Source organism: Amblyomma americanum, chromosome 1 (genome assembly GCF_052857255.1).
Source record: "Amblyomma americanum isolate KBUSLIRL-KWMA chromosome 1, ASM5285725v1, whole genome shotgun sequence".
NCBI lineage: Eukaryota > Metazoa > Arthropoda > Arachnida > Ixodida > Ixodidae > Amblyomma > Amblyomma americanum.
This window is the reverse complement of record NC_135497.1, coordinates 486,564,045-486,708,223: the sequence shown is the minus strand read 5'-3', so window position 1 is coordinate 486,708,223 and position 144,179 is coordinate 486,564,045. Positions and strand designations below refer to the sequence as shown.

Sequence of the window (144,179 nt, the reverse complement as noted above, 5' to 3'; positions counted from 1 at the left end):
CAATCCACACGCCTTCAAAACGTTGGCCCGTGCGATGCTACCATCATTAAATGAAAGAACAGCATCCAGTGTTGCCATCCGTAGGGTCCGAAGCCTAACAAACACATTCTTTGGCGCGCGTTCCCAAACAACATGGTTGAACGACTCATTTGCATTTTGAGTTCGCCCATGCAGGCACTTCTCTAGGAGCTCAGCCTTCGATAGCTCCCTATAAATGGGTTTGATATCCTCCAAGACAGATGCAGGCAAACTCTCCTTGTGGAAAAATGGCTTGCCCTCTGACTGACTTCTGTTGAAGGCACACCACGTATCAGGTCCCTTTGGGCAAAGTCCATGGCATGGGTCATCGTCTGTGGCCGATAAGTGGAAGAAGGTTGCCCAAACGGCCTTTCGCATTTCATCCAGGTTTCCTACATTTCTTCTGATGGCCAAACCATAGTACGTCTGGAGCTTGTCTATTACTGCATCTGTCAGTCGGCCTCGGCCTGAGAGGCTCTTTCCATCAGAGAGTTTTCCTGCTTTGTTTACTTTTTTTAGCCTTCGTAACCTTGTGCTCATCCTTTTTTGCACGTGCCCTATGCACTCAACCTTGGATATTTCAGCGGAATCACCATATGGCATTTGTGCCTTCACAGCCATAAAAGCCTTGCTGTCACCATCCCCAAGGTATTTGACGTATCGAACGCCGTGAAGCACCTCACTCCTGCCGAAAATTTTCAGTGCTCCTGCGACTTCCACTCCACCGCTGGTGCCTTGGTAGTTGCTTTGGCACACCTCTCTATGAAGGGGGTCACTGTTTGTACCCTTGATGCTGCACTTTGGACAACGTTTAGACAAAACCTCCACATCCAGCACTTTCCCAGAGTCTACACTGGTCGCAGAGACTATGCCGTTATTGGAAGTATGGCCTCGCTTCTGCCAGCTTCCATCAAGAGCAACTGCGATGTCTTTATCCCCCTCATTCAGCTGCACAGCTTCGTCAGCTGCCCTTTTCATCGACTCCTGAGCAGCAGCTTCGATGTGACCTAGAAGCTCTTGATTGTATTTCGCAAACTTTTTCGGCGGCTTAGGAAGGTTTAGCATAGCACAGAGTATATTTCCTACAGCCATTCCCTTACCAATTGACCTCAAGGCATACACTAACCTGAGGTTGGCTTCATAGCGGCCAGAAGTAGTTTTCTTCGACGTCTCAAATCGTTGTGCGGCACTACACCCTTCACAGTTCAAACTGTAAACGCTTGCAACACCTACCCGTTTTGTCACAATTTCGATGAGCTCAACACTTCCACCGACCTCGCTGCACACACAAATCTGTGTAATTGCGGCAAAAATGCCGTCCATGTCCATTAAGGCATATTGGCTGCTGCTCTGTAGCACATCCTCTTCCTGGAAGCACAGAGAAAATCTTGAAAGCTTCGATGTCGAGGAGCTGGCGCGTTCGGCGTTCGGGATCTCATTCGGTCGTGGACATCCTTTTGCTTTTTCACGATGAGCGTAGCGGTTGCCGTGAAATTCACGCCTGACGAAGGCCTTCTTTGCCCTGGGCATCTCAACTTATCAGCAGCAACCAACACCGGCACAATTTACAATACTGATCGAAAGGGATAGCACACGGGCGCAGCACGGTCAGGTGACATAACTCGCCAAAACTTTTTTGGATTCGAATTTAAGAGAGAAGGTAAATCTGTGGAGAAATATTTAATTTTAGCTGCAGCAAAAGCAGAGCAGTACGTTTTTAAGCAAATGCTGTACCTTTCCCACGAAGGAGCATTATTGACGCGTTTAGCGGTATTGTACCGACGTTTCTTTTTATTCCTGAGCTTACGTAGGGCATTAGTAAACCAAGGATTTGTTTTGTCATTTGTTATCGAGATCAACGGGATATATTTGTTAATTAGAGTAGACATTTTATTCTTGAAACATACCCAGTTATCTTCCACCGAGTGATTATAAAAAGAAGGAAGTAGCGTGCGGTTGAAAAATACTTCAAGTTCATCGTTTAATTTAGAGTATTTTGCTTTAATATAATCACGTAATATTTTCTTTGTGATCCCTGAAAAGGGTAGTGGAACACTCATTGTTACCTGAAGAAGGTCGTGATCGCTAAAGCCGTTTAGATGAACTACAGATTCAATTTTTTCGGGGGTGTTGGTGAGTATAAGGTCTGGAATGTTAGTACCGCGGGTTGGTTTGTTAACGACCTGGAACAGGTTAACATCTAAAGTTAAGTTAAGAAAATCCACAGATGTTCGACAAGATGATGATAGATTACGCCAATTTATGAGCGGAGAGTTAAAATCACCGAATAAGTAAACAGAATGCGCAGGACAGAGCTGGAGGGCCGTGGTTATGCTATTGCGTAGTTCTGTAACGAAAGAAGTGCTGAAGTCAGGTGGACGGTAGCAAGCACCTACCGGTAGTTTGGTCGTATTTATTTTTACTTCAACCCACACAATCTCAAGAGATGAGCTCGAGTCGATAATAAGGGAAGATAATGACTTTTTAACTCCAAGATGAACACCCGCGCCTCTCTTGCTAGTTCGATCTTTGCGGTAAATATTATAAGAATGGTTATCAGGAAGAATTTCGTCGTCAGTATTGTCAGGATTTAGCCATCTTTCGGTAAGAACAAGAATATGATTAGAAAAAATTTTATTTACATATGTACACATGCCAAGGCTACCGGATACATTTGACATTCACAAGTTGACATGACGCTCAGCATGTAAGGCGAGCCAATTAGAGTGCCAAAACATCTTTGAATAACTAACAGGAATTTCTTGTGTGCGATTTAAAGCGGCGTGGCATGATTATTAACAGTGAGTGATACCGGAAAAATCTGACACGGAAAAAAAAAGGGGGGGAATAAAGAAGAAGACCCTAGCGCCAGTTTGGTCTAAAGACCAGAACAAGACGTTCATTGTTAACAGAAATGAATGGGCATGACCACTGCCGGAGAAACTCTTCCTCCCCCAAGAAAAAGAGTTCCTCTGACAAGAAACTGTTCAGCTCCCTTCTAAGACGGCCAAGTATTGGCCACACAGCTCGGCGTCGAAAGCCACCAGCGACCGCGGTGCATCGATTGCGCCATAAACTAAAAAGACCTGCAACAATTAACAGGCGAGCAAAACGGCCGCTGGGGAAGCGGCCGCGGGAGACAAAGCTCGAAATGCCCTGCCCACGGTATCCCGCATGAACGGCGCGCCAAAAGACACGTGCTACCATGCAGGTGACTGTAGCATGGCGATTAGATTCCGGAAGCGGGCAATTCGGACAGGTACTGGAGCGTAAAACGCCCCACCGCTCCAGCCGATCACAAGTAGGCAGCACTGCCCAACCAAGTTTCCACACAAAGTCACGTAGATGGTCTGGGAGAGGCGTCGATGTTATGCGCGCCCATTGAACGCGGCGCATCGGTGAGCGGCGAGCCGCCGGCACAACAGGCAACAACAGCGAGCCCATAATATTCACGACACGGTCTGTAAGGATGTTGACGTCAGGTGCTACTGCGCTTGCATGTCTGAAAAAGGCCACTGCCGTAGTATATATAGCGGTAGGCTTCTCTGATTGAGGACCATGATTAACTGGGGCCGAGGGATCCAAAAAGCGCAAGGAAGGGCCCAAAAAGTACCGCGCCAGGGTTCGCGCCGGAGACGCGTCCCCCAGCAGGATGCGCAACATGCACTTCAATGCTAACAGTGAGGACGTGATGGTCAACGTTGGGAAGGCAAAACCACCTCTCTCACGTGGTTGTCCAAGAACAGCACGAGCCACAAGCTCGGTTCCGCCTCACCAAAAAAAAGAAAAAACTGTAGTCTGCACCCGCCTTATGACGCGCAGGGGTGGTTTAACAATGTGGCAAAGGTACCAAAAGGCACCCAGCACGACCGACTGAACCAGGTAGCGCCTCTCAAGCAGAGGAAGGTCAAAGGTCTGTGCCCTCTGCACACGAGCTGTAATACCCTCTACGACCGAAGACCACATACCATCCCATACTCCAGCACAGTCGTAGGTCACTCCTAAAATGCGCATCTGCTCACACCACTGCAAAGGTATTGTACTCGTTATACGTCTCTGAGGTGACCCTACAAAAAAGTAATGACTCTTGGAATAATTAAGAGCAGCCCCCGACAAGGAGGCGTACTCACGAAAAACTTTTAAAACTTCGAGCAGGCTGCGTTCATCAGCTAAGTATAGCGTGATGTCATCTGCATAAGCAGTGACGCGTACACTCTCACTGCCTGGCAATGCCAGACCGCTAATGAGAGAATGGTGATTGACTGCCAAAAGGAAAGGCTCTAATGCTAAGACAAACAAAAGAGGGGAGAGGGGACAACCTTGACGGACGCCGCGGCCAACATCAAATGCGGTACTTTCCCAGCCATCGAGGAACAGAGTGCTTGAAATATCTCTGTACATCTCTTTAATAAGTAGCACTAAAGAAGGTGGGAAACCGAAAGCATCCAGTGTACCGTAAATATACTCATGCTCTAGAAAGTCGAATGCCTTCTCTTGATCTAGAGAAACAAGAAGACCCTGTGCGCGCCGCCGTATAGTATACTCTAGGATATCTCTCGTTACAGAAGATAAACTATGTATTTCACGGCCCGGAATGGAGCAAACCTGGTGGCAGGAAATGAGGGACGGGAGAAGAGCCCGTAAACGGCGGACGAGTAATTTTGCTAATACTTTATAATCTGTATTTAGTAAGGTGATAGGGCGCCAATCTGCCGGACATGTCGAGAAAGAAGACTTTTTAGGGATCAGAACGATGCGGCCTCTTTTAAATGAATTAGGAAGGACATTCCGAGTGAAACAGATTTTTAACACTTCCGTGAAAATGGGGCCTACTATATGCCAGAAATGTAAATAGAACTCCACAGGAAGACCATCTGGCCCAGGCGTTGAGCCTCGTTTCATGGAATCTAACGCCTCCTTGATTTCATCTGTTGTTTACGGAGCCATAAGGCCATCATGAAGTTCATCCGCAACCTGCGGCAAGCCTGCAAAAAAAGGGTGTGCGGAAACGTCATCGCGATGAACCAAAAAGTGCGACTGAGCAATATCCCTGAAATGGACGAAAAACGCACTGAAATTCCTGCCAACTGGCTGGGCCACAGCACCGACGGAAGAGGTAAAAGCAGGGGCACCTTGAGCGCACAACAGCTCCTGGCGTGCAAACCGAAGCACCTCTGGATGAGAAGTTGGATTGCGCCGACAACGCCATGCGGCCGCTGTCAGAGAGGATGATCGTAAAAGACGCTGGAGACGCTCTGAAAGCTCCTCTTTCCATGCACACATAAGCGCCGATGGCGACGGGGTGCGCTGAGCTATACGGAGCTTCGCCGTCATAACACGAACCTCAGCTGAGACGCGAGCTCTAGGGGCTCGACCAGAAGCGGCGCAATGGTGACGCCACTGCTCCTTCAGACGATCCCAGTCACCAGGCACGGCCCCAACAACCGAAAACCGCAAGGCCCGCGTTAGTCCTTCTCTCGTGCTGGCATCGTGAAGGATGCGTACATCCAAACGCCATGGTCTGAAAGGAGACACTGCAGCCGCCGGAACCCTGAGCGACAGAAGAAAGGGGCGATGATCTGATATGTGTACTGGTGAGGATGGCAGCGTAATTACATTAGCAGCACCCACTGTCCTCGAAAGGCCTGTCGGTACGTACGCCCTGTCTAGCCTGCTTGACGAAAATCCGCGACGCCAAGTCCACACAAAGACGCCGCCATGCAGGAGCTCATAAGCATCTGTTAACAGAAACTGGTTGACTAGGCGGCGCAACTCGCGCGCATTCCAGCTTGGTCTGCCTCTGCCAGGGCCCTGCACATCAGCGACCGTATCGAGCACGCAGTTGAAATCGCCCAACACCACAACGTTTCGTCCTCCAAGAAAATACACATCAAGATTTTTATAAAATGAGTTTACCAAATTAGAATGCGCAGGTGCGTAGATGCAAAGAAGTCTCAGACGAAGTGAGTTAAACGTGCAGTCGAACGCCAGCACGCGTCCAAGCGCATCGTAGGTAACATGATGGTCTCGCAGAAGGATTCGGTTGAGAACAAGAACGCCAACTCCGCTAGAACGCGTGCTAGCGTACGAAAAGAAAGCATCGATACCAAACCAACGCTTAAATTCCAACACGTCACTGAGGCGAAAAAAATTAGTTTCTTGCAGGCAGAGGATATCGCAGCCCGATGAACGAGCGAAAGCGACCACCTCGGTCTGCTTCATAACATTGCGAAACCCTTGCACGTTAAGCGTGATGATGTTAAGTGTAGCCATTTTGGTAATGAAAAAAAAAACAACGAGTTGTGATGTCTAAGCAATACAATGCGCGCTACAAACGGCGCCAAACCATCTCACTTTTTTCGTAGAGTCGGACCAGAGGAGGCACGAGGCCTCCTTGCCCGACCAGAAGAGTTGTCCGAGTCCGTAGTCGACGTATGTGGACGCTTTAAGCTGGAGCTCAAAGCGACCATCTCAACATCCGAAGAGAGAGTACTAGAAGTGCTGGCGCTAATCCTCGATGCAGAAGAGGACGGCGACTGCACAGATTCCACGTCAGGAGATGGCCTTGGCTCCTGCCCAGGCGAAATATTTGTGCCGACACTAAACTGCGATGACGAAGGAGATGACGACGGCGGCCTCGGCTCCTGCCCAGGCAAATATTATAAGAATGGTTATCAGGAAGAATTTCGTCGTCAGTATTGTCAGGATTTAGCCATCTTTCGGTAAGAACAAGAATATTAGATTCGTTATCGTCAAGCAGAGAGCAAACTAATTTGCGCTTGGGCATGATGCTCCGTATGTTTGCGTAAGATAGTATCAACAAAGACCCATTGATAGGTAGCTTTGACTGTGGAAGAGCCCGTGAGCAAGTGCTTATGTCTAGCTATCTTTGCGACATGACAACGGTATCAGTGTTTTTGTCGTATGCGTAAGTCTGATTCCTTATAAACAGCCGATCTGCTGACAGTTTAAAAGGAACTTTTTGAGGTTTGGAGAAGTCAAGCAGCTTCTTTCTAGCGTGTCGCGTAGCTGGGGAGAAATCTTCCCCGATTGAATATTTTAAGCCTTTTAATTTGTGTGCAGATGACAAGATGCGTTGCTTCTCTTTAAAAAAGTTAGTTTAGCTATTATAGGTCTGTTCATTCCTTCTTGGTATTTCCCAAGCCTAAGTACGCGTTCGAATTGCGAACTGATTGTTTCAGTTTGCTGTTTTTCAGAGCAGAATTTTATGACTTCCTTTTCAGTGGTAGCCCAGTCCTCATCAGGGTCATCTTCTATCCCGAAAATCAGCAAATTACTTCGTCTGAGCCTGTTTTCTGCGTCCTCACATCTTGAAGTTATTGTTTGCAGCTGATCTGAGACATCACTTAAAGTTTTGATTCCTTTTTCCTTCATGCTCGAATCTACAGCGTTTTCTGAGGATGTGGCCAACTCAAGCGCCGCAACCTTGGCTGTTCGAATGATGAGTTCATTATTAGTGGCACCTTGTTTGTCTTTTGCGCTTTTTAATTCTGTCAAGAGCGCCTCTTGTGCGGCCTCTAGTTTCTGTATCGACTCAAGAGCCGAGGCAAACGCATCTGCCTCAGCTTTTGACATTGGACCTGGGTTCGTCTCAACGTCGCCAGAAAGCAAGAGGAGCAAATCAAACATTGCAGAGTAGAGCGAACACAGAAGTAAATTAGAATTAGAACTCTTTAAGACATCAATCCACTCAAGTGGACACGACACCGCGATCAAACAGCAGTTTTTACTCCTAAAGCATGCAGCACACCGAACGTAACTAACCTGCAATAACAGTAGCTGAGTACGCTGCATACTCGATGAGGTGTCGTGCCCGAAGTGGACGCTTGCTGGCTGGCTTTTAAGTCCTCCTTCTGTGCTGTCCATTGTAGTCCCCAATCGCCGTTGCCAGATGTGCGCTAAATTCTGGTCTGGATTCGGCGCCGTGATTACCAAGGCAAGCAGAGATGGTGTCGCATCATCGGTGCGCAGTCTGCACGTGCCGGGAAGTGCTGAGCAAACGGCCCAAGTGACGGTCACCTGCAATAGCAGTAGCTGAGTACGCTGCATACTCGATGCGGTGTCGTGCCCCATGTTGTATTTAACGAAAAGAGGCCCTGTCCGTAAGTTGCGTCTATTGCCTCGCTAGTTCTCACACAAGCGTAGCACCTTTCTTGTGGGATAGTTAATTTATTATAATTATAAGCTGTCGTCGTTCCGTCGACCATTGATCCATAACATTGTATAGAAATAAAGAGAAAAATAGAATACCTGTTTTAAGGAGGTGGGTATCAGATTCCTGATTGTGTAGATTCTCCCAAATATTAGCGCCAAATCACCCTTTAATATATTAACATGCATATTCCATGAAACCTGTTAACTGAACCATAGGCACAAAAATTTTTGTTTTTTTACCTTTTCTATCACAGTTTCGTCATAGGTCGCATTTATGGTTGAATAGTGTCTTCAATTTATGGCCTTAAATGTTATGTACTTTGTATTACTTGCATTTGTAATCAATTTGTTATTTAAAAGCCATCGTGATAATTTAGGCAAGTATTCATTAGCAGCCTTTTTCAAGCTTGCGTTCTTTTCTCCACTGAAGAAGACATTGGTGTCATCCGCATGTAAAATTATGATGGTAAAGCCCGGGACTGAGGTAATATCATTGATGTATACCAGGGATAAAAACAGCCCTCAAATGGATTCTTGAACCACACCATAGAGAATTTGCAATTTACTCTATGATATACTCATATTGTTAACATGCTAGTAGCGATCACATAGATAAATTTTGATTAAACTGAGTGCTTTTCGACGTACGCTATGGATATAAAGCTTTTTATCAAAATGTGCTGTACAGTGTCGAATGCATTCTTGAGGTCCAAAAATAGCCCCTGGGTGCATATTGTCACATGCTTTGTGTCCACGGGGAAGCGGAGAATATCAGATCCGTAGAGGAACAGGAAGCTGCTCGGCCTGACCTGGTTGAGATCTCCGCCCCCGTCACTCAACCTCTTAAAAGGACGCTCCTGACTTACTCAGTGAATGCTGAATACGTAACAGTTGTGGTGGATGTGCTTGGTATCGGTCCTATTACCTAGTACCTGAAGAAGTTAAAAGTTGGATTTTTGCTTAAAGGAATTGCTGAAGATAAATACAACTTCCTTTTTAGCAAAACCAGTTTGAAGTCTACGGCCGATGTCATCAAGCACTGCAGAACGTTCGATGCCTTGAAGCTTCTTCGCACTGCTACCAAAGTTGGGCGCCTGGCCAATGCAGTTCCGTCGCAAGCGTTGATGTCGCTGCTCCAGTGTCGATGGCTGATTAGACCCCCTGAACAATGTGCGTTTTCTTTCTTCTTTAGACTGTTTCAAGTTTTCATATTTTCCCATGTTGATTAAAATCTGGAACAACCGTGATTGTTCCTTGCGTAGTTTGCCTCCTGAAGAGTTTGCCAGTACAGAGCCTTTTCATATTAAGACATAATACCTTGTTCTTTTTATTTGTAACCACTCCTGCAATGCCGGTCACCATAGAGAGCAGTATGTGCAATAAAAAAATTGACGAAATCCAAGCAGTGGTGTCACCCAGGGCCACCAGTCGAAAAGAAGTTCAAACAACCTCGTTCTGCTGGTAAAGTCATGGGCAGTGTTTTTTGATATTGTAAGGGGATACTGCTGTGCGATTTCATTAATCCTGGGACAACAGTCCACTCAGACAGCTATTGTGCAAAAATTTGGAAACTCAGGCGAGCTATCCATATCCTCCGGGCAAGGACGACTGGCATCCCGTGTACCGCTTCATGACACAAAAGCCCGACCTCACGTCTCGCGCAATTCTGGAACTTTTGAGAAACATTGTGTGGACTGTCATGCCCCACCCCCCGTAGAGTCCAGACCTGGTGCCACCCAGGGCCAGCAGTCGAAAAGAAGTTCAAACAACCTCGTTCTGCTGGCAAAGTCATGGGCAGTGTTTTTTGATATTGTAAGGGTATACTGCTGTGCGATTTCATTAATCCTGGGACAACAGTCCACTCAGACAGCTATTGTGCAAAGATTTGGAAACTCAGGCGAGCTATTCATATCCTCCGGGCAAGGACGACTGGCATCCCGTGTACCGCTTCATGACACAAAAGCCCGACCTCACGTCTCGCGCAATTCTGGAACTTTTGAGAAACATTGGGTGGACTGTCATGCCCCACCCCCGGAGAGTCCAGACCTGGTGCCTAGTGATAATCACTTGTTCCTCAAGTCAAAAGAAATATTTGGTGGGCAACGCTTCCGGAGCGACAATGATGTCAAGGAAGAGGTGAAACGCTTCCTCAGCTGGTTGGCGGCGGAGTTCTACGATATTGGCATACCGAAATTGAAGCAACGTCCATTAAAATGCGTAGAAAAAAATGGTGATAATGTATGCACCTAGAGCAAAGCATCATCTTTCCGATCTTGTAAATTTCTTTGCGTATAAACAATGCTGTGTGTTTCTAAAATTGATGGTAACCTTATTTCTCGATCAACCCTCGTGTGTGTGTCTGTGTGCTTGCGTGCGTGCCTGTGTGCGTGCATGCGTAGGTGTGTGTGTGTGGGGGGGGGGGTTGTGGGTGTGTTTCGAATGTATGAAAACATGTGCTGCATAATGGCCTTTGTCTTTCACAAAATAGGTGATAAACTACTGATCAGAAAGTGAATAATGCAGGGAGACAGGATATCTCTATACTATTCACTGCGTCTTTACAGGTACCATACAGAGAATTGGATTGGTAAGAGGCGGGAATAAAAGCTAATAGAGAATACCATAGCGATCTCCAGCTTGCTGATGACATCGCCTTCCTCAGCAACTCAAAGGCCGCGCTTTAATGCATGATCCAGGACCTAGATATGCAAAGCCAAACCGTGGCTGTAAAAATCAATAACAATAAATTTAAAGGGATGATGAGCAGCCTCGGAAGAGAGCAACAGATTATGATAAGCACTGGAGGATTGGAAGAGGTAAGCAAATACATCTACTTAAAGAAAGTAGTCCCTGTACATCATGAAAACTACAGTGAAATAACTAGGACAACAAAAATGAATTTGAGCGCATTTGGGAGGCGCTGTTATGGGGTGAACGCCAGATTTAAAATATACCTCAGGCGGACACTATATAACATCGCTATCTAAGCAAGACAAACCTACGGGGCAGAATCGTCAAGGCTATTGAGAGTGGTTACAAATAAGATGGAAAAGCACACCGAGCGATTTAAAGAAAAATTGCAGGCTTAACGTTGTGGTACCAGAAGTCAAATATCTAGGTGTGCTTTTTCAGCAGATCTTTCGTTTAAGCACCACATTAACAACACGCATAAAAAGGGCCCGGGTATCCTTAACCTCGTGATACAAAGTCTTCGTGGCGCTCCTCAAATACTGAAAAACGCGGCACACTAGTTATAGTATAACCGCCCTTGGAATACCGTTCCACCTATGTGACCCCCGTCAAAGGTGCCTGGTCGATAGAACTGCAGGTATACATAGCCGCTCGGCGAGGTTTATATTAAACAATTTTGCCAGAGAGCTAGTGTCGCAAAAATAAAGCCAAACAAAGGACTCAAACCTTTCGGCAGAAGGCGGAAGGTAAACCGGCTGAATCAAATGCATGTCATTCATGTAACTCAAGTCGTAAAGAGAAATCTCAATACATGAAATCTCCCCACTACATCTCAAGTATGTGGGATTACAGCAGTAAAAATACAGGAATTAAATGTCGGACAAATTACATAAAATTCTTTTCTTCAGAGAAACAATTTCGAAATGCAATGCTTTAAAGCGGATGTAGTCGCAGTTGACGGTGTCCGCTTCGCTCAACTGATGAATAGTTTGTAATTAATAGAGTTACTGTTGTACTGTGCGGTTGTTTTGGCTTGTATTACGTGTGTTGAACGTGAGAACGCTTTGTTTTGTAGTCACCATGCCATTGATTTTTTGTCTGTTCACATGTTTGTTTTTGTCATTATTTTATGCCGCAAGCATGCTGGAATGCTACGGAACTGCCGGATATGCTGTAAATAAATAGTTAAGGTCTGTAATGTGGGAGTTCAAACCCAAAAGAGGCAGTAAGAGCGCTGAAGAGGACAGAGAACCAAGGAGGATTGATCTGCTAGTCGAAATGAAGGTGATCTATGACTTTGTAGGGTTTAAGGTCCCAAAGAGACCCGGGCTATGAGGGACGCCGCAGTAGAGAGCTCCAGATCATTTAAACCACATGGGGTTCTGAACCATGAACTGGCATCGCACAGCAAAAGGGGATCTAGTATTACCTCTCTATTGAAATGCGACGGTGGCGGCCGGGATCTAACCGACTCCGAGGCGGATCAGGAGAGCTTTTATATATTTAATCCCAAATCTGTGGCTAAAATTATATTTCCGCAGGGATAGCACGAATAGCGTTAGATGTGCTTGCGCCTGGAAAATATTTAAACACCTAAGCCGATCCTTTCTCTATCGAAGTAAATTGTGCAATGCAGTCCTTTTTTTTAATAATGTCAATATTCACAAATACGCCAGTTCTAAATACTACGATACAGATATCCTGGCTGTGACGCCTTTCACAGCATCAATTCATATAGTTTTCTTCTTCTTCCTAAAAAGGCGCAGCGCGCGTGCTCTTCACGCACGTGGGGCAATCGTCAGCCCGAAGCAACTGCATCTCGAGAGTGCATGCGCTGCGCCATCAAAGCCGTCCTGCTAAGAGCGATTTGCAATGAAAAAAATCAGTGCATTAATCAGCCACATTTCCTATTTCGACCTATGATTTTCAGATCTGAAACGCCTAAAATTAGATCCTACATACGTCCTATTTTATCAATACCACGTGGGATCTTCTGAAGATACTTTTCACCAAGCATCTGTTCTCACAGGGGAAGTGATGGTGGACGCTTTAGACCGGCCACCAAGCAATCAGCGATCCCGGGCATCTTAACTTTACCGGGTGCTGGGACTTCGGTGATCAACGAGGCCGAGTCCACGGGTGGAGGCCGGTGCATTGCATTACGGCCGGCTGAAGCCCGTCTCTTTTCCTAGATGGGGAAGCTGTGGCACATAATTTTTGGTAGTGGGGTTTCGGCGTGCGCGCCAGCCCCTGCCGTAATCGAATAAAAAGAGAGATCACATGACACTTTCAGTTTTCGCGGAAGGACGATGCATGCAAATCACAGATACGCTTAATTTAGGTGACATAAAGCGCGAAGCGTAAGCAGTGAACTCCTACCCATCGCTAGGCATCCTCTGAGCGCCAGTGCGTCCTTAGCTTTATAGGTCCCCCTGCACCTGCGACGGTTAGGGAGCCATGTACTGGCATTTATGTTTATCTTACGAACTGGCATGTATGTTTCTTTTACGGTCTGTTTCCGCTGGCGTTTAGAGATTTTGATGCGAATTTGTTGTGAACACGGTGTCTCCGTGGTAGTGCTGTTATGAAACTGAAACCATATTTATGACAATATTTGGGTGAACTTCCAATCTTACTGCATTTTTGACTTTGCTGCTGTTTATTCCATAATCCATCCGTAAGAAACGAATAGCATTTATTCAAGGTGAGGTTGTGCTCTTGTACTAAGAGGTACTGCAGCCACAAGTAACGAAAAGTGGTATGGGGTAAACTTAACGAAATGAACTGCGGTGATGATAAATCAACACCGAAGTGTCGTTGAATTTGGAATCACACTGGTGGAATCGGTTTGCCATTTTTTTTCTCGCCTAAATAAAGGCACAACTTGAGGCCTTTTTGCAAGACAACATACATAGTTCTCCGTGGTTGGTATGTGCGAGGAGTCCCACGGCAGTCTGTTTTTTGTTATTTTGTTCCTTTATTCCTTCCTCAGACAATGTCTAAGAAGAGGCCAGGGCTAAATGCTCTGAGCCTGAAGAGGCCTTGGACTCTTCTAATAATTTTTTGCAGCAACGAACAGAACTCAGGCGTAATACTTCGGCCAGTAGTAAGGATACAATGTAAACAACTCTTTCAAAGGAAAAATTGTACCGCCCTGAACATCAGTCTCAAAAGATCGAACGTTGTAAGAATACGCGGCTTCTGCTGACACATCCAGGATTGCATGCAAAGGGCACAAGCAATAAAAAACATGAAGTGCGAAACTTGCAATACAAAAATCTAAACCAGTATACAAGAAAAGCGAAGCCGAAAGTTCGGTGAGTTGGATAACGTTCATGACGAAAAGATAACGCACATGTAACACGCGTCATTCGCTTTCCGACATCGTGTTCTTCCTGTGCCATCTCTCCATCATGAACAACAAAAGCAAAACTAGGACACCAGAATAATTTTTGTATCCAATGGCAAGCATTTCTTACCTTAATCCATGTGTAAACCGCGGAACACGTATTGGCGATTCAACCGATTTGGTCACGGCCTAGTAATAACAGGTATCAATGAGTTTTGTATAAACTTAATGAATTAACCAAGAAGTTTGGTTTGGTTTATAGGGCTCTAACGTCCCAATGTGACTAAGGCTATGAGAGACACTGTAGTGAAGAGCTCCGGGAATTAAGACCACCTGGGGTTCTTTAACGTGCACTGACATCGCACAGCACACGGGCCTCTAGAATTTCGCCTTCATCGAAATTCGACTGCTGCGGCCTGGATCAAACCCGCGTCTTTCGGTCCAGCAGCTGAGCGCCATAACACTCAGCCACCACACCGGCTAATTAACCAAGAAGTGTCTGCATTTCCATTCCTAAACAGTAAAGGATTTGTAGAAAACCATGTGCATTCCAGAGGTATTCAACACCTTAGCAGACAGAAAATTTAGCTTTTGGCGACCATAATTAGTTTGCACCACAGGCGTTCTCCGTTTATGATCACGGATCGGGTATGCACAGCTGTGTTCTCCTGCAGTGATAAGTGGTTTGGTTCGATTAACCCACTGCAGCAGTTTAAAGTAGTAGACCTGGTTTGCATTTATTTATTTATTTATTTATTTATTTATTTAAAATACCTTACAGACCCTATGGGGGCATTGTGTAAGGGTGGTTACAGAGTAAGCAGCCTTCTAAAGTGGTATACAAAAAATACACCTCAATTCAGGGCTCACCAACATTATTACCAAGATAAAACCATAAAACACGAGCAACTGTAGTAATGAAAGGCCACAAAGGTACACTTAAGAAAAAAACATGAGTAAAACTTAACGTAAGGCATTAATACTAGAAAGTAAAATACACAAAGAATGAACATATCAGGGAGTATAATTCTTGAAGTGATATTCAGGAAAAAAGACGCAAAAAAGCAATAATATATACAGGTCATACAAGTGAACACACGACGCAGCATAAAATAGCAATTCACAGGAGCGAGATAGCAATACATCACAAATATCACAAGAAGTTCGAAGCCGATTGCAAAGTGTAAGAGACAAGATAAAGTTATTTGTAAGTGCTATTATGAACAATGCTCCTGTAGGAGATGACGAAATTTTTCTTGATCTGACTCGGAAGCAATGTGATCAGGCAGATTATTCCAAAAGCAAATGGCGGTAGGGAGTGCGGAAAAGTTAAAAGCATGTTTCGTACCGTACATGCGCGCAAAGCTTAAGTGGTTATTTAAACGACGAGACGTGTTCGAGGCGGTCTGGATAGGTAGTGTGGATTGTGTGGCATTATAAACATATTTGTGAAACAAGGATAACAGAGCGATATTACGGCGAAGAACTAAAGGCTGTAAGGAATCATCGACTTTCATTTGCGTTACGCTGGAGTGATGGCTATAATTACGTGAAATGAAACGGGCAGCTCGGTTCTGGACTGATTCAATCATGTCGATTAAGTATGTAGGATATGGGGACCGAATGGAAGATGCATGCTCGAGCTGAGGACGAACAAATGTCAGATAGGCCAATTTGCGGATGTGGGAAGGTGAATTACTCAGATTACCACGTAGGTAACCTAATGTCCTTGAAGCTTTTGCGCAAACGGCTGTAATATGGTCTGTCCAAGAGAGGTTCTCGGTTAGGTGAACACCCAAATATTTATACGATACTGTATGTAACAATTCATTATTACTGACGTTGTATAAAAAATGTGAGTTGTCACGCTTACGACTAAAAGAAATTACCTGACATTTTGACACATTTAAAGCCATTAACCAGGTGTTACACCAACTATGAATTAGGCTAAGGTCATTTTGAAGGGCCAGGTGGTCGTCAGTACTGTTAATTGATCTGTAAATAATGCAGTCGTCAGCGAAAATACGTAAACGAGAAGAAACATTAAGCGGCAAATCATTTATGTAAATTAGGAAGAGTAAAGGGCCCAAAACACTGCCCTGAGGCACACCAGAAGTAACGTAAGTAGGACACGAAGCAATATTATTAACTACTGTGAACTGTTGACGATTCGAAAGAAAATTACGAAGCCATGTTAGAGTGAAGGAGTCAATTCGAAGTGCAGTTAATTTAGCAATAAGGCGACAATGAGCTACACGATCAAATGCTTTGGAAAAGTCAAGGAAAATGCAATCGGTCTGCTGGTTATTGTTCATGTTAAGGTGCAGATCAGTCGTGAATTCGAGTAACTGTGTCTCACATGATAATCCTTTCCTGAAACCATGTTGATGGCGAAAAAAGAAATTATTGGACTGTAGGTGATTATAAATATGAGTAGCCATTATATGTTCGAGCATCTTGCAGCAAATGCAGGTCAATGAAATTGGACGGTAGTTTTCCGGGGATTGTTTATCCCCAGTTTTAAATAAGGGTATGATTTTGGGCATTTTCCAGTCATTGGGCAGCTGTCCCGATGACAAAGACTGCTTGAGTATATGGTACAGATTGTTACTGGATATAGAAATGGTATTTTTTTAATACCTTGGAACTAATATTGTCAATACCAGATGAAGTAGAAAACTTCAAATTAAAAATAAGACATGCAATTCCCTCCACCGAGCTTTCAATACATTTCATGAATTGCCAGTCAAAATCAGCAACATCAGGTACATTGGTATGATCCTCGCGGCTGAAAAAATCGATGAAAAAAAACGTATTAAGGGCACAGGGTAAGCCCTATACTTCCCATGCATTTTAGGCCATGTTGAGGTACATGTTTCTCACTAACTAATAACAGTAGCCTAATAATACATATATCATTGTTTGCCAAATTGTGTGTTCTTTTTACTGAACTAGAATATTTGAATTGTGTTGAAAATTCGATTTTTAATAAAATTTTTTCCGGTAGTACACAAATCTGGCCTTTTCGCATTTCAAAATTCATAACAGAATAACTGCTCAGTGAAATTGCTGAATTCTAGTTCAGTAGTTGGCAACACCTATGTATATGATTGCAAAAAAAAATCAGCCGTCTGTCTTGAAAGGCATTGGAAATAATGGTACCTTTGTAAGAAAAAAACACTGTTTTGAGATAATAGAGCGTAAAGAGAAAAAAGATGTGAAAAACCATTTTTTATTCGCAGAAACGCCTCCATAGTAATTAGTTTAATACCCCCTGCTTCGTAGTCACTTTCGCCGTCTTTTTTTCGCTTTTCGGCTTGTCGTTTTGACTGTCGGGCCTCTTTTGTAAGCTGTCGTGTTGCTCGGTCCGCAAAGTACATGCGCTTATGGTCAGCTTCCCTCAGCCACTTGATGGTGTTGCTCCCTGGGTTCAATCCACACGCCTTCAAAACGTTGGCCCGTGCTATGCTACCATCATTAAATGAAAGAACAGCATCCAGTGTTGCCATCCGTAGGGTCCGAAGCCTAACAAACACATTCTTTGGCGCGCGTTCCCAAACAACATGGTTGAACGACTCATTTGCATTTTGAGTTCGCCCATGCAGGCACTTCTCTAGGAGCTCAGCCTTCGATAGCTCCCTATAAATGGGTTTGATAGCCTCCAAGACAGATGCAGGCAAACTCTCCTTGTGGAAAAATGGCTTGCCCTCTGACTGACTTCTGTTGAAGGCACACCACGTATCAGGTCCCTTTGGGCAAAGTCCATGGCATGGGTCATCGTCTGTGGCCGATAAGTGGAAGAAGGTTGCCCAAACGGCCTTTCGCATTTCATCCAGGTTTCCTACATTTCTTCTGATGGCCAAACCATAGTACGTCTGGAGCTTGTCTATTACTACATCAGTCAGTCGGCCTCGGCCTGAGAGGCTCTTTCCATCAGAGAGTTTTCCTGCTTTGTTTACTTTTTTTAGCCTTCGTAACCTTGTGCTCATCCTTTTTTGCACGTGCCCTATGCACTCAACCTTGGATATTTCAGCGGAATCACCATATGGCATTTGTGCCTTCACAGCCATAAAAGCCTTGCTGTCACCATCCCCAAGGTATTTGACGTATCGAACGCCGTGAAGCTCCTCACTCCTGCCGAAAATTTTCAGTGCTCCTGCGACTTCCATTCCACCGCTGGTGCCTTGGTAGTTGCTTTGGCACACCTCTCTATGAAGGGGGTCACTGTTTGTACCCTTGATGCTGCACTTTGGACAACGTTTAGACAAAACCTCCACATCCAGCACTTTCCCAGAGTCTACACTGGTCGCAGAGACTATGCCGTTATTGGAAGTATGGCCTCGCTTCTGCCAGCTTCCATCAAGAGCAACTGCGATGTCTTTATCCCCCTCATTCAGCTGACACAGCTTCGTCAGCTGCCCTTTTCATCGACTCCTGAGCAGCAGCTTCGATGTGACCTAGAAGCTCTTGATTGTATTTCGCAAACTTTGTCGGCGGCTTAGGAAGGTTTAGCATAGCACAGAGTATATTTTCTGCAGCCATTCCCTTACCAATGGACCTCAAGGCATACACTAACCTGAGGTTGGCTTCATAGCGGCCAGAAGTAGTTTTCTTCGACGTCTCAAATCGTTGTGCGGCACTACACCCTTCACAATTCAAACTGTAAACGCTTGCAACACCTACCCGTTTTGTCACAATTTCGATGAGCTCAACACTTCCACCGACCTCTCTGCACACACAAATCTGTGTAATTGCGGCAAAAATGCCGTCCATGTCCATTAAGGCATATTGGCTGCTGCTCTGTAGCACATCCTCTTCCTGGAAGCACAGAGAAAATCTTGAAAGCTTCGATGTCGAGGAGCTGGCGCGTTCGGCGTTCGGGATCTCATTCGGTCGTGGACATCCTTTTGCTTTTTCACGATGAGCGTAGCGGTTGCCGTGAAATTCACGCTTGACGAAGGCCTTCTTTGCCCTGGGCATCTCAACTTATCAGCAGCAACCAACACCGGCACAATTTACAATACTGATCGAAAGGGATAGCACTCGGACGCAGCACGGTCAGGTGATATAACTCGCCAAAACTTTTTTGGATTCGAATTTGAGAGAGAAGGTAAATCTGTGGAGAAATATTTAATTTTAGCTGCAGCAAAAGCAGAGCAGTACGTTTTTAGGCAAATGCTGTACCTTTCCCACGAAGGAGCATTATTGACGCGTTTAGCGGTATTGTACCGACGTTTCTTTTTATTCCTGAGCTTACGTAGGGCATTAGTAAACCAAGGATTTGTTTTGTCATTTGTTATCGAGATCAACGGGATATATTTGTTAATTAGAGTAGACATTTTATTCTTGAAACATACCCAGTTATCTTCCACCGAGTGATTATAAAAAGAAGGAAGTAGCGTGCGGTTGAAAAATACTTCAAGTTCATCGTTTAATTTAGAGTATTTTGCTTTAATATAATCACGTAATATTTTCTTTGTGATCCCTGAAAAGGGTAGTGGAACACTCATTGTTACCTGAAGAAGGTCGTGATCGCTAAAGCCGTTTAGATGAACAACAGATTCAATTTTTTCGGGGGTGTTGGTGAGTATAAGGTCTGGAATGTTAGTACCGCGGGTTGGTTTGTTAACGACCTGGAACAGGTTAACATCTAAAGTTAAGTTAAGAAAATCCACAGATGTTCGACAAGATGATGATAGATTACGCCAATTTATGAGCGGAGAGTTAAAATCACCGAATAAGTAAACAGAATGCGCAGGACAGAGCTGGAGGGCCGTGGTTATGCTATTGCGTAGTTCTGTAACGAAAGAAGTGCTGAAGTCAGGTGGACGGTAGCAAGCACCTACCGGTAGTTTGGTCGTATTTATTTTTACTTCAACCCACACAATCTCAAGAGATGAGCTCGAGTCGATAATAAGGGAAGATAATGACTTTTTAACTCCAAGATGAGCACCCGCGCCTCTCTTGCTAGTTCGATCTTTGCGGTAAATATTATAAGAATGGTTATCAGGAAGAATTTCGTCGTCAGTATTGTCAGGATTTAGCCATCTTTCGGTAAGAACAAGAATATTAGATTCGTTATCGTCAAGCAGAGAGCAAACTAATTTGCGCTTGGGCATGATGCTCCGTATGTTTGCGTAAGATAGTGTCAACAAAGACCCATTGATAGTTAGCTTTGACTGTGGAAGAGCCCGTGAGCAAGTGCTTATGTCTAGCTATCTTTGCGACATGACAACGGTATCAGTGTTTTTGTCGTATGCGTAAGTCTGATTCCTTATAAACAGCCGATCTGCTGACAGTTTAAAAGGAACTTTTTGAGGTTTGGAGAAGTCAAGCAGCTTCTTTCTAGCGTGTCGCGTAGCTGGGGAGAAATCTTCCCCGATTGAATATTTTAAGCCTTTTTAATTTGTGTGCAGATGACAAGATGCGTTGCTTCTCTTTAAAAAAGTTAGTTTAGCTATTATAGGTCTGTTCATTCCTTCTTGGTATTTCCCAAGCCTAAGTACGTGTTCGAATTGCGAACTGATTGTTTCAGTTTGCTGTTTTTCAGAGCAGAATTTTATGACTTCCTTTTCAGTGGTAGCCCAGTCCTCATCAGGGTCATCTTCTATCCCGAAAATCAGCAAATTACTTCGTCTGAGCCTGTTTTCTGCGTCCTCACATCTTGAAGTTATTGTTTGCAGCTGATCTGAGACATCACTTAAAGTTTTGATTCCTTTTTCCTTCATGCTCGAATCTACAGCGTTTTCTGAGGATGTGGCCAACTCAAGCGCCGCAACCTTGGCTGTTCGAATGATGAGTTCATTATTAGTGGCACCTTGTTTGTCCTTTGCGCTTTTTAATTCTGTCAAGAGCGCCTCTTGTGCGGCCTCTAGTTTCTGTATCGACTCAAGAGCCGAGGCAAACGCATCTGCCTCAGCTTTTGACATTGGACCTGGGTTCGTCTCAACGTCGCCAGAAAGCAAGAGGAGCAAATCAAACATTGCAGAGTAGAGCGAACACAGAAGTAAATTAGAATTACAACTCTTTAAGACATCAATCCACTCAAGTGGACACGACACCGCGATCAAACAGCAGTTTTTACTCCTAAAGCATGCAGCACACCGAACGTAACTAACCTGCAATAACAGTAGCTGAGTACGCTGCATACTCGATGAGGTGTCGTGCCCGAAGTGGACGCTTGCTGGATGGCTTTTAAGTCCTCCTTCTGTGCTGTCCATTGTAGTCCCCAATCGCCGTTGCCAGATGTGCGCTAAATTATGGTCTGGATTCGGCGCCGTGATTACCAAGGCAAGCAGAGGTGGTTTCGCATCATCGGTGCGCAGTCTGCACGTGCCGGGAAGTGCTGAGCAAACGGCCCAAGTGACGGTCACCTGCAATAGCAGTAGCTGAGTACGCTGCATACTCGATGCGGTGTCGTGCCCCATGTTGTATTTAACGAAAAGAGGCCCTGTCCGTAAGTTGCGTCTATTGCCTCGCTAGTTCTCACACAAGCGTAGCACCTTTCTTGTGGGATAGTTAATTTATTATAATTATAAGCTGTCGTCGTTCCGTCGACCATTGATCCATAACATTGTATAGAAATGAAGAGAAAAATAGAATACCTGTTTTAAGGAGGTGGGTATCAGATTCCTGATTGTGTAGATTCTCCCAAATATTAGCGCCAAATCACCCTTTAATATATTAACATGCATATTCAATGAAACCTGTTAACTGAACCATAGGCACAAAAATTTTTGTTTTTTTACCTTTTCTATCACAGTTTCGTCATAGGTCGCATTTATGGTTGAATAGTGTCTTCAATTTATGGCCTTAAATGTTATGTACTTTGTATTACTTGCATTTGTAATCAATTTGTTATTTAAAAGCCATCGTGATAATTTAGGCAAGTATTCATTAGCAGCCTTTTTCAAGCTTGCGTTCTTTTCTCCACTGAAGAAGACATTGGTGTCATCCGCATGTAAAATTGTGATGGTAAAGCCCGGGACTGAGGTAATATTGATGTATACCAGGGATAAAAACAGACCTAAAATGGATTCTTGAACCACTCCATAGAGAATTTGCAATTTACTCTATGATATACTGATATTGTTAACATGCTAGTAGCGATCACATAGATAAATTTTGATTAAACTGAGTGCTTTTCGACGTACGCTATGGATATAAAGCTTTTTCTCAAAATGTGCTGTACAGTGTCGAATGCATTCTTGAGGTCCAAAAATAGCCCCTGGGTGCATATTGTCACATGCTTTGTGTCCACGGGGAAGCGGAGAATATCAGATCCGTAGAGGAACAGGAAGCTGCTCGGCCTGACCTGGTTGAGATCTCCGCCCCGTCACTCAACCTCTTAAAAGGACGCTCCTGACTTACTCAGTGAATGCTGACTACGTAACAGTTGTGGTGGATGTGCTTGGTATCGATCCTATTACCTAGTACCTGAAGAAGTTAAAAGTTGGATTTTTGCTTAAAGGAATTGCTGAAGATAAATACAACTTCCTTTTTAGCAAAACCAGTTTGAAGTCTACGGCCGATGTCATCAAGCACTGCAGAACGTTCGATGCCTTGAAGCTTCTTCGCACTGCTACCAAAGTTGGGCGCCTGGCCAATGCAGTTCCGTCGCAAGCGTTGATGTCGCTGCTCCAGTGTCGATGGCTGATTAGACCCCCTGAACAATGTGCCTTTTCTTTCTTTTTTAGACTGTTTCAAGTTTTCATATTTTCCCATGTTGATTAAAATCTGGAACAACAGTGATTGTTCCTTGCGTAGTTTGCCTCCTGAAGAGTTTGCAAGTACAGAGCCTTTTCATATTAAGACATAATACCTTGTTCTTTTTATTTGTAACCACTCCTGCAATGCCGGTCACCATAGAGAGCAGTATGTGCAATAAAAAAAATGACGAAATCCAAGCAGTGGTGTCACCCAGGGCCACCAGTCGAAAAGAAGTTCAAACAACCTCGTTCTGCTGGCAAAGTCATGGGCAGTGTTTTTTGATATTGTAAGGGGATACTGCTGTGCGATTTCATTAATCCTGGGACAACAGTCCACTCAGACAGCTATTGTGCAAAAATTTGGAAACTCAGGCGAGCTATCCATATCCTCCGGGCAAGGACGACTGGCATCCCGTGTACCGCTTCATGACACAAAAGCCCGACCTCACGTCTCGCGCAATTCTGGAACTTTTGAGAAACATTGGGTGGACTGTCATGCCCCACCCCCCGTAGAGTCCAGACCTGGCGCCTAGTGATAATCACTTGTTCCTCAAGTCAAAAGAAATATTTGGTGGGCAACGCTTCCGGAGCGACAATGATGTCAAGGAAGAGGTGAAACGCTTCCTCAGCTGGTTGGCGGCGGAGTTCTACGATATTGGCATACCGAAATTGAAGCAACGTCCATTAAAATGCGTAGAAAAAAATGGTGATAATGTATACATCTAGAGAAAAGCATCATCTTTCCGATCTTGTAAATTTCTTTGCCTATAAACAATGCTGTGTGTTTCTAAAATTGATGGTAACCTTATTTCTCGATCAACCCTCGTGTGTGTGTCTGTGTGCTTGCGTGCGTGCCTGTGTGCGTGCATGCGTAGGTGTGTGTGTGTGGGGGGGGGGGGTTGTGGGTGTGTTTCGAATGTATGAAAACATGTGCTGCATAATGGCCTTTGTCTTTCACAAAATAGGTGATACACTACTGATCAGAAAGTGAATAATGCAGGGAGACCGGATATCTCTATACTATTCACTGCGTCTTTACAGGTACCATACAGAGAATTGGATTGGTAAGAGGCGGGCATAAAAGCTAATAGAGAATACCATAGCGATCTCCAGCTTGCTGATGACATCGTCTTCCTCAGCAACTCAAAGGCCGCGCTTTAATGCATGATCCAGGACCTAGATATGCAAAGCCAAACCGTGGCTGTAAAAATCAATAACAATAAATTTAAAGGGATGATGAGCAGCCTCGGAAGAGAGCAACAGATTATGATAAGCACTGGAGGATTGGAAGAGGTAAGCAAATACATCTACTTAAAGAAAGTAGTCCCTGTACATCATGAAAACTACAGTGAAATAACTAGGACAACAAAAATGAATTTGAGCGCATTTGGGAGGCGCTGTTATGGGGTGAACGCCAGATTTAAAATATACCTCAGGCGGACACTATATAACAGCGCTATCTAAGCAAGACAAACCTACGGGGCAGAATCGTCAAGGCTATTGAGAGTGGTTACAAATAAGATGGAAAAGCACACCGAGCGATTTAAAGAAAAATTGCAGGCTTAACGTTGTGGTACCAGAAGTCAAATATCTAGGTGTGCTTTTTCAGCAGATCTTTCGTTTAAGCACCACATTAACAACACGCTTAAAAAGGGCCCGGGTATCCTTAACCTCGTGATACAAAGTCTTCGTGGCGCTCCTCAAATACTGAAAAACGCGGCACACTAGTTATAGTATAACCGCCCTTGGAATACCGTTCCACCTATGTGACCCCCGTCAAAGGTGCCTGGTCGATAGAACTGCAGGTATACATAGCCGCTCGGCGAGGTTTATATTAAACAATTTTGCCAGAGAGCTAGTGTCGCAAAAATAAAGCCAAACAAAGGACTAAAACCTTTCGGCAGAAGGCGGAAGGTAAACCGGCTGAATCAAATGCATGTCATTCATGTAACTCAAGTCGTAAAGAGAAATCTCAATACATGAAATCTCCCCACTACATCTCAAGTATGTGGGATTACAGCAGTAAAAATACAGGAATTAAATGTCGGACAAATTACATAAAATTCTTTTCTTCAGAGAAACAATTTCGAAATGCAATGCTTTAAAGCGGATGTAGTCGCAGTTGACGGTGTCCGCTTCGCTCAACTGATGAATAATTTGTAATTAATAGAGTTACTGTTGTACTGTGCGGTTGTTTTGGCTTGTATTACGTGTGTTGAACGTGAGAACGCTTTGTTTTGTAGTCACCATGCCATTGATTTTTTGTCTGTTCACATGTTTGTTTTTGTCATTATTTTATGCCACAAGCATGCTGGAATGCTACGGAACTGCCGGATATGCCGTAAATAAATAGTTAAGGTCTGTAATGTGGGAGTTCAAACCCAAAAGAGGCAGTAAGAGCGCTGAAGAGGACAGAGAACCAAGGAGGATTGATCTGCTAGTCGAAATGAAGGTGATCTATGACTTTGTAGGGTTTAAGGTCCCAAAGCGACCCGGGCTATGAGGGACGCCGCAGTAGAGAGCTCCAGATCATTTAAACCACATGGGGTTCTGAACCATGAACTGGCATCGCACAGCAAAAGGGGATCTAGTATTACCTCTCTATTGAAATGCGACGGTGGCGGCCGGGATCTAACCGACTCCGAGGCGGATCAGGAGAGCTTTTATATATTTAATCCCAAATCTGTGGCTAAAATTATATTTCCGCAGGGATAGCACGAATAGCGTTAGATGTGCTTGCGCCTGGAAAATATTTAAACACCTAAGCCGATCCTTTCTCTATCGAAGTAAATTGTGCAATGCAGTCCTTTTTTTTAATAATGTCAATATTCACAAATACGCCAGTTCTAAATACTACGATACAGATATCCTGGCTGTGACGCCTTTCACAGCATCAATTCATATAGTTTTCTTCTTCTTCCTAAAAAGGCGCAGCGCGCGTGCTCTTCACGCACGTGGGGCAATCGTCAGCCCGAAGCAACTGCATCTCGAGAGTGCATGCGCTGCGCCATCAAAGCCGTCCTGCTAAGAGCGATTTGCAATGAAAAAAATCAGTGCATTAATCAGCCACATTTCCTATTTCGACCTATGATTTTCAGATCTGAAACGCCTAAAATTAGATCCTACATACGTCCTATTTTATCAATACCACGTGGGATCTTCTGAAGATACTTTTCACCAAGCATCTGTACTCACAGGGGAAGTGATGGTGGACGCTTTAGACCGGCCACCAAGCAATCAGCGATCCCGGGCATCTTAACTTTACCGGGTGCTGGGATTTCGGTGATCAACGAGGCCGAGTCCACGGGTGGAGGCCGGTGCATTGCATTACGGCCGGCTGAAGCCCGTCTCTTTTCCTAGATGGGGAAGCTGTGGCACATAATTTTTGGTAGTGGGGTTTCGGCGTGCGCGCCAGCCCCTGCCGTAATCGAATAAAAAGAGAGATCACATGACACTTTCAGTTTTCGCGGAAGGACGATGCATGCAAATCACAGATACGCTTAATTTAGGTGACATTAAAGCGCGAAGCGTAAGCAGTGAACTCCTACCCATCGCTAGGCATCCTCTGAGCGCCAGTGCGTCCTTAGCTTTATAGGTCCCCCTGCACCTGCGACGGTTAGGGAGCCATGTACTGGCATTTATGTTTATCTTACGAACTGGCATGTATGTTTCTTTTACGGTCTGTTTCCGCTGGCGTTTAGAGATTTTGATGCGAATTTGTTGTGAACACGGTGTCTCCGTGGTAGTGCTGTTATGAAACTGAAACCATATTTATGACAATATTTGGGTGAACTTCCAATCTTACTGCATTTTTGACTTTGCTGCTGTTTATTCCATAATCCATCCGTAAGAAACGAATAGCATTTATTCAAGGTGAGGTTGTGCTCTTGTACTAAGAGGTACTGCAGCCACAAGTAACGAAAAGTGGTATGGGGTAAACTTAACGAAATGAACTGCGGTGATGATAAATCAACACCGAAGTGTCGTTGAATTTGGAATCACACTGGTGGAATCGGTTTGCCATTTTTTTTCTCGCCTAAATAAAGGCACAACTTGAGGCCTTTTTGCAAGACAGCATACATAGTTCTCCGTGGTTGGTATGTGCGAGGAGTCCCACGGCAGTCTGTTTTTTGTTATTTTGTTCCTTTATTCCTTCCTCAGACAATGTCTAAGAAGAGGCCAGGGCTAAATGCTCTGAGCCTGAAGAGGCCTTGGACTCTTCTAATAATTTTTTGCAGCAACGAACAGAACTCAGGCGTAATACTTCGGCCAGTAGTAAGGATACAATGTAAACAACTCTTTCAAAGGAAAAATTGTACCGCCCTGAACATCAGTCTCAAAAGATCGAACGTTGTAAGAATACGCGGCTTCTGCTGACACATCCAGGATTGCATGCAAAGGGCACAAGCAATAAAAAACATGAAGTGCGAAACTTGCAATACAAAAATCTAAACCAGTATACAAGAAAAGCGAAGCCGAAAGTTCGGTGAGTTGGATAACGTTCATGACGAAAAGATAACGCACATGTAACACGCGTCATTCGCTTTCCGACATCGTGTTCTTCCTGTGCCATCTCTCCATCATGAACAACAAAAGCAAAACTAGGACACCAGAATAATTTTTGTATCCAATGGCAAGCATTTCTTACCTTAATCCATGTGTAAACCGCGGAACACGTATTGGCGATTCAACCGATTTGGTCACGGCCTAGTAATAACAGGTATCAATGAGTTTTGTATAAACTTAATGAATTAACCAAGAAGTTTGGTTTGGTTTATAGGGCTCTAACGTCCCAATGTGACTAAGGCTATGAGAGACACTGTAGTGAAGAGCTCCGGGAATTAAGACCACCTGGGGTTCTTTAACGTGCACTGACATCGCACAGCACACGGGCCTCTAGAATTTCGCCTTCATCGAAATTCGACTGCTGCGGCCTGGATCAAACCCGCGTCTTTCGGTCCAGCAGCTGAGCGCCATAACACTCAGCCACCACACCGGCTAATTAACCAAGAAGTGTCTGCATTTCCATTCCTAAACAGTAAAGGATTTGTAGAAAACCATGTGCATTCCAGAGGTATTCAACACCTTAGCAGACAGAAAATTTAGCTTTTGGCGACCATAATTAGTTTGCACCACAGGCGTTCTCCGTTTATGATCACGGATCGGGTATGCACAGCTGTGTTCTCCTGCAGTGATAAGTGGTTTGGTTCGATTAACCCACTGCAGCAGTTTAAAGTAGTAGACCTGGTTTGCATTTATTTATTTATTTATTTAAAATACCTTACAGACCCTATGGGGGCATTGTGTAAGGGTGGTTACAGAGTAAGCAGCCTTCTAAAGTGGTATACAAAAAATACACCTCAATTCAGGGCTCACCAACATTATTACCAAGATAAAACCATAAAACACGAGCAACTGTAGTAATGAAAGGCCACAAAGGTACACTTAAGAAAAAAACATGAGTAAAACTTAACGTAAGGCATTAATACTAGAAAGTAAAATACACAAAGAATGAACATATCAGGGAGTATAATTCTTGAAGTGATATTCAGGAAAAAAGACGCAAAAAAGCAATAATATATACAGGTCATACAAGTGAACACACGACGCAGCATAAAATAGCAATTCACAGGAGCGAGATAGCAATACATCACAAATATCACAAGAAGTTCGAAGCCGATTGCAAAGTGTAAGAAACAAGATAAAGTTATTTGTAAGTGCTATTATGAACAATGCTCCTGTAGGAGATGACGAAATTTTTCTTGATCTGACTCGGAAGCAATGTGATCAGGCAGATTATTCCAAAAGCAAATGGCGGTAGGGAGTGCGGAAAAGTTAAAAGCATGTTTCGTACCGTACATGCGCGCAAAGCTTAAGTGGCTATTTAAACGACGAGACGTGTTCGAGGCGGTCTGGATAGGTAGTGTGGATTGTGTGGCATTATAAACATATTTGTGAAACAAGGATAACAGAGCGATATTACGGCGAAGAACTAAAGGCTGTATGGAATCATCGACTTTCATTTGCGTTACGCTGGAGTGATGGCTATAATTACGTGAAATGAAACGGGCAGCTCGGTTCTGGACTGATTCAATCATGTCGATTAAGTATGTAGGATATGGGGACCGAATGGAAGATGCATGCTCGAGCTGAGGACGAACAAATGTCAGATAGGCCAATTTGCGGATGTGGGAAGGTGAATTACTCAGATTACCACGTAGGTAACCTAATGTCCTTGAAGCTTTTGCGCAAACGGCTGTAATATGGTCTGTCCAAGAGAGGTTCTCGGTTAGGTGAACACCCAAATATTTATACGATACTGTATGTAACAATTCATTATTACTGACGTTGTATAAAAAATGTGAGTTGTCACGCTTACGACTAATAGAAATTACCTGACATTTTGACACATTTAAAGCCATTAACCAGGTGTTACACCAACTATGAATTAGGCTAAGGTCATTTTGAAGGGCCAGGTGGTCGTCAGTACTGTTAATTGATCTGTAAATAATGCAGTCGTCAGCGAAAATACGTAAACGAGAAGAAACATTAAGTGGCAAATCATTTATGTAAATTAGGAAGAGTAAAGGGCCCAAAACACTGCCCTGAGGCACACCAGAAGTAACGTAAGTAGGACACGAAGCAATATTATTAACTACTGTGAACTGTTGACGATTCGAAAGAAAATTACGAAGCCATGTTAGAGTGAAGGAGTCAATTCGAAGTGCAATTCGAAGCGTGTCGCGTAGCTGGGGAGAAATCTTCCCCGATTGAATATTTTAAGCCTTTTAATTTGTGTGCAGATGACAAGATGCGTTGCTTCTCTTTAAAAAAGTTAGTTTAGCTATTATAGGTCTGTTCATTCCTTCTTGGTATTTCCCAAGCCTAAGTACGCGTTCGAATTGCGAACTGATTGTTTCAGTTTGCTGTTTTTCACAGCAGAATTTTATGACTTCCTTTTCAGTGGTAGCCCAGTCCTCATCAGGGTCATCTTCTATCCCGAAAATCAGCAAATTACTTCGTCTGAGCCTGTTTTCTGCGTCCTCACATCTTGAAGTTATTGTTTGCAGCTGATCTGAGACATCACTGAAAGTTTTGATTCCTTTTTCCTTCATGCTCGAATCTACAGCGTTTTCTGAGGATGTGGCCAACTCAAGCGCCGCAACCTTGGCTGTTCGAATGATGAGTTCATTATTAGTGGCACCTTGTTTGTCCTTTGCGCTTTTTAATTCTGTCAAGAGCGCCTCTTGTGCGGCCTCTAGTTTCTGTATCGACTCAAGAGCCGAGGCAAACGCATCTGCCTCAGCTTTTGACATTGGACCTGGGTTCGTCTCAACGTCGCCAGAAAGCAAGAGGAGCAAATCAAACATTGCAGAGTAGAGCGAACACAGAAGTAAATTAGAATTAGAACTCTTTAAGACATCAATCCACTCAAGTGGACACGACACCGCGATCAAACAGCAGTTTTTACTCCTAAAGCATGCAGCACACCGAACGTAACTAACCTGCAATAACAGTAGCTGAGTACGCTGCATACTCGATGAGGTGTCGTGCCCGAAGTGGACGCTTGCTGGCTGGCTTTTAAGTCCTCCTTCTGTGCTGTCCATTGTAGTCCCCAATCGCCGTTGCCAGATGTGCGCTAAATTCTGGTCTGGATTCGGCGCCGTGATTACCAAGGCAAGCAGAGGTGGTGTCGCATCATCGGTGCGCAGTCTGCACGTGCCGGGAAGTGCTGAGCAAACGGCCCAAGTGACGGTCACCTGCAATAGCAGTAGCTGAGTACGCTGCATACTCGATGCGGTGTCGTGCCCCATGTTGTATTTAACGAAAAGAGGCCCTGTCCGTAAGTTGCGTCTATTGCCTCGCTAGTTCTCACACAAGCCTAGCACCTTTCTTGTGGGACAGGTAATTTATTATAATTATAAGCTGTCGTCGTTCCGTCGACCATTGATCCATAACATTGTATAGAAATAAAGAGAAAAATAGAATACCTGTTTTAAGGAGGTGGGTATCAGATTCCTGATTGTGTAGATTCTCCCAATTATTAGCGCCAAATCACCCTTTAATATATTAACATGCATATTCCATGAAACCTGTTAACTGAACCATAGGCACAAAAATTTTTGTTTTTTTACCTTTTCTATCACAGTTTTGTCATAGGTCGCATTTATGGTTGAAGAGTGTCTTCAATTTATGGCCTTAAATGTTATGTACTTTGTATTACTTGCATTTGTAATCAATTTGTTATTTAAAAGCCATCGTGATAATTTAGGCAAGTATTCATTAGCAGCCTTTTTCAAGCTTGCGTTCTTTTCTCCACTGAAGAAGACATTGGTGTCATCCGCATGTAAAATTATGATGGTAAAGCCCGGGACTGAGGTAATATCATTGATGTATACCAGGGATAAAAACAGCCCTAAAATGGATTCTTGAACCACACCATAGAGAATTTGCAATTTACTCTATGATATACTCATATTGTTAACATGCTAGTAGCGATCACATAGATAAATTTTGATTAAACTGAGTGCTTTTCGACGTACGCTATGGATATAAAGCTTTTTATCAAAATGTGCTGTACAGTGTCGAATGCATTCTTGAGGTCCAAAAATAGCCCCTGGGTGCATATTGTCACATGCTTTGTGTCCACGGGGAAGCGGAGAATATCAGATCCGTAGAGGAACAGGAAGCTGCTCGGCCTGACCTGGTTGAGATCTCCGCCCCCGTCACTCAACCTCTTAAAAGGACGCTCCTGACTTACTCAGTGAATGCTGACTACGTAACAGTTGTGGTGGATGTGCTTGGTATCGATCCTATTACCTAGTACCTGAAGAAGTTAAAAGTTGGATTTTTGCTTAAAGGAATTGCTGAAGATAAATACAACTTCCTTTTTAGCAAAACCAGTTTGAAGTCTACGGCCGATGTCATCAAGCACTGCAGAACGTTCGATGCCTTGAAGCTTCTTCGCACTGCTACCAAAGTTGGGCGCCTGGCCAATGCAGTTCCGTCGCAAGCGTTGATGTCGCTGCTCCAGTGTCGATGGCTGATTAGACCCCCTGAACAATGTGCCTTTTCTTTCTTTTTTAGACTGTTTCAAGTTTTCATATTTTCCCATGTTGATTAAAATCTGGAACAACAGTGATTGTTCCTTGCGTAGTTTGCCTCCTGAAGAGTTTGCAAGTACAGAGCCTTTTCATATTAAGACATAATACCTTGTTCTTTTTATTTGTAACCACTCCTGCAATGCCGGTCACCATAGAGAGCAGTATGTGCAATAAAAAAAATGACGAAATCCAAGCAGTGGTGTCACCCAGGGCCACCAGTCGAAAAGAAGTTCAAACAACCTCGTTCTGCTGGCAAAGTCATGGGCAGTGTTTTTTGATATTGTAAGGGGATACTGCTGTGCGATTTCATTAATCCTGGGACAACAGTCCACTCAGACAGCTATTGTGCAAAAATTTGGAAACTCAGGCGAGCTATCCATATCCTCCGGGCAAGGACGACTGGCATCCCGTGTACCGCTTCATGACACAAAAGCCCGACCTCACGTCTCGCGCAATTCTGGAACTTTTGAGAAACATTGGGTGGACTGTCATGCCCCACCCCCCGTAGAGTCCAGACCTGGCGCCTAGTGATAATCACTTGTTCCTCAAGTCAAAAGAAATATTTGGTGGGCAACGCTTCCGGAGCGACAATGATGTCAAGGAAGAAGTGAAACGCTTCCTCAGCTGGTTGGCGGCGGAGTTCTACGATATTGGCATACCGAAATTGAAGCAACGTCCATTAAAATGCGTAGAAAAAAATGGTGATAATGTATACATCTAGAGCAAAGCATCATCTTTCCGATCTTGTAAATTTCTTTGCGTATAAACAATGCTGTGTGTTTCTAAAATTGATGGTAACCTTATTTCTCGATCAACCCTCGTGTGTGTGTCTGTGTGCTTGCGTGCGTGCCTGTGTGCGTGCATGCGTAGGTGTGTGTGTGGGGGGGGGGGGGGGGTTGGGGGGTTGTGGGTGTGTTTCGAATGTATGAAAACATGTGCTGCATAATGGCATTTGTCTTTCACAAAATAGGTGATAAACTACTGATCAGAAAGTGAATAATGCAGGGAGACAGGATATCTCTATACTATTCACTGCGTCTTTACAGGTAGCATACAGAGAATTGGATTGGTAAGAGGCGGGCATAAAAGCTAATAGAGAATACCATAGCGATATCCAGCTTGCTGATGACATCGCCTTCCTCAGCAACTCAAAGGCCGCGCTTTAATGCATGATCCAGGACCTAGATATGCAAAGCCAAACCGTGGCTGTAAAAATCAATAACAATAAATTTAAAGGGATGATGAGCAGCCTCGGGAGAGAGCAACAGATTATGATAAGCACTGGAGGATTGGAAGAGGTAAGCAAATACATCTACTTAAAGAAAGTAGTCCCTGTACATCATGAAAACTACAGTGAAATAACTAGGACAACAAAAATGAATTTGAGCGCATTTGGGAGGCGCTGTTATGGGGTGAACGCCAGATTTAAAATATACCTCAGGCGGACACTATATAACAGCGCTATCTAAGCAAGACAAACCTACGGGGCAGAATCGTCAAGGCTATTGAGAGTGGTTACAAATAAGATGGAAAAGCACACCGAGCGATTTAAAGAAAAATTGCAGGCTTAACGTTGTGGTACCAGAAGTCAAATATCTAGGTGTGCTTTTTCAGCAGATCTTTCGTTTAAGCACCACATTAACAACACGCTTAAAAAGGGCCCGGGTATCCTTAACCTCGTGATACAAAGTCTTCGTGGCGCTCCTCAAATACTGAGAAAACGCGGCACACTAGTTATAGTATAACCGCCCTTGGAATACCGTTCCACCTATGTGACCCCCGTCAAAGGTGCCTGGTCGATAGAACTGCAGGTATACATAGCCGCTTCGGCGAGGTTTATATTAATCAATTTTGCCAGAGAGCTAGTGTCGCAAAAATAAAGCCAAACAAAGGACTCAAACCTTTCGGCAGAAGGCGGAAGGTAAACCGGCTGAATCAAATGCATGTCATTCATGTAACTCAAGTCGTAAAGAGAAATCTCAATACATGAAATCTCCCCACTACATCTCAAGTATGTGGGATTACAGAAGTAAAAATACAGGAATTAAATGTCGGACAAATTACATAAAATTCTTTTTCTTCAGAGAAACAATTTCGAAATGCAATGCTTTAAAGCGGATGTAGTCGCAGTTGACGGTGTCCGCTTCGCTCAACTGATGAATAATTTGTAATTAATAGAGTTACTGTTGTACTGTGCGGTTGTTTTGGCTTGTATTACGTGTGTTGAACGTGAGAACGCTTTGTTTTGTAGTCACCATGCCATTGATTTTTTGTCTGTTCACATGTTTGTTTTTGTCATTATTTTATGCCACAAGCATGCTGGAATGCTACGGAACTGCCGGATATGCTGTAAATAAATAGTTAAGGTCTGTAATGTGGGAGTTCAAACCCAAAAGAGGCAGTAAGAGCGCTGAAGAGGACAGAGAACCAAGGTGGATTGATCTGCTTGTCGAAATGAAGGTGATCTATGACTTTGTAGGGTTTAAGGTCCCAAAGCGACCCGGGCTATTGAGGACGCCGCAGTAGAGAGCTCCAGATCATTTAAACCACATGGGGTTCTGAACCATGAAACTGGCATCGCACAGCAAAAGGGGATCTAGTATTACCTCTCTATTGAAATGCGACGGTGGCGGCCGGGATCTAACCGACTCCGAGGCGGATCAGGAGAGCTTTTATATATTTAATCCCAATCTGTGGCTAAAATTATATTTCCGCAGGGATAGCACGAATAGCGTTAGATGTGCTTGCGCCTGGAAAAATATTTAAACACCTAAGCCGATCCTTTCTCTATCGAAGTAAATTGTGCAATGCAGTCCTTTTTTTTATAATGTCAATATTCACAAATACGCCAGTTTCTAAATACTACGATACAGATATCCTGGCTGTGACGCCTTTTCACAGGCATCAATTCATATAGTTTTCTTCTTCTTCCTAAAAAGGCGCAGCGCGCGTGCTCTTTCACGCACGTGGGGCAATCGTCAGCCCGAAGCCAACTGCATCTCGAGAGTGCATGCGCTGCGCCATCAAAGCCGTCCTGCTAAGAGCGATTTGCAATGAAAAAAAATCAGTGCATTAATCAGCCACATTTCCTATTTCGACCTAATGATTTTCAGATCTGAAAACGCCTAAAATTAGATCACTACATAACGTCCTATTTTATCAATACCACGTGGGATCTTCTGAAGATACTTTTCACCAAGCATCTGTTCTCACAGGTGGAAGTGATGGTGGGACCGCTTTATGACCGGCCACCAAGCAATCAGCGATCCCGGGCATCTTAACTTTACCGGGTGCTGGGACTTCGGTGATCAACGAGGCCGAGTCCACGGGTGGAGGCCGGTGCATTGCATTACGGCCGGCTGAAGCCCGTCTCTTTTCCCTAGATGGGGAAGCTGTGGCACATAATTTTTGGTAGTGGGGTTTCGGCTGTGCGCGCCAGCCCCTGCCGTAATCGAATAAAAAGAGAGATCACATGACACTTTCAGTTTTCGCGGAAGGACGATGCATGCAAATCACAGATACGCTTAATTTAGGTGACATTAAAGCGCGAAGCGTAAGCAGTGAACTCCTACCCCCATCGCTAGGCATCCTCTGAGCGCCAGTGCGTCCTTAGCTTTATAGGTCCCCCCTGCACCTGCGACGGTTAGGGAGCCATGTACTGGCATGTATGTTTATCTTACAGAACTGGCATGTATGTTTCTTTTATACGGTCTGTTTCCGCTGGCGTTTAGAGATTTTGATGCGAATTTGTTGTGAAACACGGTGTTCTCCGTGGTAGTGCTGTTATGAAACTGAAACCATATTTATGACAATATTTGGGTGAACTTCCAATCTTACTGCATTTTTGACTTTGCTGCGGTTTATTCCATAATCCATCCGTAAGAAACGAATAGCATTTATTCAAGGTGAGGTTGTGCTCTTGTACTATGAGGTACTGCAGCCACAAGTAACGAAAAGTGGTATGGAGTAAACTTAACGAAATGAACTGCGGGGATGATAAATCAACACCGAAGTGTCGTTGAATTTGGAATCACACTGGTGGAATCGGTTTGCCATTTTTTTTCTCGCCTAAATAAAGGCACAACTTGAGGCCTTTTTGCAAGACAGCATACATAGTTCTCCGTGGTTGGTATGTGCGAGGAGTCCCCACGGCAGTCTGTTTTTTGTTATTTTGTTCCTTTATTCCTTCCTCAGACAATGTCTAAGAAGAGGCCAGGGCTAAATGCTCTGAGCCTGAAGAGGCCTTGGACTCTTCTAATAATTTTTTGCAGCAACGAACAGAACTCAGGCGTAATACTTCGGCCAGTAGTAAGGATACAATGTAAACAACTCTTTCAAAGGAAAAATTGTACCGCCCTGAACATCAGTCTCAAAAGATCGAACGTTGTAAGAATACGCGGCTTCTGCTGACACATCCAGGATTGCATGCAAAGGGCACAAGCAATAAAAAACATTGAAGTGCGAAACTTGCAATACAAAAACTCTAACCAGTATACAAGAAAGCGAAGCCGAAAGTTCGGTGAGTTGGATAACGTTCATGACGAAAAGATAACGCACATGTAACACGCGTCATTCGCTTTCCGACATCGTGTTCTTCCTGTGCCATCTCTCCATCATGAACAACAAAAGCAAAACTAGGGACACCAGAATAATTTTTGTATCCAATGGCAAGCATTTCTTACCTTAATCCATGTGTAAACCGCGGAACACGTATTGGCGATTCAACCGATTTGGTCACGGCCTAGTAATAACAGGTATCAATGAGTTTTGTATAAACTTAATGAATTAACCAAGAAGTTTGGTTTGGTTTATAGGGCTCTAACGTCCCAATGTGACTAAGGCTATGAGAGACACCCGTAGTGAAGAGCTCCGGAAATTAAGACCACCTGGGGGTTCTTTAACGTGCACTGACATCGCGCCAGCACACGGGCCTCTAGAATTTCGCCTTCATCGAAATTCGACTGCTGCGGCCTGGATCAAAACCCGCGTCTTTCGGTCCAGCAGCTGAGCGCCATAACACTCAGCATCACCACACCGGCTAATTAACCAAGAAGTGTCTGCATTTCCATTCCTAAACAGTAAAAGGATTTGTAGAAAACCATGTGCATTCCAGAGGTATTCAACACCTTAGCAGACAGAAAATTTAGCTTTTGGCGGCCATAATTAGTTTGCACCACAGGCGTTTCTCCGTTTATGATCACGGATCGGGTATGCACAGCTGTGTTCTCCTGCAGTGATAAGTGGTTTGGTTCGATTAACCCACTGCAGCAGTTTAAAGTAGTAGACCTGGTTTGCATTTATTTATTTATTTATTTATTTATTTATTTATTTACTTTATTTTATTTATTTATTTATTTAAAATACCTTACAGACCCTATGGGGGCATTGTGTAAGGGTGGTTACAGAGTAAGTGCAGCCTTCTAAGTGGTATACAAAAAATACACCTCAATTCAGGGCTCACCAACATTATTAACCAAGATAAAACCATAAAACAACGAGCAACTGTAGTAATGAAGGCCACAAAGGTACACTTAAGAAAAAAACATGAGTAAAACTTAACGTAAGGCATTAATAACTAGAAAGTAAAATACACAAAGAATGAACATATCAGGGAGTATAATTCTTGAAGTGATATTCCAGGAAAAAAGACGCAAAAAAGCAATAATATATACAGGTCATACAAGTGAACACACGACGCAGCATAAAATAGCAATTCACAGGAGCGAGATAGCAATACATCACAAATATCACAAGAAGTTCGAAGCCGATTGCAAAGTGTAAGGAGACAAGATATAAGTTATTTTGTAAGTGCTATTATGAACAATGCTCCTGTAGGGAGATGACGAAATTTTTCTTGATCTGACTCGGAAGCAATGTGATCAGGCAGATTATTTCCAAAAGCAAATGGCGGTAGGGAGTGCGGAAAGTTAAAAGCATGTTCGTACCGTACATGCGCGCAAAGCTTAAGTGGTTATTTAAACGACGAGACGTGTTCGAGGCGGTCTGGATAGGTAGTGTGGATTGTGTGGCATTATAAACATATTTGTGAAACAAGGATAACAGAGCGATATTACGGCGAAGAACTAAAGGCTGTAAGGAATCATCCGACTTTCATTTGCGTTACGCTGGAGTGATGGCTATAATTACGTGAAATGAAACGGCAGCTCGGTTTCTGGACTGATTCAATCATGTCGATTAAGTATGTAGGATATGGGACCGAATGGAAGATGCATGCTCGAGCTGAGGACGAACAAATGTCAGATAGGCCCAATTTGCGGATGTGGGAAGGTGAATTACTCAGATTACCACGTAGGTAACCTAATGTCCTTGAAGCTTTTGCGCAAACGGCTGTAATATGGTCTGTCCAAGAGAGGTTCTCGGTTAGGTGAACACCCAAAAATTTATACGATACTGTATGTAACAATTCATTATTACTGACGTTGTATAAAAAATGTGAGTTGTCACGCTTACGACTAAAAGAAATTACCTGACATTTTGACACATTTAAAGCCATTAACCAGGTGTTACACCAACTATGAATTAGGCTAAGGTCATTTTGAAGGGCCAGGTGGTCGTCAGTACTGTTAATTGATCTGTAAATAATGCAGTCGTCAGCGAAAATACGTAAACGAGAAGAAACATTAAGTGGCAAATCATTTATGTAAATTAGGAAGAGTAAAGGGCCCAAAACACTGCCCTGAGGCACACCAGAAGTAACGTAAGTAGGACACGAAGCAATATTATTAACTACTGTGAACTGTTGACGATTCGAAAGAATATTACGAAGCCATGTTAGAGTGAAGGAGTCAATTCGAAGTGCAATTCGAAGCGTGTCGCGTAGCTGGGGAGAAATCTTCCCCGATTGAATATTTTAAGCCTTTTAATTTGTGTGCAGATGACAGATGCGTTGCTTCTCTTTAAAAAGTTAGTTTAGGTCTATTATAGGTCTGTTCATTCCTTCTTGGTATTTCCCAAGCCTAAGTACGCGTTCGAATTGCGGAACTGATTGTTTCAGTTTGCTGTTTTTTCAGAGCAGAATTTTATGACTTCCTTTTCAGTGGTAGCCCATGTCCTCATCAGGGTCATCTTCTATCCCGAAAATCAGCAAATTACTTCGTCTGAGCACTGTTTTCTGCGTCCTCACATCTTGAAGTTATTGTTTGCAGCTGATCTGAGACATCACTTAAAGTTTGATACCTTTTTCCTTCATGCTCGAATCCACAGCGTTTTCTGAGGATGTGGCCAACTCAAGCGCCGCAACCTTGGCTGTTCGAATGATGAGTTCATTATTAGTGGCACCTTGTTTGTCCTTTGCGCTTTTTAATTCATGTCAAGAGCGCCTCTTGTGCGGCCTCTAGTTTCTGTATCGACTCAAGAGCCGAGGCAAACGCATCTGCCTCAGCTTTTGACATTGGACCTGGGTTCGTCTCAACGTCGCCAGAAAGCAAGAGGAGCAAATCAAACATTGCAGAGTAGAGCGAACACAGAAGTAAATTAGAATTAGAACTCTTTAAGACATCAATCCACTCAAGTGGACACGACACCGCGATCAAACAGCAGTTTTTACTCCTAAAGCATGCAGCACACCGAACGTAACTAACCTGCAATAACAGTAGCTGAGTACGCTGCATACTCGATGAGGTGTCGTGCCCGAAGTGGACGCTTGCTGGCTGGCTTTTAAGTCCTCCTTCTGTGCTGTCCATTGTAGTCCCCAATCGCCGTTGCCAGATGTGCGCTAAATTCTGGTCTGGATTCGGCGCCGTGATTACCAAGGCAAGCAGAGGTGGTGTCGCATCATCGGTGCGCAGTCTGCACGTGCCGGGAAGTGCTGAGCAAACGGCCCAAGTGACGGTCACCTGCAATAGCAGTAGCTGAGTACGCTGCATACTCGATGCGGTGTCGTGCCCCATGTTGTATTTAACGAAAAGAGGCCCTGTCCGTAAGTTGCGTCTATTGCCTCGCTAGTTCTCACACAAGCCTAGCACCTTTCTTGTGGGACAGTTAATTTATTATAATTATAAGCTGTCGTCGTTCCGTCGACCATTGATCCATAACATTGTATAGAAATAAAGAGAAAAATAGAATACCTGTTTTAACGATGTGGGTATCAGATTCCTGATTGTGTAGATTCTCCCAATTATTAGCGCCAAATCACCCTTTAATATATTAACATGCATATTCCATGAAACCTGTTAACTGAACCATAGGCACAAAAATTTTTGTTTTTTTACCTTTTCTATCACAGTTTTGTCATAGGTCGCATTTATGGTTGAATAGTGTCTTCAATTTATGGCCTTAAATGTTATGTACTTTGTATTACTTGCATTTGTAATCAATTTGTTATTTAAAAGCCATCGTGATAATTTAGGCAAGTATTCATTAGCAGCCTTTTTCAAGCTTGCGTTCTTTTCTCCACTGAAGAAGACATTGGTGTCATCCGCATGTAAAATTATGATGGTAAAGCCCGGGACTGAGGTAATATCATTGATGTATACCAGGGATAAAAACAGCCCTAAAATGGATTCTTGAACCACACCATAGAGAATTTGCAATTTACTCTATGATATACTCATATTGTTAACATGCTAGTAGCGATCACATAGATAAATTTTGATTAAACTGAGTGCTTTTCGACGTACGCTATGGATATAAAGCTTTTTATCAAAATGTGCTGTACAGTGTCGAATGCATTCTTGAGGTCCAAAAATAGCCCCTGGGTGCATATTGTCACATGCTTTGTGTCCACGGGGAAGCGGAGAATATCAGATCCGTAGAGGAACAGGAAGCTGCTCGGCCTGGCCTGGTTGAGATCTCCGCCCTCGTCACTCAACCTCTTAAAAGGACGCTCCTGACTTACTCAGTGAATGCTGACTACGTAACAGTTGTGGTGGATGTGCTTGGTATCGATCCTATTACCTAGTACCTGAAGAAGTTAAAAGTTGGATTTTTGCTTAAAGGAATTGCTGAAGATAAATACAACTTCCTTTTTAGCAAAACCAGTTTGAAGTCTACGGCCGATGTCATCAAGCACTGCAGAACGTTCGATGCCTTGAAGCTTCTTCGCACTGCTACCAAAGTTGGGCGCCTGGCCAATGCAGTTCCGTCGCAAGCGTTGATGTCGCTGCTCCAGTGTCGATGGCTGATTAGACCCCCTGAACAATGTGCCTTTTCTTTCTTTTTTAGACTGTTTCAAGTTTTCATATTTTCCCATGTTGATTAAAATCTGGAACAACAGTGATTGTTCCTTGCGTAGTTTGCCTCCTGAAGAGTTTGCAAGTACAGAGCCTTTTCATATTAAGACATAATACCTTGTTCTTTTTATTTGTAACCACTCCTGCAATGCCGGTCACCATAGAGAGCAGTATGTGCAATAAAAAAAATGACGAAATCCAAGCAGTGGTGTCACCCAGGGCCACCAGTCGAAAAGAAGTTCAAACAACCTCGTTCTGCTGGCAAAGTCATGGGCAGTGTTTTTTGATATTGTAAGGGGATACTGCTGTGCGATTTCATTAATCCTGGGACAACAGTTCACTCAGACAGCTATTGTGCAAAAATTTGGAAACTCAGGCGAGCTATCCATATCCTCCGGGCAAGGACGACTGGCATCCCGTGTACCGCTTCATGACACAAAAGCCCGACCTCACGTCTCGCGCAATTCTGGAACTTTTGAGAAACATTGGGTGGACTGTCATGCCCCACCCCCCGTAGAGTCCAGACCTGGCGCCTAGTGATAATCACTTGTTCCTCAAGTCAAAAGAAATATTTGGTGGGCAACGCTTCCGGAGCGACAATGATGTCAAGGAAGAGGTGAAACGCTTCCTCAGCTGGTTGGCGGCGGAGTTCTACGATATTGGCATACCGAAATTGAAGCAACGTCCATTAAAATGCGTAGAAAAAAATGGTGATAATGTATACATCTAGAGCAAAGCATCATCTTTCCGATCTTGTAAATTTCTTTGCGTATAAACAATGCTGTGTGTTTCTAAAATTGATGGTAACCTTATTTCTCGATCAACCCTCGTGTGTGTGTCTGTGTGCTTGCGTGCGTGCCTGTGTGCGTGCATGCGTAAATGTGTGTGTGTGTGTGGGGGGGGGGGGGGTTGTGGGTGTGTTTCGAATGTATGAAAACATGTGCTGCATAATGGCCTTTGTCTTTCACAAAATAGGTGATAAACTACTGATCAGAAAGTGAATAATGCAGGGAGACAGGATATCTCTATACTATTCACTGCGTCTTTACAGGTACCATACAGAGAATTGGATTGGTAAGAGGCGGGCATAAAAGCTAATAGAGAATACCATAGCGATCTCCAGCTTGCTGATGACATCGCCTTCCTCAGCAACTCAAAGGCCGCGCTTTAATGCATGATCCAGGACCTAGATATGCAAAGCCAAACCGTGGCTGTAAAAATCAATAACAATAAATTTAAAGGGATGATGAGCAGCCTCGGAAGAGAGCAACAGATTATGATAAGCACTGGAGGATTGGAAGAGGTAAGCAAATACATCTACTTAAAGAAAGTAGTCCCTGTACTTCATGAAAACTACAGTGAAATAACTAGGACAACAAAAATGAATTTGAGCGCATTTGGGAGGCGCTGTTATGGGGTGAACGCCAGATTTAAAATATACCTCAGGCGGACACTATATAACAGCGCTATCTAAGCAAGACAAACCTACGGGGCAGAATCGTCAAGGCTATTGAGAGTGGTTACAAATAAGATGGAAAAGCACACCGAGCGATTTAAAGAAAAATTGCAGGCTTAACGTTGTGGTACCAGAAGTCAAATATCTAGGTGTGCTTTTTCAGCAGATCTTTCGTTTAAGCACCACATTAACAACACCCTTAAAAAGGGCCCGGGTATCCTTAACCTCGTGATACAAAGTCTTCGTGGCGCTCCTCAAATACTGAAAAACGCGGCACACTAGTTATAGTATAACCGCCCTTGGAATACCGTTCCACCTATGTGACCCCCGTCAAAGGTGCCTGGTCGATAGAACTGCAGGTATACATAGCCGCTCGGCGAGGTTTATATTAAACAATTTTGCCAGAGAGCTAGTGTCGCAAAAATAAAGCCAAACAAAGGACTCAAACCTTTCGGCAGAAGGCGGAAGGTAAACCGGCTGAATCAAATGCATGTCATTCATGTAACTCAAGTCGTAAAGAGAAATCTCAATACATGAAATCTCCCCACTACATCTCAAGTATGTGGGATTACAGCAGTAAAAATACAGGAATTAAATGTCGGACAAATTACATAATTTTCTTTTCTTCAGAGAAACAATTTCGAAATGCAATGCTTTAAAGCGGATGTAGTCGCAGTTGACGGTGTCCGCTTCGCTCAACTGATGAATAATTTGTAATTAATAGAGTTACTGTTGTACTGTGCGGTTGTTTTGGCTTGTATTACGTGTGTTGAACGTGAGAACGCTTTGTTTTGTAGTCACCATGCCATTGATTTTTTGTCTGTTCACATGTTTGTTTTTGTCATTATTTTATGCCACAAGCATGCTGGAATGCTACGGAACTGCCGGATATACTGTAAATAAATAGTTAAGGTCTGTAATGTGGGAGTTCAAACCCAAAAGAGGCAGTAAGAGCGCTGAAGAGGACAGAGAACCAAGGAGGATTGATCTGCTAGTCGAAATGAAGGTGATCTATGACTTTGTAGGGTTTAAGGTCCCAAAGCGACCCGGGCTATGAGGGACGCCGCAGTAGAGAGCTCCAGATCATTTAAACCACATGGGGTTCTGAACCATGAACTGGCATCGCACAGCAAAAGGGGATCTAGTATTACCTCTCTATTGAAATGCGACGGTGGCGGCCGGGATCTAACCGACTCCGAGGCGGATCAGGAGAGCTTTTATATATTTATTCCCAAATCTGTGGCTAAAATTATATTTCCGCAGGGATAGCACGAATAGCGTTAGATGTGCTTGCGCCTGGAAAATATTTAAACACCTAAGCCGATCCTTTCTCTATCGAAGTAAATTGTGCAATGCAGTCCTTTTTTTTAATAATGTCAATATTCACAAATACGCCAGTTCTAAATACTACGATACAGATATCCTGGCTGTGACGCCTTTCACAGCATCAATTCATATAGTTTTCTTCTTCTTCCTAAAAAGGCGCAGCGCGCGTGCTCTTCACGCACGTGGGGCAATCGTCAGCCCGAAGCAACTGCATCTCGAGAGTGCATGCGCTGCGCCATCAAAGCCGTCCTGCTAAGAGCGATTTGCAATGAAAAAAATCAGTGCATTAATCAGCCACATTTCCTATTTCGACCTATGATTTTCAGATCTGAAACGCCTAAAATTAGATCCTACATACGCCCTATTTTATCAATACCACGTGGGATCTTCTGAAGATACTTTTCACCAAGCATCTGTTCTCACAGGGGAAGTGATGGTGGACGCTTTAGACCGGCCACCAAGCAATCAGCGATCCCGGGCATCTTAACTTTACCGGGTGCTGGGACTTCGGTGATCAACGAGGCCGAGTCCACGGGTGGAGGCCGGTGCATTGCATTACGGCCGGCTGAAGCCCGTCTCTTTTCCTAGATGGGGAAGCTGTGGCACATAATTTTTGGTAGTGGTGTTTCGGCGTGCGCGCCAGCCCCTGCCGTAATCGAATAAAAAGAGAGATCACATGACACTTTCAGTTTTCGCGGAAGGACGATGCATGCAAATCACAGATACGCTTAATTTAGGTGACATTAAAGCGCGAAGCGTAAGCAGTGAACTCCTACCCATCGCTAGGCATCCTCTGAGCGCCAGTGCGTCCTTAGCTTTATAGGTCCCCCTGCACCTGCGACGGTTAGGGAGCCATGTACTGGCATGTATGTTTATCTTACGAACTGTCATGTATGTTTCTTTTACGGTCTGTTTCCGCTGGCGTTTAGAGATTTTGATGCGAATTTGTTGTGAACACGGTGTCTCCGTGGTAGTGCTGTTATGAAACTGAAACCATATTTATGACAATATTTGGGTGAACTTCCAATCTTACTGCATTTTTGACTTTGCTGCGGTTTATTCCATAATCCATCCGTAAGAAACGAATAGCATTTATTCAAGGTGAGGTTGTGCTCTTGTACTAAGAGGTACTGCAGCCACAAGTAACGAAAAGTGGTATGGAGTAAACTTAACGAAATGAACTGCGGTGATGATAAATCAACACCGAAGTGTCGTTGAATTTGGAATCACACTGGTGGAATCGGTTTGCCATTTTTTTTCTCGCCTAAATAAAGGCACAACTTGAGGCCTTTTTGCAAGACAGCATACATAGTTCTCCGTGGTTGGTATATGCGAGGAGTCCCACGGCAGTCTGTTTTTTGTTATTTTGTTCCTTTATTCCTTCCTCAGACAATGTCTAAGAAGAGGCCAGGGCTAAATGCTCTGAGCCTGAAGAGGCCTTGGACTCTTCTAATAATTTTTTGCAGCAACGAACAGAACTCAGGCGTAATACTTCGGCCAGTAGTAAGGATACAATGTAAACAACTCTTTCAAAGGAAAAATTGTACCGCCCTGAACATCAGTCTCAAAAGATCGAACGTTGTAAGAATACGCGGCTTCTGCTGACACATCCAGGATTGCATGCAAAGGGCACAAGCAATAAAAAACATGAAGTGCGAAACTTGCAATGCAAAAATCTAAACCAGTATACAAGAAAAGCGAAGCCGAAAGTTCGGTGAGTTGGATAACGTTCATGACGAAAAGATAACGCACATTTAACACGCGTCATTCGCTTTCCGACATCGTGTTCTTCCTGTGCCATCTCTCCATCATGAACAACAAAAGCAATACTAGGACACCAGAATAATTTTTGTATCCAATGGCAAGCATTTCTTACCTTAATCCATGTGTAAACCGCGGAACACGTATTGGCGATTCAACCGATTTTGTCACGGCCTAGTAATAACAGGTATCAATGAGTTTTGTATAAACTTAATGAATTAACCAAGAAGTTTGGTTTGGGTTATAGGGCTATAACGTCCCAATGTGACTAAGGCTATGAGAGACACCGTAGTGAAGAGCTCCGGAAATTAAGACCACCTGGGGTTCTTTAACGTGCACTGACATCGCGCAGCACACGGGCCTCTAGAATTTCGCCTTCATCGAAATTCGACTGCTGCGGCCTGGATCAAACCCGCGTCTTTCGGTCCAGCAGCTGAGCGCCATAACACTCAGCCACCACACCGGCTAATTAACCAAGAAGTGTCTGCATTTCCATTCCTAAACAGTAAAGGATTTGTAGAAAACCATGTGCATTCCAGAGGTATTCAACACCTTAGCAGACAGAAAATTTAGCTTTTGGCGACCATAATTAGTTTGCACCACAGGCGTTCTCCGTTTATGATCACGGATCGGGTATGCACAGCTGTGTTCTCCTGCAGTGATAAGTGGTTTGATTCGATTAACCCACTGCAGCAGTTTAAAGTAGTAGACCTGGTTTGCATTTATTTATTTATTTATTTATTTATTTATTTATTTATCTTAAATACCTTACAGACCCTATGGGGGCATTGTGTAAGGGTGGTTACAGAGTAAGCAGCCTTCTAAAGTGGTATACAAAAAATACACCTCAATTCAGGGCTCACCAACATTATTACCAAGATAAAACCATAAAACACGAGCAACTGTAGTAATGAAAGGCCACAAAGGTACACTTAAGAAAAAAACATGAGTAAAACTTAACGTAAGGCATTAATACTAGAAAGTAAAATACACAAAGAATGAACATATCAGGGAGTATAATTCTTGAAGTGATATTCAGGAAAAAAGACGCAAAAAAGCAATAATATATACAGGTCATACAAGTGAACACACGACGCAGCATAAAATAGCAATTCACAGGAGCGAGATAGCAATACATCACAAATATCACAAGAAGTTCGAAGCCGATTGCAAAGTGTAAGAAACAAGATAAAGTTATTTGTAAGTGCTATTATGAACAATGCTCCTGTAGGAGATGACGAAATGTTTCTTGATCTGACTCGGAAGCAATGTGATCAGGCAGATTATTCCAAAAGCAAATGGCGGTAGGGAGTGCGGAAAAGTTAAAAGCATGTTTCGTACCGTACATGCGCGCAAAGCTTAAGTGGTTATTTAAACGACGAGACGTGTTCGAGGCGGTCTGGATAGGTAGTGTGGATTGTGTGGCATTATAAACATATTTGTGAAACAAGGATAACAGAGCGATATTACGGCGAAGAACTAAAGGCTGTATGGAATCATCGACTTTCATTTGCGTTACGCTGGAGTGATGGCTATAATTACGTGAAATCAAACGGGCAGCTCGGTTCTGGACTGATTCAATCATGTCGATTAAGTATGTAGGATATGGCGACCGAATGGAAGATGCATGCTCGAGCTGAGGACGAACAAATGTCAGATAGGCCAATTTGCGGATGTGGGAAGGTGAATTACTCAGATTACCACGTAGGTAACCTAATGTCCTTGAAGCTTTTGCGCAAACGGCTGTAATATGGTCTGTCCAAGAGAGGTTCTCGGTTAGGTGAACACCCAAATATTTATACGATACTGTATGTAACAATTCATTATTACTGACGTTGTATAAAAAATGTGAGTTGTCACGCTTACGACTAAAAGAAATTACCTGACATTTTGACACATTTAAAGCCATTAACCAGGTGTTACACCAACTATGAATTAGGCTAAGGTCATTTTGAAGGGCCAGGTGGTCGTCAGTACTGTTAATTGATCTGTAAATAATGCAGTCGTCAGCGAAAATACGTAAACGAGAAGAAACATTAAGTGGCAAATCATTTATGTAAATTAGGAAGAGTAAAGGGCCCAAAACACTGCCCTGAGGCACACCAGAAGTAACGTAAGTAGGACACGAAGCAATATTATTAACTACTGTGAACTGTTGACGATTCGAAAGAAAATTACGAAGCCATGTTAGAGTGAAGGAGTCAATTCGAAGTGCAGTTAATTTAGCAATAAGGCGACAATGAGCTACACGATCAAATGCTTTGGAAAAGTCAAGGAAAATGCAATCGGTCTGCTGGTTATTGTTCATGTTAAGGTGCAGATCAGTCGTGAATTCGAGTAACTGTGTCTCACATGAAAATCCTTTCCTGAAACCATGTTGATGGCGAAAAAAGAAATTATTGGACTCTAGGTGATTATAAATATGAGTAGCCATTATATGTTCGAGCATCTTGCAGCAAATGCAGGTCAATGAAATTGGACGGTAGTTTTCTGGGGATTGTTTATCCCCAGTTTTAAATAAGGGTATGATTTTGGGCATTTTCCAGTCATTGGGCAGCTGTCCCGATGACAAAGACTGCTTGAGTATATGGTACAGATTGTTACTGGATATAGAAATGGTAATTTTTTAATACCTTGGAACTAATATTGTCAATACCAGATGAAGTAGAAAACTTCAAATTAATAATAAGACATGCAATTCCCTCCACCGAGATTTCAATACATTTCATGAATTGCCAGTCAAAATCAGCAACATCAGGTACATTGGTATGATCCTCGCGGCTGAAAAAATCGATGAAAAAAAACGTATTAAGGGCACAGGGTAAGCCCTATACTTCCCATGCATTTTAGGCCATGTTGAGGTACATGTTTCTCACTAACTAATAACAGTAGGATAATAATACATATATCATTGTTTGCCAAATTGTGTGTTCTTTTTACTGAACTAGAATATTTGAATTGTGTTGAAAATTCGATTTTTAATAAAATTTTTTCCGGTAGTACACAAATCTGGCCTTTCTTTGCGCATTTCAAAATTCATAACAGAATAACTGCTCAGTGAAATTGCTTAATTCTAGTTCAGTAGTTGGCAACACTTATGTAGATGATTGCAAAAAAAAAATCAGCCGTCTGTCTTGAAAGGCATTGGAAATAATGGTACCTTTGTAAGAAAAAAACACTGTTTTGAGATAATAGAGCGTAAAGAGAAAAAAGATGTGAAAAACCATTTTTTATTCGCAGAAACGCCTCCATAGTAATTAGTTTAATACCCCCTGCTTCGTAGTCACTGTCGCTGTCTTTTTTTCGCTTTTCGGCTTGTCGTTTTGACTGTCGGGCCTCTTTTGTAAGCTGTCGTGTTGCTCGGTCCGCAAAGTACATGCGCTTATGGTCAGCTTCCCTCAGCCACTTGATGGTGTAGCTCCCTGGGTTCAATCCACACGCCTTCAAAACGTTGGCCCGTGCGATGCTACCATCAATAAATGAAAGAACAGCATCCAGTGTTGCCATCCGTAGGGTCCGAAGCCTAACAAACACATTCTTTGGCGCGCGTTCCCAAACAACATGGTTGAACGACTCATTTGCATTTTGAGTTCGCCCATGCAGGCACTTCTCTAGGAGCTCAGCCTTCGATAGCTCCCTATAAATGGGTTTGATAGCCTCCAAGACAGATGCAGGCAAACTGTCCTTGTGGAAAAATGGCTTGCCCTCTGACTGACTTCTGTTGAAGGCACACCACGTATCAGGTCCCTTTGGGCAAAGTCCATGGCATGGGTCATCGTCTGTGGCCGATAAGTGGAAGAAGGTTGCCCAAACGGCCTTTCGCATTTCATCCAGGTTTCCTACATTTCTTCTGATAGCCAAACCATAGTACGTCTGGAGCTTGTCTATTACTGCATCAGTCAGTCGGCCTCGGCCTGAGAGGCTCTTTCCATCAGAGAGTTTTCCTGCTTTGTTTACTTTTTTTAGCCTTCGTAACCTTGTGCTCATCCTTTTTTGCACGTGCCCTATGCACTCAACAACCTTGGATATTTCAGCGGAATCACCATATGGCATTTGTGCCTTCACAGCCATAAAAGCCTTGCTGTCACCATCCCCAAGGTATTTGACGTATCGAACGCCGTGAAGCTCCTCACTCCTGCCGAAAATTTTCAGTGCTCCTGCGACTTCCATTCCACCGCTGGTGCCTTGGTAGTTGCTTTGGCACACCTCTCTATGAAGGGGGTCACTGTTTGTACCCTTGATGCTGCACTTTGGACAACGTTTAGACAAAACCTCCACATCCAGCACTTTCCCAGAGTCTACACTGGTCGCAGAGACTATGCCGTTATTGGAAGTATGGCCTCGCTTCTGCCAGCTTCCATCAAGAGCAACTGCGATGTCTTTATCCCCCTCATTCAGCTGACACAGCTTCGTCAGCTGCCCTTTTCATCGACTCCTGAGCAGCAGCTTCGATGTGACCTAGAAGCTCTTGATTGTATTTCGCAAACTTTGTCGGCGGCTTAGGAAGGTTTAGCATAGCACAGAGTATATTTCCTGCAGCCATTCCCTTACCAATGGACCTCAAGGCATACACTAACCTGAGGTTGGCTTCATAGCGGCCAGAAGTAGTTTTCTTCGACGTCTCAAATCGTTGTGCGGCACTACACCCTTCACAGTTCAAACTGTAAACGCTTGCAACACCTACCCGTTTTGTCACAATTTCGATGAGCTCAACACTTCCATCGACCTCTCTGCACACACAAATCTGTGTAATTGCGGCAAAAATGCCGTCCATGTCCATTAAGGCATATTGGCTGCTGCTCTGTAGCACATCCTCTTCCTGGAAGCACAGAGAAAATCTTGAAAGCTTCGATGTCGAGGAGCTGGCGCGTTCGGCGTTCGGGATCTCATTCGGTCGTGGACATCCTTTTGCTTTTTCACGATGAGCGTAGCGGTTGCCGTGAAATTCACGCCTGACGAAGGCCTTCTTTGCCCTGGGCATCTCAACTTATCAGCAGCAACCAACACCGGCACAATTTACAATACTGATCGAAAGGGATAGCACTCGGACGCAGCACGGTCAGGTGATATAACTCGCCAAAACTTTTTTGGATTCGAATTTAAGAGAGAAGGTAAATCTGTGGAGAAATATTTAATTTTAGCTGCAGCAAAAGCAGAGCAGTACGTTTTTAAGCAAATGCTGTACCTTTCCCACGAAGGAGCATTATTGACGCGTTTAGCGGTATTGTACCGACGTTTCTTTTTATTCCTGAGCTTACGTAGGGCATTAGTAAACCAAGGATTTGTTTTGTCATTTGTTATCGAGATCAACGGGATATATTTGTTAATTAGAGTAGACATTTTATTCTTGAAACATACCCAGTTATCTTCCACCGAGTGATTATAAAAAGAAGGAAGTAGCGTGCGGTTGAAAAATACTTCAAGTTCATCGTTTAATTTAGAGTATTTTGCTTTAATATAATCACGTAACATTTTCTTTGTGATCCCTGAAAAGGGTAGTGGAACACTCATTGTTACCTGAAGAAGGTCGTGATCGCTAAAGCCGTTTAGATGAACAACAGATTCAATTTTTTCGGGGGTGTTGGTGAGTATAGGGTCTGGAATGTTAGTACCGCGGGTTGGTTTGTTAACGACCTGGAACAGGTTAACATCTAAAGTTAAGTTAAGAAAATCCACAGATGTTCGACAAGATGATGATAGATTACGCCAATTTATGAGCGGAGAGTTAAAATCACCGAATAAGTAAACAGAATGCGCAGGACAGAGCTGGAGGGCCGTGGTTATGCTATTGCGTAGTTCTGTAACGAAAGAAGTGCTGAAGTCAGGTGGACGGTAGCAAGCACCTACCGGTAGTTTGGTCGTATTTATTTTTACTTCAACCCACACAATCTCAAGAGATGAGCTCGAGTCGATAATAAGGGAAGATAATGACTTTTTAACTCCAAGATGAGCACCCGCGCCTCTCTTGCTAGTTCGATCTTTGCGGTAAATATTATAAGAATGGTTATCAGGAAGAATTTCGTCGTCAGTATTGTCAGGATTTAGCCATCTTTCGGTAAGAACAAGAATATTAGATTCGTTATCGTCAAGCAGAGAGCAAACTAATTTGCGCTTGGGCATGATGCTCCGTATGTTTGCGTAAGATAGTGTCAACAAAGACCCATTGATAGGTAGCTTTGACTGTGGAAGAGCCCGTGAGCAAGTGCTTATGTCTAGCTATCTTTGCGACATGACAACGGTATCAGTGTTTTTGTCGTATGCGTAAGTCTGATTCCTTATAAACAGCCGATCTGCTGACAGTTTAAAAGGAACTTTTTGAGGTTTGGAGAAGTCAAGCAGCTTCTTTCTAGCGTGTCGCGTAGCTGGGGAGAAATCTTCCCCGATTGAATATTTTAAGCCTTTTAATTTGTGTGCAGATGACAAGATGCGTTGCTTCTCTTTAAAAAAGTTAGTTTAGCTATTATAGGTCTGTTCATTCCTTCTTGGTATTTCCCAAGCCTAAGTACGCGTTCGAATTGCGAACTGATTGTTTCAGTTTGCTGTTTTTCAGAGCAGAATTTTATGACTTCCTTTTCAGTGGTAGCCCAGTCCTCATCAGGGTCATCTTCTATCCCGAAAATCAGCAAATTACTTCGTCTGAGCCTGTTTTCTGCGTCCTCACATATTGAAGTTATTGTTTGCAGCTGATCTGAGACATCACTTAAAGTTTTGATTCCTTTTTCCTTCATGCTCGAATCTACAGCGTTTTCTGAGGATGTGGCCAACTCAAGCGCCGCAACCTTGGCTGTTCGAATGATGAGTTCATTATTAGTGGCACCTTGTTTGTCCTTTGCGCTTTTTAATTCTGTCAAGAGCGCCTCTTGTGCGGCCTCTAGTTTCTGTATCGACTCAAGAGCCGAGGCAAACGCATCTGCCTCAGCTTTTGACATTGGACCTGGGTTCGTCTCAACGTCGCCAGAAAGCAAGAGGAGCAAATCAAACATTGCAGAGTAGAGCGAACACAGAAGTAAATTAGAATTAGAACTCTTTAAGACATCAATCCACTCAAGTGGACACGACACCGCGATCAAACAGCAGTTTTTACTCCTAAAGCATGCAGCACACCGAACGTAACTAACCTGCAATAACAGTAGCTGAGTACGCTGCATACTCGATGAGGTGTCGTGCCCGAAGTGGACGCTTGCTGGATGGCTTTTAAGTCCTCCTTCTGTGCTGTCCATTGTAGTCCCCAATCGCCATTGCCAGATGTGCGCTAAATTCTGGTCTGGATTCGGCGCCGTGATTACCAAGGCAAGCAGAGGTGGTGTCGCATCATCGGTGCGCAGTCTGCACGTGCCGGGAAGTGCTGAGCAAACGGCCCAAGTGACGGTCACCTGCAATAGCAGTAGCTGAGTACGCTGCATACTCGATGCGGTGTCGTGCCCCATGTTGTATTTAACGAAAAGAGGCCCTGTCCGTAAGTTGCGTCTATTGCCTCGCTAGTTCTCACACAAGCGTAGCACCTTTCTTGTGGGATAGTTAATTTATTATAATTATAAGCTGTCGTCGTTCCGTCGACCATTGATCCATAACATTGTATAGAAATAAAGAGAAAAATAGAATACCTGTTTTAAGGAGGTGGGTATCAGATTTCTGATTGTGTAGATTCTCCCAATTATTAGCGCCAAATCACCCTTTAATATATTAACATGCATATTCCATGAAACCTGTTAACTGAACCATAGGCACAAAAATTTTTGTTTTTTTACCATTTCTATCACAGTTTCGTCATAGGTCGCATTTATGGTTGAATAGTGTCTTCAATTTATGGCCTTAAATGTTATGTACTTTGTATTACTTGCATTTGTAATCAATTTGTTATTTAAAAGCCATCGTGATAATTTAGGCAAGTATTCATTAGCAGCCTTTTTCAAGCTTGCGTTCTTTTCTCCACTGAAGAAGACATTGGTGTCATCCGCATGTAAAATTGTGATGGTAAAGCCCGGGACTGAGGTAATATCATTGATGTATACCAGGGATAAAAACAGCCCTAAAATGGATTCTTGAACCACACCATAGAGAATTTGCAATTTACTCTATGATATACTGATATTGTTAACATGCTAGTAGCGATCACATAGATAAATTTTGATTAAACTGAGTGCTTTTCGACGTACGCTATGGATATAAAGCTTTTTATCAAAATGTGCTGTACAGTGTCGAATGCATTCTTGAGGTCCAAAAATAGCCCCTGGGTGCATATTGTCACATGCTTTGTGTCCACGGGGAAGCGGAGAATATCAGATCCGTAGAGGAACAGGAAGCTGCAAGGCCTGACCTGGTTGAGATCTCCGCCCCCGTCACTCAACCTCTTAAAAGGACGCTCCTGACTTACTCAGTGAATGCTGACTACGTAACAGTTGTGGTGGATGTGCTTGGTATCGATCCTATTACCTAGTACCTGAAGAAGTTAAAAGTTGGATTTTTGCTTAAAGGAATTGCTGAAGATAAATACAACTTCCTTTTTAGCAAAACCAGTTTGAAGTCTACGGCCGATGTCATCAAGCACTGCAGAACGTTCGATGCCTTGAAGCTTCTTCGCACTGCTACCAAAGTTGGGCGCCTGGCCAATGCAGTTCCGTCGCAAGCGTTGATGTCGCTGCTCCAGTGTCGATGGCTGATTAGACCCCCTGAACAATGTGCCTTTTCTTTCTTTTTTAGACTGTTTCAAGTTTTCATATTTTCCCATGTTGATTAAAATCTGGAACAACAGTGATTGTTCCTTGCGTAGTTTGCCTCCTGAAGAGTTTGCAAGTACAGAGCCTTTTCATATTAAGACATAATACCTTGTTCTTTTTATTTGTAACCACTCCTGCAATGCCGGTCACCATAGAGAGCAGTATGTGCAATAAAAAAATGACGAAATCCAAGCAGTGGTGTCACCCAGGGCCACCAGACGAAAAGAAGTTCAAACAACCTCGTTCTGCTGGCAAAGTCATGGGCAGTGTTTTTTGATATTGTAAGGGGATACTGCTGTGCGATTTCATTAATCCTGGGACAACAGTCCACTCAGACAGCTATTGTGCAAAAATTTGGAAACTCAGGCGAGCTATCCATATCCTCCGGGCAAGGACGACTGGCATCCCGTGTACCGCTTCATGACACAAAAGCCCGACCTCACGTCTCGCGCAATTCTGGAACTTTTGAGAAACATTGGGTGGACTGTCATGCCCCACCCCCCGTAGAGTCCAGACCTGGCGCCTAGTGATAATCACTTGTTCCTCAAGTCAAAAGAAATATTTGGTGGGCAACGCTTCCGGAGCGACAATGATGTCAAGGAAGAGGTGAAACGCTTCCTCAGCTGGTTGGCGGCGGAGTTCTACGATATTGGCATACCGAAATTGAAGCAACGTCCATTAAAATGCGTAGAAAAAAATGGTGATAATGTATACATCTAGAGCAAAGCATCATCTTTCCGATCTTGTAAATTTCTTTGCGTATAAACAATGCTGTGTGTTTCTAAAATTGATGGTAACCTTATTTCTCGATCAACCCTCGTGTGTGTGTCTGTGTGCTTGCGTGCGTGCCTGTGTGCGTGCATGCGTAGGTGTGTGTGTGTGTGGGGGGGGGGTTGTGGGTGTGTTTCGAATGTATGAAAACATGTGCTGCATAATGGCCTTTGTCTTTCACAAAATAGGTGATAAACTACTGATCAGAAAGTGAATAATGCAGGGAGACAGGATATCTCTATACTATTCACTGCGTCTTTACAGGTACCATACAGAGAATTGGATTGGTAAGAGGCGGGCATAAAAGCTAATAGAGAATACCATAGCGATCTCCAGCTTGCTGATGACATCGCCTTCCTCAGCAACTCAAAGGCCGCGCTTTAATGCATGATCCAGGACCTAGATATGCAAAGCCAAACCGTGGCTGTAAAAATCAATAACAATAAATTTAAAGGGATGATGAGCAGCCTCGGAAGAGAGCAACAGATTATGATAAGCACTGGAGGATTGGAAGAGGTAAGCAAATACATCTACTTAAAGAAAGTAGTCCCTGTACATCATGAAAACTACAGTGAAATAACTAGGACAACAAAAATGAATTTGAGCGCATTTGGGAGGCGCTGTTATGGGGTGAACGCCAGATTTAAAATATACCTCAGGCGGACACTATATAACAGCGCTATCTAAGCAAGACAAACCTACGGGGCAGAATCGTCAAGGCTATTGAGAGTGGTTACAAATAAGATGGAAAAGCACACCGAGCGATTTAAAGAAAAATTGCAGGCTTAACGTTGTGGTACCAGAAGTCAAATATCTAGGTGTGCTTTTTCAGCAGATCTTTCGTTTAAGCACCACATTAACAACACGCTTAAAAAGGGCCCGGGTATCCTTAACCTCGTGATACAAAGTCTTCGTGGCGCTCCTCAAATACTGAAAAACGCGGCACACTAGTTATAGTATAACCGCCCTTGGAATACCGTTCCACCTATGTGACCCCCGTCAAAGGTGCCTGGTCGATAGAACTGCAGGTATACATAGCCGCTCGGCGAGGTTTATATTAAATAATTTTGCCAGAGAGCTAGTGTCGCAAAAATAAAGCCAAACAAAGGACTCAAACCTTTCGGCAGAAGGCGGAAGGTAAACCGGCTGAATCAAATGCATGTCATTCATGTAACTCAAGTCGTAAAGAGAAATCTCAATACATGAAATCTCCCCACTACATCTCAAGTATGTGGGATTACAGCAGTAAAAATACAGGAATTAACTGTCGGACAAATTACATAAAATTCTTTTCTTCAGAGAAACAATTTCGAAATGCAATGCTTTAAAGCGGATGTAGTCGCAGTTGACGGTGTCCGCTTCGCTCAACTGATGAATAATTTGTAATTAATAGAGTCACTTTTGTACTGTGCGGTTGTTTTGGCTTGTATTACGTGTGTTGAACGTGAGAACGCTTTGTTTTGTAGTCACCATGCCATTGATTTTTTGTCTGTTCACATGTTTGTTTTTGTCAATATTTTATGCCACAAGCATGCTGGAATGCTACGGAACTGCCGGATATGCTGTAAATAAATAGTTAAGGTCTGTAATGTGGGAGTTCAAACCCAAAAGAGGCAGTAAGAGCGCTGAAGAGGACAGAGAACCAAGGAGGATTGATCTGCTAGTCGAAATGAAGGTGATCTATGACTTTGTAGGGTTTAAGGTCCCAAAGCGACCCGGGCTATGAGGGACGCCGCAGTAGAGAGCTCCAGATCATTTAAACCACATGGGGTTCTGAACCATGAACTGGCATCGCACAGCAAAAGGGGATCTAGTATTACCTCTCTATTGAAATGCGACGGTGGCGGCCGGGATCTAACCGACTCCGAGGCGGATCAGGAGAGCTTTTATATATTTAATCCCAAATCTGTGGCTAAAATTATATTTCCGCAGGGATAGCACGAATAGCGTTAGATGTGCTTGCGCCTGGAAAATATTTAAACACCTAAGCCGATCCTTTCTCTATCGAAGTAAATTGTGCAATGCAGTCCTTTTTTTTAATAATGTCAATATTCACAAATACGCCAGTTCTAAATACTACGATACAGATATCCTGGCTGTGACGCCTTTCACAGCATCAATTCATATAGTTTTCTTCTTCTTCCTAAAAAGGCGCAGCGAGCGTGCTCTTCACGCACGTGGGGCAATCGTCAGCCCGAAGCAACTGCATCTCGAGAGTGCATGCGCTGCGCCATCAAAGCCGTCCTGCTAAGAGCGATTTGCAATGAAAAAAATCAGTGCATTAATCAGCCACATTTCCTATTTCGACCTATGATTTTCAGATCTGAAACGCCTAAAATTAGATCCTACATACGTCCTATTTTATCAATACCACGTGGGATCTTCTGAAGATACTTTTCACCAAGCATCTGTTCTCACAGGGGAAGTGATGGTGGACGCTTTAGACCGGCCACCAAGCAATCAGCGATCCCGGGCATCTTAACTTTACCGGGTGCTGGGACTTCGGTGATCAACGAGGCCGAGTCCACGGGTGGAGGCCGGTGCATTGCATTACGGCCGGCTGAAGCCCGTCTCTTTTCCTAGATGGGGAAGCTGTGGCACATAATTTTTGGTAGTGGGGTTTCGGCGTGCGCGCCAGCCCCTGCCGTAATCGAATAAAAAGAGAGATCACATGACACTTTCAGTTTTCGCGGAAGGACGATGCATGCAAATCACAGATACGCTTAATTTAGGTGACATTAAAGCGCGAAGCGTAAGCAGTGAACTCCTACCCATCGCTAGGCATCCTCTGAGCGCCAGTGCGTCCTTAGCTTTATAGGTCCCCCTGCACCTGCGACGGTTAGGGAGCCATGTACTGGCATGTATGTTTCTTTTACGGTCTGTTTCCGCTGGCGTTTAGAGATTTTGTTGCGAATTTGTTGTGAACACGGTGTCTCCGTGGTAGTGCTGTTATGAAACTGAAACCATATTTATGACAATATTTGGGTGAACTTCCAATCTTACTGCATTTTTGACTTTGCTGCTGTTTATTCCATAATCCATCCGTAAGAAACGAATAGCATTTATTCAAGGTGAGGTTGTGCTCTTGTACTAAGAGGTACTGCAGCCACAAGTAACGAAAAGTGGTATGGAGTTAACTTAACGAAATGAACTGCGGTGATGATAAATCAACACCGAAGTGTCGTTGAATTTGGAATCACACTGGTGGAATCGGTTTGCCATTTTTTTTCTCGCCTAAATGAAGGCACAACTTGAGGCCTTTTTGCAAGACAGCATACATAGTTCTCCGTGGTTGGTATGTGCGAGGAGTCCCACGGCAGTCTGTTTTTTGTTATTTTGTTCCTTTATTCCTTCCTCAGACAATGTCTAAGAAGAATCCAGGGCTAAATGCTCTGAGCCTGAAGAGGCCTTGGACTCTTCTAATAATTTTTTGCAGCAACGAACAGAACTCAGGCGTAATACTTCGGCCAGTAGTAAGGATACAATGTAAACAACTCTTTCAAAGGAAAAATTGTACCGCCCTGAACATCAGTCTCAAAAGATCGAACGTTGTAAGAATACGCGGCTTCTGCTGACACATCCAGGATTGCATGCAAAGGGCACAAGCAATAAAAAACATGAAGTGCGAAACTTGCAATACAAAAATCTAAACCAGTATACAAGAAAAGCGAAGCCGAAAGTTCGGTGAGTTGGATAACGTTCATGACGAAAAGATAACGCACATGTAACACGCGTCATTCGCTTTCCGACATCGTGTTCTTCCTGTGCCATCTCTCCATCATGAACAACAAAAGTAAAACTAGGACACCAGAATAATTTTTGTATCCAATGGCAAGCATTTCTTACCTTAATCCATGTGTAAACCGCGGAACACGTATTGGCGATTCAACCGATTTGGTCACGGCCTAGTAATAACAGGTATCAATGAGTTTTGTATAAACTTAATGAATTAACCAAGAAGTTTGGTTTGGTTTATAGGGCTCTAACGTCCCAATGTGACTAAGGCTATGAGAGACACCGTAGTGAAGAGCTCCGGAAATTAAGACCACCTGGGGTTCTTTAACGTGCACTGACATCGCACAGCACACGGGCCTCTAGAATTTCGCCTTCATCGAAATTCGACTGCTGCGGCCTGGATCAAACCCGCGTCTTTCGGTCCAGCAGCTGAGCGCCATAACACTCAGCCACCACACCGGCTAATTAACCAAGAAGTGTCTGCATTTCCATTCCTAAACAGTAAAGGATTTGTAGAAAACCATGTGCATTCCAGAGGTATTCAACACCTTAGCAGACAGAAAATTTAGCTTTTGGCGACCATAATTAGTTTGCACCACAGGCGTTCTCCGTTTATGATCACGGATCGGGTATGCACAGCTGTGTTCTCCTGCAGTGATAAGTGGTTTGGTTCGATTAACCCACTGCAGCAGTTTAAAGTAGTAGACCTGGTTTGCATTTATTTATTTATTTATTTATTTATTTATTTATTTATTTATTTAAAATACCTTATAGACCCTATGGGGGCATTGTGTAAGGGTGGTTACAGAGTAAGCAGCCTTCTAAAGTGGTATACAAAAAATACACCTCAATTCAGGGCTCACCAACATTATTACCAAGATAAAACCATAAAACACGAGCAACTGTAGTAATGAAAGGCTACAAAGGTACACTTAAGAAAAAAACATGAGTAAAACTTAACGTAAGCCATTAATACTAGAAAGTAAAATACACAAAGAATGAACATATCAGGGAGTATAATTCTTGAAGTGATATTCAGGAAAAAAGACGCAAAAAAGCAATAATATATACAGGTCATACAAGTGAACACACGACGCAGCATAAAATAGCAATTCACCGGAGCGAGATAGCAATACATCACAAATATCACAAGAAGTTCGAAGCCGATTGCAAAGTGTAAGAAACAAGATAAAGTTATTTGTAAGTGCTATTATGAACAATGCTCCTGTAGGAGATGACGAAATTTTTCTTGATCTGACTCGGAAGCAATGTGATCAGGCAGATTATTCCAAAAGCAAATGGCGGTAGGGAGTGCGGAAAAGTTAAAAGCATGTTTCGTACCGTACATGCGCGCAAAGCTTAAGTGGTTATTTAAACGACGAGACGTGTTCGAGGCGGTCTGGATAGGTAGTGTGGATTGTGTGGCATTATAAACATATTTGTGAAACAAGGATAACAGAGCGATATTACGGCGAAGAACTAAAGGCTGTATGGAATCATCGACTTTCATTTGCGTTACGCTGGAGTGATGGCTATAATTACGTGAAATGAAACGGGCAGCTCGGTTCTGGACTGATTCAATCATGTCGATTAAGTATGTAGGATATGGGGACCGAATGGAAGATGCATGCTCGAGCTGAGGACGAACAAATGTCAGATAGGCCAATTTGCGGATGTGGGAAGGTGAATTACTCAGATTACCACGTAGGTAACCTAATGTCCTTGAAGCTTTTGCGCAAACGGCTGTAATATGGTCTGTCCAAGAGAGGTTCTCGGTTAGGTGAACACCCAAATATTTATACGATACTGTATGTAACAATTCATTATTACTGACGTTGTATAAAAAATGTGAGTTGTCACGCTTACGACTAAAAGAAATTACCTGACATTTTGACACATTTAAAGCCATTAACCAGGTGTTACACCAACTATGAATTAGGCTAAGGTCATTTTGAAGGGCCAGGTGGTCGTCAGTACTGTTAATTGATCTGTAAATAATGCAGTCGTCAGCGAAAATACGTAAACGAGAAGAAACATTAAGTGGCAAATCATTTATGTAAATTAGGAAGAGTAAAGGGCCCAAAACACTGCCCTGAGGCACACCAGAAGTAACGTAAGTAGGACACGAAGCAATATTATTAACTACTGTGAACTGTTGACGATTCGAAAGAAAATTACGAAGCCATGTTAGAGTGAAGGAGTCAATTCGAAGTGCAGTTAATTTAGCAATAAGGCGACAATGAGCTACACGATCAAATGCTTTGGAAAAGTCAAGGAAAATGCAATCGGTCTGCTGGTTATTGTTCATGTTAAGGTGCAGATCAGTCGTGAATTCGAGTAACTGTGTCTCACATGATAATCCTTTCCTGAAACCATGTTGATGGCGAAAAAAGAAATTATTGGACTCTAGGTGATTATAAATATGAGTAGCCATTATATGTTCGAGCATCTTGCAGCAAATGCAGGTCAATGAAATTGGACGGTAGTTTTCCGGGGATTGTTTATCCCCAGTTTTAAATAAGGGTATGATTTTGGGCATTTTCCAGTCATTGGGCAGCTGTCCCGATGACAAAGACTGCTTGAGTATATGGTACAGATTGTTACTGGATATAGAAATGGTATTTTTTTAATACCTTGGAACTAATATTGTCAATACCAGATGAAGTAGAAAACTTCAAATTAATAATAAGACATGCAATTCCCTCCACCGAGATTTCAATACATTTCATGAATTGCCAGTCAAAATCAGCAACATCAGGTACATTGGTATGATCCTCGCGGCTGAAAAAATCGATGAAAAAAAACGTATTAAGGGCACAGGGTAAGCCCTATACTTCGCATGCATTTTAGGCCATGTTGAGGTACATGTTTCTCACTAACTAATAACAGTAGCATAATAATACATATATCATTGTTTGCCAAATTGTGTGTTCTTTTTACTGAACTAGAATATTTGAATTGTGTTGAAAATTCGATTTTTAATAAAATTTTTTCCGGTAGTACACAAATCTGGCCTTTCTTTGCGCATTTCAAAATTCATAACAGAATACCTGCTCAGTGAAATTGCTTAATTCTAGTTCAGTAGTTGGCAACACGTATGTAGATGATTGCAAAAAAAAATCAGCCGTCTGTATTGAAAGGCATTGGAAATAATGGTACCTTTGTAAGAAAAAAACACTGTTTTGAGATAATAGAGCGTAAAGAGAAAAAAGATGTGAAAAACCATTTTTTATTCGCAGAAACGCCTCCATAGTAATTAGTTTAATACCCCCTGCTTCGTAGTCACTGTCGCTGTCTTTTTTTCGCTTTTCGGCTTGTCGTTTTGACTGTCGGGCCTCTTTTGTAAGCTGTCGTGTTGCTCGGTCCGCAAAGTACATGCGCTTATGGTCAGCTTCCCTCAGCCACTTGATGGTGTTGCTCCCTGGGTTCAATCCACACGCCTTCAAAACGTTGGCCCGTGCGATGCTACCATCATTAAATGAAAGAACAGCATCCAGTGTTGCCATCCGTAGGGTCCGAAGCCTAACAAACACATTCTTTGGCGCGCGTTCCCAAACAACATGGTTGAACGACTCATTTGCATTTTGAGTTCGCCCATGCAGGCACTTTTCTAGGAGCTCAGCCTTCGATAGCTCCCTATAAATGGGTTTGATAGCCTCCAAGACAGATGCAGGCAAACTCTCCTTGTGGAAAAATGGCTTGCCCTCTGACTGACTTCTGTTGAAGGCACACCACGTATCAGGTCCCTTTGGGCAAAGTCCATGGCATGGGTCATCGTCTGTGGCCGATAAGTGGAAGAAGGTTGCCCAAACGGCCTTTCGCATTTCATCCAGGTTTCCTACATTTCTTCTGATAGCCAAACCATAGTACGTCTGGAGCTTGTCTATTACTGCATCAGTCAGTCGGCCTCGGCCTGAGAGGCTCTTTCCATCAGAGAGTTTTCCTGCTTTGTTTACTTTTTTTAGTCTTCGTAACCTTGTGCTCATCCTTTTTTGCACGTGCCCTATGCACTCAACCTTGGATATTTCAGCGGAATCACCATATGGCATTTGTGCCTTCACAGCCATAAAAGCCTTGCTGTCACCATCCCCAAGGTATTTGACGTATCGAACGCCGTGAAGCTCCTCACTCCTGCCGAAAATTTTCAGTGCTCCTGCGACTTCCATTCCACCGCTGGTGCCTTGGTAGTTGCTTTGGCACACCTCTCTATGAAGGGGGTCACTGTTTGTACCCTTGATGCTGCACTTTGGACAACGTTTAGACAAAACCTCCACATCCAGCACTTTCCCAGAGTCTACACTGGTCGCAGAGACTATGCCGTTATTGGAAGTATGGCCTCGCTTCTGCCAGCTTCCATCAAGAGCAACTGCGATGTCTTTATCCCCCTCATTCAGCTGACACAGCTTCGTCAGCTGCCCTTTTCATCGACTCCTGAGCAGCAGCTTCGATGTGACCTAGAAGCTCTTGATTGTATTTCGCAAACTTTGTCGGCGGCTTAGGAAGGTTTAGCATAGCACAGAGTATATTTCCTGCAGCCATTCCCTTACCAATGGACCTCAAGGCATACACTAACCTGAGGTTGGCTTCATAGCGGCCAGAAGTAGTTTTCTTCGACGTCTCAAATCGTTGTGCGGCACTACACCCTTCACAGTTCAAACTGTAAACGCTTGCAACACCTACCCGTTTTGTCACAATTTCGATGAGCTCAACACTTCCACCGACCTCTCTGCACACACAAATCTGTGTAATTGCGGCAAAAATGCCGTCCATGTCCATTAAGGCATATTGGCTGCTGCTCTGTAGCACATCCTCTTCCTGGAAGCACAGAGAAAATCTTGAAAGCTTCGATGTCGAGGAGCTGGCGCGTTCGGCGTTCGGGATCTCATTCGGTCGTGGACATCCTTTTGCTTTTTCACGATGAGCGTAGCGGTTGCCGTGAAATTCACGCCTGACGAAGGCCATCTTTGCCCTGGGCATCTCAACTTATCAGCAGCAACCAACACCGGCACAATTTACAATACTGATCGAAAGGGATAGCACTCGGACGCAGCACGGTCAGGTGATATATCTCGCCAAAACTTTTTTGGATTCGAATTTAAGAGAGAAGGTAAATCTGTGGAGAAATATTTAATTTTAGCTGCAGCAAAAGCAGAGCAGTACGTTTTTAAGCAAATGCTGTACCTTTCCCACGAAGGAGCATTATTGACGCGTTTAGCGGTATTGTACCGACGTTTCTTTTTATTCCTGAGCTTACGTAGGGCATTAGTAAACCAAGGATTTGTTTTGTCATTTGTTATCGAGATCAACGGGATATATTTGTTAATTAGAGTAGACATTTTATTCTTGAAACATACCCAGTTATCTTCCACCGAGTGATTATAAAAAGAAGGAAGTAGCGTGCGGTTGAAAAATACTTCAAGTTCATCGTTTAATTTAGAGTATTTTGCTTTAATATAATCACGTAATATTTTCTTTGTGATCCCTGAAAAGGGTAGTGGAACACTCATTGTTACCTGAAGAAGGTCGTGATCGCTAAAGCCGTTTAGATGAACAACAGATTCAATTTTTTCGGGGGTGTTGGTGAGTATAGGATCTGGAATGTTAGTACCGCGGGTTGGTTTGTTAACGACCTGGAACAGGTTAACATCTAAAGTTAAGTTAAGAAAATCCACAGATGTTCGACAAGATGATGATAGATTACGCCAATTTATGAGCGGAGAGTTAAAATCACCGAATAAGTAAACAGAATGCGCAGGACAGAGCTGGAGGGCCGTGGTTATGCTATTGCGTAGTTCTGTAACGAAAGAAGTGCTGAAGTCAGTTGGACGGTAGCAAGCACCTACCGGTAGTTTGGTCGTATTTATTTTTACTTCAACCCACACAATCTCAAGAGATGAGCTCGAGTCGATAATAAGGGAAGATAATGACTTTTTAACTCCAAGATGAGCACCCGCGCCTCTCTTGCTAGTTCGATCTTTGCGGTAAATATTATAAGAATGGTTATCAGGAAGAATTTCGTCGTCAGTATTGTCAGGATTTAGCCATCTTTCGGTAAGAACAAGAATATTAGATTCGTTATCGTCAAGCAGAGAGCAAACTAATTTGCGCTTGGGCATGATGCTCCGTATGTTTGCGTAAGATAGTGTCAACAAAGACCCATTGATAGGTATCTTTGACTGTGGAAGAGCCCGTGAGCAAGTGCTTATGTCTAGCTATCTTTGCGACATGACAACGGTATCAGTGTTTTTGTCGTATGCGTAAGTCTGATTCCTTATAAACAGCCGATCTGCTGACAGTTTAAAAGGAACTTTTTGAGGTTTGGAGAAGTCAAGCAGCTTCTTTCTAGCGTGTCGCGTAGCTGGGGAGAAATCTTCCCCGATTGAATATTTTAAGCCTTTTAATTTGTGTGCAGATGACAAGATGCGTTGCTTCTCTTTAAAAAAGTTAGTTTAGCTATTATAGGTCTGTTCATTCCTTCTTGGTATTTCCCAAGCCTAAGTACGCGTTCGAATTGCGAACTGATCGTTTCAGTTTGCTGTTTTTCAGAGCAGAATTTTATGACTTCCTTTTCAGTGGTAGCCCAGTCCTCATCAGGGTCATCTTCTATCCCGAAAATCAGCAAATTACTTCGTCTGAGCCTGTTTTCTGCGTCCTCACATCTTGAAGTTATTGTTTGCAGCTGATCTGAGACATCACTTAAAGTTTTGATTCCTTTTTCCTTCATGCTCGAATCTACAGCGTTTTCTGAGGATGTGGCCAACTCAAGCGCCGCAACCTTGGCTGTTCGAATGATGAGTTCATTATTAGTGGCACCTTGTTTGTCCTTTGCGCTTTTTAATTCTGTCAAGAGCGCCTCTTGTGCGGCCTCTAGTTTCTGTATCGACTCAAGAGCCGAGGCAAACGCATCTGCCTCAGCTTTTGACATTGGACCTGGGTTCATCTCAACGTCGCCAGAAAGCAAGAGGAGCAAATCAAACATTGCAGAGTAGAGCGAACACAGAAGTAAATTAGAATTAGAACTCTTTAAGACATCAATCCACTCAAGTGGACACGACACCGCGATTAAACAGCAGTTTTTACTCCTAAAGCATGCAGCACACCGAACGTAACTAACCTGCAATAACAGTAGCTGAGTACGCTGCATACTCGATGAGGTGTCGTGCCCGAAGTGGACGCTTGCTGGCTGGCTTTAAAGTCCTCCTTCTGTGCTGTCCATTGTAGTCCCCAATCGCCGTTGCCAGATGTGCGCTAAATTCTGGTCTGGATTCGGCGCCGTGATTACCAAGGCAAGCAGAGGTGGTGTCGCATCATCGGTGCGCAGTCTGCACGTGCCGGGAAGTGCTGAGCAAACGGCCCAAGTGACGGTCACCTGCAATAGCAGTAGCTGAGTACGCTGCATACTCGATGCGGTGTCGTGCCCCATGTTGTATTTAACGAAAAGAGGCCCTGTCCGTAAGTTGCGTCTATTGCCTCGCTAGTTCTCACACAAGCGTAGCACCTTTCTTGTGGGATAGTTAATTTATTATAATTATAAGCTGTCGTCGTTCCGTCGACCATTGATCCATAACATTGTATAGAAATAAAGAGAAAAATAGAATACCTGTTTTAAGGAGGTGGGTATCAGATTCCTGATTGTGTAGATTCTCCCAATTATTAGCGCCAAATCACCCTTTAATATATTAACATGCATATTCCATGAAACCTGTTAACTGAACCATAGGCACAAAAATTTTTGTTTTTTTACCTTTTCTATCACAGTTTCGTCATAGGTCGCATTTATGGTTGAATAGTGTCTTCAATTTATGGCCTTAAATGTTATGTACTTTGTATTACTTGCATTTGTAATCAATTTGTTATTTAAAAGCCATCGTGATAATTTAGGCAAGTATTCATTAGCAGCCTTTTTCAAGCTTGCGTTCTTTTCTCCACTGAAGAAGACATTGGTGTCATCCGCATGTAAAATTGTGATGGTAAAGCCCGGGACTGAGGTAATATCATTGATGTATACCAGGGATAAAAACAGCCCTAAAATGGATTCTTGAACCACACCATAGAGAATTTGCAATTTACTCTATGATATACTGATATTGTTAACATGCTAGTAGCGATCACATAGATAAATTTTGATTAAACTGAGTGCTTTTCGACGTACGCTATGGATATAAAGCTTTTTATCAAAATGTGCTGTACAGTGTCGAATGCATTCTTGAGGTCCAAAAATAGCCCCTGGGTGCATATTGTCACATGCTTTGTGTCCACGGGGAAGCGGAGAATATCAGATCCGTAGAGGAACAGGAAGCTGCTCGGCCTGACCTGGTTGAGATCTCCGCCCCCGTCACTCAACCTCTTAAAAGGACGCTCCTGACTTACTCAGTGAATGCTGACTACGTAACAGTTGTGGTGGATGTGCTTGGTATCGATCCTATTACCTAGTACCTGAAGAAGTTAAAAGTTGGATTTTTGCTTAAAGGAATTGCTGAAGATAAATACAACTTCCTTTTTAGCAAAACCAGTTTGAAGTCTACGGCCGATGTCATCAAGCACTGCAGAACGTTCGATGCCTTGAAGCTTCTTCGCACTGCTACCAAAGTTGGGCGCCTGGCCAATGCAGTTCCGTCGCAAGCGTTGATGTCGCTGCTCCAGTGTCGATGGCTGATTAGACCCCCTGAACAATGTGCCTTTTCTTTCTTTTTTAGACTGTTTCAAGTTTTCATATTTTCCCATGTTGATTAAAATCTGGAACAACAGTGATTGTTCCTTGCGTAGTTTGCCTCCTGAAGAGTTTGCAAGTACAGAGCCTTTTCATATTAAGACATAATACCTTGTTCTTTTTATTTGTAACCACTCCTGCAATGCCGGTCACCATAGAGAGCAGTATGTGCAATAAAAAAAATGACGAAATCCAAGCAGTGGTGTCACCCAGGGCCACCAGTCGAAAAGAAGTTCAAACAACCTCGTTCTGCTGGCAAAGTCATGGGCAGTGTTTTTTGATATTGTAAGGGGATACTGCTGTGCGATTTCATTATTCCTGGGACAACAGTCCACTCAGACAGCTATTGTGCAAAAATTTGGAAACTCAGGCGAGCTATCCATATCCTCCGGGCAAGGACGACTGGCATCCCGTGTACCGCTTCATGACACAAAAGCCCGACCTCACGTCTCGCGCAATTCTGGAACTTTTGAGAAACATTGGGTGGACTGTCATGCCCCACCCCCCGTAGAGTCCAGACCTGGCGCCTAGTGATAATAACTTGTTCCTCAAGTCAAAAGAAATATTTGGTGGGCAACGCTTCCGGAGCGACAATGATGTCAAGGCAGAGGTGAAACGCTTCCTCAGCTGGTTGGCGGCGGAGTTCTACGATATTGGCATACCGAAATTGAAGCAACGTCCATTAAAATGCGTAGAAAAAAATGGTGATAATGTATACATCTAGAGCAAAGCATCATCTTTCCGATCTTGTAAATTTCTTTGCGTATAAACAATGCTGTGTGTTTCTAAAATTGATGGTAACCTTATTTCTCGATCAACCCTCGTGTGTGTGTCTGTGTGCTTGCGTGCGTGCCTGTGTGCGTGCATGCGTAGGTGTGTGTGTGGGGGGGGGGGGTTGTGGGTGTGTTTCGAATGTATGAAAACATGTGCTGCATAATGGCCTTTGTCTTTCACAAAATAGGTGATAAACTACTGATCAGAAAGTGAATAATGCAGGGAGACAGGATATCTCTATACTATTCACTGCGTCTTTACAGGTACCATACAGAGAATTGGATTGGTAAGAGGCGGGCATAAAAGCTAATAGAGAATACCATAGCGATCTCCAGCTTGCTGATGACATCGCCTTCCTCAGCAACTCAAAGGCCGCGCTTTAATGCATGATCCAGGACCTAGATATGCAAAGCCAAACCGTGGCTGTAAAAATCAATAACAATAAATTTAAAGGGATGATGAGCAGCCTCGGAAGAGAGCAACAGATTATGATAAGCACTGGAGGATTGGAAGAGGTAAGCAAATACATCTACTTAAAGAAAGTAGTCCCTGTACATCATGAAAACTACAGTGAAATAACTAGGACAACAAAAATGAATTTGAGCGCATTTGGGAGGCGCTGTTATGGGGTGAACGCCAGATTTAAAATATACCTCAGGCGGACACTATATAACAGCGCTATCTAAGCAAGACAAACCTACGGGGCAGAATCGTCAAGGCTATTGAGAGTGGTTACAAATAAGATGGAAAAGCACACCGAGCGATTTAAAGAAAAATTGCAGGCTTAACGTTGTGGTACCAGAAGTCAAATATCTAGGTGTGCTTTTTCAGCAGATCTTTCGTTTAAGCACCACATTAACAACACGCTTAAAAAGGGCCCGGGTATCCTTAACCTCGTGATACAAAGTCTTCGTGGCGCTCCTCAAATACTGAAAAACGCGGCACACTAGTTATAGTATAACCGCCCTTGGAATACCGTTCCACCTATGTGACCCCCGTCAAAGGTGCCTGGTCGATAGAACTGCAGGTATACATAGCCGCTCGGCGAGGTTTATATTAAACAATTTTGCCAGAGAGCTAGTGTCGCAAAAATAAAGCCAAACAAAGGACTCAAACCTTTCGGCAGAAGGCGGAAGGTAAACCGGCTGAATCAAATGCATGTCATTCATGTAACTCAAGTCGTAAAGAGAAATCTCAATACATGAAATCTCCCCACTACATCTCAAGTATGTGGGATTACAGCAGTAAAAATACAGGAATTAAATGTCGGACAAATTACATAAAATTCTTTTCTTCAGAGAAACAATTTCGAAATGCAATGCTTTAAAGCGGATGTAGTCGCAGTTGACGGTGTCCGCTTCGCTCAACTGATGAATAATTTGTAATTAATAGAGTTACTGTTGTACTTTGCGGTTGTTTTGGCTTGTATTACGTGTGTTGAACGTGAGAACGCTTTGTTTTGTAGTCACCATGCCATTGATTTTTTGTCTGTTCACATGTTTGTTTTTGTCATTATTTTATGCCACAAGCATGCTTGAATGCTACGGAACTGCCGGATATGCTGTAAATAAATAGTTAAGGTCTGTAATGTGGGAGTTCAAACCCAAAAGAGGCAGTAAGAGCGCTGAAGAGGACAGAGAACCAAGGAGGATTGATCTGCTAGTCGAAATGAAGGTGATCTATGACTTTGTAGGGTTTAAGGTCCCAAAGCGACCCGGGCTATGAGGGACGCCGCAGTAGAGAGCTCCAGATCATTTAAACCACATGGGGTTCTGAACCATGAACTGGCATCGCACAGCAAAAGGGGATCTAGTATTACCTCTCTATTGAAATGCGACGGTGGCGGCCGGGATCTAACCGACTCCGAGGCGGATCAGGAGAGCTTTTATATATTTAATCCCAAATCTGTGGCTAAAATTATATTTCCGCAGGGATAGCACGAATAGCGTTAGATGTGCTTGCGCCTGGAAAATATTTAAACACCTAAGCCGATCCTTTCTCTATCGAAGTAAATTGTGCAATGCAGTCCTTTTTTTTAATAATGTCAATATTCACAAATACGCCAGTTCTAAATACTACGATACAGATATCCTGGCTGTGACGCCTTTCACAGCATCAATTCATATAGTTTTCTTCTTCTTCCTAAAAAGGCGCAGCGAGCGTGCTCTTCACGCACGTGGGGCAATCGTCAGCCCGAAGCAACTGCATCTCGAGAGTGCATGCGCTGCGCCATCAAAGCCGTCCTGCTAAGAGCGATTTGCAATGAAAAAAATCAGTGCATTAATCAGCCACATTTCCTATTTCGACCTATGATTTTCAGATCTGAAACGCCTAAAATTAGATCCTACATACGTCCTATTTTATCAATACCACGTGGGATCTTCTGAAGATACTTTTCACCAAGCATCTGTTCTCACAGGGGAAGTGATGGTGGACGCTTTAGACCGGCCACCAAGCAATCAGCGATCCCGGGCATCTTAACTTTACCGGGTGCTGGGACTTCGGTGATCAACGAGGCCGAGTCCACGGGTGGAGGCCGGTGCATTGCATTACGGCCGGCTGAAGCCCGTCTCTTTTCCTAGATGGGGAAGCTGTGGCACATAATTTTTGGTAGTGGGGTTTCGGCGTGCGCGCCAGCCCCTGCCGTAATCGAATAAAAAGAGAGATCACATGACACTTTCAGTTTTCGCGGAAGGACGATGCATGCAAATCACAGATACGCTTAATTTAGGTGACATTAAAGCGCGAAGCGTAAGCAGTGAACTCCTACCCATCGCTAGGCATCCTCTGAGCGCCAGTGCGTCCTTAGCTTTATAGGTCCCCCTGCACCTGCGACGGTTAGGGAGCCATGTACTGGCATGTATGTTTCTTTTACGGTCTGTTTCCGCTGGCGTTTAGAGATTTTGTTGCGAATTTGTTGTGAACACGGTGTCTCCGTGGTAGTGCTGTTATGAAACTGAAACCATATTTATGACAATATTTGGGTGAACTTCCAATCTTACTGCATTTTTGACTTTGCTGCTGTTTATTCCATAATCCATCCGTAAGAAACGAATAGCATTTATTCAAGGTGAGGTTGTGCTCTTGTACTAAGAGGTACTGCAGCCACAAGTAACGAAAAGTGGTATGGAGTAAACTTAACGAAATGAACTGCGGTGATGATAAATCAACACCGAAGTGTCGTTGAATTTGGAATCACACTGGTGGAATCGGTTTGCCATTTTTTTTCTCGCCTAAATGAAGGCACAACTTGAGGCCTTTTTGCAAGACAGCATACATAGTTCTCCGTGGTTGGTATGTGCGAGGAGTCCCACGGCAGTCTGTTTTTTGTTATTTTGTTCCTTTATTCCTTCCTCAGACAATGTCTAAGAAGAATCCAGGGCTAAATGCTCTGAGCCTGAAGAGGCCTTGGACTCTTCTAATAATTTTTTGCAGCAACGAACAGAACTCAGGCGTAATACTTCGGCCAGTAGTAAGGATACAATGTAAACAACTCTTTCAAAGGAAAAATTGTACCGCCCTGAACATCAGTCTCAAAAGATCGAACGTTGTAAGAATACGCGGCTTCTGCTGACACATCCAGGATTGCATGCAAAGGGCACAAGCAATAAAAAACATGAAGTGCGAAACTTGCAATACAAAAATCTAAACCAGTATACAAGAAAAGCGAAGCCGAAAGTTCGGTGAGTTGGATAACGTTCATGACGAAAAGATAACGCACATGTAACACGCGTCATTCGCTTTCCGACATCGTGTTCTTCCTGTGCCATCTCTCCATCATGAACAACAAAAGTAAAACTAGGACACCAGAATAATTTTTGTATCCAATGGCAAGCATTTCTTACCTTAATCCATGTGTAAACCGCGGAACACGTATTGGCGATTCAACCGATTTGGTCACGGCCTAGTAATAACAGGTATCAATGAGTTTTGTATAAACTTAATGAATTAACCAAGAAGTTTGGTTTGGTTTATAGGGCTCTAACGTCCCAATGTGACTAAGGCTATGAGAGACACCGTAGTGAAGAGCTCCGGAAATTAAGACCACCTGGGGTTCTTTAACGTGCACTGACATCGCACAGCACACGGGCCTCTAGAATTTCGCCTTCATCGAAATTCGACTGCTGCGGCCTGGATCAAACCCGCGTCTTTCGGTCCAGCAGCTGAGCGCCATAACACTCAGCCACCACACCGGCTAATTAACCAAGAAGTGTCTGCATTTCCATTCCTAAACAGTAAAGGATTTGTAGAAAACCATGTGCATTCCAGAGGTATTCAACACCTTAGCAGACAGAAAATTTAGCTTTTGGCGACCATAATTAGTTTGCACCACAGGCGTTCTCCGTTTATGATCACGGATCGGGTATGCACAGCTGTGTTCTCCTGCAGTGATAAGTGGTTTGGTTCGATTAACCCACTGCAGCAGTTTAAAGTAGTAGACCTGGTTTGCATTTATTTATTTATTTATTTATTTATTTATTTATTTATTTATTTATTTATTTAAAATACCTTATAGACCCTATGGGGGCATTGTGTAAGGGTGGTTACAGAGTAAGCAGCCTTCTAAAGTGGTATACAAAAAATACACCTCAATTCAGGGCTCACCAACATTATTACCAAGATAAAACCATAAAACACGAGCAACTGTAGTAATGAAAGGCTACAAAGGTACACTTAAGAAAAAAACATGAGTAAAACTTAACGTAAGCCATTAATACTAGAAAGTAAAATACACAAAGAATGAACATATCAGGGAGTATAATTCTTGAAGTGATATTCAGGAAAAAAGACGCAAAAAAGCAATAATATATACAGGTCATACAAGTGAACACACGACGCAGCATAAAATAGCAATTCACCGGAGCGAGATAGCAATACATCACAAATATCACAAGAAGTTCGAAGCCGATTGCAAAGTGTAAGAAACAAGATAAAGTTATTTGTAAGTGCTATTATGAACAATGCTCCTGTAGGAGATGACGAAATTTTTCTTGATCTGACTCGGAAGCAATGTGATCAGGCAGATTATTCCAAAAGCAAATGGCGGTAGGGAGTGCGGAAAAGTTAAAAGCATGTTTCGTACCGTACATGCGCGCAAAGCTTAAGTGGTTATTTAAACGACGAGACGTGTTCGAGGCGGTCTGGATAGGTAGTGTGGATTGTGTGGCATTATAAACATATTTGTGAAACAAGGATAACAGAGCGATATTACGGCGAAGAACTAAAGGCTGTATGGAATCATCGACTTTCATTTGCGTTACGCTGGAGTGATGGCTATAATTACGTGAAATGAAACGGGCAGCTCGGTTCTGGACTGATTCAATCATGTCGATTAAGTATGTAGGATATGGGGACCGAATGGAAGATGCATGCTCGAGCTGAGGACGAACAAATGTCAGATAGGCCAATTTGCGGATGTGGGAAGGTGAATTACTCAGATTACCACGTAGGTAACCTAATGTCCTTGAAGCTTTTGCGCAAACGGCTGTAATATGGTCTGTCCAAGAGAGGTTCTCGGTTAGGTGAACACCCAAATATTTATACGATACTGTATGTAACAATTCATTATTACTGACGTTGTATAAAAAATGTGAGTTGTCACGCTTACGACTAAAAGAAATTACCTGACATTTTGACACATTTAAAGCCATTAACCAGGTGTTACACCAACTATGAATTAGGCTAAGGTCATTTTGAAGGGCCAGGTGGTCGTCAGTACTGTTAATTGATCTGTAAATAATGCAGTCGTCAGCGAAAATACGTAAACGAGAAGAAACATTAAGTGGCAAATCATTTATGTAAATTAGGAAGAGTAAAGGGCCCAAAACACTGCCCTGAGGCACACCAGAAGTAACGTAAGTAGGACACGAAGCAATATTATTAACTACTGTGAACTGTTGACGATTCGAAAGAAAATTACGAAGCCATGTTAGAGTGAAGGAGTCAATTCGAAGTGCAGTTAATTTAGCAATAAGGCGACAATGAGCTACACGATCAAATGCTTTGGAAAAGTCAAGGAAAATGCAATCGGTCTGCTGGTTATTGTTCATGTTAAGGTGCAGATCAGTCGTGAATTCGAGTAACTGTGTCTCACATGATAATCCTTTCCTGAAACCATGTTGATGGCGAAAAAAGAAATTATTGGACTCTAGGTGATTATAAATATGAGTAGCCATTATATGTTCGAGCATCTTGCAGCAAATGCAGGTCAATGAAATTGGACGGTAGTTTTCCGGGGATTGTTTATCCCCAGTTTTAAATAAGGGTATGATTTTGGGCATTTTCCAGTCATTGGGCAGCTGTCCCGATGACAAAGACTGCTTGAGTATATGGTACAGATTGTTACTGGATATAGAAATGGTATTTTTTTAATACCTTGGAACTAATATTGTCAATACCAGATGAAGTAGAAAACTTCAAATTAATAATAAGACATGCAATTCCCTCCACCGAGATTTCAATACATTTCATGAATTGCCAGTCAAAATCAGCAACATCAGGTACATTGGTATGATCCTCGCGGCTGAAAAAATCGATGAAAAAAAACGTATTAAGGGCACAGGGTAAGCCCTATACTTCCCATGCATTTTAGGCCATGTTGAGGTACATGTTTCTCACTAACTAATAACAGTAGCATAATAATACATATATCATTGTTTGCCAAATTGTGTGTTCTTTTTACTGAACTAGAATATTTGAATTGTGTTGAAAATTCGATTTTTAATAAAATTTTTTCCGGTAGTACACAAATCTGGCCTTTCTTTGCGCATTTCAAAATTCATAACAGAATAACTGCTCAGTGAAATTGCTTAATTCTAGTTCAGTAGTTGGCAACACGTATGTAGATGATTGCAAAAAAAAATCAGCCGTCTGTCTTGAAAGGCATTGGAAATAATGGTACCTTTGTAAGAAAAAAACACTGTTTTGAGATAATAGAGCGTAAAGAGAAAAAAGATGTGAAAAACCATTTTTTATTCGCAGAAACGCCTCCATAGTAATTAGTTTAATACCCCCTGCTTCGTAGTCACTGTCGCTGTCTTTTTTTCGCTTTTCGGCTTGTCGTTTTGACTGTCGGGCCTCTTTTGTAAGCTGTCGTGTTGCTCGGTCCGCAAAGTACATGCGCTTATGGTCAGCTTCCCTCAGCCACTTGATGGTGTTGCTCCCTGGGTTCAATCCACACGCCTTCAAAACGTTGGCCCGTGCGATGCTACCATCATTAAATGAAAGAACAGCATCCAGTGTTGCCATCCGTAGGGTCCGAAGCCTAACAAACACATTCTTTGGCGCGCGTTCCCAAACAACATGGTTGAACGACTCATTTGCATTTTGAGTTCGCCCATGCAGGCACTTTTCTAGGAGCTCAGCCTTCGATAGCTCCCTATAAATGGGTTTGATAGCCTCCAAGACAGACGCAGGCAAACTCTCCTTGTGGAAAAATGGCTTGCCCTCTGACTGACTTCTGTTGAAGGCACACCACGTATCAGGTCCCTTTGGGCAAAGTCCATGGCATGGGTCATCGTCTGTGGCCGATAAGTGGAAGAAGGTTGCCCAAACGGCCTTTCTCATTTCATCCAGGTTTCCTACATTTCTTCTGATAGCCAAACCATAGTACGTCTGGAGCTTGTCTATTACTGCATCAGTCAGTCGGCCTCGGCCTGAGAGGCTCTTTCCATCAGAGAGTTTTCCTGCTTTGTTTACTTTTTTTAGTCTTCGTAACCTTGTGCTCATCCTTTTTTGCACGTGCCCTATGCACTCAACCTTGGATATTTCAGCGGAATCACCATATGGCATTTGTGCCTTCACAGCCATAAAAGCCTTGCTGTCACCATCCCCAAGGTATTTGACGTATCGAACGCCGTGAAGCTCCTCACTCCTGCCGAAAATTTTCAGTGCTCCTGCGACTTCCATTCCACCGCTGGTGCCTTGGTAGTTGCTTTGGCACACCTCTCTATGAAGGGGGTCACTGTTTGTACCCTTGATGCTGCACTTTGGACAACGTTTAGACAAAACCTCCACATCCAGCACTTTCCCAGAGTCTACACTGGTCGCAGAGACTATGCCGTTATTGGAAGTATGGCCTCGCTTCTGCCAGCTTCCATCAAGAGCAACTGCGATGTCTTTATCCCCCTCATTCAGCTGACACAGCTTCGTCAGCTGCCCTTTTCATCGACTCCTGAGCAGCAGCTTCGATGTGACCTAGAAGCTCTTGATTGTATTTCGCAAACTTTGTCGGCGGCTTAGGAAGGTTTAGCATAGCACAGAGTATATTTCCTGCAGCCATTCCCTTACCAATGGACCTCAAGGCATACACTAACCTGAGGTTGGCTTCATAGCGGCCAGAAGTAGTTTTCTTCGACGTCTCAAATCGTTGTGCGGCACTACACCCTTCACAGTTCAAACTGTAAACGCTTGCAACACCTACCCGTTTTGTCACAATTTCGATGAGCTCAACACTTCCACCGACCTCTCTGCACACACAAATCTGTGTAATTGCGGCAAAAATGCCGTCCATGTCCATTAAGGCATATTGGCTGCTGCTCTGTAGCACATCCTCTTCCTGGAAGCACAGAGAAAATCTTGAAAGCTTCGATGTCGAGGAGCTGGCGCGTTCGGCGTTCGGGATCTCATTCGGTCGTGGACATCCTTTTGCTTTTTCACGATGAGCGTAGCGGTTGCCGTGAAATTCACGCCTGACGAAGGCCATCTTTGCCCTGGGCATCTCAACTTATCAGCAGCAACCAACACCGGCACAATTTACAATACTGATCGAAAGGGATAGCACTCGGACGCAGCACGGTCAGGTGATATAACTCGCCAAAACTTTTTTGGATTCGAATTTAAGAGAGAAGGTAAATCTGTGGAGAAATATTTAATTTTAGCTGCAGCAAAAGCAGAGCAGTACGTTTTTAAGCAAATGCTGTACCTTTCCCACGAAGGAGCATTATTGACGCGTTTAGCGGTATTGTACCGACGTTTCTTTTTATTCCTGAGCTTACGTAGGGCATTAGTAAACCAAGGATTTGTTTTGTCATTTGTTATCGAGATCAACGGGATATATTTGTTAATTAGAGTAGACATTTTATTCTTGAAACATACCCAGTTATCTTCCACCGAGTGATTATAAAAAGAAGGAAGTAGCGTGCGGTTGAAAAATACTTCAAGTTCATCGTTTAATTTAGAGTATTTTGCTTTAATATAATCACGTAATATTTTCTTTGTGATCCCTGAAAAGGGTAGTGGAACACTCATTGTTACCTGAAGAAGGTCGTGATCGCTAAAGCCGTTTAGATGAACAACAGATTCAATTTTTTCGGGGGTGTTGGTGAGTATAGGATCTGGAATGTTAGTACCGCGGGTTGGTGTGTTAACGACCTGGAACAGGTTAACATCTAAAGTTAAGTTAAGAAAATCCACAGATGTTCGACAAGATGATGATAGATTACGCCAATTTATGAGCGGAGAGTTAAAATCACCGAATAAGTAAACAGAATGCGCAGGACAGAGCTGGAGGGCCGTGGTTATGCTATTGCGTAGTTCTGTAACGAAAGAAGTGCTGAAGTCAGGTGGACGGTAGCAAGCACCTACCGGTAGTTTGGTCGTATTTATTTTTACTTCAACCCACACAATCTCAAGAGATGAGCTCGAGTCGATAATAAGGGAAGATAATGACTTTTTAACTCCAAGATGAGCACCCGCGCCTCTCTTGCTAGTTCGATCTTTGCGGTAAATATTATAAGAATGGTTATCAGGAAGAATTTCGTCGTCAGTATTGTCAGGATTTAGCCATCTTTCGGTAAGAACAAGAATATTAGATTCGTTATCGTCAAGCAGAGAGCAAACTAATTTGCGCTTGGGCATGATGCTCCGTATGTTTGCGTAAGATAGTGTCAACAAAGACCCATTGATAGGTATCTTTGACTGTGGAAGAGCCCGTGAGCAAGTGCTTATGTCTAGCTATCTTTGCGACATGACAACGGTATCAGTGTTTTTGTCGTATGCGTAAGTCTGATTCCTTATAAACAGCCGATCTGCTGACAGTTTAAAAGGAACTTTTTGAGGTTTGGAGAAGTCAAGCAGCTTCTTTCTAGCGTGTCGCGTAGCTGGGGAGAAATCTTCCCCGATTGAATATTTTAAGCCTTTTAATTTGTGTGCAGATGACAAGATGCGTTGCTTCTCTTTAAAAAAGTTAGTTTAGCTATTATAGGTCTGTTCATTCCTTCTTGGTATTTCCCAAGCCTAAGTACGCGTTCGAATTGCGAACTGATTGTTTCAGTTTGCTGTTTTTCAGAGCAGAATTTTATGACTTCCTTTTCAGTGGTAGCCCAGTCCTCATCAGGGTCATCTTCTATCCCGAAAATCAGCAAATTACTTCGTCTGAGCCTGTTTTCTGCGTCCTCACATCTTGAAGTTATTGTTTGCAGCTGATCTGAGACATCACTTAAAGTTTTGATTCCTTTTTCCTTCATGCTCGAATCTACAGCGTTTTCTGAGGATGTGGCCAACTCAAGCGCCGCAACCTTGGCTGTTCGAATGATGAGTTCATTATTAGTGGCACCTTGTTTGTCCTTTGCGCTTTTTAATTCTGTCAAGAGCGCCTCTTGTGCGGCCTCTAGTTTCTGTATCGACTCAAGAGCCGAGGCAAACGCATCTGCCTCAGCTTTTGACATTGGACCTGGGTTCATCTCAACGTCGCCAGAAAGCAAGAGGAGCAAATCAAACATTGCAGAGTAGAGCGAACACAGAAGTAAATTAGAATTAGAACTCTTTAAGACATCAATCCACTCAAGTGGACACGACACCGCGATCAAACAGCAGTTTTTACTCCTAAAGCATGCAGCACACCGAACGTAACTAACCTGCAATAACAGTAGCTGAGTACGCTGCATACTCGATGAGGTGTCGTGCCCGAAGTGGACACTTGCTGGCTGGCTTTTAAGTCCTCCTTCTGTGCTGTCCATTGTAGTCCCCAATCGCCGTTGCCAGATGTGCGCTAAATTCTGGTCTCTATTCGGCGCCGTGATTACCAAGGCAAGCAGAGGTGGTGTCGCATCATCGGTGCGCAGTCTGCACGTGCCGGGAAGTGCTGAGCAAACGGCCCAAGTGACGGTCACCTGCAATAGCAGTAGCTGAGTACGCTGCATACTCGATGCGGTGTCGTGCCCCATGTTGTATTTAACGAAAAGAGGCCCTGTCCGTAAGTTGCGTCTATTGCCTCGCTAGTTCTCACACAAGCGTAGCACCATTCTTGTGGGATAGTTAATTTATTATAATTATAAGCTGTCGTCGTTCCGTCGACCATTGATCCATAACATTGTATAGAAATAAAGAGAAAAATAGAATACCTGTTTTAAGGAGGTGGGTATCAGATTCCTGATTGTGTAGATTCTCCCAATTATTAGCGCCAAATCACCCTTTAATATATTAACATGCATATTCCATAAAACCTGTTAACTGAACCATAGGCACAAAAATTTTTGTTTTTTTACCTTTTCTATCACAGTTTCGTCATAGGTCGCATTTATGGTTGAATAGTGTCTTCAATTTATGGCCTTAAATATTATGTACTTTGTATTACTTGCATTTGTAATCAATTTGTTATTTAAAAGCCATCGTGATAATTTAGGCAAGTATTCATTAGCAGCCTTTTTCAAGCTTGCGTTCTTTTCTCCACTGAAGAAGACATTGGTGTCATCCGCATGTAAAATTATGATGGTAAAGCCCGGGACTGAGGTAATATCATTGATGTATACCAGGGATAAAAACAGCCCTAAAATGGATTCTTGAACCACACCATAGAGAATTTGCAATTTACTCTATGATATACTGATATTGTTAACATGCTAGTAGCGATCACATAGATAAATTTTGATTAAACTGAGTGCTTTTCGACGTACGCTAAGGATATAAAGCTTTTTATCAAAATGTGCTGTACAGTGTCGAATGCATTCTTGAGGTCCAAAAATAGCCCCTGGGTGCATATTGTCACATGCTTTGTGTCCACGGGGAAGCGGAGAATATCAGATCCGTAGAGGAACAGGAAGCTGCTCGGCCTGACCTGGTTGAGATCTCCGCCCCCGTCACTCAACCTCTTAAAAGGACGCTCCTGACTTACTCAGTGAATGCTGAATACGTAACAGTTGTGGTGGATGTGCTTGGTATCGATCCTATTACCTAGTACCTGAAGAAGTTAAAAGTTGGATTTTTGCTTAAAGGAATTGCTGAAGATAAATACAACTTCCTTTTTAGCAAAACCAGTTTGAAGTCTACGGCCGATGTCATCAAGCACTGCAGAACGTTCGATGCCTTGAAGCTTCTTCGCACTGCTACCAAAGTTGGGCGCCTGGCCAATGCAGTTCCGTCGCAAGCGTTGATGTCGCTGCTCCAGTGTCGATGGCTGATTAGACCCCCTGAACAATGTGCCTTTTCTTTCTTTTTTAGACTGTTTCAAGTTTTCATATTTTCCCATGTTGATTAAAATCTGGAACAACAGTGATTGTTCCTTGCGTAGTTTGCCTCCTGAAGAGTTTGCAAGTACAGAGCCTTTTCATATTAAGACATAATACCTTGTTCTTTTTATTTGTAACCACTCCTGCAATGCCGGTCACCATAGAGAGCAGTATGTGCAATAAAAAAAATGACGAAATCCAAGCAGTGGTGTCACCCAGGGCCACCAGTCGAAAAGAAGTTCAAACAACCTCGTTCTGCTGGCAAAGTCATGGGCAGTGTTTTTTGATATTGTAAGGGGATACTGCTGTGCGATTTCATTAATCCTGGGACAACAGTCCACTCAGACAGCTATTGTGCAAAAATTTGGAAACTCAGGCGAGCTATCCATATCCTCCGGGCAAGGACGACTGGCATCCCGTGTACCGCTTCATGACACAAAAGCCCGACCTCACGTCTCGCGCAGTTCTGGAACTTTTGAGAAACATTGGGTGGACTGTCATGCCCCACCCCCCGTAGAGTCCAGACCTGGCGCCTAGTGATAATCACTTGTTCCTCAAGTCAAAAGAAATATTTGGTGGGCAACGCTTCCGGAGCGACAATGATGTCAAGGAAGAGGTGAAACGCTTCCTCAGCTGGTTGGCGGCGGAGTTCTACGATATTGGCATACCGAAATTGAAGCAACGTCCATTAAAATGCGTAGAAAAAAATGGTGATAATGTATACATCTAGAGCAAAGCATCATCTTTCCGATCTTGTAAATTTCTTTGCGTATAAACAATGCTGTGTGTTTCTAAAATTGATGGTAACCTTATTTCTCGATCAACCCTCGTGTGTGTGTCTGTGTGCTTGCGTGCGTGCCTCTGTGCGTGCATGCGTAAGTGTGTGTGTGTGGGGGGGTTGTGGGTGTGTTTCGAATGTATGAAAACATGTGCTGCATAATGGCCTTTGTCTTTCACAAAATAGGTGATAAACTACTGATCAGAAAGTGAATAATGCAGGGAGACAGGATATCTCTATACTATTCACTGCAATAGCAGTAGCTGAGTACGCTGCACACTCGATGCGGTGTCGTGCCCCATGTTGTATTTAACGAAAAGAGGCCCTGTCCGTAAGTTGCGTCTATTGCCTCGCTAGTTCTCCATATCCTCCGGGCAAGGACGACTGGCATCCCGTGTACCGCTTCATGACACAAAAGCCCGACCTCACGTCTCGCGCAATTCTGGAACTTTTGAGAAACATTGGGTGGACTGTCATGCCCCACCCCCCGTAGAGTCCAGACCTGGCGCCTAGTGATAATCACTTGTTCCTCAAGTCAAAAGAAATATTTGGTGGGCAACGCTTCCGGAGCGACAATGATGTCAAGGAAGAGGTGAAACGCTTCCTCAGCTGGTTGGCGGCGGAGTTCTACGATATTGGCATACCGAAATTGAAGCAACGTCCATTAAAATGCGTAGAAAAAAATGGTGATAATGTATACATCTAGAGCAAAGCATCATCTTTCCGATCTTGTAAATTTCTTTGCGTATAAACAATGCTGTGTGTTTCTAAAATTGATGGTAACCTTATTTCTCGATCAACCCTCGTGTGTGTGTCTGTGTGCTTGCGTGCGTGCCTGTGTGCGTGCATGCGTAGGTGTGTGTGTGTGGGGGGGTTGTGGGTGTGTTTCGAATGTATGAAAACATGTGCTGCATAATGGCCTTTGTCTTTCACAAAATAGGTGATAAACTACTGATCAGAAAGTGAATAATGCAGGGAGACAGGATATCTCTATACTATTCACTGCGTCTTTACAGGTACCATACAGAGAATTGGATTGGTAAGAGGCGGGCATAAAAGCTAATAGTGAATACCATAGCGATCTCCAGCTTGCTGATGACATCGCCTTCCTCAGCAGCTCAAAGGCCGCGCTTTAATGCATGATCCAGGACCTAGATATGCAAAGCCAAACCGTGGCTGTAAAAATCAATAACAATAAATTTAAAGGGATGATGAGCAGCCTCGGAAGAGAGCAACAGATTATGATAAGCACTGGAGGATTGGAAGAGGTAAGCAAATACATCTACTTAAAGAAAGTAGTCCCTGTACATCATGAAAACTACAGTGAAATAACTAGGACAACAAAAATGAATTTGAGCGCATTTGGGAGGCGCTGTTATGGGGTGAACGCCAGATTTAAAATATACCTCAGGCGGACACTATATAACAGCGCTATCTAAGCAAGACAAACCTACGGGGCAGAATCGTCAAGGCTATTGAGAGTGGTTACAAATAAGATGGAAAAGCACACCGAGCGATTTAAAGAAAAATTGCAGGCTTAACGTTGTGGTACCAGAAGTCAAATATCTAGGTGTGCTTTTTCAGCAGATCTTTCGTTTAAGCACCACATTAACAACACGCTTAAAAAGGGCCCGGGTATCCTTAACCTCGTGATACAAAGTCTTCGTGGCGCTCCTCAAATACTGAAAAACGCGGCACACTAGTTATAGTATAACCGCCCTTGGAATACCGTTCCACCTATGTGACCCCCGTCAAAGGTGCCTGGTCGATAGAACTGCAGGTATACATAGCCGCTCGGCGAGGTTTATATTAAACAATTTTGCCAGAGAGCTAGTGTCGCAAAAATAAAGCCAAACAAAGGACTCAAACCTTTCGGCAGAAGGCGGAAGGTAAACCGGCTGAATCAAATGCATGTCATTCATGTAACTCAAGTCGTAAAGAGAAATCTCAATACATGAAATCTCCCCACTACATCTCAAGTATGTGGGATTACAGCAGTAAAAATACAGGAATTAAATGTCGGACAAATTACATAATTTTCTTTTCTTCAGAGAAACAATTTCGAAATGCAATGCTTTAAAGCGGATGTAGTCGCAGTTGACGGTGTCCGCTTCGCTCAACTGATGAATAATTTGTAATTAATAGAGTTACTGTTGTACTGTGCGGTTGTTTTGGCTTGTATTACGTGTGTTGAACGTGAGAACGCTTTGTTTTGTAGTCACCATGCCATTGATTTTTTGTCTGTTCACTTGTTTGTTTTTGTCAATATTTTATGCCACAAGCATGCTGGAATGCTACGGAACTGCCGGATATGCTGTAAATAAATAGTTAAGGTCTGTAATGTGGGAGTTCAAACCCAAAAGAGGCAGTAAGAGCGCTGAAGAGGACAGAGAACCAAGGAGGATTGATCTGCTAGTCGAAATGAAGGTGATCTATGACTTTGTAGGGTTTAAGGTCCCAAAGCGACCCGGGCTATGAGGGACGCCGCAGTAGAGAGCTCCAGATCATTTAAACCACATGGGGTTCTGAACCATGAACTGGCATCGCACAGCAAAAGGGGATCTAGTATTACCTCTCTATTGAAATGCGACGGTGGCGGCCGGGATCTAACCGACTCCGAGGCGGATCAGGAGAGCTTTTATATATTTAATCCCAAATCTGTGGCTAAAATTATATTTCCGCAGGGATAGCACGAATAGCGTTAGATGTGCTTGCGCCTGGAAAATATTTAAACACCTAAGCCGATCCTTTCTCTATCGAAGTAAATTGTGCAATGCAGTCCTTTTTTTTAATAATGTCAATATTCACAAATACGCCAGTTCTAAATACTACGATACAGATATCCTGGCTGTGACGCCTTTCACAGCATCAATTCATATAGTTTTCTTCTTCTTCCTAAAAAGGCGCAGCGCGCGTGCTCTTCACGCACGTGGGGCAATCGTCAGCCCGAAGCAACTGCATCTCGAGAGTGCATGCGCTGCGCCATCAAAGCCGTCCTGCTAAGAGCGATTTGCAATGAAAAAAATCAGTGCATTAATCAGCCACATTTCCTATTTCGACCTATGATTTTCAGATCTGAAACGCCTAAAATTAGATCCTACATACGTCCTATTTTATCAATACCACGTGGGATCTTCTGAAGATACTTTTCACCAAGCATCTGTTCTCACAGGGGAAGTGATGGTGGACGCTTTAGACCGGCCACCAAGCAATCAGCGATCCCGGGCATCTTAACTTTACCGGGTGCTGGGACTTCGGTGATCAACGAGGCCGAGTCCACGGGTGGAGGCCGGTGCATTGCATTACGGCCGGCTGAAGCCCGTCTCTTTTCCTAGATGGGGAAGCTGTGGCACATAATTTTTGGTAGTGGGGTTTCGGCGTGCGCGCCAGCCCCTGCCGTAATCGAATAAAAAGAGAGATCACATGACACTTTCAGTTTTCGCGGAAGGACGATGCATGCAAATCACAGATACGCTTAATTTAGGTGACATTAAAGCGCGAAGCGTAAGCAGTGAACTCCTACCCATCGCTAGGCATCCTCTGAGCGCCAGTGCGTCCTTAGCTTTATAGGTCCCCCTGCACCTGCGACGGTTAGGGAGCCATGTACTGGCATGTATGTTTATCTTACGAACTGGCATGTATGTTTCTTTTACGGTCTGTTTCCGCTGGCGTTTAGAGATTTTGATGCGAATTTGTTGTGAACACGGTGTCTCCGTGGTAGTGCTGTTATGAAACTGAAACCATATTTATGACAATATTTGGGTGAACTTCCAATCTTACTGCATTTTTGACTTTGCTGCGGTTTATTCCATAATCCATCCGTAAGAAACGAATAGCATTTATTCAAGGTGAGGTTGTGCTCTTGTACTAAGAGGTACTGCAGCCACAAGTAACGAAAAGTGGTATGGAGTAAACTTAACGAAATGAACTGCGGTGATGATAAATCAACACCGAAGTGTCGTTGAATTTGGAATCACACTGGTGGAATCGGTTTGCCATTTTTTTTCTCGCCTAAATAAAGGCACAACTTGAGGCCTTTTTGCAAGACACCATACATAGTTCTCCGTGGTTGATATGTGCGAGGAGTCCCACGGCAGTCTGTTTTTTGTTATTTTGTTCCTTTATTCCTTCCTCAGACAATGTCTAAGAAGAGGCCAGGGCTAAATGCTCTGAGCCTGAAGAGGCCTTGGACTCTTCTAATAATTTTTTGCAGCAACGAACAGAACTCAGGCGTAATACTTCGGCCAGTAGTAAGGATACAATGTAAACAACTCTTTCAAAGGAAAAATTGTACCGCCCTGAACATCAGTCTCAAAAGATCGAACGTTGTAAGAATACGCGGCTTCTGCTGACACATCCAGGATTGCATGCAAAGGGCACAAGCAATAAAAAACATGAAGTGCGAAACTTGCAATACAAAAATCTAAACCAGTATACAAGAAAAGCGAAGCCGAAAGTTCGGTGAGTTGGATAACGTTCATGACGAAAAGATAACGCACATGTAACACGCGTCATTCGCTTTCCGACATCGTGTTCTTCCTGTGCCATCTCTCCATCATGAACAACAAAAGCAAAACTAGGACACCAGAATAATTTTTGTATCCAATGGCAAGCATTTCTTACCTTAATCCATGTGTAAACCGCGGAACACGTATTGGCGATTCAACCGATTTTGTCACGGCCTAGTAATAACAGGTATCAATGAGTTTTGTATAAACTTAATGAATTAACCGAGAAGTTTGGTTTGGTTTATAGGGCTCTAACGTCCCAATGTGACTAAGGCTATGAGAGACACCGTAGTGAAGAGCTCCGGAAATTAAGACCACCTGGGGTTCTTTAACGTGCACTGACATCGCGCAGCACACGGGCCTCTAGAATTTCGCCTTCATCGAAATTCGACTGCTGCGGCCTGGATCAAACCCGCGTCTTTCGGTCCAGCAGCTGAGCGCCATAACACTCAGCCACCACACCGGCTAATTAACCAAGAAGTGTCTGCATTTCCATTCCTAAACAGTAAAGGATCTGTAGAAAACCATGTGCATTCCAGAGGTATTCAACACCTTAGCAGACAGAAAATTTAGCTTTTGGCGACCATAATTAGTTTGCACCACAGGCGTTCTCCGTTTATGATCACGGATCGGGTATGCACAGCTGTGTTCTCCTGCAGTGATAAGTGGTTTGATTCGATTAACCCACTGCAGCAGTTTAAAGTAGTAGACCTGGTTTGCATTTATTTATTTATTTATTTATTTATTTATTTATTTATTTATTTATTTATTTAAAATACCTTACAGACCCTATGGGGGCATTGTGTAAGGGTGGTTACAGAGTAAGCAGCCTTCTAAAGTGGTATACAAAAAATACACCTCAATTCAGGGCTCACCAACATTATTACCAAGATAAAACCATAAAACACGAGCAACTGTAGTAATGAAAGGCCACAAAGGTACACTTAAGAAAAAAACATGAGTAAAACTTAACGTAAGGCATTAATACTAGAAAGTAAAATACACAAAGAATGAACATATCAGGGAGTATAATTCTTGAAGTGATATTCAGGAAAAAAGACGCAAAAAAGCAATAATATATACAGGTCATACAAGTGAACACACGACGCAGCATAAAATAGCAATTCACAGGAGCGAGATAGCAATACATCACAAATATCACAAGAAGTTCGAAGCCGATTGCAAAGTGTAAGAAACAAGATAAAGTTATTTGTAAGTGCTATTATGAACAATGCTCCTGTAGGAGATGACGAAATTTTTCTTGATCTGACTCGGAAGCAATGTGATCAGGCAGATTATTCCAAAAGCAAATGGCGGTAGGGAGTGCGGAAAAGTTAAAAGCATGTTTCGTACCGTACATGCGCGCAAAGCTTAAGTGGTTATTTAAACGACGAGACGTGTTCGAGGCGGTCTGGATAGGTAGTGTGGATTGTGTGGCATTATAAACATATTTGTGAAACAAGGATAACAGAGCGATATTACGGCGAAGAACTAAAGGCTGTATGGAATCATCGACTTTCATTTGCGTTACGCTGGAGTGATGGCTATAATTACGTGAAATCAAACGGGCAGCTCGGTTCTGGACTGATTCAATCATGTCGATTAAGTATGTAGGATATGGCGACCGAATGGAAGATGCATGCTCGAGCTGAGGACGAACAAATGTCAGATAGGCCAATTTGCGGATGTGGGAAGGTGAATTACTCAGATTACCACGTAGGTAACCTAATGTCCTTGAAGCTTTTGCGCAAACGGCTGTAATATGGTCTGTCCAAGAGAGGTTCTCGGTTAGGTGAACACCCAAATATTTATACGATACTGTATGTAACAATTCATTATTACTGACGTTGTATAAAAAATGTGAGTTGTCACGCTTACGACTAAAAGAAATTACCTGACATTTTGACACATTTAAAGCCATTAACCAGGTGTTACACCAACTATGAATTAGGCTAAGGTCATTTTGAAGGGCCAGGTGGTCGTCAGTACTGTTAATTGATCTGTAAATAATGCAGTCGTCAGCGAAAATACGTAAACGAGAAGAAACATTAAGTGGCAAATTATTTATGTAAATTAGGAAGAGTAAAGGGCCCAAAACACTGCCCTGAGGCACACCAGAAGTAACGTAAGTAGGACACGAAGCAATATTATTAACTACTGTGAACTGTTGACGATTCGAAAGAAAATTACGAAGCCATGTTAGAGTGAAGGAGTCAATTCGAAGTGCAGTTAATTTAGCAATAAGGCGACAATGAGCTACACGATCAAATGCTTTGGAAAAGTCAAGGAAAATGCAATCGGTCTGCTGGTTATTGTTCATGTTAAGGTGCAGATCAGTCGTGAATTCGAGTAACTGTGTCTCACATGATAATCCTTTCCTGAAACCATGTTGATGGCGAAAAAAGAAATTATTGGACTCTAGGTGATTATAAATATGAGTAGCCATTATATGTTCGAGCATCTTGCAGCAAATGCAGGTCAATGAAATTGGACGGTAGTTTTCTGGGGATTGTTTATCCCCAGTTTTAAATAAGGGTATGATTTTGGGCATTTTCCAGTCATTGGGCAGCTGTCCCGATGACAAAGACTGCTTGAGTATATGGTACAGATTGTTACTGGATATAGAAATGGTAATTTTTTAATACCTTGGAACTAATATTGTCAATACCAGATGAAGTAGAAAACTTCAAATTAATAATAAGACATGCAATTCCCTCCACCGAGATTTCAATACATTTCATGAATTGCCAGTCAAAATCAGCAACATCAGGTACATTGGTATGATCCTCGCGGCTGAAAAAATCGATGAAAAAAAACGTATTAAGGGCACAGGGTAAGCCCTATACTTCCCATGCATTTTAGGCCATGTTGAGGTACATGTTTCTCACTAACTAATAACAGTAGCATAATAATACATATATCATTGTTTGCCAAATTGTGTGTTCTTTTTACTGAACTAGAATATTTGAATTGTGTTGAAAATTCGATTTTTAATAAAATTTTTTCCGGTAGTACACAAATCTGGCCTTTCTTTGCGCATTTCAAAATTCATAACAGAATAACTGCTCAGTGAAATTGCTTAATTCTAGTTCAGTAGTTGGCAACACTTATGTAGATGATTGCAAAAAAAAATCAGCCGTCTGTCTTGAAAGGCATTGGAAATAATGGTACCTTTGTAAGAAAAAAACACTGTTTTGAGATAATAGAGCGTAAAGAGAAAAAAGATGTGAAAAACCATTTTTTATTCGCAGAAACGCCTCCATAGTAATTAGTTTAATACCCCCTGCTTCGTAGTCACTGTCGCTGTCTTTTTTTCGCTTTTCGGCTTGTCGTTTTGACTGTCGGGCCTCTTTTGTAAGCTGTCGTGTTGCTCGGTCCGCAAAGTACATGCGCTTATGGTCAGCTTCCCTCAGCCACTTGATGGTGTAGCTCCCTGGGTTCAATCCACACGCCTTCAAAACGTTGGCCCGTGCGATGCTACCATCAATAAATGAAAGAACAGCATCCAGTGTTGCCATCCGTAGGGTCCGAAGCCTAACAAACACATTCTTTGGCGCGCGTTCCCAAACAACATGGTTGAACGACTCATTTGCATTTTGAGTTCGCCCATGCAGGCACTTCTCTAGGAGCTCAGCCTTCGATAGCTCCCTATAAATGGGTTTGATAGCCTCCAAGACAGATGCAGGCAAACTCTCCTTGTGGAAAAATGGCTTGCCCTCTGACTGACTTCTGTTGAAGGCACACCACGTATCAGGTCCCTTTGGGCAAAGTCCATGGCATGGGTCATCGTCTGTGGCCGATAAGTGGAAGAAGGTTGCCCAAACGGCCTTTCGCATTTCATCCAGGTTTCCTACATTTCTTCTGATAGCCAAACCATAGTACGTCTGGAGCTTGTCTATTACTGCATCAGTCAGTCGGCCTCGGCCTGAGAGGCTCTTTCCATCAGAGAGTTTTCCTGCTTTGTTTACTTTTTTTAGCCTTCGTAACCTTGTGCTCATCCTTTTTTGCACGTGCCCTATGCACTCAACCTTGAATATTTCAGCGGAATCACCATATGGCATTTGTGCCTTCACAGCCATAAAAGCCTTGCTGTCACCATCCCCAAGGTATTTGACGTATCGAACGCCGTGAAGCTCCTCACTCCTGCCGAAAATTTTCAGTGCTCCTGCGACTTCCATTCCACCGCTGGTGCCTTGGTAGTTGCTTTGGCACACCTCTCTATGAAGGGGGTCACTGTTTGTACCCTTGATGCTGCACTTTGGACAACGTTTAGACAAAACCTCCACATCCAGCACTTTCCCAGAGTCTACACTGGTCGCAGAGACTATGCCGTTATTGGAAGTATGGCCTCGCTTCTGCCAGCTTCCATCAAGAGCAACTGCGATGTCTTTATCCCCCTCATTCAGCTGACACAGCTTCGTCAGCTGCCCTTTTCATCGACTCCTGAGCAGCAGCTTCGATGTGACCTAGAAGCTCTTGATTGTATTTCGCAAACTTTGTCGGCGGCTTAGGAAGGTTTAGCATAGCACAGAGTATATTTCCTGCAGCCATTCCCTTACCAATGGACCTCAAGGCATACACTAACCTGAGGTTGGCTTCATAGCGGCCAGAAGTAGTTTTCTTCGACGTCTCAAATCGTTGTGCGGCACTACACCCTTCACAGTTCAAACTGTAAACGCTTGCAACACCTACCCGTTTTGTCACAATTTCGATGAGCTCAACACTTCCACCGACCTCTCTGCACACACAAATCTGTGTAATTGCGGCAAAAATGCCGTCCATGTCCATTAAGGCATATTGGCTGCTGCTCTGTAGCACATCCTCTTCCTGGAAGCACAGAGAAAATCTTGAAAGCTTCGATGTCGAGGAGCTGGCGCGTTCGGCGTTCGGGATCTCATTCGGTCGTGGACATCCTTTTGCTTTTTCACGATGAGCGTAGCGGTTGCCGTGAAATTCACGCCTGACGAAGGCCTTCTTTGCCCTGGGCATCTCAACTTATCAGCAGCAACCAACACCGGCACAATTTACAATACTGATCGAAAGGGATAGCACTCGGACGCAGCACGGTCAGGTGATATAACTCGCCAAAACTTTTTTGGATTCGAATTTAAGAGAGAAGGTAAATCTGTGGAGAAATATTTAATTTTAGCTGCAGCAAAAGCAGAGCAGTACGTTTTTAAGCAAATGCTGTACCTTTCCCACGAAGGAGCATTATTGACGCGTTTAGCGGTATTGTACCGACGTTTCTTTTTATTCCTGAGCTTACGTAGGGCATTAGTAAACCAAGGATTTGTTTTGTCATTTGTTATCGAGATCAACTGGATATATTTGTTAATTAGAGTAGACATTTTATTCTTGAAACATACCCAGTTATCTTCCACCGAGTGATTATAAAAAGAAGGAAGTAGCGTGCGGTTGAAAAATACTTCAAGTTCATCGTTTAATTTAGAGTATTTTGCTTTAATATAATCACGTAATATTTTCTTTGTGATCCCTGAAAAGGGTAGTGGAACACTCATTGTTACCTGAAGAAGGTCGTGATCGCTAAAGCCGTTTAGATGAACAACAGATTCAATTTTTTCGGGGGTGTTGGTGAGTATAAGGTCTGGAATGTTAGTACCGCGGGTTGGTTTGTTAACGACCTGGAACAGGTTAACATCTAAAGTTAAGTTAAGAAAATCCACAGATGTTCGACAAGATGATGATAGATTACGCCAATTTATGAGCGGAGAGTTAAAATCACCGAATAAGTAAACAGAATGCGCAGGACAGAGCTGGAGGGCCGTGGTTATGCTATTGCGTAGTTCTGTAACGAAAGAAGTGCTGAAGTCAGGTGGACGGTAGCAAGCACCTACCGGTAGTTTGGTCGTATTTATTTTTACTTCAACCCACACAATCTCAAGAGATGAGCTCGAGTCGATAATAAGGGAAGATAATGACTTTTTAACTCCAAGATGAGCACCCGCGCCTCTCTTGCTAGTTCGATCTTTGCGGTAAATATTATAAGAATGGTTATCAGGAAGAATTTCGTCGTCAGTATTGTCAGGATTTAGCCATCTTTCGGTAAGAACAAGAATATTAGATTCGTTATCGTCAAGCAGAGAGCAAACTAATTTGCGCTTGGGCATGATGCTCCGTATGTTTGCGTAAGATAGTGTCAACAAAGACCCATTGATAGGTAGCTTTGACTGTGGAAGAGCCCGTGAGCAAGTGCTTATGTCTAGCTATCTTTGCGACATGACAACGGTATCAGTGTTTTTGTCGTATGCGTAAGTCTGATTCCTTATAAACAGCCGATCTGCTGACAGTTTAAAAGGAACTTTTTGAGGTTTGGAGAAGTCAAGCAGCTTCTTTCTAGCGTGTCGCGTAGCTGGGGAGAAATCTTCCCCGATTGAATATTTTAAGCCTTTTAATTTGTGTGCAGATGACAAGATGCGTTGCTTCTCTTTAAAAAAGTTAGTTTAGCTATTATAGGTCTGTTCATTCCTTCTTGGTATTTCCCAAGCCTAAGTACGCGTTCGAATTGCGAACTGATTGTTTCAGTTTGCTGTTTTTCAGAGCAGAATTTTATGACTTCCTTTTCAGTGGTAGCCCAGTCCTCATCAGGGTCATCTTCTATCCCGAAAATCAGCAAATTACTTCGTCTGAGCCTGTTTTCTGCGTCCTCACATCTTGAAGTTATTGTTTGCAGCTGATCTGAGACATCACTTAAAGTTTTGATTCCTTTTTCCTTCATGCTCGAATCTACAGCGTTTTCTGAGGATGTGGCCAACTCAAGCGCCGCAACCTTGGCTGTTCGAATGATGAGTTCATTATTAGTGGCACCTTGTTTGTCCTTTGCGCTTTTTAATTCTGTCAAGAGCGCCTCTTGTGCGGCCTCTAGTTTCTGTATCGACTCAAGAGCCGAGGCAAACGCATCTGCCTCAGCTTTTGACATTGGACCTGGGTTCGTCTCAACGTCGCCAGAAAGCAAGAGGAGCAAATCAAACATTGCAGAGTAGAGCGAACACAGAAGTAAATTAGAATTAGAACTCTTTAAGACATCAATCCACTCAAGTGGACACGACACCGCGATCAAACAGCAGTTTTTACTCCTAAAGCATGCAGCACACCGAACGTAACTAACCTGCAATAACAGTAGCTGAGTACGCTGCATACTCGATGAGGTGTCGTGCCCGAAGTGGACGCTTGCTGGATGGCTTTTAAGTCCTCCTTCTGTGCTGTCCATTGTAGTCCCCAATCGCCATTGCCAGATGTGCGCTAAATTCTGGTCTGGATTCGGCGCCGTGATTACCAAGGCAAGCAGAGGTGGTGTCGCATCATCGGTGCGCAGTCTGCACGTGCCGGGAAGTGCTGAGCAAACGGCCCAAGTGACGGTCACCTGCAATAGCAGTAGCTGAGTACGCTGCATACTCGATGCGGTGTCGTGCCCCATGTTGTATTTAACGAAAAGAGGCCCTGTGCGTAAGTTGCGTCTATTGCCTCGCTAGTTCTCACACAAGCGTAGCACCTTTCTTGTGGGATAGTTAATTTATTATAATTATAAGCTGTCGTCGTTCCGTCGACCATTGATCCATAACATTGTATAGAAATAAAGAGAAAAATAGAATACCTGTTTTAAGGAGGTGGGTATCAGATTCCTGATTGTGTAGATTCTCCCAATTATTAGCGCCAAATCACCCTTTAATATATTAACATGCATATTCCATGAAACCTGTTAACTGAACCATAGGCACAAAAATTTTTGTTTTTTTACCTTTTCTATCACAGTTTCGTCATAGGTCGCATTTATGGTTGAATAGTGTCTTCAATTTATGGCCTTAAATGTTATGTACTTTGTATTACTTGCATTTGTAATCAATTTGTTATTTAAAAGCCATCGTGATAATTTAGGCAAGTATTCATTAGCAGCCTTTTTCAAGCTTGCGTTCTTTTCTCCACTGAAGAAGACATTGGTGTCATCCGCATGTAAAATTGTGATGGTAAAGCCCGGGACTGAGGTAATATCATTGATGTATACCAGGGATAAAAACAGCCCTAAAATGGATTCTTGAACCACACCATAGAGAATTTGCAATTTACTCTATGATATACTGATATTGTTAACATGCTAGTAGCGATCACATAGATAAATTTTGATTAAACTGAGTGCTTTTCGACGTACGCTATGGATATAAAGCTTTTTATCAAAATGTGCTGTACAGTGTCGAATGCATTCTTGAGGTCCAAAAATAGCCCCTGGGTGCATATTGTCACATGCTTTGTGTCCACGGGGAAGCGGAGAATATCAGATCCGTAGAGGAACAGGAAGCTGCTCGGCCTGACCTGGTTGAGATCTCCGCCCCCGTCACTCAACCTCTTAAAAGGACGCTCCTGACTTACTCAGTGAATGCTGACTACGTAACAGTTGTGGTGGATGTGCTTGGTATCGATCCTATTACCTAGTGCCTGAAGAAGTTAAAAGTTGGATTTTTGCTTAAAGGAATTGCTGAAGATAAATACAACTTCCTTTTTAGCAAAACCAGTTTGAAGTCTACGGCCGATGTCATCAAGCACTGCAGAACGTTCGATGCCTTGAAGCTTCTTCGCACTGCTACCAAAGTTGGGCGCCTGGCCAATGCAGTTCCTTCGCAAGCGTTGATGTCGCTGCTCCAGTGTCGATGGCTGATTAGACCCCCTGAACAATGTGCCTTTTCTTTCTTTTTTAGACTGTTTCAAGTTTTCATATTTTCCCATGTTGATTAAAATCTGGAACAACAGTGATTGTTCCTTGCGTAGTTTGCCTCCTGAAGAGTTTGCAAGTACAGAGCCTTTTCATATTAAGACATAATACCTTGTTCTTTTTATTTGTAACCACTCCTGCAATGCCGGTCACCATAGAGAGCAGTATGTGCAATAAAAAAAATGACGAAATCCAAGCAGTGGTGTCACCCAGGGCCACCAGTCGAAAAGAAGTTCAAACAACCTCGTTCTGCTGGCAAAGTCATGGGCAGTGTTTTTTGATATTGTAAGGGGATACTGCTGTGCGATTTCATTAATCCTGGGACAACAGTCCACTCAGACAGCTATTGTGCAAAAATTTGGAAACTCAGGCGAGCTATCCATATCCTCCGGGCAAGGACGACTGGCATCCCGTGTACCGCTTCATGACACAAAAGCCCGACCTCACGTCTCGCGCAATTCTGGAACTTTTGAGAAACATTGGGTGGACTGTCATGCCCCACCCCCCGTAGAGTCCAGACCTGGCGCCTAGTGATAATCACTTGTTCCTCAAGTCAAAAGAAATATTTGGTGGGCAACGCTTCCGGAGCGACAATGATGTCAAGGAAGAGGTGAAACGCTTCCTCAGCTGGTTGGCGGCGGAGTTCTACGATATTGGCATACCGAAATTGAAGCAACGTCCATTAAAATGCGTAGAAAAAAATGGTGATAATGTATACATCTAGAGCAAAGCATCATCTTTCCGATCTTGTAAATTTCTTTGCGTATAAACAATGCTGTGTGTTTCTAAAATTGATGGTAACCTTATTTCTCGATCAACCCTCGTGTGTGTGTCTGTGTGCTTGCGTGCGTGCCTGTGTGCGTGCATGCGTAGGTGTGTGTGTGTGGGGGGGGGTTGTGGGTGTGTTTCGAATGTATGAAAACATGTGCTGCATAATGGCCTTTGTCTTTCACAAAATAGGTGATAAACTACTGATCAGAAAGTGAATAATGCAGGGAGACAGGATATCTCTATACTATTCACTGCGTCTTTACAGGTACCATACAGAGAATTGGATTGGTAAGAGGCGGGCATAAAAGCTAATAGAGAATACCATAGCGATCTCCAGCTTGCTGATGACATCGCCTTCCTCAGCAACTCAAAGGCCGCGCTTTAATGCATGATCCAGGACCTAGATATGCAAAGCCAAACCGTGGCTGTAAAAATCAATAACAATAAATTTAAAGGGATGATGAGCAGCCTCGGAAGAGAGCAACAGATTATGATAAGCACTGGAGGATTGGAAGAGGTAAGCAAATACATCTACTTAAAGAAAGTAGTCCCTGTACATCATGAAAACTACAGTGAAATAACTAGGACAACAAAAATGAATTTGAGCGCATTTGGGAGGCGCTGTTATGGGGTGAACGCCAGATTTAAAATATACCTCAGGCGGACACTATATAACAGCGCTATCTAAGCAAGACAAACCTACGGGGCAGAATCGTCAAGGCTATTGAGAGTGGTTACAAATAAGATGGAAAAGCACACCGAGCGATTTAAAGAAAAATTGCAGGCTTAACGTTGTGGTACCAGAAGTCAAATATCTAGGTGTGCTTTTTCAGCAGATCTTTCGTTTAAGCACCACATTAACAACACGCTTAAAAAAGCCCCGGGTATCCTTAACCTCGTGATACAAAGTCTTCGTGGCGCTCCTCAAATACTGAAAAACGCGGCACACTAGTTATAGTATAACCGCCCTTGGAATACCGTTCCACCTATGTGACCCCCGTCAAAGGTGCCTGGTCGATAGAACTGCAGGTATACATAGCCGCTCGGCGAGGTTTATATTAAACAATTTTGCCAGAGAGCTAGTGTCGCAAAAATAAAGCCAAACAAAGGACTCAAACCTTTCGGCAGAAGGCGGAAGGTAAACCGGCTGAATCAAATGCATGTCATTCATGTAACTCAAGTCGTAAAGAGAAATCTCAATACATGAAATCTCCCCACTACATCTCAAGTATGTGGGATTACAGCAGTAAAAATACAGGAATTAAATGTCGGACAAATTACATAAAATTCTTTTCTTCAGAGAAACAATTTCGAAATGCAATGCTTTAAAGCGGATGTAGTCGCAGTTTACGGTGTCCGCTTCGCTCAACTGATGAATAATTTGTAATTAATAGAGTTACTGTTGTACTGTGCGGTTGTTTTGGCTTGTATTACGTGTGTTGAACGTGAGAACGCTTTGTTTTGTAGTCACCATGCCATTGATTTTTTGTCTGTTCACATGTTTGTTTTTGTCATTATTTTATGCCACAAGCATGCTGGAATGCTACGGAACTGCCGGATATGCTGTAAATAAATAGTTAAGGTCTGTAATGTGGGAGTTCAAACCCAAAAGAGGCAGTAAGAGCGCTGAAGAGGACAGAGAACCAAGGAGGATTGATCTGCTAGTCGAAATGAAGGTGATCTATGACTTTGTAGGGTTTAAGGTCCCAAAGCGACCCGGGCTATGAGGGACGCCGCAGTAGAGAGCTCCAGATCCTTTAAACCACATGGAGTTCTGAACCATGAACTGGCATCGCACAGCAAAAGGGGATCTAGTATTACCTCTCTATTGAAATGCGACGGTGGCGGCCGGGATCTAACCGACTCCGAGGCGGATCAGGAGAGCTTTTATATATTTAATCCCAAATCTGTGGCTAAAATTATATTTCCGCAGGGATAGCACGAATAGCGTTAGATGTGCTTGCGCCTGGAAAATATTTAAACACCTAAGCCGTTCCTTTCTCTATCGAAGTAAATTGTGCAATGCAGTCCTTTTTTTTAATAATGTCAATATTCACAAATACGCCAGTTCTAAATACTACGATACAGATATCCTGGCTGTGACGCCTTTCACAGCATCAATTCATATAGTTTTCTTCTTCTTCCTAACAAGGCGCAGCGCGCGTGCTCTTCACGCACGTGGGGCAATCGTCAGCCCGAAGCAACTGCATCTCGAGAGTGCATGCGCTGCGCCACCAAAGCCGTCCTGCTAAGAGCGATTTGCAATGAAAAAAATCAGTGCATTAATCAGCCACATTTCCTATTTCGACCTATGATTTTCAGATCTGAAACGCCTAAAATTAGATCCTACATACGTCCTATTTTATCAATACCACGTGGGATCTTCTGAAGATACTTTTCACCAAGCATCTGTTCTCACAGGGGAAGTGATGGTGGACGCTTTAGACCGGCCACCAAGCAATCAGCGATCCCGGGCATCTTAACTTTACCGGGTGCTGGGACTTCGGTGATCAACGAGGCCGAGTCCACGGGTGGAGGCCGGTGCATTGCATTACGGCCGGCTGAAGCCCGTCTCTTTTCCTAGATGGGGAAGCTGTGGCACATAATTTTTGGTAGTGGGGTTTCGGCGTGCGCGCCAGCCCCTGCCGTAATCGAATAAAAAGAGAGATCACATGACACTTTCAGTTTTCGCGGAAGGACGATGCATGCAAATCACAGATACGCTTAATTTAGGTGACATTAAAGCGCGAAGCGTAAGCAGTGAACTCCTACCCATCGCTAGGCATCCTCTGAGCGCCAGTGCGTCCTTAGCTTTATAGGTCCCCCTGCACATGCGACGGTTAGGGATCCATGTACTGGCATGTATGTTTATCTTACGAACTGGCATGTATGTTTCTTTTACGGTCTGTTTCCGCTGGCGTTTAGAGATTTTGATGCGAATTTGTTGTGAACACGGTGTCTCCGTGGTAGTGCTGTTATGAAACTGAAACCATATTTATGACAATATTTGGGTGAACTTCCAATCTTACTGCATTTTTGACTTTGCTGCGGTTTATTCCATAATCCATCCGTAAGAAACGAATAGCATTTATTCAAGGTGAGGTTGTGCTCTTGTACTAAGAGGTACTGCAGCCACAAGTAACGAAAAGTGGTATGGAGTAAACTTAACGAAATGAACTGCGGTGATGATAAATCAACACCGAAGTGTCGTTGAATTTGGAATCACACTGGTGGAATCGGTTTGCCATTTTTTTTCTCGCCTAAATAAAGGCACAACTTGAGGCCTTTTTGCAAGACAGCATACATAGTTCTCCGTGGTTGGTATGTGCGAGGAGTCCCACGGCAGTCTGTTTTTTGTTATTTTGTTCCTTTATTCCTTCCTCAGACAATGTCTAAGAAGAGGCCAGGGCTAAATGCTCTGAGCCTGAAGAGGCCTTGGACTCTTCTAATAATTTTTTGCAGCAACGAACAGAACTCAGGCGTAATACTTCGGCCAGTAGTAAGGATACAATGTAAACAACTCTTTCAAAGGAAAAATTGTACCGCCCTGAACATCAGTCTCAAAAGATCGAACGTTGTAAGAATACGCGGCTTCTGCTGACACATCCAGGATTGCATGCAAAGGGCACAAGCAATAAAAAACATGAAGTGCGAAACTTGCAATACAAAAATCTAAACAAGTATACAAGAAAAGCGAAGCCGAAAGTTCGGTGAGTTGGATAACGTTCATGACGAAAAGATAACGCACATGTAACACGCGTCATTCGCTTTCCGACATCGTGTTCTTCCTGTGCCATCTCTCCATCATGAACAACAAAAGCAAAACTAGGACACCAGAATAATTTTTGTATCCAATGGCAAGCATTTCTTACCTTAATCCATGTGTAAACCGCGGAACACGTATTGGCGATTCAACCGATTTGGTCACGGCCTAGTAATAACAGGTATCAATGAGTTTTGTATAAACTTAATGAATTAACCAAGAAGTTTGGTTTGGTTTATAGGGCTCTAACGTCCCAATGTGACTAAGGCTATGAGAGACACCGTAGTGAAGAGCTCCGGAAATTAAGACCACCTGGGGTTCTTTAACGTGCACTGACATCGCACAGCACACGGGCCTCTAGAATTTCGCCTTCATCGAAATTCGACTGCTGCGGCCTGGATCAAACCCGCGTCTTTCGGTCCAGCAGCTGAGCGCCATAACACTCAGCCACCACACCGGCTAATTAACCAAGAAGTGTCTGCATTTCCATTCCTAAACAGTAAAGGATTTGTAGAAAACCATGTGCATTCCAGAGGTATTCAACACCTTAGCAGACAGAAAATTTAGCTTTTGGCGACCATAATTAGTTTGCACCACAGGCGTTCTCCGTTTATGATCACGGATCGGGTATGCACAGCTGTGTTCTCCTGCAGTGATAAGTGGTTTGGTTCGATTAACCCACTGCAGCAGTTTAAAGTAGTAGACCTGGTTTGCATTTATTTATGTATTTATTTATTTATTTATTTAAAATACCTTACAGACCCTATGGGGGCATTGTGTAAGGGTGGTTACAGAGTAAGCAGCCTTCTAAAGTGGTATACAAAAAATACACCTCAATTCAGGGCTCACCAACATTATTACCAAGATAAAACCATAAAACACGAGCAACTGTAGTAATGAAAGGCCACAAAGGTACACTTAAGAAAAAAACATGAGTAAAACTTAACGTAAGGCATTAATACTAGAAAGTAAAATACACAAAGAATGAACATATCAGGGAGTATAATTCTTGAAGTGATATTCAGGAAAAAAGACGCAAAAAAGCAATAATATATACAGGTCATACAAGTGAACACACGACGCAGCATAAAATAGCAATTCACAGGAGCGAGATAGCAATACATCACAAATATCACAAGAAGTTCAAAGCCGATTGCAAAGTGTAAGAAACAAGATAAAGTTATTTGTAAGTGCTATTATGAACAATGCTCCTGTAGGAGATGACGAAATTTTTCTTGATCTGACTCGGAAGCAATGTGATCAGGCAGATTATTCCAAAAGGAAATGGCGGTAGGGAGTGCGGAAAAGTTAAAAGCATGTTTCGTACCGTACATGCGCGCAAAGCTTAAGTGGTTATTTAAACGACGAGACGTGTTCGAGGCGGTCTGGATAGGTAGTGTGGATTGTGTCGCATTATAAACATATTTGTGAAACAAGGATAACAGAGCGATATTACGGCGAAGAACTAAAGGCTGTATGGAATCATCGACTTTCATTTGCGTTACGCTGGAGTGATGGCTATAATTACGTGAAATGAAACGGGCAGCTCGGTTCTGGACTGATTCAATCATGTCGATTAAGTATGTAGGATATGGGGACCGAATGGAAGATGCATGCTCGAGCTGAGGACGAACAAATGTCAGATAGGCCAATTTGCGGATGTGGGAAGGTGAATTACTCAGATTACCACGTAGGTAACCTAATGTCCTTGAAGCTTTTGCGCAAACGGCTGTAATATGGTCTGTCCAAGAGAGGTTCTCGGTTAGGTGAACACCCAAATATTTATACGATACTGTATGTAACAATTTATTATTACTGACGTTGTATAAAAAATGTGAGTTGTCACGCTTACGACTAAAAGAAATTACCTGACATTTTGACACATTTAAAGCCATTAACCAGGTGTTACACCAACTATGAATTAGGCTAAGGTCATTTTGAAGGGCCAGGTGGTCGTCAGTACTGTTAATTGATCTGTAAATAATGCAGTCGTCAGCGAAAATACGTAAACGAGAAGAAACATTAGGTGGCAAATCATTTATGTAAATTAGGAAGAGTAAAGGGCCCAAAACACTGCCCTGAGGCACACCAGAAGTAACGTAAGTAGGACACGAAGCAATATTATTAACTACTGTGAACTGTTGACGATTCGAAAGAAAATTACGAAGCCATGTTAGAGTGAAGGAGTCAATTCGAAGTGCAATTCGAAGCGTGTCGCGTAGCTGGGGAGAAATCTTCACCGATTGAATATTTTAAGCCTTTTAATTTGTGTGCAGATGACAAGATGCGTTGCTTCTCTTTAAAAAAGTTAGTTTAGCTATTATAGGTCTGTTCATTCCTTCTTGGTATTTCCCAAGCCTAAGTACGCGTTCGAATTGCGAACTGATTGTTTCAGTTTGCTGTTTTTCAGAGCAGAATTTTATGACTTCCTTTTCAGTGGTAGCCCAGTCCTCATCAGGGTCATCTTCTATCCCGAAAATCAGCAAATTACTTCGTCTGAGCCTGTTTTCTGCGTCCTCACATCTTGAAGTTATTGTTTGCAGCTGATCTGAGACATCACTTAAAGTTTTGATTCCTTTTTCCTTCATGCTCGAATCTACAGCGTTTTCTGAGGATGTGGCCAACTCAAGCGCCGCAACCTTGGCTGTTCGAATGATGAGTTCATTATTAGTGGCGCCTTGTTTGTCCTTTGCGCTTTTTAATTCTGTCAAGAGCGCCTCTTGTGCGGCCTCTAGTTTCTGTATCGACTCAAGAGCCGAGGCAAACGCATCTGCCTCAGCTTTTGACATTGGACCTGGGTTCATCTCAACGTCGCCAGAAAGCAAGAGGAGCAAATCAAACATTGCAGAGTAGAGCGAACACAGAAGTAAATTAGAATTAGAACTCTTTAAGACATCAATCCACTCAAGTGGACACGACACCGCGATCAAACAGCAGTTTTTACTCCTAAAGCATGCAGCACACCGAACGTAACTAACCTGCAATAACAGTAGCTGAGTACGCTGCATACTCGATGAGGTGTCGTGCCCGAAGTGGACGCTTGCTGGCTGGCTTTTAAGTCCTCCTTCTGTGCTGTCCATTGTAGTCCCCAATCGCCGTTGCCAGATGTGCGCTAAATTCTGGTCTGGATTCGGCGCCGTGATTACCAAGGCAAGCAGAGGTGGTGTCGCATCATCGGTGCGCAGTCTGCACGTGCCGGGAAGTGCTGAGCAAACGGCCCAAGTGACGGTCACCTGCAATAGCAGTAGCTGAGTACGCTGCATACTCGATGCGGTGTCGTGCCCCATGTTGTATTTAACGAAAAGAGGCCCTGTCCGTAAGTTGCGTCTATTGCCTCGCTAGTTCTCACACAAGCGTAGCACCTTTCTTGTGGGATAGTTAATTTATTATAATTATAAGCTGTCGTCGTTCCGTCGACCATTGATCCATAACATTGTATAGAAATAAAGAGAAAAATAGAATACCTGTTTTAAGGAGGTGGGTATCAGATTCCTGATTGTGTAGATTCTCCCAATTATTAGCGCCAAATCACCCTTTAATATATTAACATGCATATTCCATGAAACCTGTTAACTGAACCATAGGCACAAAAAGTTTTGTTTTTTTACCTTTTCTATCACAGTTTCGTCATAGGTCGCATTTATGGTTGAATAGTGTCTTCAATTTATGGCCTTAAATGTTATGTACTTTGTATTACTTGCATTTGTAATCAATTTGTTATTTAAAAGCCATCGTGATAATTTAGGCAAGTATTCATTAGCAGCCTTTTTCAAGCTTGCGTTCTTTTCTCCACTGAAGAAGACATTGGTGTCATCCGCATGTAAAATTGTGATGGTAAAGCCCGGGACTGAGGTAATATCATTGATGTATACCAGGGATAAAAACAGCCCTAAAATGGATTCTTGAACCACACCATAGAGAATTTGCAATTTACTCTATGATATACTGATATTGTTAACATGCTAGTAGCGATCACATAGATAAATTTTGATTAAACTGAGTGCTTTTCGACGTACGCTATGGATATAAAGCTTTTTATCAAAATGTGCTGTACAGTGTCGAATGCATTCTTGAGGTCCAAAAATAGCCCCTGGGTGCATATTGTCACATGCTTTGTGTCCACGGGGAAGCGGAGAATATCAGATCCGTAGAGGAACAGGAAGCTGCTCGGCCTGACCTGGTTGAGATCTCCGCCCCCGTCACTCAACCTCTTAAAAGGACGCTCCTGACTTACTCAGTGAATGCTGACTACGTAACAGTTGTGGTGGATGTGCTTGGTATCGATCCTATTACCTAGTACCTGAAGAAGTTAAAAGTTGGATTTTTGCTTAAAGGAATTGCTGAAGATAAATACAACTTCCTTTTTAGCAAAACCAGTTTGAAGTCTACGGCCGATGTCATCAAGCACTGCAGAACGTTCGATGCCTTGAAGCTTCTTCGCACTGCTACCAAAGTTGGGCGCCTGGCCAATGCAGTTCCGTCGCAAGCGTTGATGTCGCTGCTCCAGTGTCGATGGCTGATTAGACCCCCTGAACAATGTGCCTTTTCTTTCTTTTTTAGACTGTTTCAAGTTTTCATATTTTCCCATGTTGATTAAAATCTGGAACAACAGTGATTGTTCCTTGCGTAGTTTGCCTCCTGAAGAGTTTGCAAGTACAGAGCCTTTTCATATTAAGACATAATACCTTGTTCTTTTTATTTGTAACCACTCCTGCAATGCCGGTCACCATAGAGAGCAGTATGTGCAATAAAAAAAATGACGAAATCCAAGCAGTGGTGTCACCCAGGGCCACCAGTCGAAAAGAAGTTCAAACAACCTCGTTCTGCTGGCAAAGTCATGGGCAGTGTTTTTTGATATTGTAAGGGGATACTGCTGTGCGATTTCATTAATCCTGGGACAACAGTCCACTCAGACAGCTATTGTGCAAAAATTTGGAAACTCAGGCGAGCTATCCATATCCTCCGGGCAAGGACGACTGGCATCCCGTGTACCGCTTCATGACACAAAAGCCCGACCTCACGTCTCGCGCAATTCTGGAACTTTTGAGAAACATTGGGTGGACTGTCATGCCCCACCCCCCGTAGAGTCCAGACCTGGCGCCTAGTGATAATCACTTGTTCCTCAAGTCAAAAGAAATATTTGGTGGGCAACGCTTCCGGAGCGACAATGATGTCAAGGAAGAGGTGAAACGCTTCCTCAGCTGGTTGGCGGCGGAGTTCTACGATATTGGCATACCGAAATTGAAGCAACGTCCATTAAAATGCGTAGAAAAAAATGGTGATAATGTATACATCTAGAGCAAAGCATCATCTTTCCGATCTTGTAAATTTCTTTGCGTATAAACAATGCTGTGTGTTTCTAAAATTGATGGTAACCTTATTTCTCGATCAACCCTCGTGTGTGTGTCTGTGTGCTTGCGTGCGTGCCTGTGTGCGTGCATGCGTAGGTGTGTGTGTGTGTGGGGGGGGGGGGTTGTGGGTGTGTTTCGAATGTATGAAAACATGTGCTGCATAATGGCCTTTGTCTTTCACAAAATAGGTGATAAACTACTGATCAGAAAGTGAATAATGCAGGGAGACAGGATATCTCTATACTATTCACTGCGTCTTTACAGGTACCATACAGAGAATTGGATTGGTAAGAGGCGGGCATAAAAGCTAATAGAGAATACCATAGCGATCTCCAGCTTGCTGATGACATCGCCTTCCTCAGCAACTCAAAGGCCGCGCTTTAATGCATGATCCAGGACCTAGATATGCAAAGCCAAACCGTGGCTGTAAAAATCAATAACAATAAATTTAAAGGGATGATGAGCAGCCTCGGAAGAGAGCAACAGATTATGATAAGCACTGGAGGATTGGAAGAGGTAAGCAAATACATCTACTTAAAGAAAGTAGTCCCTGTACATCATGAAAACTACAGTGAAATAACTAGGACAACAAAAATGAATTTGAGCGCATTTGGGAGGCGCTGTTATGGGGTGAACGCCAGATTTAAAATATACCTCAGGCGGACACTATATAACAGCGCTATCTAAGCAAGACAAACCTACGGGGCAGAATCGTCAAGGCTATTGAGAGTGGTTACAAATAAGATGGAAAAGCACACCGAGCGATTTAAAGAAAAATTGCAGGCTTAACGTTGTGGTACCAGAAGTCAAATATCTAGGTGTGCTTTTTCAGCAGATCTTTCGTTTAAGCACCACATTAACAACACGCTTAAAAAGGGCACGGGTATCCTTAACCTCGTGATACAAAGTCTTCGTGGCGCTCCTCAAATACTGAAAAACGCGGCACACTAGTTATAGTATAACCGCCCTTGGAATACCGTTCCACCTATGTGACCCCCGTCAAAGGTGCCTGGTCGATAGAACTGCAGGTATACATAGCCGCTCGGCGAGGTTTATATTAAACAATTTTGCCAGAGAGCTAGTGTCGCAAAAATAAAGCCAAACAAAGGACTCAAACCTTTCGGCAGAAGGCGGAAGGTAAACCGGCTGAATCAAATGCATGTCATTCATGTAACTCAAGTCGTAAAGAGAAATCTCAATACATGAAATCTCCCCACTACATCTCAAGTATGTGGGATTACAGCAGTAAAAATACAGGAATTAAATGTCGGACAAATTACATAATTTTCTTTTCTTCAGAGAAACAATTTCGAAATGCAATGCTTTAAAGCGGATGTAGTCGCAGTTGACGGTGTCCGCTTCGCTCAACTGATGAATAATTTGTAATTAATAGAGTTACTGTTGTACTGTGCGGTTGTTTTGGCTTGTATTACGTGTGTTGAACGTGAGAACGCTTTGTTTTGTAGTCACCATGCCATTGATTTTTTGTCTGTTCACATGTTTGTTTTTGTCATTATTTTATGCCACAAGCATGCTGGAATGCTACGGAACTGCCGGATATACTGTAAATAAATAGTTAAGGTCTGTAATGTGGGAGTTCAAACCCAAAAGAGGCAGTAAGAGCGCTGAAGAGGACAGAGAACCAAGGAGGATTGATCTGCTAGTCGAAATGAAGGTGATCTATGACTTTGTAGGGTTTAAGGTCCCAAAGCGACCCGGGCTATGAGGGACGCCGCAGTAGAGAGCTCCAGATCATTTAAACCACATGGGGTTCTGAACCATGAACTGGCATCGCACAGCAAAAGGGGATCTAGTATTACCTCTCTATTGAAATGCGACGGTGGCGGCCGGGATCTAACCGACTCCGAGGCGGATCAGGAGAGCTTTTATATATTTATTCCCAAATCTGTGGCTAAAATTATATTTCCGCAGGGATAGCACGAATAGCGTTAGATGTGCTTGCGCCTGGAAAATATTTAAACACCTAAGCCGATCCTTTCTCTATCGAAGTAAATTGTGCAATGCAGTCCTTTTTTTTAATAATGTCAATATTCACAAATACGCCAGTTCTAAATACTACGATACAGATATCCTGGCTGTGACGCCTTTCACAGCATCAATTCATATAGTTTTCTTCTTCTTCCTAAAAAGGCGCAGCGCGCGTGCTCTTCACGCACGTGGGGCAATCGTCAGCCCGAAGCAACTGCATCTCGAGAGTGCATGCGCTGCGCCACCAAAGCCGTCCTGCTAAGAGCGATTTGCAATGAAAAAAATCAGTGCATTAATCAGCCACATTTCCTATTTCGACCTATGATTTTCAGATCTGAAACGCCTAAAATTAGATCCTACATACGTCCTATTTTATCAATACCACGTGGGATCTTCTGAAGATACTTTTCACCAAGCATCTGTTCTCACAGGGGAAGTGATGGTGGACGCTTTAGACCGGCCACCAAGCAATCAGCGATCCCGGGCATCTTAACTTTACCGGGTGCTGGGACTTCGGTGATCAACGAGGCCGAGTCCACGGGTGGAGGCCGGTGCATTGCATTACGGCCGGCTGAAGCCCGTCTCTTTTCCTAGATGGGGAAGCTGTGGCACATAATTTTTGGTAGTGGGGTTTCGGCGTGCGCGCCAGCCCCTGCCGTAATCGAATAAAAAGAGAGATCACATGACACTTTCAGTTTTCGCGGAAGGACGATGCATGCAAATCACAGATACGCTTAATTTAGGTGACATTAAAGCGCGAAGCGTAAGCAGTGAACTCCTACCCATCGCTAGGCATCCTCTGAGCGCCAGTGCGTCCTTAGCTTTATAGGTCCCCCTGCACCTGCGACGGTTAGGGAGCCATGTACTGGCATGTATGTTTATCTTACGAACTGGCATGTATGTTTCTTTTACGGTCTGTTTCCGCTGGCGTTTAGAGATTTTGATGCGAATTTGTTGTGAACACGGTGTCTCCGTGGTAGTGCTGTTATGAAACTGAAACCATATTTATGACAATATTTGGGTGAACTTCCAATCTTACTGCATTTTTGACTTTGCTGCGGTTTATTCCATAATCCATCCGTAAGAAACGAATAGCATTTATTCAAGGTGAGGTTGTGCTCTTGTACTAAGAGGTACTGCAGCCACAAGTAACGAAAAGTGGTATGGAGTAAACTTAACGAAATGAACTGCGGTGATGATAAATCAACACCGAAGTGTCGTTGAATTTGGAATCACACTGGTGGAATCGGTTTGCCATTTTTTTTCTCGCCTAAATGAAGGCACAACTTGAGGCCTTTTTGCAAGACAGCATACATAGTTCTCCGTGGTTGGTATGTGCGAGGAGTCCCACGGCAGTCTGTTTTTTGTTATTTTGTTCCTTTATTCCTTCCTCAGACAATGTCTAAGAAGAATCCAGGGCTAAATGCTCTGAGCCTGAAGAGGCCTTGGACTCTTCTAATAATTTTTTGCAGCAACGAACAGAACTCAGGCGTAATACTTCGGCCAGTAGTAAGGATACAATGTAAACAACTCTTTCAAAGGAAAAATTGTACCGCCCTGAACATCAGTCTCAAAATATCGAACGTTGTAAGAATACGCGGCTTCTGCTGACACATCCAGGATTGCATGCAAAGGGCACAAGCAATAAAAAACATGAAGTGCGAAACTTGCAATACAAAAATCTAAACCAGTATACAAGAAAAGCGAAGCCGAAAGTTCGGTGAGTTGGATAACGTTCATGACGAAAAGATAACGCACATGTAACACGCGTCATTCGCTTTCCGACATCGTGTTCTTCCTGTGCCATCTCTCCATCATGAACAACAAAAGCAAAACTAGGACACCAGAATAATTTTTGTATCCAATGGCAAGCATTTCTTACCTTAATCCATGTGTAAACCGCGGAACACGTATTGGCGATTCAACCGATTTGGTCACGGCCTAGTAATAACAGGTATCAATGAGTTTTGTATAAACTTAATGAATTAACCAAGAAGTTTGGTTTGGTTTATAGGGCTCTAACGTCCCAATGTGACTAAGGCTATGAGAGACACCGTAGTGAAGAGCTCCGGAAATTAAGACCACCTGGGGTTCTTTAACGTGCACTGACATCGCACAGCACACGGGCCTCTAGAATTTCGCCTTCATCGAAATTCGACTGCTGCGGCCTGGATCAAACCCGCGTCTTTCGGTCCAGCAGCTGAGCGCCATAACACTCAGCCACCACACCGGCTAATTAACCAAGAAGTGTCTGCATTTCCATTCCTAAACAGTAAAGGATTTGTAGAAAACCATGTGCATTCCAGAGGTATTCAACACCTTAGCAGACAGAAAATTTAGCTTTTGGCGACCATAATTAGTTTGCACCACAGGCGTTCTCCGTTTATGATCACGGATCGGGTATGCACAGCTGTGTTCTCCTGCAGTGATAAGTGGTTTGGTTCGATTAACCCACTGCAGCAGTTTAAAGTAGTAGACCTGGTTTGCATTTATTTATTTATTTATTTATTTATTTATTTATTTATTTATTTATTTATTTATTTATTTATTTAAAATACCTTATAGACCCTATGGGGGCATTGTGTAAGGGTGGTTACAGAGTAAGCAGCCTTCTAAAGTGGTATACAAAAAATACACCTCAATTCAGGGCTCACCAACATTATTACCAAGATAAAACCATAAAACACGAGCAACTGTAGTAATGAAAGGCCACAAAGGTACACTTAAGAAAAAAACATGAGTAAAACTTAACGTAAGGCATTAATACTAGAAAGTAAAATACACAAAGAATGAACATATCAGGGAGTATAATTCTTGAAGTGATATTCAGGAAAAAAGACGCAAAAAAGCAATAATATATACAGGTCATACAAGTGAACACACGACGCAGCATAAAATAGCAATTCACAGGAGCGAGATAGCAATACATCACAAATATCACAAGAAGTTCGAAGCCGATTGCAAAGTGTAAGAAACAAGATAAAGTTATTTGTAAGTGCTATTATGAACAATGCTCCTGTAGGAGATGACGAAATTTTTCTTGATCTGACTCGGAAGCAATGTGATCAGGCAGATTATTCCAAAAGCAAATGGCGGTAGGGAGTGCGGAAAAGTTAAAAGCATGTTTCGTACCGTACATGCGCGCAAAACTTAAGTGGTTATTTAAACGACGAGACGTGTTCGAGGCGGTCTGGATAGGTAGTGTGGATTGTGTGGCATTATAAACATATTTGTGAAACAAGGATAACAGAGCGATATTACGGCGAAGAACTAAAGGCTGTATGGAATCATCGACTTTCATTTGCGTTACGCTGGAGTGATGGCTATAATTACGTGAAATGAAACGGGCAGCTCGGTTCTGGACTGATTCAATCATGTCGATTAAGTATGTAGGATATGGGGACCGAATGGAAGATGCATGCTCGAGCTGAGGACGAACAAATGTCAGATAGGCCAATTTGCGGATGTGGGAAGGTGAATTACTCAGATTACCACGTAGGTAACCTAATGTCCTTGAAGCTTTTGCGCAAACGGCTGTAATATGGTCTGTCCAAGAGAGGTTCACGGTTAGGTGAACACCCAAATATTTATACGATACTGTATGTAACAATTCATTATTACTGACGTTGTATAAAAAATGTGAGATGTCACGCTTACGACTAAAAGAAATTACCTGACATTTTGACACATTTAAAGCCATTAACCAGGTGTTACACCAACTATGAATTAGGCTAAGGTCATTTTGAAGGGCCAGGTGGTCGTCAGTACTGTTAATTGATCTGTAAATAATGCAGTCGTCAGCGAAAATACGTAAACGAGAAGAAACATTAAGTGGCAAATCATTTATGTAAATTAGGAAGAGTAAAGGGCCCAAAACACTGCCCTGAGGCACACCAGAAGTAACGTAAGTAGGACACGAAGCAATATTATTAACTACTGTGAACTGTTGACGATTCGAAAGAAAATTACGAAGCCATGTTAGAGTGAAGGAGTCAATTCGAAGTGCAGTTAATTTAGCAATAAGGCGACAATGAGCTACACGATCAAATGCTTTGGAAAAGTCAAGGAAAATGCAATCGGTCTGCTGGTTATTGTTCATGTTAAGGTGCAGATCAGTCGTGAATTCGAGTAACTGTGTCTCACATGATAATCCTTTCCTGAAACCATGTTGATGGCGAAAAAAGAAATTATTGGACTCTAGGTGATTATAAATATGAGTAGCCATTATATGTTCGAGCATCTTGCAGCAAATGCAGGTCAATGAAATTGGACGGTAGTTTTCCGGGGATTGTTTATCCCCAGTTTTAAATAAGGGTATGATTTTGGGCATTTTCCAGTCATTGGGCAGCTGTCCCGATGACAAAGACTGCTTGAGTATATGGTACAGATTGTTACTGGATATAGAAATGGTATTTTTTTAATACCTTGGAACTAATATTGTCAATACCAGATGAAGTAGAAAACTTCAAATTAATAATAAAACATGCAATTCCCTCCTCCGAGATTTCAATACATTTCATGAATTGCCAGTCAAAATCAGCAACATCAGGTACATTGGTATGATCCTCGCGGCTGAAAAAATCGATGAAAAAAAACGTATTAAGGGCACAGGGTAAGCCCTATACTTCCCATGCATTTTAGGCCATGTTGAGGTACATGTTTCTCACTAACTAATAATAGTAGCATAATAATACATATATCATTGTTTGCCAAATTGTGTGTTCTTTTTACTGAACTAGAATATTTGAATTGTGTTGAAAATTCGATTTTTAATAAAATTTTTTCCGGTAGTACACAAATCTGGCCTTTCTTTGCGCATTTCAAAATTCATAACAGAATAACTGCTCAGTGAAATTGCTTAATTCTAGTTCAGTAGTTGGCAACACGTATGTAGATGATTGCAAAAAAAAATCAGCCGTCTGTCTTGAAAGGCATTGGAAATAATGGTACCTTTGTAAGAAAAAAACACTGTTTTGAGATAATAGAGCGTAAAGAGAAAAAAGATGTGAAAAACCATTTTTTATTCGCAGAAACGCCTCCATAGTAATTAGTTTAATACCCCCTGCTTCGTAGTCACTGTCGCTGTCTTTTTTTCGCTTTTCGGCTTGTCGTTTTGACTGTCGGGCCTCTTTTGTAAGCTGTCGTGTTGCTTGGTCCGCAAAGTACATGCGCTTATGGTCAGCTTCCCTCAGCCACTTGATGGTGTTGCTCCCTGGGTTCAATCCACACGCCTTCAAAACGTTGGCCCGTGCGATGCTACCATCATTAAATGAAAGAACAGCATCCAGTGTTGCCATCCGTAGGGTCCGAAGCCTAACAAACACATTCTTTGGCGCGCGTTCCCAAACAACATGGTTGAACGACTCATTTGCATTTTGAGTTCGCCCATGCAGGCACTTCTCTAGGAGCTCAGCCTTCGATAGCTCCCTATAAATGGGTTTGATAGCCTCCAAGACAGATGCAGGCAAACTCTCCTTGTGGAAAAATGGCTTGCCCTCTGACTGACTTCTGTTGAAGGCACACCACGTATCAGGTCCCTTTGGGCAAAGTCCATGGCATGGGTCATCGTCTGTGGCCGATAAGTGGAAGAAGGTTGCCCAAACGGCCTTTCGCATTTCATCCAGGTTTCCTACATTTCTTCTGATAGCCAAACCATAGTACGTCTGGAGCTTGTCTATTACTGCATCAGTCAGTCGGCCTCGGCCTGAGAGGCTCTTTCCATCAGAGAGTTTTCCTGCTTTGTTTACTTTTTTTAGCCTTCGTAACCTTGTGCTCATCCTTTTTTGCACGTGCCCTATGCACTCAACCTTGGATATTTCAGCGGAATCACCATATGGCATTTGTGCCTTCACAGCCATAAAAGCCTTGCTGTCACCATCCCCAAGGTATTTGACGTATCGAACGCCGTGAAGCTCCTCACTCCTGCCGAAAATTTTCAGTGCTCCTGCGACTTCCATTCCACCGCTGGTGCCTTGGTAGTTGCTTTGGCACACCTCTCTATGAAGGGGGTCACTGTTTGTACCCTTGATGCTGCACTTTGGACAACGTTTAGACAAAACCTCCACATCCAGCACTTTCCCAGAGTCTACACTGGTCGCAGAGACTATGCCGTTATTGGAAGTATGGCCTCGCTTCTGCCAGCTTCCATCAAGAGCAACTGCGATGTCTTTATCCCCCTCATTCAGCTGACACAGCTTCGTCAGCTGCCCTTTTCATCGACTCCTGAGCAGCAGCTTCGATGTGACCTAGAAGCTCTTGATTGTATTTCGCAAACTTTGTCGGCGGCTTAGGAAGGTTTAGCATAGCACAGAGTATATTTCCTGCAGCCATTCCCTTACCAATGGACCTCAAGGCATACACTAACCTGAGGTTGGCTTCATAGCGGCCAGAAGTAGTTTTCTTCGACGTCTCAAATCGTTGTGCGGCACTACACCCTTCACAGTTCAAACTGTAAACGCTTGCAACACCTACCCGTTTTGTCACAATTTCGATGAGCTCAACACTTCCACCGACCTCTCTGCACACACAAATCTGTGTAATTGCGGCAAAAATGCCGTCCATGTCCATTAAGGCATATTGGCTGCTGCTCTGTAGCACATCCTCTTCCTGGAAGCACAGAGAAAATCTTGAAAGCTTCGATGTCGAGGAGCTGGCGCGTTCGGCGTTCGGGATCTCATTCGGTCGTGGACATCCTTTTGCTTTTTCACGATGAGCGTAGCGGTTGCCGTGAAATTCACGCCTGACGAAGGCCTTCTTTGCCCTGGGCATCTCAACTTATCAGCAGCAACCAACACCGGCACAATTTACAATACTGATCGAAAGGGATAGCACTCGGACGCAGCACGGTCAGGTGATATAACTCGCCAAAACTTTTTTGGATTCGAATTTAAGAGAGAAGGTAAATCTGTGGAGAAATATTTAATTTTAGCTGCAGCAAAAGCAGAGCAGTACGTTTTTAAGCAAATGCTGTACCTTTCCCACGAAGGAGCATTATTGACGCGTTTAGCGGTATTGTACCGACGTTTCTTTTTATTCCTGAGCTTACGTAGGGCATTAGTAAACCAAGGATTTGTTTTGTCATTTGTTATCGAGATCAACGGGATATATTTGTTAATTAGAGTAGACATTTTATTTTTGAAACATACCCAGTTATCTTCCACCGAGTGATTATAAAAAGAAGGAAGTAGCGTGCGGTTGAAAAATACTTCAAGTTCATCGTTTAATTTAGAGTATTTTGCTTTAATATAATCACGTAATATTTTCTTTGTGATCCCTGAAAAGGGTAGTGGAACACTCATTGTTACCTGAAGAAGGTCGTGATCGCTAAAGCCGTTTAGATGAACAACAGATTCAATTTTTTCGGGGGTGTTGGTGAGTATAGGGTCTGGAATGTTAGTACCGCGGGTTGGTTTGTTAACGACCTGGAACAGGTTAACATCTAAAGTTAAGTTAAGAAAATCCACAGATGTTCGACAAGATGATGATAGATTACGCCAATTTATGAGCGGAGAGTTAAAATCACCGAATAAGTAAACAGAATGCGCAGGACAGAGCTGGAGGGCCGTGGTTATGCTATTGCGTAGTTCTGTAACGAAAGAAGTGCTGAAGTCAGGTGGACGGTAGCAAGCACCTACCGGTAGTTTGGTCGTATTTATTTTTACTTCAACCCACACAATCTCAAGAGATGAGCTCGAGTCGATAATAAGGGAAGATAATGACTTTTTAACTCCAAGATGAGCACCCGCGCCTCTCTTGCTAGTTCGATCTTTGCGGTAAATATTATAAGAATGGTTATCAGGAAGAATTTCGTCGTCAGTATTGTCAGGATTTAGCCATCTTTCGGTAAGAACAAGAATATTAGATTCGTTATCGTCAAGCAGAGAGCAAACTAATTTGCGCTTGGGCATGATGCTCCGTATGTTTGCGTAAGATAGTGTCAACAAAGACCCATTGATAGGTAGCTTTGACTGTGGAAGAGCCCGTGAGCAAGTGCTTATGTCTAGCTATCTTTGCGACATGACAACGGTATCAGTGTTTTTGTCGTATGCGTAAGTCTGATTCCTTATAAACAGCCGATCTGCTGACAGTTTAAAAGGAACTTTTTGAGGTTTGGAGAAGTCAAGCAGCTTCTTTCTAGCGTGTCGCGTAGCTGGGGAGAAATCTTCCCCGATTGAATATTTTAAGCCTTTTAATTTGTGTGCAGATGACAAGATGCGTTGCTTCTCTTTAAAAAAGTTAGTTTAGCTATTATAGGTCTGTTCATTCCTTCTTGGTATTTCCCAAGCCTAAGTACGCGTTCGAATTGCGAACTGATTGTTTCAGTTTGCTGTTTTTCAGAGCAGAATTTTATGACTTCCTTTTCAGTGGTAGCCCAGTCCTCATCAGGGTCATCTTCTATCCCGAAAATCAGCAAATTACTTCGTCTGAGCCTGTTTTCTGCGTCCTCACATCTTGAAGTTATTGTTTGCAGCTGATCTGAGACATCACTTAAAGTTTTGATTCCTTTTTCCTTCATGCTCGAATCTACAGCGTTTTCTGAGGATGTGGCCAACTCAAGCGCCGCAACCTTGGCTGTTCGAATGATGAGTTCATTATTAGTGGCACCTTGTTTGTCCTTTGCGCTTTTTAATTCTGTCAAGAGCGCCTCTTGTGCGGCCTCTAGTTTCTGTATCGACTCAAGAGCCGAGGCAAACGCATCTGCCTCAGCTTTTGACATTGGACCTGGGTTCATCTCAACGTCGCCAGAAAGCAAGAGGAGCAAATCAAACATTGCAGAGTAGAGCGAACACAGAAGTAAATTAGAATTAGAACTCTTTAAGACATCAATCCACTCAAGTGGACACGACACCGCGATCAAACAGCAGTTTTTACTCCTAAAGCATGCAGCACACCGAACGTAACTAACCTGCAATAACAGTAGCTGAGTACGCTGCATACTCGATGAGGTGTCGTGCCCGAAGTGGACGCTTGCTGGCTGGCTTTTAAGTCCTCCTTCTGTGCTGTCCATTGTAGTCCCCAATCGCCGTTGCCAGATGTGCGCTAAATTCTGGTCTCTATTCGGCGCCGTGATTACCAAGGCAAGCAGAGGTGGTGTCGCATCATCGGTGCGCAGTCTGCACGTGCCGGGAAGTGCTGAGCAAACGGCCCAAGTGACGGTCACCTCCAATAGCAGTAGCTGAGTACGCTGCATACTCGATGCGGTGTCGTGCCCCATGTTGTATTTAACGAAAAGAGGCCCTGTCCGTAAGTTGCGTCTATTGCCTCGCTAGTTCTCACACAAGCGTAGCACCATTCTTGTGGGATAGTTAATTTATTATAATTATAAGCTGTCGTCGTTCCGTCGACCATTGATCCATAACATTGTATAGAAATAAAGAGAAAAATAGAATACCTGTTTTAAGGAGGTGGGTATCAGATTCCTGATTGTGTAGATTCTCCCAATTATTAGCGCCAAATCACCCTTTAATATATTAACATGCATATTCCATAAAACCTGTTAACTGAACCATAGGCACAAAAATTTTTGTTTTTTTACCTTTTCTATCACAGTTTCGTCATAGGTCGCATTTATGGTTGAATAGTGTCTTCAATTTATGGCCTTAAATGTTATGTACTTTGTATTACTTGCATTTGTAATCAATTTGTTATTTAAAAGCCATCGTGATAATTTAGGCAAGTATTCATTAGCAGCCTTTTTCAAGCTTGCGTTCTTTTCTCCACTGAAGAAGACATTGGTGTCATCCGCATGTAAAATTATGATGGTAAAGCCCGGGACTGAGGTAATATCATTGATGTATACCAGGGATAAAAACAGCCCTAAAATGGATTCTTGAACCACACCATAGAGAATTTGCAATTTACTCTATGATATACTGATATTGTTAACATGCTAGTAGCGATCACATAGATAAATTTTGATTAAACTGAGTGCTTTTCGACGTACGCTAAGGATATAAAGCTTTTTATCAAAATGTGCTGTACAGTGTCGAATGCATTCTTGAGGTCCAAAAATAGCCCCTGGGTGCATATTGTCACATGCTTTGTGTCCACGGGGAAGCGGAGAATATCAGATCCGTAGAGGAACAGGAAGCTGCTCGGCCTGACCTGGTTGAGATCTCCGCCCCCGTCACTCAACCTCTTAAAAGGACGCTCCTGACTTACTCAGTGAATGCTGAATACGTAACAGCTGTGGTGGATGTGCTTGGTATCGATCCTATTACCTAGTACCTGAAGAAGTTAAAAGTTGGATTTTTGCTTAAAGGAATTGCTGAAGATAAATACAACTTCCTTTTTAGCAAAACCAGTTTGAAGTCTACGGCCGATGTCATCAAGCACTGCAGAACGTTCGATGCCTTGAAGCTTCTTCGCACTGCTACCAAAGTTGGGCGCCTGGCCAATGCAGTTCCGTCGCAAGCGTTGATGTCGCTGCTCCAGTGTCGATGGCTGATTAGACCCCCTGAACAATGTGCCTTTTCTTTCTTTTTTAGACTGTTTCAAGTTTTCATATTTTCCCATGTTGATTAAAATCTGGAACAACAGTGATTGTTCCTTGCGTAGTTTGCCTCCTGAAGAGTTTGCAAGTACAGAGCCTTTTCATATTAAGACATAATACCTTGTTCTTTTTATTTGTAACCACTCCTGCAATGCCGGTCACCATAGAGAGCAGTATGTGCAATAAAAAAAATGACGAAATCCAAGCAGTGGTGTCACCCAGGGCCACCAGTCGAAAAGAAGTTCAAACAACCTCGTTCTGCTGGCAAAGTCATGGGCAGTGTTTTTTGATATTGTAAGGGGATACTGCTGTGCGATTTCATTAATCCTGGGACAACAGTCCACTCAGACAGCTATTGTGCAAAAATTTGGAAACTCAGGCGAGCTATCCATATCCTCCGGGCAAGGACGACTGGCATCCCGTGTACCGCTTCATGACACAAAAGCCCGACCTCACGTCTCGCGCAGTTCTGGAACTTTTGAGAAACATTGGGTGGACTGTCATGCCCCACCCCCCGTAGAGTCCAGACCTGGCGCCTAGTGATAATCACTTGTTCCTCAAGTCAAAAGAAATATTTGGTGGGCAACGCTTCCGGAGCGACAATGATGTCAAGGAAGAGGTGAAACGCTTCCTCAGCTGGTTGGCGGCGGAGTTCTACGATATTGGCATACCGAAATTGAAGCAACGTCCATTAAAATGCGTAGAAAAAAATGGTGATAATGTATACATCTAGAGCAAAGCATCATCTTTCCGATCTTGTAAATTTCTTTGCGTATAAACAATGCTGTGTGTTTCTAAAATTGATGGTAACCTTATTTCTCGATCAACCCTCGTGTGTGTGTCTGTGTGCTTGCGTGCGTGCCTGTGTGCGTGCATGCGTAGGTGTATGTGTGTGGGGGGGTTGTGGGTGTGTTTCGAATGTATGAAAACATGTGCTGCATAATGGCCTTTGTCTTTCACAAAATAGGTGATAAACTACTGATCAGAAAGTGAATAATGCAGGGAGACAGGATATCTCTATACTATTCACTGCGTCTTTACAGGTACCATACAGAGAATTGGATTGGTAAGAGGCGGGCATAAAAGCTAATAGAGAATACCATAGCGATCTCCAGCTTGCTGATGACATCGCCTTCCTCAGCAACTCAAAGGCAGCGCTTTAATGCATGATCCAGGACCTAGATATGCAAAGCCAAACCGTGGCTGTAAAAATCAATAACAATAAATTTAAAGGGATGATGAGCAGCCTCGGAAGAGAGCAACAGATTATGATAAGCACTGGAGGATTGGAAGAGGTAAGCAAATACATCTAATTAAAGAAAGTAGTCCCTGTACATCATGAAAACTACAGTGAAATAACTAGGACAACAAAAATGAATTTGAGCGCATTTGGGAGGCGCTGTTATGGGGTGAACGCCAGATTTAAAATATACCTCAGGCGGACACTATATAACAGCGCTATCTAAGCAAGACAAACCTACGGGGCAGAATCGTCAAGGCTATTGAGAGTGGTTACAAATAAGATGGAAAAGCACACCGAGCGATTTAAAGAAAAATTGCAGGCTTAACGTTGTGGTACCAGAAGTCAAATATCTAGGTGTGCTTTTTCAGCAGATCTTTCGTTTAAGCACCACATTAACAACACGCTTAAAAAGGGCCCGGGTATCCTTAACCTCGTGATACAAAGTCTTCGTGGCGCTCCTCAAATACTGAAAAACGCGGCACACTAGTTATAGTATAACCGCCCTTGGAATACCGTTCCACCTATGTGACCCCCGTCAAAGGTGCCTGGTCGATAGAACTGCAGGTATACATAGCCGCTGGGCGAGGTTTATATTAAACAATTTTGCCAGAGAGCTAGTGTCGCAAAAATAAAGCCAAACAAAGGACTCAAACCTTTCGGCAGAAGGCGGAAGGTAAACCGGCTGAATCAAATGCATGTCATTCATGTAACTCAAGTCGTAAAGAGAAATCTCAATACATGAAATCTCCCCACTACATCTCAAGTATGTGGGATTACAGCAGTAAAAATACAGGAATTAAATGTCGGACAAATTACATAAAATTCTTTTCTTCAGAGAAACAATTTCGAAATGCAATGCTTTAAAGCGGATGTAGTCGCAGTTGACGGTGTCCGCTTCGCTCAACTGATGAATAATTTGTAATTAATAGAGTTACTGTTGTACTGTGCGGTTGTTTTGGCTTGTATTACGTGTGTTGAACGTGAGAACGCTTTGTTTTGTAGTCACCATGCCATTGATTTTTTGTCTGTTCACATGTTTGTTTTTGTCATTATTTTATGCCACAAGCATGCTGGAATGCTACGGAACTGCCGGATATGCTGTAAATAAATAGTTAAGGTCTGTAATGTGGGAGTTCAAACCCAAAAGAGGCAGTAAGAGCGCTGAAGAGGACAGAGAACCAAGGAGGATTGATCTGCTAGTCGAAATGAAGGTGATCTATGACTTTGTAGGGTTTAAGGTCCCAAAGCGACCCGGGCTATGAGGGACGCCGCAGTAGAGAGCTCCAGATCATTTAAACCACATGGGGTTCTGAACCATGAACTGGCATCGCACAGCAAAAGGGGATCTAGTATTACCTCTCTATTGAAATGCGACGGTGGCGGCCGGGATCTAACCGACTCCGAGGCGGATCAGGAGAGCTTTTATATATTTAATCCCAAATCTGTGGCTAAAATTATATTTCCGCAGGGATAGCACGAATAGCGTTAGATGTGCTTGCGCCTGGAAAATATTTAAACACCTAAGCCGATCCTTTCTCTATCGAAGTAAATTGTGCAATGCAGTCCTTTTTTTTAATAATGTCAATATTCACAAATACGCCAGTTCTAAATACTACGATACAGATATCCTGGCTGTGACGCCTTTCACAGCATCAACTCATATAGTTTTCTTCTTCTTCCTAACAAGGCGCAGCGCGCGTGCTCTTCACGCACGTGGGGCAATCGTCAGCCCGAAGCAACTGCATCTCGAGAGTGCATGCGCTGCGCCATCAAAGCCGTCCTGCTAAGAGCGATTTGCAATGAAAAAAATCAGTGCATTAATCAGCCACATTTCCTATTTCGACCTATGATTTTCAGATCTGAAACGCCTAAAATTAGATCCTACATACGTCCTATTTTATCAATACCACGTGGGATCGTCTGAAGATACTTTTCACCAAGCATCTGTTCTCACAGGGGAAGTGATGGTGGACGCTTTAGACCGGCCAGCAAGCAACCAGCGATCCCGGGCATCTTAACTTTACCGGGTGCTGGGACTTCGGTCATCAACGAGGCCGAGTCCACGGGTGGAGGCCGGTGCATTGCATTACGGCCGGCTGAAGCCCGTCTGTTTTCCTAGATGGGGAAGCTGTGGCACATAATTTTTGGTAGTGGGGTTTCGGCGTGCGCGCCAGCCCCTGCCGTAATCGAATAAAAAGAGAAATCACATGACACTTTCAGTTTTCGCGGAAGGACGATGCATGCAAATCACAGATACGCTTAATTTAGGTGACATTAAAGCGCGAAGCGTAAGCAGTGAACTCCTACCCATCGCTAGGCATCCTCTGAGCGCCAGTGCGTCCTTAGCTTTATAGGTCCCCCTGCACCTGCGACGGTTAGGGAGCCATGTACTGGCATGTATGTTTATCTTACGAACTGGCATGTATGTTTCTTTTACGAGAGATTTTGATGCGAATTTGTTGTGCACACGGTGTCTCCGTGGTAGTGCTGTTATGAAACTGAAACCATATTTATGACAATATTTGGGTGAACTTCCAATCTTACTGCATTTTTGACTTTGCTGCTGTTTATTCCATAATCCATCCGCAAGAAACGAATAGCATTTATTCAAGGTGAGGTTGTGCTCTTGTACTAAGAGGTACTGCAGCCACAAGTAACGAAAAGTGGTATGGAGTAAACTTAACGAAATGAACTGCGGTGATGACAAATCAACACCGAAGTGTCGTTGAATTTGGAATCACACTGGTGGAATCGGTTTGCCATTTTTTTTCTCGCCTAAATAAAGGCACAACTTGAGGCCTTTTTGCAAGACAGCATACATAGTTCTCCGTGGTTGGTATGTGCGAGGAGTCCCACGGCAGTCTGTTTTTTGTTATTTTGTTCCTTTATTCCTTCCTCAGACAATGTCTAAGAAGAGGCCAGGGCTAAATGCTCTGAGCCTGAAGAGGCCTTGGACTCTTCTAATAATTTTTTGCAGCAACGAACAGAACTCAGGCGTAATACTTCGGCCAGTAGTAAGGATACAATGTAAACAACTCTTTCAAAGGAAAAATTGTACCGCCCTGAACATCAGTCTCAAAAGATCGAACGTTGTAAGAATACGCGGCTTCTGCTGACACATCCAGGATTGCATGCAAAGGGCACAAGCAATAAAAAACATGAAGTGCGAAACTTGCAATACAAAAATCTAAACCAGTATACAAGAAAAGCGAAGCCGAAAGTTCGGTGAGTTGGATAACGTTCATGACGAAAAGATAACGCACATGTAACACGCGTCATTCGCTTTCCGACATCGTGTTCTTCCTGTGCCATCTCTCCATCATGAACAACAAAAGCAAAACTAGGACACCATAATAATGTTTGTGTCCAATGGCAAGCATTTCTTACCTTAATCCATGTGTAAACCGCGGAACACGTATTGGCGATTCAACCGATTTGGTCACGGCCTAGTAATAACAGGTATCAATGAGTTTTGTATAAACTTAATGAATTAACCAAGAAGTTTGGTTTGGTTTATAGGGCTCTAACGTCCCAATGTGACTAAGGCTATGAGAGACACCGTAGTGAAGAGCTCCGGAAATTAAGACCACCTGGGGTTCTTTAACGTGCACTGACATCGCACAGCACACGGGCCTCTAGAATTTCGCCTTCATCGAAATTCGACTGCTGCGGCCTGGATCAAACCCGCGTCTTTCGGTCCAGCAGCTGAGCGCCATAACACTCAGCCACCACACCGGCTAATTAACCAAGAAGTGTCTGCATTTCCATTCCTAAACAGTAAAGGATTTGTAGAAAACCATGTGCATTCCAGAGGTATTCAACACCTTAGCAGACAGAAAATTTAGCTTTTGGCGACCATAATTAGTTTGCACCACAGGCGTTCTCCGTTTATGATCACGGATCGGGTATGCACAGCTGTGTTCTCCTGCAGTGATAAGTGGTTTGGTTCGATTAACCCACTGCAGCAGTTTAAAGTAGTAGACCTGGTTTGCATTTATTTATTTATTTATTTATTTATTTATTTATTTATTTATTTATTTATTTATTTAAAATACCTTACAGACCCTATGGGGGCATTGTGTAAGGGTGGTTACAGAGTAAGCAGCCTTCTAAAGTGGTATACAAAAAATACACCTCAATTCAGGGCTCACCAACATTATTACCAAGATAAAACCATAAAACACGAGCAACTGTAGTAATGAAAGGCCACAAAGGTACACTTAAGAAAAAAACATGAGTAAAACTTAACGTAAGGCATTAATACTAGAAAGTAAAATACACAAAGAATGAACATATCAGGGAGTATAATTCTTGAAGTGATATTCAGGAAAAAAGACGCAAAAAAGCAATAATATATACAGGTCATACAAGTGAACACACGACGCAGCATAAAATAGCAATTCACAGGAGCGAGATAGCAATACATCACAAATATCACAAGAAGTTCGAAGCCGATTGCAAAGTGTAAAAAACAAGATAAAGTTATTTGTAAGTGCTATTATGAACAATGCTCCTGTAGGAGATGACGAAATTTTTCTTGATCTGACTCGGAAGCAATGTGATCAGGCAGATTATTCCAAAAGCAAATGGCGGTAGGGAGTGCGGAAAAGTTAAAAGCATGTTTCGTACCGTACATGCGCGCAAAGCTTAAGTGGTTATTTAAACGACGAGACGTGTTCGAGGCGGTCTGGATAGGTAGTGTGGATTGTGTGGCATTATAAACATATTTGTGAAACAAGGATAACAGAGCGATATTACGGCGAAGAACTAAAGGCTGTATGGAATCATCGACTTTCATTTGCGTTACGCTGGAGTGATGGCTATAATTACGTGAAATGAAACGGGCAGCTCGGTTCTGGACTGATTCAATCATGTCGATTAAGTATGTAGGATATGGGGACCGAATGGAAGATGCATGCTCGAGCTGAGGACGAACAAATGTCAGATAGGCCAATTTGCGGATGTGGGAAGGTGAATTACTCAGATTACCACGTAGGTAACCTAATGTCCTTGAAGCTTTTGCGCAAACGGCTGTAATATGGTCTGTCCAAGAGAGGTTCTCGGTTAGGTGAACACCCAAATATTTATACGATACTGTATGTAACAATTCATTATTACTGACGTTGTATAAAAAATGTGAGTTGTCACGCTTACGACTAAAAGAAATTACCTGACATTTTGACACATTTAAAGCCATTAACCAGGTGTTACACCAACTATCAATTAGGCTAAGGTCATTTTGAAGGGCCAGGTGGTCGTCAGTACTGTTAATTGATCTGTAAATAATGCAGTCGTCAGCGAAAATACGTAAACGAGAAGAAACATTAGGTGCCAAATCATTTATGTAAATTAGGAAGAGTAAAGGGCCCAAAACACTGCCCTGAGGCACACCAGAAGTAACGTAAGTAGGACACGAAGCAATATTATTAACTACTGTGAACTGTTGACGATTCGAAAGAAAATTACGAAGCCATGTTAGAGTGAAGGAGTCAATTCGAAGTGCAATTCGAAGCGTGTCGCGTAGCTGGGGAGAAATCTTCCCCGATTGAATATTTTAAGCCTTTTAATTTGTGTGCAGATGACAAGATGCGTTGCTTCTCTTTAAAAAAGTTAGTTTAGCTATTATAGGTCTGTTCATTCCTTCTTGGTATTTCCCAAGCCTAAGTACGCGTTCGAATTGCGAACTGATTGTTTCAGTTTGCTGTTTTTCAGAGCAGAATTTTATGACTTCCTTTTCAGTGGTAGCCCAGTCCTCATCAGGGTCATCTTCTATCCCGAAAATCAGCAAATTACTTCGTCTGAGCCTGTTTTCTGCGTCCTCACATCTTGAAGTTATTGTTTGCAGCTGATCTGAGACATCACTTAAAGTTTTGATTCCTTTTTCCTTCATGCTCGAATCTACAGCGTTTTCTGAGGATGTGGCCAACTCAAGCGCCGCAACCTTGGCTGTTCGAATGATGAGTTCATTATTAGTGGCACCTTGTTTGTCCTTTGCGCTTTTTAATTCTGTCAAGAGCGCCTCTTGTGCGGCCTCTAGTTTCTGTATCGACTCAAGAGCCGAGGCAAACGCATCTGCCTCAGCTTTTGACATTGGACCTGGGTTCGTCTCAACGTCGCCAGAAAGCAAGAGGAGCAAATCAAACATTGCAGAGTAGAGCGAACACAGAAGTAAATTAGAATTAGAACTCTTTAAGACATCAATCTACTCAAGTGGACACGACACCGCGATCAAACAGCAGTTTTTACTCCTAAAGCATGCAGCACACCGAACGTAACTAACCTGCAATAACAGTAGCTGAGTACGCTGCATACTCGATGAGGTGTCGTGCCCGAAGTGGACGCTTGCTGGCTGGCTTTTAAGTCCTCCTTCTGTGCTGTCCATTGTAGTCCCCAATCGCCGTTGCCAGATGTGCGCTAAATTCTGGTCTGGATTCGGCGCCGTGATTACCAAGGCAAGCAGAGGTGGTGTCGCATCATCGGTGCGCAGTCTGCACGTGCCGGGAAGTGCTGAGCAAACGGCCCAAGTGACGGTCACCTGCAATAGCAGTAGCTGAGTACGCTGCATACTCGATGCGGTGTCGTGCCCCATGTTGTATTTAACGAAAAGAGGCCCTGTCCGTAAGTTGCGTCTATTCCCTCGCTAGTTCTCACACAAGCCTAGCACCTTTCTTGTGGGACAGTTAATTTATTATAATTATAAGCTGTCGTCGTTCCGTCGACCATTGATCCATAACATTGTATAGAAATAAAGAGAAAAATAGAATACCTGTTTTAAGGAGGTGGGTATCAGATTCCTGATTGTGTAGATTCTCCCAATTATTAGCGCCAAATCACCCTTTAATATATTAACATGCATATTCCATGAAACCTGTTAACTGAACCATAGGCACAAAAATTTTTGTTTTTTTACCTTTTCTATCACAGTTTTGTCATAGGTCGCATTTATGGTTGAATAGTGTCTTCAATTTATGGCCTTAAATGTTATGTACTTTGTATTACTTGCATTTGTAATCAATTTGTTATTTAAAAGCCATCGTGATAATTTAGGCAAGTATTCATTAGCAGCCTTTTTCAAGCTTGCGTTCTTTTCTCCACTGAAGAAGACATTGGTGTCATCCGCATGTAAAATTATGATGGTAAAGCCCGGGACTGAGGTAATATCATTGATGTATACCAGGGATAAAAACAGCCCTAAAATGGATTCTTGAACCACACCATAGAGAATTTGCAATTTACTCTATGATATACTCATATTGTTAACATGCTAGTAGCGATCACATAGATAAATTTTGATTAAACTGAGTGCTTTTCGACGTACGCTATGGATATAAAGCTTTTTATCAAAATGTGCTGTACAGTGTCGAATGCATTCTTGAGGTCCAAAAATAGCCCCTGGGTGCATATTGTCACATGCTTTGTGTCCACGGGGAAGCGGAGAATATCAGATCCGTAGAGGAACAGGAAGCTGCTCGGCCTGACCTGGTTGAGATCTCCGCCCCCGTCACTCAACCTCTTAAAAGGACGCTCCTGACTTACTCAGTGAATGCTGAATACGTAACAGTTGTGGTGGATGTGCTTGGTATCGATCCTATTACCTAGTACCTGAAGAAGTTAAAAGTTGGATTTTTGCTTAAAGGAATTGCTGAAGATAAATACAACTTCCTTTTTAGCAAAACCAGTTTGAAGTCTACGGCCGATGTCATCAAGCACTGCAGAACGTTCGATGCCTTGAAGCTTCTTCGCACTGCTACCAAAGTTGGGCGCCTGGCCAATGCAGTTCCGTCGCAAGCGTTGATGTCGCTGCTCCAGTGTCGATGGCTGATTAGACCCCCTGAACAATGTGCCTTTTCTTTCTTTTTTAGACTGTTTCAAGTTTTCATATTTTCCCATGTTGATTAAAATCTGGAACAACAGTGATTGTTCCTTGCGTAGTTTGCCTCCTGAAGAGTTTGCAAGTACAGAGCCTTTTCATATTAAGACATAATACCTTGTTCTTTTTATTTGTAACCACTCCTGCAATGCCGGTCACAATAGAGAGCAGTATGTGCAATAAAAAAAATGACGAAATCCAAGCAGTGGTGTCACCCAGGGCCACCAGTCGAAAAGAAGTTCAAACAACCTCGTTCTGCTGGCAAAGTCATGGGCAGTGTTTTTTGATATTGTAAGGGGATACTGCTGTGCGATTTCATTAATCCTGGGACAACAGTCCACTCAGACAGCTATTGTGCAAAAATTTGGAAACTCAGGCGAGCTATCCATATCCTCCGGGCAAGGACGACTGGCATCCCGTGTACCGCTTCATGACACAAAAGCCAGACCTCACGTCTCGCGCAATTCTGGAACTTTTGAGAAACATTGGGTGGACTGTCATGCCCCACCCCCCGTAGAGTCCAGACCTGGCGCCTAGTGATAATCACTTGTTCCTCAAGTCAAAAGAAATATTTGGTGGGCAACGCTTCCGGAGCGACAATGATGTCAAGGAAGAGGTGAAACGCTTCCTCAGCTGGTTGGCGGCGGAGTTCTACGATATTGGCATACCGAAATTGAAGCAACGTCCATAAAATGCGTAGAAAAGAATGGTGATAATGTATACGTCTAGAGCAAAGCATCATCTTTCCGATCTTGTAAATTTCTTTGCGTATAAACAATGCTGTGTGTTTCTAAAATTGATGGTAACCTTATTTCTCGATCAACCCTCGTGTGTGTGTCTGTGTGCTTGCGTGCGTGCCTGTGTGCGTGCATGCGTAGGTGTGTGTGTGTGGGGGGGGGGGGTTGTGGGTGTGTTTCGAATGTATGAAAACATGTGCTGCATAATGGCCTTTGTCTTTCACAAAATAGGTGATAAACTACTGATCAGAAAGTGAATAATGCAGGGAGACAGGATATCTCTATACTATTCACTGCGTCTTTACAGGTACCATACAGAGAATTGGATTGGTAAGAGGCGGGCATAAAAGCTAATAGAGAATACCATAGCGATCTCCAGCTTGCTGATGACATCGCCTTCCTCAGCAACTCAAAGGCCGCGCTTTAATGCATGATCCAGGACCTAGATATGCAAAGCCAAACCGTGGCTGTAAAAATCAATAACAATAAATTTAAAGGGATGATGAGCAGCCTCGGAAGAGAGCAACAGATTATGATAAGCACTGGAGGATTGGAAGAGGTAAGCAAATACATCTACTTAAAGAAAGTAGTCCCTGTACATCATGAAAACTACAGTGAAATAACTAGGACAACAAAAATGAATTTGAGCGCATTTGGGAGGCGCTGTTATGGGGTGAACGCCAGATTTAAAATATACCTCAGGCGGACACTATATAACAGCGCTATCTAAGCAAGACAAACCTACGGGGCAGAATCGTCAAGGCTATTGAGAGTGGTTACAAATAAGATGGAAAAGCACACCGAGCGATTTAAAGAAAAATTGCAGGCTTAACGTTGTGGTACCAGAAGTCAAATATCTAGGTGTGCTTTTTCAGCAGATCTTTCGTTTAAGCACCACATTAACAACACGCTTAAAAAGGGCCCGGGTATCCTTAACCTCGTGATACAAAGTCTTCGTGGCGCTCCTCAAATACTGAAAAACGCGGCACACTAGTTATAGTATAACCGCCCTTGGAATACCGTTCCACCTATGTGACCCCCGTCAAAGGTGCCTGGTCGATAGAACTGCAGGTATACATAGCCGCTCGGCGAGGTTTATATTAAACAATTTTGCCAGAGAGCTAGTGTCGCAAAAATAAAGCCAAACAAAGGACTCAAACCTTTCGTCAGAAGGCGGAAGGTAAACCGGCTGAATCAAATGCATGTCATTCATGTAACTCAAGTCGTAAAGAGAAATCTCAATACATGAAATCTCCCCACTACATCTCAAGTATGTGGGATTACAGCAGTAAAAATACAGGAATTAAATGTCGGACAAATTACATAATTTTCTTTTCTTCAGAGAAACAATTTCGAAATGCAATGCTTTAAAGCGGATGTAGTCGCAGTTGACGGTGTCCGCTTCGCTCAACTGATGAATAATTTGTAATTAATAGAGTTACTGTTGTACTGTGCGGTTGTTTTGGCTTGTATTACGTGTGTTGAACGTGAGAACGCTTTGTTTTGTAGTCACCATGCCATTGATTTTTTGTCTGTTCACATGTTTGTTTTTGTCAATATTTTATGCCACAAGCATGCTGGAATGCTACGGAACTGCCGGATATGCTGTAAATAAATAGTTAAGGTCTGTAATGTGGGAGTTCAAACCCAAAAGAGGCAGTAAGAGCGCTGAAGAGGACAGAGAACCAAGGAGGATTGATCTGCTAGTCGAAATGAAGGTGATCTATGACTTTGTAGGGTTTAAGATCCCAAAGCGACCCGGGCTATGAGGGACGCCGCAGTAGAGAGCTCCAGATCATTTAAACCACATGGGGTTCTGAACCATGAACTGGCATCGCACAGCAAAAGGGGATCTAGTATTACCTCTCTATTGAAATGCGACGGTGGCGGCCGGGATCTAACCGACTCCGAGGCGGATCAGGAGAGCTTTTATATATTTAATCCCAAATCTGTGGCTAAAATTATATTTCCGCAGGGATAGCACGAATAGCGTTAGATGTGCTTGCGCCTGGAAAATATTTAAACACCTAAGCCGATCCTTTCTCTATCGAAGTAAATTGTGCAATGCAGTCCTTTTTTTTAATAATGTCAATATTCACAAATACGCCAGTTCTAAATACTACGATACAGATATCCTGGCTGTGACGCCTTTCACAGCATCAATTCATATAGTTTTCTTCTTCTTCCTAACAAGGCGCAGCGCGCGTGCTCTTCACGCACGTGGGGCAATCGTCAGCCCGAAGCAACTGCATCTCGAGAGTGCATGCGCTGCGCCATCAAAGCCGTCCTGCTAAGAGCGATTTGCAATGAAAAAAATCAGTGCATTAATCAGCCACATTTCCTATTTCGACCTATGATTTTCAGATCTGAAACGCCTAAAATTAGATCCTACATACGTCCTATTTTATCAATACCACGTGGGATCTTCTGAAGATACTTTTCACCAAGCATCTGTTCTCACAGGGGAAGTGATGGTGGACGCTTTAGACCGGCCACCAAGCAATCAGCGATCCCGGGCATCTTACCTTTACCGGGTGCTGGGACTTCGGTGATCAACGAGGCCGAGTCCACGGGTGGAGGCCGGTGCATTGCATTACGGCCGGCTGAAGCCCGTCTCTTTTCCTAGATGGGGAAGCTGTGGCACATAATTTTTGGTAGTGGGGTTTCGGCGTGCGCGCCAGCCCCTGCCGTAATCGAATAAAAAGAGAAATCACATGACACTTTCAGTTTTCGCGGAAGGACGATGCATGCAAATCACAGATACGCTTAATTTAGGTGACATTAAAGCGCGAAGCGTAAGCAGTGAACTCCTACCCATCGCTAGGCATCCTCTGAGCGCCAGTGCGTCCTTAGCTTTATAGGTCCCCCTGCACCTGCGACGGTTAGGGAGCCATGTACTGGCATGTATGTTTATCTTACGAACTGGCATGTATGTTTCTTTTACGGTCTGTTTCCGCTGGCGTTTAGAGATTTTGATGCGAATTTGTTGTGCACACGGTGTCTCCGTGGTAGTGCTGTTATGAAACTGAAACCATATTTATGACAATATTTGGGTGAACTTCCAATCTTACTGCATTTTTGACTTTGCTGCTGTTTATTCCATAATCCATCCGTAAGAAACGAATAGCATTTATTCAAGGTGAGGTTGTGCTCTTGTACTAAGAGGTACTGCAGCCACAAGTAACGAAGAGTGGTATGGAGTAAACTTAACGAAATGAACTGCGGTGATGATAAATCAACACCGAAGTGTCGTTGAATTTGGAATCACACTGGTGGAATCGGTTTGCCATTTTTTTTCTCGCCTAAATAAAGGCACAACTTGAGGCCTTTTTGCAAGACAGCATACATAGTTCTCCGTGGTTGGTATGTGCGAGGAGTCCCACGGCAGTCTGTTTTTTGTTATTTTGTTCCTTTATTCCTTCCTCAGACAATGTCTAAGAAGAGGCCAGGGCTAAATGCTCTGAGCCTGAAGAGGCCTTGGACTCTTCTAATAATTTTTTGCAGCAACGAACAGAACTCAGGCGTAATACTTCGGCCAGTAGTAAGGATACAATGTAAACAACTCTTTCAAAGGAAAAATTGTACCGCCCTGAACATCAGTCTCAAAAGATCGAACGTTGTAAGAATACGCGGCTTCTGCTGACACATCCAGGATTGCATGCAAAGGGCACAAGCAATAAAAAACATGAAGTGCGAAACTTGCAATACAAAAATCTAAACCAGTATACAAGAAAAGCGAAGCCGAAAGTTCGGTGAGTTGGATAACGTTCATGACGAAAAGATAACGCACATGTAACACGCGTCATTCGCTTTCCGACATCGTGTTCTTCCTGTGCCATCTCTCCATCATGAACAACAAAAGCAAAACTAGGACACCAGAATAATTTTTGTGTCCAATGGCAAGCATTTCTTACCTTAATCTATGTGTAAACCGCGGAACACGTATTGGCGATTCAACCGATTTGGTCACGGCCTAGTAATAACAGGTATCAATGAGTTTTGTATAAACTTAATGAATTAACCAAGAAGTTTGGTTTGGTTTATAGGGCTCTAACGTCCCAATGTGACTAAGGCTATGAGAGACACCGTAGTGAAGAGCTCCGGAAATTAAGACCACCTGGGGTTCTTTAACGTGCACTGACATCGCACAGCACACGGGCCTCTAGAATTTCGCCTTCATCGAAATTCGACTGCTGCGGCCTGGATCAAACCCGCGTCTTTCGGTCCAGCAGCTGAGCGCCATAACACTCAGCCACCACACCGGCTAATTAACCAAGAAGTGTCTGCATTTCCATTCCTAAACAGTAAAGGATTTGTAGAAAACCATGTGCATTCCAGAGGTATTCAACACCTTAGCAGACAGAAAATTTAGCTTTTGGCGACCATAATTAGTTTGCACCACAGGCGTTCTCCGTTCATGATCACGGATCGGGTATGCACAGCTGTGTTCTCCTGCAGTGATAAGTGGTTTGGTTCGATTAACCCACTGCAGCAGTTTAAAGTAGTAGACCTGGTTTGCATTTATTTATTTATTTATGTATTTATTTATTTATTTATTTATTTATTTATTTATTTAAAATACCTTACAGACCCTATGGGGGCATTGTGTAAGGGTGGTTACAGAGTAAGCAGCCTTCTAAAGTGGTATACAAAAAATACACCTCAATTCAGGGCTCACCAACATTATTACCAAGATAAAACCATAAAACACGAGCAACTGTAGTAATGAAAGGCCACAAAGGTACACTTAAGAAAAAAACATGAGTAAAACTTAACGTAAGGCATTAATACTAGAAAGTAAAATACACAAAGAATGAACATATCAGGGAGTATAATTCTTGAAGTGATATTCAGGAAAAAAGACGCAAAAAAGCAATAATATATACAGGTCATACAAGTGAACACACGACGCAGCATAAAATAGCAATTCACAGGAGCGAGATAGCAATACATCACAAATATCACAAGAAGTTCGAAGCCGATTGCAAAGTGTAAGAAACAAGATAAAGTTATTTGCAAGTGCTATTATGAACAATGCTCCTGTAGGAGATGACGAAATTTTTCTTGATCTGACTCGGAAGCAATGTGATCAGGCAGATTATTCCAAAAGCAAATGGCGGTAGGGAGTGCGGAAAAGTTAAAAGCATGTTTCGTACCGTACATGCGCGCAAAGCTTAAGTGGTTATTTAAACGACGAGACGTGTTCGAGGCGGTCTGGATAGGTAGTGTGGATTGTGTGGCATTATAAACATATTTGTGAAACAAGGATAACAGAGCGATATTACGGCGAAGAACTAAAGGCTGTATGGAATCATCGACTTTCATTTGCGTTACGCTGGAGTGATGGCTATAATTACGTGAAATGAAACGGGCAGCTCGGTTCTGGACTGATTCAATCATGTCGATTAAGTATGTAGGATATGGGGACCGAATGGAAGATGCATGCTCGAGCTGAGGACGAACAAATGTCAGATAGGCCAATTTGCGGATGTGGGAAGGTGAATTACTCAGATTACCACGTAGGTAACCTAATGTCCTTGAAGCTTTTGCGCAAACGGCTGTAATATGGTCTGTCCAAGAGAGGTTCTCGGTTAGGTGAACACCCAAATATTTATACGATACTGTATGTAACAATTCATTATTACTGACGTTGTATAAAAAATGTGAGTTGTCACGCTTACGACTAAAAGAAATTACCTGACATTTTGACACATTTAAAGCCATTAACCAGGTGTTACACCAACTATGAATTAGGCTAAGGTCATTTTGAAGGGCCAGGTGGTCGTCAGTACTGTTAATTGATCTGTAAATAATGCAGTCGTCAGCGAAAATACGTAAACGAGAAGAAACATTAAGTGGCAAATCATTTATGTAAATTAGGAAGAGTAAAGGGCCCAAAACACTGCCCTGAGGCACACCAGAAGTAACGTAAGTAGGACACGAAGCAATATTATTAACTACTGTGAACTGTTGACGATTCGAAAGAAAATTACGAAGCCATGTTAGAGTGAAGGAGTCAATTCGAAGTGCAGTTAATTTAGCAATAAGGCGACAATGAGCTACACGATCAAATGCTTTGGAAAAGTCAAGGAAAATGCAATCGGTCTGCTGGTTATTGTTCATGTTAAGGTGCAGATCAGTCGTGAATTCGAGTAACTGTGTCTCACATGATAATCCTTTCCTGAAACCATGTTGATGGCGAAAAAAGAAATTATTGGACTCTAGGTGATTATAAATATGAGTAGCCATTATATGTTCGAGCATCTTGCAGCAAATGCAGGTCAATGAAATTGGACGGTAGTTTTCCGGGGATTGTTTATCCCCAGTTTTAAATAAGGGTATGATTTTGGGCATTTTCCAGTCATTGGGCAGCTGTCCCGATGACAAAGACTGCTTGAGTATATGGTACAGATTGTTACTGGATATAGAATTGGTATTTTTTTAATACCTTGGAACTAATATTGTCAATACCAGATGAAGTAGAAAACTTCAAATTAATAATAAGACATGCAATTCCCTCCACCAAGATTTCAATACATTTCATGAATTGCCAGTCAAAATCAGCAACATCAGGTACATTGGTATGATCCTCGCGGCTGAAAAAATCGATGAAAAAAAACGTATTAAGGGCACAGGGTAAGCCCTATACTTCCCATGCATTTTAGGCCATGTTGAGGTACATGTTTCTCAATAACTAATAACAGTAGCATAATAATACATATATCATTGTTTGCCAAATTGTGTGTTCTTTTTACTGAACTAGAATATTTGAATTGTGTTGAAAATTCGATTTTTAATAAAATTTTTTCCGGTAGTACACAAATCTGGCCTTTCTTTGCGCATTTCAAAATTCATAACAGAATAACTGCTCAGTGAAATTGCTTAATTCTAGTTCAGTAGTTGGCAACACTTATGTAGATGATTGCAAAAAAAAATCAGCCGTCTGTCTTGAAAGGCATTGGAAATAATGGTACCTTTGTAAGAAAAAAACACTGTTTTGAGATAATAGAGCGTAAAGAGAAAAAAGATGTGAAAAACCATTTTTTATTCGCAGAAACGCCTCCATAGTAATTAGTTTAATACCCCCTGCTTCGTAGTCACTGTCGCTGTCTTTGTTTCGCTTTTCGGCTTGTCGTTTTGACTGTCGGGCCTCTTTTGTAAGATGGCGTGTTGCTCGGTCCGCAAAGTACATGCGCTTATGGTCAGCTTCCCTCAGCCACTTGATGGTGTAGCTCCCTGGGTTCAATCCACACGCCTTCAAAACGTTGGCCCGTGCGATGCTACCATCATTAATGAAAGAACAGCATCCAGTGTTGCCATCCGTAGGGTCCGAAGCCTAACAAACACATTCTTTGGCGCGCGTTCCCAAACAACATGGTTGAACGACTCATTTGCATTTTGAGTTCGCCCATGCAGGCACTTCTCTAGGAGCTCAGCCTTCGATAGCTCCCTATAAATGGGTTTGATAGCCTCCAAGACAGATGCAGGCAAACTCTCCTTGTGGAAAAATGGCTTGCCCTCTGACTGACTTCTGTTGAAGGCACACCACGTATCAGGTCCCTTTGGGCAAAGTCCATGGCATGGGTCATCGTCTGTGGCCGATAAGTGGAAGAAGGTTGCCCAAACGGCCTTTCGCATTTCATCCAGGTTTCCTACATTTCTTCTGATAGCCAAACCATAGTACGTCTGGAGCTTGTCTATTACTGCATCAGTCAGTCGGCCTCGGCCTGAGAGGCTCTTTCCATCAGAGAGTTTTCCTGCTTTGTTTACTTTTTTTAGCCTTCGTAACCTTGTGCTCATCCTTTTTTGCACGTGCCCTATGCACTCAACCTTGGATATTTCAGCGGAATCACCATATGGCATTTGTGCCTTCACAGCCATAAAAGCCTTGCTGTCACCATCCCCAAGGTATTTGACGTATCGAACGCCGTGAAGCTCCTCACTCCTGCCGAAAATTTTCAGTGCTCCTGCGACTTCCATTCCACCGCTGGTGCCTTGGTAGTTGCTTTGGCACACCTCTCTATGAAGGGGGTCACTGTTTGTACCCTTGATGCTGCACTTTGGACAACGTTTAGACAAAACCTCCACATCCAGCACTTTCCCAGAGTCTACACTGGTCGCAGAGACTATGCCGTTATTGGAAGTATGGCCTCGCTTCTGCCAGCTTCCATCAAGAGCAACTGCGATGTCTTTATCCCCCTCATTCAGCTGACACAGCTTCGTCAGCTGCCCTTTTCATCGACTCCTGAGCAGCAGCTTCGATGTGACCTAGAAGCTCTTGATTGTATTTCGCAAACTTTGTCGGCGGCTTAGGAAGGTTTAGCATAGCACAGAGTATATTTCCTGCAGCCATTCCCTTACCAATGGACCTCAAGGCATACACTAACCTGAGGTTGGCTTCATAGCGGCCAGAAGTAGTTTTCTTCGACGTCTCAAATCGTTGTGCGGCACTACACCCTTCACAGTTCAAACTGTAAACGCTTGCAACACCTACCCGTTTTGTCACAATTTCGATGAGCTCAACACTTCCACCGACCTCTCTGCACACACAAATCTGTGTAATTGCGGCAAAAATGCCGTCCATGTCCATTAAGGCATATTGGCTGCTGCTCTGTAGCACATCCTCTTCCTGGAAGCACAGAGAAAATCTTGAAAGCTTCGATGTCGAGGAGCTGGCGCGTTCGGCGTTCGGGATCTCATTCGGTCGTGGACATCCTTTTGCTTTTTCACGATGAGCGTAGCGGTTGCCGTGAAATTCACGCCTGACGAAGGCCTTCTTTGCCCTGGGCATCTCAACTTATCAGCAGCAACCAACACCGGCACAATTTACAATACTGATCGAAAGGGATAGCACTCGGACGCAGCACGGTCAGGTGATATAACTCGCCAAAACTTTTTTGGATTCGAATTTAAGAGAGAAGGTAAATCTGTGGAGAATTATTTAATTTTAGCTGCAGCAAAAGCAGAGCAGTACGTTTTTAAGCAAATGCTGTACCTTTCCCACGAAGGAGCATTATTGACGCGTTTATCGGTATTGTACCGACGTTTCTTTTTATTCCTGAGCTTACGTAGGGCATTAGTAAACCAAGGATTTGTTTTGTCATTTGTTATCGAGATCAACGGGATATATTTGTTAATTAGAGTAGACATTTTATTCTTGAAACATACCCAGTTATCTTCCACCGAGTGATTATAAAAAGAAGGAAGTAGCGTGCGGTTGAAAAATACTTCAAGTTCATCGTTTAATTTAGAGTATTTTGCTTTAATATAATCACGTAATATTTTCTTTGTGATCCCTGAAAAGGGTAGTGGAACACTCATTGTTACCTGAAGAAGGTCGTGATCGCTAAAGCCGTTTAGATGAACAACAGATTCAATTTTTTCGGGGGTGTTGGTGAGTATAAGGTCTGGAATGTTAGTACCGCGGGTTGGTTTGTTAACGACCTGGAACAGGTTAACATCTAAAGTTAAGTTAAGAAAATCCACAGATGTTCGACAAGATGATGATAGATTACGCCAATTTATGAGCGGAGAGTTAAAATCACCGAATAAGTAAACAGAATGCGCAGGACAGAGCTGGAGGGCCGTGGTTATGCTATGCGTAGTTCTGTAACGAAAGAAGTGCTGAAGTCAGGTGGACGGTAGCAAGCACCTACCGGTAGTTTGGTCGTATTTATTTTTACTTCAACCCACACAATCTCAAGAGATGAGCTCGAGTCGATAATAAGGGAAGATAATGACTTTTTAACTCCAAGATGAGCACCCGCGCCTCTCTTGCTAGTTCGATCTTTGCGGTAAATATTATAAGAATGGTTATCAGGAAGAATTTCGTCGTCAGTATTGTCAGGATTTAGCCATATTTCGGTAAGAACAAGAATATTAGATTCGTTATCGTCAAGCAGAGAGCAAACTAATTTGCGCTTGGGCATGATGCTCCGTATGTTTGCGTAAGATAGTGTCAACAAAGACCCATTGATAGGTAGCTTTGACTGTGGAAGAGCCCGTGAGCAAGTGCTTATGTCTAGCTATCTTTGCGACATGACAACGGTATCAGTGTTTTTGTCGTATGCGTAAGTCTGATTCCTTATAAACAGCCGATCTGCTGACAGTTTAAAAGGAACTTTTTGAGGTTTGGAGAAGTCAAGCAGCTTCTTTCTAGCGTGTCGCGTAGCTGGGGAGAAATCTTCCCCGATTGAATATTTTAAGCCTTTTAATTTGTGTGCAGATGACAAGATGCGTTGCTTCTCTTTAAAAAAGTTAGTTTAGCTATTATAGGTCTGTTCATTCCTTCTTGGTATTTCCCAAGCCTAAGTACGCGTTCGAATTGCGAACTGATTGTTTCAGTTTGCTGTTTTTCAGAGCAGAATTTTATGACTTCCTTTTCAGTGGTAGCCCAGTCCTCATCAGGGTCATCTTCTATCCCGAAAATCAGCAAATTACTTCGTCTGAGCCTGTTTTCTGCGTCCTCACATCTTGAAGTTATTGTTTGCAGCTGATCTGAGACATCACTTAAAGTTTTGATTCCTTTTTCCTTCATGCTCGAATCTACAGCGTTTTCTGAGGATGTGGCCAACTCAAGCGCCGCAACCTTGGCTGTTCGAATGATGAGTTCATTATTAGTGGCACCTTGTTTGTCCTTTGCGCTTTTTAATTCTGTCAAGAGCGCCTCTTGTGCGGCCTCTAGTTTCTGTATCGACTCAAGAGCCGAGGCAAACGCATCTGCCTCAGCTTTTGACATTGGACCTGGGTTCGTCTCAACGTCGCCAGAAAGCAAGAGGAGCAAATCAAACATTGCAGAGTAGAGCGAACACAGAAGTAAATTAGAATTAGAACTCTTTAAGACATCAATCCACTCAAGTGGACACGACACCGCGATCAAACAGCAGTTTTTACTCCTAAAGCATGCAGCACACCGAACGTAACTAACCTGCAATAACAGTAGCTGAGTACGCTGCATACTCGATGAGGTGTCGTGCCCGAAGTGGACGCTTGCTGGATGGCTTTTAAGTCCTCCTTCTGTGCTGTCCATTGTAGTCCCCAATCGCCGTTGCCAGATGTGCGCTAAATTCTGGTCTGGATTCGGCGCCGTGATTACCAAGGCAAGCAGAGGTGGTGTCGCATCATCGGTGCGCAGTCTGCACGTGCCGGGAAGTGCTGAGCAAACGGCCCAAGTGACGGTCACCTGCAATAGCAGTAGCTGAGTACGCTGCATACTCGATGCGGTGTCGTGCCCCATGTTGTATTTAACGAAAAGAGGCCCTGTCCGTAAGTTGCGTCTATTGCCTCGCTAGTTCTCACACAAGCGTAGCACCTTTCTTGTGGGATAGTTAATTTATTATAATTATAAGCTGTCGTCGTTCCGTCGACCATTGATCCATAACATTGTATAGAAATAAAGAGAAAAATAGAATACCTGTTTTAAGGAGGTGGGTATCAGATTCCTGATTGTGTAGATTCTCCCAATTATTAGCGCCAAATCACCCTTTAATATATTAACATGCATATTCCATGAAACCTGTTAACTGAACCATAGGCACAAAAATTTTTGTTTTTTTACCTTTTCTATCACAGTTTCGTCATAGGTCGCATTTATGGTTGAATAGTGTGTTCAATTTATGGCCTTAAATGTTATGTACTTTGTATTACTTGCATTTGTAATCAATTTGTTATTTAAAGCCATCGTGATAATTTAGGCAAGTATTCATTAGCAGCCTTTTTCAAGCTTGCGTTCTTTTCTCCACTGAAGAAGACATTGGTGTCATCCGCATGTAAAATTGTGATGGTAAAGCCCGGGACTGAGGTAATATCATTGATGTATACCAGGGATAAAAACAGCCCTGAAATGGATTCTTGAACCACACCATAGAGAATTTGCAATTTACTCTATGATATACTGATATTGTTAACATGCTAGTAGCGATCACATAGATAAATTTTGATTAAACTGAGTGCTTTTCGACGTACGCTATGGATATAAAGCTTTTTATCAAAATGTGCTGTACAGTGTCGAATGCATTCTTGAGGTCCAAAAATAGCCCCTGGGTGCATATTGTCACATGCTTTGTGTCCACGGGAAAGCGGAGAATATCAGATCCGTAGAGGAACAGGAAGCTGCTCGGCCTGACCTGGTTGAGATCTCCGCCCCCGTCACTCAACCTCTTAAAAGGACGCTCCTGACTTACTCAGTGAATGCTGACTACGTAACAGTTGTGGTGGATGTGCTTGGTATCGATCCTATTACCTAGTACCTGAAGAAGTTAAAAGTTGGATTTTTGCTTAAAGGAATTGCTGAAGATAAATACAACTTCCTTTTTAGCAAAACCAGTTTGAAGTCTACGGCCGATGTCATCAAGCACTGCAGAACGTTCGATGCCTTGAAGCTTCTTCGCACTGCTACCAAAGTTGGGCGCCTGGCCAATGCAGTTCCGTCGCAAGCGTTGATGTCGCTGCTCCAGTGTCGATGGCTGATTAGACCCCCTGAACAATGTGCCTTTTCTTTCTTTTTTAGACTGTTTCAAGTTTTCATATTTTCCCATGTTGATTAAAATCTGGAACAACAGTGATTGTTCCTTGCGTAGTTTGCCTCCTGAAGAGTTTGCAAGTACAGAGCCTTTTCATATTAAGACATAATACCTTGTTCTTTTTATTTGTAACCACTCCTGCAATGCCGGTCACCATAGAGAGCAGTATGTGCAATAAAAAAAATGACGAAATCCAAGCAGTGGTGTCACCCAGGGCCACCAGTCGAAAAGAAGTTCAAACAACCTCGTTCTGCTGGCAAAGTCATGGGCAGTGTTTTTTGATATTGTAAGGGGATACTGCTGTGCGATTTCATTATTCCTGGGACAACAGTCCACTCAGACAGCTATTGTGCAAAAATTTGGAAACTCAGGCGAGCTATCCATATCCTCCGGGCAAGGACGACTGGCATCCCGTGTACCGCTTCATGACACAAAAGCCCGACCTCACGTCTCGCGCAATTCTGGAACTTTTGAGAAACATTGGGTGGACGGTCATGCCCCACCCCCCGTAGAGTCCAGACCTGGCGCCTAGTGATAATCACTTGTTCCTCAAGTCAAAAGAAATATTTGGTGGGCAACGCTTCCGGAGCGACAATGATGTCAAGGAAGAGGTGAAACGCTTCCTCAGCTGGTTGGCGGCGGAGTTCTACGATATTGGCATACCGAAATTGAAGCAACGTCCATTAAAATGCGTAGAAAAAAATGGTGATAATGTATACATCTAGAGCAAAGCATCATCTTTCCGATCTTGTAAATTTCTTTGCGTATAAACAATGCTGTGTGTTTCTAAAATTGATGGTAACCTTATTTCTCGATCAACCCTCGTGTGTGTGTCTGTGTGCTTGCGTGCGTGCCTGTGTGCGTGCATGCGTAGGTGTGTGTGTGTGGGGGGGGGGGGTTGTGGGTGTGTTTCGAATGTATGAAAACATGTGCTGCATAATGGCCTTTGTCTTTCACAAAATAGGTGATAAACTACTGATCAGAAAGTGAATAATGCAGGGAGACAGGATATCTCTATACTATTCACTGCGTCTTTACAGGTACCATACAGAGAATTGGATTGGTAAGAGGCGGGCATAAAAGCTAATAGAGAATACCATAGCGATCTCCAGCTTGCTGATGACATCGCCTTCCTCAGCAACTCAAAGGCCGCGCTTTAATGCATGATCCAGGACCTAGATATGCAAAGCCAAACCGTGGCTGTAAAAATCAATAACAATAAATTTAAAGGGATGATGAGCAGCCTCGGAAGAGAGCAACAGATTATGATAAGCACTGGAGGATTGGAAGAGGTAAGCAAATACATCTACTTAAAGAAAGTAGTCCCTGTACATCATGAAAACTACAGTGAAATAACTAGGACAACAAAAATGAATTTGAGCGCATTTGGGAGGCGCTGTTATGGGGTGAACGCCAGATTTAAAATATACCTCAGGCGGACACTATATAACAGCGCTATCTAAGCAAGACAAACCTACGGGGCAGAATCGTCAAGGCTATTGAGAGTGGTTACAAATAAGATGGAAAAGCACACCGAGCGATTTAAAGAAAAATTGCAGGCTTAACGTTGTGGTACCAGAAGTCAAATATCTAGGTGTGCTTTTTCAGCAGATCTTTCGTTTAAGCACCACATTAACAACACGCTTAAAAAGGGCCCGGGTATCCTTATCCTCGTGATACAAAGTCTTCGTGGCGCTCCTCAAATACTGAAAAACGCGGCACACTAGTTATAGTATAACCGCCCTTGGAATACCGTTCCACCTATGTGACCCCCGTCAAAGGTGCCTGGTCGATAGAACTGCAGGTATACATAGCCGCTCGGCGAGGTTTATATTAAACAATTTTGCCAGAGAGCTAGTGTCGCAAAAATAAAGCCAAACAAAGGACTCAAACCTTTCGGCAGAAGGCGGAAGGTAAACCGGCTGAATCAAATGCATGTCATTCATGTAACTCAAGTCGTAAAGAGAAATCTCAATACATGAAATCTCCCCACTACATCTCAAGTATGTGGGATTACAGCAGTAAAAATACAGGAATTAAATGTCGGACAAATTACATAAAATTCTTTTCTTCAGAGAAACAATTTCGAAATGCAATGCTTTAAAGCGGATGTAGTCGCAGTTTACGGTGTCCGCTTCGCTCAACTGATGAATAATTTGTAATTAATAGAGTTACTGTTGTACTTTGCGGTTGTTTTGGCTTGTATTACGTGTGTTGAACGTGAGAACGCTTTGTTTTGTAGTCACCATGCCATTGATTTTTTGTCTGTTCACATGTTTGTTTTTGTCATTATTTTATGCCACAAGCATGCTGGAATGCTACGGAACTGCCGGATATGCTGTAAATAAATAGTTAAGGTCTGTAATGTGGGAGTTCAAACCCAAAAGAGGCAGTAAGAGCGCTGAAGAGGACAGAGAACCAAGGAGGATTGATCTGCTAGTCGAAATGAAGGTGATCTATGACTTTGTAGGGTTTAAGGTCCCAAAGCGACCCGGGCTATGAGGGACGCCGCAGTAGAGAGCTCCAGATCATTTAAACCACATGGGGTTCTGAACCATGAACTGGCATCGCACAGCAAAAGGGGATCTAGTATTACCTCTCTATTGAAATGCGACGGTGGCGGCCGGGATCTAACCGACTCCGAGGCGGATCAGGAGAGCTTTTATATATTTAATCCCAAATCTGTGGCTAAAATTATATTTCCGCAGGGATAGCACGAATAGCGTTAGACGTGCTTGCGCCTGGAAAATATTTAAACACCTAAGCCGATCCTTTCTCTATCGAAGTAAATTGTGCAATGCAGTCCTTTTTTTTAATAATGTCAATATTCACAAATACGCCAGTTCTAAATACTACGATACAGATATCCTGGCTGTGACGCCTTTCACAGCATCAATTCATATAGTTTTCTTCTTCTTCCTAACAAGGCGCAGCGCGCGTGCTCTTCACGCACGTGGGGCAATCGTCAGCCCGAAGCAACTGCATCTCGAGAGTGCATGCGCTGCGCCATCAAAGCCGTCCTGCTAAGAGCGATTTGCAATGAAAAAAATCAGTGCATTAATCAGCCACATTTCCTATTTCGACCTATGATTTTCAGATCTGAAACGCCTAAAATTAGATCCTACATACGTCCTATTTTATCAATACCACGTGGGATCTTCTGAAGATACTTTTCACCAAGCATCTGTTCTCACAGGGGAAGTGATGGTGGACGCTTTAGACCGGCCACCAAGCAATCAGCGATCCCGGGCATCTTAACTTTACCGGGTGCTGGGACTTCGGTGATCAACGAGGCCGAGTCCACGGGTGGAGGCCGGTGCATTGCATTACGGCCGGCTGAAGCCCGTCTCTTTTAATAGATGGGGAAGCTGTGGCACATAATTTTTGGTAGTGGGGTTTCGGCGTGCGCGCCAGCCCCTGCCTTAATCGAATAAAAAGAGAGATCACATGACACTTTCAGTTTTCGCGGAAGGACGATGCATGCAAATCACAGATACGCTTAATTTAGGTGACATTAAAGCGCGAAGCGTAAGCAGTGAACTCCTACCCATCGCTAGGCATCCTCTGAGCGCCAGTGCGTCCTTAGCTTTATAGGTCCCCCTGCACCTGCGACGGTTAGGGAGCCATGTACTGGCATGTATGTTTATCTTACGAACTGGCATGTATGTTTCTTTTACGGTCTGTTTCCGCTGGCGTTTAGAGATTTTGATGCGAATTTGTTGTGAACACGGTGTCTCCGTGGTAGTGCTGTTATGAAACTGAAACCATATTTATGACAATATTTGGGTGAACTTCCAATCTTACTGCATTTTTGACTTTGCTGCTGTTTATTCCATAATCCATCCGCAAGAAACGAATAGCATTTATTCAAGGTGAGGTTGTGCTCTTGTACTAAGAGGTACTGCAGCCACAAGTAACGAAAAGTGGTATGGAGTAAACTTAACGAAATGAACTGCGGTGATGATAAATCAACACCGAAGTGTCGTTGAATTTGGAATCACACTGGTGGAATCGGTTTGCCATTTTTTTTCTCGCCTAAATAAAGGCACAACTTGAGGCCTTTTTGCAAGACAGCATACATAGTTCTCCGTGGTTGGTATGTGCGAGGAGTCCCACGGCAGTCTGTTTTTTGTTATTTTGTTCCTTTATTCCTTCCTCAGACAATGTCTAAGAAGAGGCCAGGGCTAAATGCTCTGAGCCTGAAGAGGCCTTGGACTCTTCTAATAATTTTTTGCAGCAACGAACAGAACTCAGGCGTAATACTTCGGCCAGTAGTAAGGATACAATGTAAACAACTCTTTCAAAGGAAAAATTGTACCGCCCTGAACATCAGTCTCAAAAGATCGAACGTTGTAAGAATACGCGGCTTCTGCTGACACATCCAGGATTGCATGCAAAGGGCACAAGCAATAAAAAACATGAAGTGCGAAACTTGCAATACAAAAATCTAAACAAGTATACAAGAAAAGCGAAGCCGAAAGTTCGGTGAGTTGGATAACGTT

The 144,179-nt window shown here is 43.1% G+C and overlaps 12 non-coding genes across 12 annotated transcripts; all 12 read left to right on the top strand.

The window, feature by feature from the left end:
- The first annotated feature begins 12,973 nt into the window (after positions 1–12,973).
- LOC144116563 (U1 spliceosomal RNA) lies at positions 12,974–13,137 on the top strand. Its single transcript, XR_013311894.1, has one exon. It is a non-coding gene; the product is annotated as a U1 spliceosomal RNA (small nuclear RNA).
- Positions 13,138–26,198: 13,061 nt separating this feature from the next.
- Positions 26,199–26,362, top strand: LOC144116565 (U1 spliceosomal RNA). The gene has a single exon (XR_013311896.1). It is a non-coding gene; the product is annotated as a U1 spliceosomal RNA (small nuclear RNA).
- Positions 26,363–35,324: 8,962 nt separating this feature from the next.
- LOC144116586 (U1 spliceosomal RNA) lies at positions 35,325–35,490 on the top strand. The gene has a single exon (XR_013311914.1). It is a non-coding gene; the product is annotated as a U1 spliceosomal RNA (small nuclear RNA).
- A 9,013-nt stretch (positions 35,491–44,503) lies between these two features.
- Positions 44,504–44,667, top strand: LOC144116582 (U1 spliceosomal RNA). The gene has a single exon (XR_013311910.1). It is a non-coding gene; the product is annotated as a U1 spliceosomal RNA (small nuclear RNA).
- A 13,080-nt stretch (positions 44,668–57,747) lies between these two features.
- LOC144116562 (U1 spliceosomal RNA) lies at positions 57,748–57,911 on the top strand. The gene has a single exon (XR_013311893.1). It is a non-coding gene; the product is annotated as a U1 spliceosomal RNA (small nuclear RNA).
- Positions 57,912–70,965: 13,054 nt separating this feature from the next.
- LOC144116561 (U1 spliceosomal RNA) lies at positions 70,966–71,129 on the top strand. The gene has a single exon (XR_013311892.1). It is a non-coding gene; the product is annotated as a U1 spliceosomal RNA (small nuclear RNA).
- Positions 71,130–84,942: 13,813 nt separating this feature from the next.
- Positions 84,943–85,106, top strand: LOC144116560 (U1 spliceosomal RNA). The gene has a single exon (XR_013311891.1). It is a non-coding gene; the product is annotated as a U1 spliceosomal RNA (small nuclear RNA).
- A 13,086-nt stretch (positions 85,107–98,192) lies between these two features.
- On the top strand, positions 98,193–98,356 carry LOC144116558 (U1 spliceosomal RNA). Its single transcript, XR_013311890.1, has one exon. It is a non-coding gene; the product is annotated as a U1 spliceosomal RNA (small nuclear RNA).
- Positions 98,357–107,305: 8,949 nt separating this feature from the next.
- On the top strand, positions 107,306–107,469 carry LOC144116557 (U1 spliceosomal RNA). Its single transcript, XR_013311889.1, has one exon. It is a non-coding gene; the product is annotated as a U1 spliceosomal RNA (small nuclear RNA).
- A 13,096-nt stretch (positions 107,470–120,565) lies between these two features.
- Positions 120,566–120,729, top strand: LOC144116583 (U1 spliceosomal RNA). The gene has a single exon (XR_013311911.1). It is a non-coding gene; the product is annotated as a U1 spliceosomal RNA (small nuclear RNA).
- An 8,950-nt stretch (positions 120,730–129,679) lies between these two features.
- LOC144116564 (U1 spliceosomal RNA) lies at positions 129,680–129,843 on the top strand. The gene has a single exon (XR_013311895.1). It is a non-coding gene; the product is annotated as a U1 spliceosomal RNA (small nuclear RNA).
- A 13,090-nt stretch (positions 129,844–142,933) lies between these two features.
- On the top strand, positions 142,934–143,097 carry LOC144116584 (U1 spliceosomal RNA). Its single transcript, XR_013311912.1, has one exon. It is a non-coding gene; the product is annotated as a U1 spliceosomal RNA (small nuclear RNA).
- Positions 143,098–144,179: the final 1,082 nt, after the last annotated feature.